At 43.0% G+C, this 127,259-nt stretch overlaps 4 protein-coding genes across 5 annotated transcripts; 2 read left to right on the forward strand and 2 right to left on the reverse strand.

The window, feature by feature from the left end:
* Positions 1 to 23,260: 23,260 nt before the first annotated feature.
* Positions 23,261 to 28,948, reverse strand: ACOT13 (acyl-CoA thioesterase 13). The gene is made up of 3 exons (XM_072152431.1): positions 28,775 to 28,948; positions 24,964 to 25,148; positions 23,261 to 23,524 (listed from the first exon to the last, which is right to left on the reverse strand). The coding sequence occupies exons 1-3, from the start codon at positions 28,856 to 28,858 to the stop codon at positions 23,368 to 23,370; spliced, it is 426 nt and encodes a 141-aa protein (XP_072008532.1). The 5' UTR covers positions 28,859 to 28,948; the 3' UTR covers positions 23,261 to 23,367.
* Positions 28,949 to 29,187: 239 nt separating this feature from the next.
* On the forward strand, positions 29,188 to 36,854 carry TDP2 (tyrosyl-DNA phosphodiesterase 2). The gene is made up of 7 exons (XM_072152430.1): positions 29,188 to 29,356; positions 31,935 to 32,047; positions 32,727 to 32,903; positions 33,818 to 33,909; positions 34,302 to 34,420; positions 35,484 to 35,654; positions 36,080 to 36,854. Exons 1-7 carry the CDS (start codon positions 29,201 to 29,203, stop codon positions 36,359 to 36,361), a joined length of 1,110 nt encoding a protein of 369 aa, XP_072008531.1. The 5' UTR covers positions 29,188 to 29,200; the 3' UTR covers positions 36,362 to 36,854.
* A 15,034-nt stretch (positions 36,855 to 51,888) lies between these two features.
* KIAA0319 (KIAA0319 ortholog) lies at positions 51,889 to 107,186 on the forward strand. Its single transcript, XM_072152432.1, has 21 exons — positions 51,889 to 52,052; positions 54,280 to 54,405; positions 58,090 to 58,799; positions 60,092 to 60,284; positions 61,289 to 61,387; positions 62,576 to 62,673; positions 62,788 to 62,875; positions 64,358 to 64,450; positions 64,547 to 64,679; positions 67,049 to 67,277; positions 78,813 to 78,936; positions 92,495 to 92,627; positions 94,139 to 94,287; positions 99,052 to 99,203; positions 100,004 to 100,142; positions 100,901 to 101,060; positions 101,379 to 101,521; positions 104,402 to 104,524; positions 105,952 to 106,042; positions 106,390 to 106,481; positions 106,835 to 107,186. Exons 2-21 carry the CDS (start codon positions 54,342 to 54,344, stop codon positions 107,011 to 107,013), a joined length of 3,192 nt encoding a protein of 1,063 aa, XP_072008533.1. The 5' UTR covers positions 51,889 to 52,052; positions 54,280 to 54,341; the 3' UTR covers positions 107,014 to 107,186.
* A 2,912-nt stretch (positions 107,187 to 110,098) lies between these two features.
* Positions 110,099 to 122,192, reverse strand: ALDH5A1 (aldehyde dehydrogenase 5 family member A1). Of its 2 annotated transcripts, none has more exons than XM_072152433.1 (11): positions 122,046 to 122,192; positions 121,551 to 121,865; positions 120,234 to 120,317; positions 118,093 to 118,263; positions 117,477 to 117,593; positions 117,252 to 117,395; positions 116,071 to 116,214; positions 114,313 to 114,471; positions 113,980 to 114,149; positions 113,106 to 113,164; positions 110,099 to 112,514 (listed from the first exon to the last, which is right to left on the reverse strand). In XM_072152433.1, exons 2-11 carry the CDS (start codon positions 121,806 to 121,808, stop codon positions 112,309 to 112,311), a joined length of 1,512 nt encoding a protein of 503 aa, XP_072008534.1. In that variant the 5' UTR covers positions 121,809 to 121,865; positions 122,046 to 122,192; the 3' UTR covers positions 110,099 to 112,308. The 2 variants fall into 2 exon arrangements, with proteins under 2 accessions (XP_072008534.1, XP_072008535.1); XM_072152434.1 differs by having other exon boundaries at positions 122,125 to 122,143.
* Positions 122,193 to 127,259: the final 5,067 nt, after the last annotated feature.

Raw genomic sequence — 127,259 nt, forward strand, 5'->3', positions numbered from 1 at the left:
AGCTACGTGGTCAAGTACATCGACATTTCCAAAACACTACCGCCTGGATCTACCCTCTAGCCATGACTTGAGCTTCGGACGGAAAGTTCTCCAGGCCGTGGTCCCTCCCTAGTCTATTTATCTGGTAAGTCTCCAGGTGCCGTCATGGGGGACGCTATGGAAAAAGTGAATTAGTCTCACCGGTAATTCTGTTTCCATGAGTCCACCATGACGGCTATATATACCCTGCCCTGTGATATTAATGATGTCTGGCTAATATCTTCTAGCACTCTACCGGAACCTCTGGTGGTTATTTGGAAGACACTGGGGAACAGCGGCAGAGGAGGGGCCTTATAACCTTCGCAACATCCTGTCCCTACCAAAGGTCAAGGTGCAACCTCCAGGTGCCGTCATGGTGGACTCATGGAAACAGAATTACCGGTGAGACTAATTCACTTTTTTTATTATACCTAATATGTTTGTGATTTTTACTGTTTATTATGTTTTATATCAGTTCTAGCGAAAGGGGGGTGATTTGAATTTTTAATATTTTAGTAATTTTTTTTTATTTTTTAACCTTTTTTTTTTCACTAATTCTTAGACCATCTAGGGTACATTAACCCTAGATGGTCAGATCGTTCCTACCATATACTGCAATACTACAGTATTGCAATATATGGCATTTTTGCAGCTTATTCATTACAATGAGCCACTGGCTCATTGTAATGAATCTGCAGAAGCCATTAAGCCTCGGGTCAAACGAAGACCCAAGGCTACCATGGCGCTGCCGTCTTTTAAATGCCGCCGCCGGCAATGAAAGGGTTAATAGCCGCGATCGGTGCAAGCGCCAACCGCGGTTATTAGCGGTGGGGGTTTGCTGTAATATGCAACAACCCCCACCTTTGTATAAAGAGGACTCAGCCCGTGAGCCCTCTTCATACATTCCCTACACCTCTGTGCCATAGAGCTACGGCGCAGAGCGTTAAGGGGTTAAGAGTGCGGTCACACGTCCCGTTTAATGCATGCGTTTAAAAACGAATTACAACAGCTGAGAGATTTGCCTAAATAAACAGCTATTAACACATGCATTTACAAAATGCAAATGTTAAAGCTTGCGTTAACGCATGCAATGACAATGCATTAACGGTTACCTTGTAAACAAGTGTTAACAGCTGTTTAATTAGGCAAATCTCTCTTCAGCTGTTTCAATGCATTTTTAAACACGTGCGTTAAACGCGACGTGTGACCGCATCCTAAGGGTGAATCCACATGCTCAGTTTTTCAGCCAAAAGCAGGTGTGGATCACAATGGCTGAGAACATTTCAGTGCAAACAAACAGAGTGACATGTTAAAGGGCACCTACCACCACAAATCTACCTATAAAGGTAGATTGGGTGGTAGGTGCATCAATGGGACGTGAGGATAGCCCTTTTAAGGGCTAATCCTCACGTCCCCTCACTTTTTTGGTAACTTTTATTCCATATATATTTAAATTTACTTATGTGGCTACCGGGGCGTGGAGTAGCCGCATATGAGATTACATGAGGCGGCTACTCCACGCCCCGGTACCCACTTTACCCCTCCTACTCACCCATCTTCGGCGCGCAGCTCCGCGTAGCTGCGCGCCCTCGTCCGGCGACCCTGCCGTCTGCGCATGCGCAGAAGAGCAGGCCCGCGCCTGTTTCGGAGCAGTGACCGCGCAGGCGCGGGCCTGCTCTTCTGCGCATGCGCAGACGGCAGGGTCAACGGACGAGGGCGCGCAGCTACGCGGAGCTGCGCGCCGAAGATGGGTGAGTAGGAGGGGTAAAGTGGGTACCGGGGCGTGGAGTAGCCGCCTCATGTAATCTCATATGCGGCTACTCCACGCCCCGGTAGCCACATAAGTAAATTTAAATATATATGGAATAAAAGTTACCAAAAAAGTGAGGGGACGTGAGGATTAGCCCTTAAAAGGTCTATCCTCACGTCCCATTGATGCACCTACCACCCAATCTACCTTTATAGGTAGATTTGTGGTGGTAGGTTTCCTTTAAAGGTACCGACTCAATGTATAGTTTTTGGAAAAATATCAAATATCTTTATTTAAATTCATACTACAGACAAGTTAAAAACATTTAAAAGCACCAACATGTGCAAATTCATGTCCTATGTAATCAGTCAAATATGTGCAAAATGATGCAAGGATTACAATAGCAGCCACGTAGATATGTGCAAAGAATAAGCAGTGGTTGCTGTAAAACCCTCTCCCCTGTAATGCCCGCACGATGCAATCAATTTCCTAGTATAATATAAAGCATAAATAAATACAATCAAAGCTCTATATGCTGTGAAATGGCTAAATAAATGAAAAGATATCACCGGGATGACAGGAGGGGGGGCTGGAATTTGCACATGTTGGTGCTTTTAAATGTTTTTAACTTGTCTGTAGTATGAATTTAAATAAAGATATTTGATATTTTTCCAAAAACTATACATTGAGTCGGTACCTTTAACATGTCACTCTGTTTGTTTGCACTTAAATGCTTGTTTTTGACATGCGGTACCAACATCGGCCATTAACTGGTTTAATGGCTGAGAACATATGACCGAGAGAAGCTGCTCTTTTTTTCACTCCACTCCTGGTTTGGGCATCAACTGCATGTAAAAAACTGGGTTCACCCTAAGGGCGTGTTCACATGATGCGTTGCATTGAATTTTTTTATGCTTTTTTGACGCATTCGGGGCTTCAGCCTTAATCACATGCTGAGGTTACATTGCGTTTCCACTGCATCTGCTAAAAGGCACTGTATCCTCACCGTGTGATCAAGGCCGAAGCCTTTGGAATGCATAAAAAAACGTGACACAACGCATCGCGTGAAAGCGCCTTCCCACGTGGCATTTTTCTCACGTATTTAAACGCATCCAAAACATAAGTGGGAAGGGGGTATGCCTGATGCATTTGTTTCATAGTATCATAGTATATAAGGCTGGAAAAAGACACAAGTCCATCAAGTCCAACCTTAAAGAATTAAATAAATGTTTTATCCCCATAACCCGTGATATTTTTTCTCTCCAGAAAGTCATCCAGGCCTCTCTTGAACATGTACATAGAGTCCGCCATAACAACCTCCTGCGGCAGAGAGTTCCATAGTCTCACTGCTCGTACAGTAAAGAACCTTTGTCTATGTTGATGGTAGAATCGCCTCTCCTCTAGGCGTAGAGGATGCCCCCTTGTCCTGGTCACAGGCCGAGGTATAAAAAGATCTTTGGAGAGATCCTTGTACTGTCTGTTCAGGTATTTGTACATTGTAATGAGGTCTCCCCTCAGACGTCTTTTTTCTAAACTGAATAACCCCAAATTTTGTAATCTGTCATTGTATTCTAGTCCCCCCATTCCCCTAATAATCCTGGTTGCTCTCCTCTGCACCCGTTCCAGCTCTACTATATCCTTTTTATACACTGGTGCCCAAAACTGTACACAATATTCCATGTGTGGTCTGACCAGGGATTTGTATAAGGGCAAAACTATATCTTTATCATGAGAATCTATTCCTCTCTTGATACATCCCATAATTCTATTCGCTTTAGCAGCAGCGCCTGGCTCTGGTCACTAAAATTAAGTTTACCATCCACCAATACCCCCGAGTCCTTTTCAGCTCCGGTTTTACCCAGTAACTGACTGTTTAGAACTAGAGATGAGCGAACATGCTCGTCCGAGCTTGATGCTCGGTCGAGCATTAGGGTACTCGAAACTGCTCGTTGCTCGGACGAATACTTCGCCCGCTCGAGAAAATGGCAGCTCCCGCCGTTTTGCTTTTTGGCGGCCAGAAACAGAGCCAATCACAAGCCAGGGGACTCTGCACTCCACCCAGCATGACGTGGTACCCTTACACGTCGATAGCAGTGGTTGGCTGGCCAGATCAGGTGACCCTGGGATAGACTAGCCGCTGCCCGCGCTGCTCGGATCATTCTGTGTCTGGATGCCGCTAGGGAGAGAGCTGCTGCTGGTCAGGGAAAGCGTTAGGGTGTTCTATTAGCTTACTGTTAGGCAGGAGTGATTCTCCAAGAACCCAACAGCCCTTCTTAGGGCTACAATAACGTTATACTTTTTTTTTTTTATTTGCAGCTAGTACCATATTGTGAGGAATTTGCAGGGGGACTTGCTACCGTTGTGTTTAGCTCTTAGTGACACACATATCCACCTCAAACACCAAAGTGGGAAAATTTATTAGGGGTTTGATTTCAATTAGGCACAGTCTGCCATTTCCTTTTTTATTTTACGTTTATTTTGTTTAATAACTCAGCGTCATCTCATCTGGCATAGTAGTGTGCTTTCATACTTGGCTAGAAAATAGCCATAGGAGAATCCAAACGGCTTACTTACGCCTACAGTAGCGTTATATATATTTGATTTCTGGTTGATCTGCTGGTGGCTGTACTTGCTGCAGTGCATCTACTAGCAAATTGTGAGCAATTTGTAGTGAGACTTGCGACCGCTGTGTTTTGCGCTTAGTGACGCACATATCCATTGCAAAGACCGAAGTGGGAAAATTTAGTAGGGGTTGGATTTCAATTAGGCACAGTCTGCCATTTCCTTTTTTATTTTACGTTTATTTTGTTTAATAACTCAGCGTCATCTCATCTGGCATAGTAGTGTGCTTTCATACTTGGCTAGAAAATAGCCATAGGAGAATCCAAACGGCTTACTTACGCCTACAGTAGAGTTATATATATTTGATTTCTGGTTGATCTGCTGGTGGCTGTACTTGCTGCAGTGCATCTACTAGCAAATTGTGAGCAATTTGTAGTGAGACTTGCGACCGCTGTGTTTTGCGCTTAGTGACGCACATATCCATTGCAAAGACCGAAGTGGGAAAATTTATTAGGGGTTGGATTTCAATTAGGCACAGTCTGCCATTTCCTTTTTTATTTTACGTTTATTTTGTTTAATAACTCAGCGTCATCTCATCTGGCATAGTAGTGTGCTTTCATACTTGGCTAGAAAATAGCCATAGCAATAGGATAGCATCGTTTGGTTTTAAAAACTAAAAAACACAAAAAAAAACAAAAAAACACAAAAAAAAGTAAAAAAAAAATTAAAGTTATAACTCTCATTTTCAAAATGTTTAACCCGAGGGCTAGGGGTAGAGGACGAGGGCGGGGACGTGGGCGTCCAACTACTGCAGGGGTCAGAGGCCGTGGTCCTGGGCGGGGTGAGACACCACCTGCTTATGAGGGAGCAGGGGAACGCCGCAGAGCTACACTCCCTAGGTTCATGTCTGAAGTTACTGGGACTCGTGGTAGAGCACTGTTGAGGCCAGAACAGTGCGAACAGGTGATGTCGTGGATTGCCGACAATGCTTCGAGCAATTTGTCCACCAGTCAGTCTTCCACGCAGTCCACCCATGTCACCGAAATCGGCACTCCTCCAGCTCCTGCACCTCAGCCTCCTCCCCCCCAGTCTGCCCCCTCCCAGGAAAATTTGCCATTTGAACCGGCATACTCTGAGGAACTGTTTTCTGGACCCTTCCCACACTCACAAACCACTTGTCCGGTTGCTGCTGAGCAATTTTCCGATGCCCAGGTTTTCCACCAGTCGCAGTCTGTGGGTGATGATGACCTTCTTGACGTAGTGGAAGAAGTGTGTAAAGAGGTGTCCGACGATGAGGAGACACGGTTGTCAGACAGTGGGGAAGTTGTTGTCAGGGCAGGAAGTCCGAGGGGGGAGCAGACTGAGGGATCGGAGGATGATGAGGTGACAGACCCAAGCTGGGTTGATAGGCCGGGTGAACACAGTGCTTCTGAGACAGAGGAGAGTCCTCGACCAGAACAGGTTGGAAGAGGCAGTGGTGGGGCCAGACGGAGAGGCAGGGCCAGAGCTGGTGCATCAGCGCCAAATGTGTCAACTAGTGAAGCTCCCGTGGCGAGGGCTCTTGCGGCGAGGGCTAGATTTTCAGAAGTCTGGAGGTTCTTTAAGGAAACACCGGATGACCGACGGACTGTGGTGTGCAACATTTGCCAAACCAGGATCAGCAGGGGTTCCACCACTACTAGCTTAACTACCACCAGTATGCGCAGGCATATGAATGCTAAACACCCCACTCAGTGGCAACAAGCCCGTTCACCTCCGGCCGTGCACACCACTGCTCCTTCCCCTGAGTCAGCTGATAGTCAGCCCCCTGCCCAGGACCCTGCCACAAAAACCCCATCGTCGCCTCCACGATCCTCCACAGCATCCACCAGCGTTCAGCTCTCCATACCCCAGACGCTGGAGCGGAAACGCAAATATAGTGCAACCCACCCGCACGCCCAAGCCCTTAATGTCCACATCTCCAGATTGCTTAGCCTGGAGATGCTGCCCTATAGGCTAGTAGAGACCGAGGCCTTTCGCAACCTCATGGCGGCGGCCGCCCCTCGGTATTCGGTCCCCAGCCGCCACTACTTTTCCCGATGTGCCGTCCCAGCCCTGCACGTGTCAGACAACATCATCCGTGCCCTGACCAACGCCGTTTCTGACAAGGTCCACCTGACCACGGACACGTGGACGAGTGCTGCCGGGCAGGGCCACTATATATCGCTGACGGCACATTGGGTTAACTTGGTGGAGGCTGGGACCGAGTCTGACCCTGCGGCTGGTCATATACTGCCGACGCCGAGGATTGCGGGGCCTACCTCGGTCCAGGTGTTTCAGGCCTACTATGCCTCCTCCTCCTCCCACCCCTCCTCCACTTCCTCCTCCTCCGAATTACCATCCATGGGCATGGCGCCATCAGTCGGTAGCTCTAGGCACAGCAGCAGTGCCGTCGCTAAGCGACAGCAGGCGGTGCTCAAACTGCTGAGCCTAGGCGATAAAAGGCACACCGCCCAAGAGCTATTACAGGGCATCACGGCGCAGACTGATCTGTGGCTGGCACCGCTGAACCTGAAGCCAGGCATGGTTGTGTGTGACAACGGCCGTAACCTGGTGGCAGCTCTGCAACTCGGCAGACTGACACATGTGCCATGCCTGGCCCATGTGTTAAATCTGATAGTTCAGCGTTTCCTCAAGACATACCCCAATCTGTCTGATTTGCTCTCGAAGGTGCGCCGCATCTGTGCGCATTTCAGGAAGTCCAGCACAGATGCTGCCACTCTCAGGGCAGCGCAGCGCCGCCTCCAACTGCCAGCTCACCGACTGTTGTGCGACGTGCCCACGAGGTGGAATTCAACACTGACCATGTTATCCAGAGTTTACCAGCAGCGCCGAGCCATTGTAGACTGCCAGATGTCAACTTCCACCAGAACTGGTAGTCAGGTCAGTCAGCTTCCTCAAGTCTACAATGAGGAGTGGACGTGGATGTCTGATATCTGTCAGGTGCTGAGTAACTTTGAGGAGTCAACACAGATGGTCAGTGGCGATGCCGCCATCATCAGCCTCACCATCCCGCTGCTTGGCCTGTTGAAAAACTCTCTGATCAGCATGAAGTCGGAAGCTTTGCGCTCGTCACAAGAGACGGGGGAAGAAGATTCCCTTGTTGATAGCCAAAGCACCCTTAGGTCTGTTTCTCAGCGCATATCGGAGGAGGTGGAGGTGGAGGAGGATGAGGAGGAAGAGGAGGAGAATGTTGGCGAGACACAAGAGGGGACCATTGTTGAGTCCTTCACTGTTCAGCGTGTATGGGCAGAAGAAGAGGAGTTGGAGGAGGAGGAAATGGGCAGTCAGGCCAGTGAGGGGAGTGAATTCTTGCGCGTTGGGACTCTGGCGCATATGGCAGATTTCATGCTAGGCTGCCTATCCCGTGACCCTCGCGTTCAAAGAATTTATTCCAGCACCGATTACTGGGTGTTCACTCTCCTGGACCCACGGTACAAGCAAAATCTTTCCACTCTCATCCCTGGAGAGGAAAGGAGTGTGAGAATGCATGAATACCAGCAGGCCCTGGTGCACAAGCTGAAACAGTATTTCCCTTCTGACAGCTCTAGCGGCAGAGTGCGTAGTTCTGCGGGACAAGTAGCGAGGGAGAGTAGGCGAGCAGGCAGCTTGTCCAGCACTGGCAAGGGTACGCTTTACAAGGCTTTTGCCAGCTTTATGTCACCCCAGCAAGACACTGTCACCTGTCCCCAGTCTCGGCAGAGTAGGGCTGATCTTTACAGAAAGATGGTGAGGGAGTACGTAGCTGACCATACCATCGTCCTAAATGATCACACAGCTCCCTACAACTACTGGGTTTCAAAGCTGGACATGTGGCCCGAACTGGCCCTGTACGCCTTGGAGGTTCTTGCCTGCCCTGCCGCTAGCGTCTTGTCCGAGCGGGTTTTCAGTGCAGCTGGTGGCATCATCACCGATAAGCGTACACGCCTGTCGACTGACAGCGCTGACAGGCTGACGCTTATTAAGATGAATAAAGCCTGGATTTCTCATAATTTCCAATCTCCACCAGGTGAAGGAAGCTCAACCTGAATAATTTATCCACTCCTCCTCCTCCTCATTTTCCTCCTTCTCCTCCTCTTTGTACAGTAAAGCAGAGGAAACTGGCTATTTTTTGACAGGGCCCACTGGCTCTAGCTATAGTACTTTATGCATTTAATTTTTCTGGAGGGCCACCTACCCGGTCCTCTGTTTTAAAAAATTTTTGGGAGTGCCACATACAGGCACTCAATCTATTCAATTTTTCTGGAGGGCCACCTACCCGGTCCTCTGTTTTAAACAATTTTTGGGAGTGCCACATACAGGCACTCAATCTATTCCATTTTACTGGAGGGCCACCTACCTGCTCCTCTGGTTTGAAAAGTTTTTTGGACTGCCACATACAGGCACTCAATCTATTTCATTTTTCTGGAGGGCCACCTACCCGCTCCTCTGGTTTGAAAACTTTTTTGGACTGCCACATACAGGCACTCAATCTATTTCATTTTTCTGGAGGGCCACCTACCTGCTCCTCTGGTTTGAAAACTTTTTTGGACTGCCACATACAGGCACTATCCAAATTAAATTGTCTCCATAGCAGCCTCCACACGTTGTCTCCATTGCTACCTCCAAAAGTCGTCCATATAGCTGCCTCCATACATTGTCCCCTTATCAAACGAGGTGTGTCAGGCAGAAATTTGGGTTGTTTTCATGGATTCCACATCAAAGTTGTTAACTTTGTCGCCACCCTGCTGTGTTATCCACAAAATATACTGGCAAACTTTTATCATTTACCAATATTATTTCAGCGCTTCTTGCGCATCTGTTTACATTCCCCTCACCCGGCATATCCTAAACTTATAAGAACGCTACTACACTTGATCTTATACAAAAGGTTCTTAGAAGTGCTGTTTGGGGAGTAGCCTAGAGACAGGGGCTTGGATTGGCGAAAGATCGCCTGGCAGCGGAGCGCCAGCTCCATGCGCATCATGCGCTTCTTGCGCATCTGTTTACATTCCCCTCACCCGCCATATCCCAAACTTATAAGAACGCTACTACACTTAACTTGGTGCAGGCTGGGACCGAGTCTGACCCTGGGGCTGGTCATATACTGCCGACGCAGAGAATTGCGGGGCCTACCTCGGTCCAGGTCTCAAAGGTCTAGTATTCCTCCTCCTCCTCCCACCCCTCCTCCACCTCCTCCTCCTCCGAATTACCATCCGTGGCCATGGCGCCATCAGTCGGTAGCTCTAGGCACAGCAGCAGTGCCGTCGCTAAGCGACAGCAGGCGGTGCTCAAACTGCTGAGCCTAGGCGATAAAAGGCACACCGCCCAAGAGCTATTACAGGGCATTCCACATCAAACTTGTTAACTTTGTCGCCACCCTGCTGTGTAATCCACAAAATATACTTGCAAACTTTTATCATTTACCGATATTATTTCAGCGCTTCTTGCGCATCTGTTTACATTCCCCTCACCCGCCATATCCTAAACTTATAAGAACGCTACTACACTTGAACTTATACAAAAGGTTCTTAGAAGTGCTGTTTGGGGAGTAGCCTAGAGACAGGGGCTTGGATTGGCGAAAGCTCGCCTGGCAGCGGAGCGCCAGCTCCATGCGCATCATGCGCTTCTTGCGCATCTGTTTACATTCCCCTCATCCGCCATATCCCAAACTTATAAGAACGCTACTACACTTGATCTTATACAAAAGGTTCTTAGAAGTGCTGTTTGGGGAGTAGCCTAGAGACAGGGGCTTGGATTGGCGAAAGCTCGCCTGGCAGCGGAGCGCCAGCTCCATGCCAAGATCCAACTAACATAGTTTTAACTGCAGCACCTTTAATCTACTACTAGTTCACTGCCTCCATACATGGTCCCCTTATCAAACGAGCTGTGTCAGGCAGAATTTTGGGTTGTTTTCATGGCTTCCATGTTAACTTTGTCGCCACCCTGCTGTGTAATCCACAAAATATACTGGCAAACTTTTATCATGTACCGATATTATTTGAGCGCTTCTTGCTCACCTCCTTTGGTTCCTCTCTGCCACCCATTGGTTTGAAGCCTGAGTCCATTTAGAGTATGTCGCCATGCCACTCTCTAGCCTGCCGCTGCTGCCTCTGCATGCCGTCCCCTATAGTGTCAGGGTCAATTATTGGATGTTTTACATGCTATCTAGCTTCATTCTGTCACTCTGTCATGGCCATGCTGTTGCCCATAGTTTTGGCATAATGGTGCGATTAAGCAGCCTCAGAGGCATCCATGCATGCTGCCCCTGCTGTTTCCTGTCCATTTCCGTGGTGTTTCCATCCTTTTCTGAGGTTCCCAGGTGTTTGGCCAAGCTTCCCTGTGCAGAGCCTTGGTCCCCTTGAAAAATGCTCGAGTCTCCCATTGACTTCAATGGGGCTCGTTATTCGAGACGAGCACTCGAGCATCGGGAAAAGTTCGTCTCGAATAACGAGTACCCGAGCATTTTAGTGCTCGCTCATCTCTATTTAGAACATAATTATACTTTTTGTTTCCATGGCCCAAGTGCATAACTTTACATTTATCTACATTAAACATCATCAACCATTTCTCTGCCCACTCCTCAAGCTTCCACAAATCCCTCTGTAATGCTAAACTATCGACCTCAGTATTTATTACTTTACACAGCTTAGTATCACCTGCAAATATTGAAACTTGACTGTGTAAACCCACTACAAGGTGATTTATAAAAATATTAAAAAGAAGTGGCCCCAATACTGACCCCTGTGGCACTCCACTAGTAACGTCAACCCAATCTGAGAATGTGCCATTGATGACGACCCGCTGTTTTCTATCACTAAGCCAATTACTTACCCAAATACACAGATTTTCCCCTATTCCCAGCAGTCTCATTTTATATACCAACCTTTTATGCGGACGGTGTCAAATGCCTTTGAAAAGTCCAGATATACAACATCCACAGCGTCCCCCAGATCCAGTCTTGAACTTACCTCCTCGTAGAAACCAATCAGATTAGTCTGACAGGACCGATCTCTCATAAACCCATGCTGACGCTGGGTTATAAGGTTGTGCACAGTGAAATACTCCAGGATAGCATCTCTAACAAACCCCTCAAATATTTTCCCCACCACAGAAGTTAGACTCACGGGTCTGTAGTTTCCAGGATTGCTTTTTGATCCTTTTTTGTATATTGGTACCACATTTGCTATGCTCCAGTCCTGTGGAACATAACCAGTCCTCACTTAATCTTCAAATATTAAAAATAACGGTCTGTCTATCACGGTACATAGTTCATGCAGAACCCGGGGGTGTATGCCATCCAGTGGTATCCTAGTGGTTGCGAGGCGGCGCCGTACTTCTTCCTGGGTTAAACTGTTGACATTCCAAAGAGAATTTACATTATTCCTCATTGTGTCTTCCACCAGGGGATTTTCCTGGGTAAAGACAGTTGAGAAGGTGACATTTAGTAGATTGGCCCTTTCCTAATCTCCTTCCACCACGACCCCCATGTTATTTCTAAGGGGACCCACACTCTCTGTTTTCTTATCATTTATATACTTGAAAAATAATTTGGGATTATTTTTGCTCTCCCTGGCAATATTTCTCTCAGTCTCTATTTTTGTGGCCTTTATCTGCTTTTTACAGGATTTATTTTTCTCTCTATAATCCTGTAATGGCTCATCGCTACCTTTACGTTTTAGCACCTTAAATGCCTTATCTTTCTCACTTATTGCTTTCCTTACAAGACTAGTTAGCCACATTGGCTTTTTCTTGTTCCTCTTATGCTTTTTCCCATAAGGTATGTGTTTCTCACAGGACTTTTTCAGAATATATGAGAAAAAGGCCATTTTGGGCCAAACCCTCTCCCACTTTCGTTTTGGATGAGTTTAAAAACGCAAGAAAAATGCAACGTGGGAAGGTACCCTCAAGGTCTATGGGAAAGGCTTCTAGATCTCAGGCCACAGCTTCAGTTAATAGCCTTATTACATGTTCAGTTAATTAGGTAAATGACAGGCAGTTGAAAATTTCCTCTCAGAGGCACTAGAAAAAGCAGATGATTTTACAAAGGCCTGGTAATCAGTGCAGGGGTGTAACTACAGCTGTAGCGCCTGCTACGGGGCCTGGGCCCTGACTGTGGCACAACTTCACTGGAGGGTTCCGCCAAAGATAGAAGGGAGTGTGGTTCAGGTCTCCACGCCGCCTCTAGCCCCCCAGGGAGCAGCCAAATCTGTATGCTGAATACCCACAGCTGCCACTCCTCCCCAGGGTATGGGCACCGCCAGATCGCCAGCCGGTGCTACTCCCTTCCGTACCTTCAGAACACAAAGCTGCTGAGCCACCGGGGCCTTGGGTAATGGCAGCAGCCCCAGCCACATAGCACAACACAGACCGGACAGAAAACTATGCCATCCCGGGGACTGAAGAGCAGACGAACAAGGCCCCAAGAGAAGGAAGATCCATATGGTGAAAGTACTTTTTCATAGAAGTTCCTTCACAGCTCAGCCACTTGTCTAATTCAGCTGAATCCCATTGACTTAATTGAGTCTCCAGACAAGAATGCCTGGATTGCAGCCCTTAGTCATAGCTATGGCATGTGATATTCCTTTTGCCTTCAGTAGGGATAGTCATGTTGCTCTATTATAGAATACATCTGCTGGTGTACAGTCATGGCCAAAAGTTTTAAGAATGACACAAATATTATATTTTCACATGATCTGTTGCTCTCTGGTTTTATGTGTGTTTGTCGGAAAGGGGATTTATCAGAGAAAATGACTTTACCCCAGTCCTCAGCAGTCCACTCCCTGTACCTTTTGCAGAATATCAGTCTGTCCCTGATGTTTTTTCTGGAGAGAAGTGGCTTCTTTGCTGCCCTCCTTGACACCAGGCCTTGCTCCAAGAGTCTCCGCCTCACAGTGCGCGCAGATACACTCACACCTGCCTGCTGCCATTCCTGAGCAAGCTCTGCACTGCTGGTAGCCCGATCCCGAAGCTAAAACACTTTTAAGAGATGGTCCTGGCGCTTGCTGATCCTTCTTGGGCGCCCTGGAGCCTTTTTGACAACAATGGAACCTCTCTCCTTGAATTTCTTGATGATGGGATAGATTGTTGACTGAGGTGCAATCTTTCTAGCTGCAATACTCTTCCTGTTAGGCCAGTTTTGTGCAGTGCAATGATTATTGCACGTGTTTCTTTAGAGATAACCATGGTTAACAGAAGAGAAACAATGATGCCAAGCACCAGCCTCCTTTTAAAGTGTCCAGTGGTGTGAGTCTTACTTAGTCATGACAGATTGATCTCCAGCCCTGTCTTCATCAACACCCACACCTGTGTTAATGGAGCAATCACTGAAACAATGTTAGCTGCTCCTTTTAAGGCAGGCCTGCAATGAAGTTGAAATGTGTTTTGGGGAAAAGGTGCTTTTTCTAGGCAAATATTGACTTTGCAATTAATTGCTGTTAAGCTGATCACTCCTTATAACATTCTGAAGTATATGCAAATTGCTAAATCTGATGCAGTAGACTTTGTAAAAATTAACATTTGTATCATTCTCAAAACTTTTGGCCATGACTGTACATAGATATATATGTGTATGTGTGTGTATAGGCAGTCGGTGGAGGGGGCATGCACAGGGCTTTGTTTTGCCCACCTGCCACGCCACCCCTCCGGATACATCAAGATGCCTAAGCTGGTATATGATAAATGTCCCTCTGTTTATAATGTATATGTACTATACAGAATGTGTGTATAATGTACATGCATATAAATGGATACTGTGTGTATATAATGTATGTATGAGTGTATAAATATATGTATGTATGTGCAGAAGAGTATTATTGTGTGTATGAGTGTAGACCTTTGTCTGTGTCTAAGTATATAAATGTGTGTGATTTTCAAAATATGTATATATATATTTTTTTTTTAAAGGGAAGAAGGGCCCTATGCAGAAATTTAATATAGGGCCCCGGCTCGCCTAGTTAGGCCTCTGAATCAGTGGCTGCTACCTGTGTGGCCTGCTTATCATCTCTTCTTATGATTAAATCACAAAAGTTTGTTGTTCAAGATAGAATGCCAGAGTAGATGTGTATCCACATACAATAATAGGATATTATCCACGGTGTTTATGTAATTTGAAGAGATAAACAAATTATCCAAATTATAGGTTTGGATTCCTTGCTGGGAGCAGTTGTTCCACAGGTAAACAAATATTGTGAAAGATGCCGGAATCCTTGTTGGGTATTTACCGGTACAGCTGGCTTCCTTTAACAATGTGTTGCTGGTCTCGTCCTACTTTTCCTAGAATTAGATTTTTCTCTAATCAATAAGGTGTGATTCTCTGAGGTTTAATGGCCGGTTAGCAAGGAAATTTTTTATCCGTGTGGGTTTCAGAATCGCAAGCAAAGACATTCTAGGTGAAGTTACATAGAGGAGCAGATCATCGGCAAATAAAGACAATTTGCAATGTTTATTTTCCACTGTAAGGGCTCATTCACACGGCCGTCTGTGGGGATGTACAGTATATGCTGCCGCATATACGTCCCCATAGACGGCAATGGCGGCCCGCATGGCACCGATTCACGCTGTACACTCGGAAAAGATAAAGCCAAGCATGCTGTTTTCTACGGAGGGGGGTGGGGTCACCTCCTCCTCTCCAGCACACAGAGGTATGCCCGCCCGGCGGGCATACCGCGTGTAAATGTACCCAAAGACCGCAAACATCAGGTTTAGCTCTCAAGGGATTTGTCAGAGGCTCCATAGCTTGGAGATAAAGGAAAGGGGACAGGGGACAACCTGACAAGTCCTATTGGTTATAGGGAAGGGGTTTAAAAATATACCTTTAACTGGTACTAGTGCAGTGGGATCTCGTTCATGGAAAAATAAAACATCCCCTGAAAATAAGAACTGGTGCCACTTTAGAAGCAAAAATTAATATAAGACGGGGCGTGGCTTGGCCGGAGATGTGAGAGGACGCACGCTGAGGAGCTCCCGCTGGGCACCCGTCAATTTATCCTGAATTGCACCTTATTAGAACCGGGGGTGCCATCTGTGAGGACCGGACAGCTGAAGGGAGCTAAGGAGCAGCGCGGATGGCTGGCGCAGCAGCAAAAAGCGGACAAAGGAGGTGCCGGAGGAAGCGGCGCAAGGCACCCAGAAGGCGGGGAGCGGAGGCGCCATTGATCCTGCAGCGGTTCGCCCATGGGCAGATGGGATCTAACGGGCCGTCGGCACGGATGCCTACAGAAGACGGAGGTGAGGCTGACAGTAATGACTGGCCGACACTGCCATCCCCAGCAGCACACATGGCGCCCGCTACTAGGTCCAAGGCCCCAGATACACCTAAACCACATAGAGGACCACGTGTAAATGATATCCCAGCTGCAGCAGCCATTACACAGGCTAATAAAGAGACAGAACCCACATTACAGGAAGTGCTCAATGCAGTGCATAGCTGCAATACTGCTATAGCCTCCCTCACAATGCTGGTTGGAGGAGTGAAAGAAGACCTCACCATTATCAGACATGATGTGCAACAAGTGTCAGAAAGAGTGGGGGCCTTAGAAGGCAGAGTGGGAGAAGTAGAGGATCAGCTACCGTCTGTGAGACGTGACGTATCTCGCATGCAATCCACCTTAGCGGCGGTCTTAGCAAAGCAGGACGACATGGAGAACAGGCTGAGGAGGAACAATGTTCGACTAATAGGGGTCCCTGAGAAGGTGGAAGGTCGCAACCCCAATGAGTATTTTGTGCAATGGCTGCTATCCACATTTGGGCGCGAAACCTTGACACCTCTGTTTGCGGTGGAGAGGGCCCACAGAGTCCCATCAAGACCATTGCCACCGGGGAACTCCCCACGTCCAGTCCTTATCCGCATATTGCATTATAGAGATCGGGACATTATTCTACGTAAAGCAAGAGAAAAAGGGAAAATACAAATTAATGGCAGCTGTATATCCTTCTTCCCCGACTTCTCAGCAGAGGTGCAAAAACGGAGGGCAACATTCCACGGGGTCAAGAGTCGGCTAAGGCAATTGGAATTGCAATATTCTATGTTTTACCCAGCTAAATTGCGAGTGATTGCTCTACAGGCTACCCATTTTTTCAATTCGCCTGCAGAAGCTACTGCCTGGTTGGATGCACATGAGCAGGAGTTACGCAGGCGAAGTCCTAGGCGGGACTGACAATCCCATGAAAGGTACTTTTATTACGATAACCAAGCTGAAATGGTCCTAAGGAGGGAATGATCCCCGGGATGGGGTGCATTGTCTACTCGAGTAAGCTCAGCGGGCAGTGATTCTTTGATTATTACACTGTTAAGTAAGGAAACGAAATGAGAAATGTTGGCTATAGCTACTATTTTTTCTTCCCTAGGTTGTGCCAACGGCACGGGGGGTTATGTGTGTTTGTAAAGTTGGGGATTTATGTTAGGTCCGGAAATATGCATAAGGATAACTTGTACGCTTATACACTTGGGAGAGTATGGAAATAAGATGGTGGTTAAACTGAAAATAATAGCATGGAATACGAGGGGACTTGGGGACTCTGCCAAAAGATATGCCGTATTTACTGCCCTGAAACAATACCAACCAGCTGTGTTTTGTCTCTCTGAGACGCATTTAACAGACACTACTGGAACGCATCTGGGCCGTGGCTGGGTTGGTGCTAATTATCATTCCACATTTACCTCACACTCAAGGGGTGTAAGTATTCTAATACACAAGTCAATACCCTTTCAAAGCATAAAATGCACTGTTGACTCTGAGGGAAGATTCATAGCTCTCAGATGCAAATTATACCATAAGGAAATGTATATTATAGCAGTTTACATTCCGCCACCCTTTGCGGTGAGCATCTTAAATAGAATATTGGCTTTGGCGGCAGAGTCCCCGGAGCTACCCATATTAATTATTGGGGATTTCAACAACTATTTAAACCCGTATTTAGACAAATATCATCGTGGTAGTATCTCCCCAAATAGCCCGGATACGGTCCTGGCCAAATTGTTGAGGGAGGTGGGTATGGAGGATTTGTGGAGATATAAAATGGCTGCAGACACGGAGGGATGGCGGAACCCATGGAAACTTAACCCATTCTGGATTCAAATCCTGCGTCCTTCGGATACATTGCCTGGGGAAATTGAGGAGTTCCTCCAGATTAACCATGGATCGGTCTCCCGGCTGGTATTGTGGGATGCTCTCAAATCGCATGTAAGGGACTGCTTCAACAGACGCATAATTGCGCATAAAATCAAACAAAAAGAATATCTGCAGGCCCTACAGGAGAGGGTACAAGACACAGAGAAGGAATATGTAAATATTGGGTCAGAGGCAAAACAAAAGGAGTGGTTAGAAGCGCAGGAATTACTGAAAACACATACATTGGCGACCGCAGAAGCAAAGAAATTCTTTGTACAACAAAAGTATTTTGAAGGGGGAGAGGGTACAGGGAAATTGTTAGCTTCAGTTATTAAGGCGCAAAAGGACTCATCACATATTCAAGCACTCAAAAATACGCAAGGTCTGGAAGTACACACTGATAAAGACATTTTAGAGACACTTAGGAACTTTTATGAGGACACATATTCATCGAGATTAGGGGATAACATTAGTGGGGTGGAGGCCTTTTTAGATACAGTGACCCTACCGGTACTAACTGATGACCAGAGGAACACTCTAGATGGCCCTCTCACCCTAGAGGAACTAGAGACGGCGTTAAAGGCATTCCCGAATGAAAAGGCACCAGGGACGGATGGCCTCCCGGGGGAAGTATATAAGACATATGGGTCCCTTTTACTACAGGAACTACTAGAAGTTTTCAAGGAGGCAGAGGAAATAGGCAAACTCCCAGATTCCATGAAAGATGCAATAATAGTAGTCCTGCCCAAACCGGATAAGGACCTGTTACAACCGGAGTCCTATCGTCCGATTTCCTTATTGTGCACTGACGTAAAACTAATAGCCAAGGCATTAGCCAATAGATTGCTGGGGGTCATTCTTGACTTGGTTCATGAAGACCAAACGGGATTCATGCCGGGCAAATCTACAGCTATAAACATTAGACGGCTGTTCCTTAATATACAAATGCAGCAGGAGGGGGAGGGCTCCAGAGCCATCTTATCATTGGATGCCGCCAAGGCATTCGACAGCGTTGAATGGCCTTTTCTATGGGCGGTCATGAAAAGGATGGGGCTGGGACCAAGATATATAAAGTGGGTACAAATGTTATACGAGGCCCCTAGGGCCCAAATAAGGGCCAATGGGCTTCTGTCCTCACCCTTCTCGCTTCATAGAGGCACTAGGCAGGGGTGTCCACTGTCCCCGTTTCTCTTTGCTCTGGCTATTGAGCCACTGGCATGCCTCATAAGAGCTTCCACAAGCATCCAAGGTTTTAAATACGGGGATGTGTAAGAACGCATCGCATTGTATGCTGATGACATGTTACTGTTTGTTAGGGAAGCAGATAGGTCATTGGGACCCATTATGAGCATACTATCCGAATTTGGCCAATACTCTGGACTGACCATTAATTCGCATAAATCAGTGATGATGCCACTGGACCCCATGCCAGATGAAGTGGATTTACATCAAATACAAACGGTTCCCAAATTTAAATATTTGGGCATCTGGATATCACCAAGGGTGCAGGATTATGTAGCCCTTAACATGGAACCACTGGTAGCTAGGTCAAATGTAAAGGTAGACGCTTGGTGCAAACTCCCTCTATCAGTCATAGGGAGAACGAATCTATGCAAGATGGTGCTCATGCCTCAATTCTTATATATACTGCACAATTCACCAGTGTGGATTTCTGTACAGATGTTTACTAAAGTAACAAAGCTATTCAGAGCCTTGATTTGGCGTAAAAAGTCAGCGAGGATCAAACTGGAGACTCTACAAAGGGCCAAAACTCAGGGGGGATTGGCGGTGCCTAACCCATGGATATACTTCCTGGCTGCACAACTCCAGCATCTCAAGGGATGGGGACCGGACATTAGTCGGGGTACCTCTGAAAAGCTTTTAAGACATCTGGGAGGGGGGAGACCTCCACTATATATCCTGGAATTGGGAGCGCAGGGTAGGCCACCAGACCACATTCCAACAATGACGCTGATGAGCAAAGTCTGGCAGAAAATTAAAGGAGTCTTGCGAGTAGAGGGCTACACATTATTCACTCCACTTTGGAGAAACCCAGGTCTGGGAGAAATAATGCGGCTGGAGGGCTTTAGGAGATGGGAGACCAAGGGTATCCATGCTCTTACTCAATTGTACGAAGGAGGGGTGGTTAAAACATTTGAAAATCTTCGGGAGGAGTACAACCTTCCACAAGGGTTATTTTATCAGTATCTGCAACTTAGACACGCCCTGGAAATGCAACATAGAGGGGAGGCAGTACACATTAATAACCATGAGATTATGGATGAGATGACAGCCAGACGGAACCAAAGGGTTCATCTCCAGAATATATACTATACTGTTAGAGGAACAACATAAACAGAATCCCCTTACCATTCAGAATAAATGGGAGGAGGACATGGGCCCAATCTCAGAAGAGCAGTGGGCGGATATATTGGAGAAAGCACCCACACTGGCGCTGTGTGAGGCACATCGATTATCACAATTATATTTAATACACAGGGTGTATCGCACACCGCAGTGGTTGCTTAGGACAGGGCTTCGTGGAGATGATTGCTGCCCTAGGTGTGGGAGAGAAGGTGCTCACCTAATGCACATGATGTGGGATTGTCAGAGAATAGGGCAATTTTGGAAAGATGTATTAAAACTCATTGAGCGGGTGTTTGGATTGGTCCTACAAAAAACTCCACTGGTCTGCGTGCTGGGATTCATAGAAAATGACAGTTTGTCAGATGGTACATTGATAGGAGTCAGTAGAATGCTATACCAAGCTAGGAAACTCATAGCCATGTACTGGTTGCATCCTGAGGCCCCTGACCTAGAAACGTATATCAAGAAAATGAACAACATAATCAGACTTGAAAAAGGGGTCTATTGCAAGAGGAAGGCAAATACGAAGTTTGAATATATATGGGGGCAGTGGATAGACACCCCTGGTCTACCGACAACTCATTTACTCCGTAACCCACTTACAGCATTCCTGTAAATGTGTATATATATGTATAAAACTGGTGTATAGCATGTTAACAAAAAATGTATAGGCAGTACATGTATATGTATTAAATCCTGAAGGGGTAATGTTCGATATGTATATTGTCCGGACAGTTCAAAAAGGGGGGAGTTTGTCTGCTAGTGGGTGGGTGGGAGGGGGGATAAAGGGAAATTGTTTGTAAAAAATGTTAAAAATGTTTAATAAAAAAAGCTTTGATTCAAAAAAAAAAAAAAAATTAATATAAGACACTGGGGCAGATTTATAAAGCTGTCTTAAAGTCAGAATCTTCTTAGTTGCACATGGCAACCAATCACAGCTCCCCTTTAAAATATTTATGAGCACTGGTAAAATGAAAGCTGAGCAGTAATTGTTTGCCATGGGCAACTAAGAATATTCTGACTTTTAGACAGCTTGATAAATCTTCCCAAGTGACTGTCTTATTTTTGAGGAAACACAGTAGTTCTGATAATCTGCTTGTCCCTGAAGGCCACTTTTCTTATTGCAGTTGCTGTTGTCAGGAGGATTGGGAAACTGGCCCTCACCTATCTTCACTGGTAATAGGATATATTTCTTTCATACTTTTATGCCAATCCAAAGTCTGAAGGGCAAGAATACGATCATAGCCTAGATGCCAGGAGCTCTGTTATTGTATAGCTTCAAAGAACTTGTACCGGATGAAAGTCAACCTGTTTATCCGGTGATCTAGACCTAATGAAGTCTATAAGTCTTCAGCTGCATCTATGTCATGATGTATTACTCAGATTTTTAGCGGTGGCTCTTGCTCAAATCAGATCTGTACCCACTCTGAACAGGCTTTAACTACAAAGTGGGCAGAATTTAGAACAAATTGGTAGAAAAGCCACATGAATTTCTCAATTAGGTTTTTTCTTTTTCAGTCACTACAGTATGGTTGTCTCTACTGCCACTGACTTGTCTTATATTTATCCCTCTCTGCTTGTAATATCTCTCATGTGGGTGCTGTTGTGGTGATGAGGAAAACATGAATTCCTTACCGGTAATGGTGTTTCCTAGACCCACAACAGCACCGTGGTAACTCCCACCTTGGTGTTCTTGTTTCTGGTGATGGTTATCACAGGTTAAAGAAAAAAAAGTTGGTAGATGTTATATGACAAGTTAACCTATGACAAGCGGAGCAGCCGGTCGCGCATGTCCTTCATCTCTCTGGAGCTCGACAAACTCAATCAGCTCCATAGAGATGAATAGGGCAGCCCGGCCATCTGCTCCTTTCATCTTAGGGAGCAACAAGGAGTCCAATGGAGGTACCTTGGACCCCATCAGAACCTCAGTTGTCATAAGCTGTGAAGGTCTCATCACCGAGACCCCCACTGATCAGCCCGTCCAAGTAGGGGAGCTTAGGAAAAGACCCCACGCATACTGCCACCTACAGTGGGGTCTCTGCCCAAGCTCCCCAACTTAGACAGACCACTTGCTTTATCAGGAATTTAATTGTATTGTTCAGGGCTGCTAGGTCTGCACTCACTGTTAAATGTTGTGGTTTTCCTAGGGATGTCATTTTGGTGTGTTTCTCATTAGCATCATTTTAAAAGTTGATTTTAGAAGGAAGGAGGCCATGGGTAACAAATATAATAAGATGACCATTTTCACAGTTCCGGAACTACGAGTTAGTGTCCCTGGTTTATCCATGCTTGTTTTCGAAGGTAGATTTTTTTTAGCTCCTTCAAGCTCTGTGCTATACATGTATGGTGCAGAGGTGCGGAGGCTGTATGAAGAGGACTCATGGAGTGATCGATGGCCATGACAGCCTCGGGTCTTCGCCAGAGCCAATGGCTCATTGTAACGAATACTATGTAAAAATGCCATATACAGTATTATTTCAGTACATGGTAGGGATGATCAGATCTAGGGTTAGAAGTACACTAGAGGGTTTAAAAAAAAAAAAAAAAAAATTCAAAATTCAAGATCGCCCCCCCTTTCCCTAGAACTGATATTAAACGTAATAAACAGTAAAAATCAGACCCCATCTATTAACCCCATCTAGTGTCCAAAACACTACTTTTACACCATTTCACATAAGATAAAAAAAAAAAAAAAGTAATAAAAATTTAAAAATGATCCAAAGGTCACACTGTCCTCAAAATGGTAGCAATGAAATTGTCAGCTCATCTTGCAAAAAAAATAAAAAAAAATGACACCTCGCACAGCTCTGTACACCAAAGTATGATTACTAGATGAAGAAGCAACGGGCCTCCTGTGTTAGGTACACAGGAGCGCCAAGTGCTAATTAGCATATTTTGTAAAGTAGTTTTTCTCTGGGATGCTGCTTTTTAAAGCTTAATTAAAAAACATGTTCCTTTAAATAGAACTAAAGTACGACCTGTATGTATAAATGGTTTAAAAAAAAACTACCACTTGGGTAGTCATGATTTAAAGATGAGCCACACATGAGTTATCTACCCCTGGAACTGCTGAAAAGAGGAGTTTCCAGACTGTAGATTTCCTTTAATAGAGCTTCCCAAGCCTGGGCAACCAGCTCATGCATGGGGCCGTGAAATCCACAGCCTCATGCATATCCCATAGAAGTGAACGAGGATGAGGTCTGGCTATAGAAAATACGGCTAGCATGCATCCTAATTTCCATGTTGTGTGCAGGTAGCCAAAGGAAAATTCACCCTACAATATACTTCACATTTATCATTTGAAATTGGATTTGCTGGATATGAACACAAACATATATCATTCAGCTATATTGTGGGACAATTCATATAAATTGCATTAGTCTCCTATGAAAATGTTATATTTTCTTCTTCAAAAGACAAAAATCTAGAACAATGAGAATAAGGTCTTTTTTTTAATTAAACTATAGGAAGGGGAAAAAATTTAAAAACTGGAAATTCTCACATAATGTATTGTTTAATCAAGTCTTTCAAAGATTAGCTCTAACTTCCAAGATGTTTTGTGTGCCTTCCTTGTGCTATTAGTTTCCCAGTCTCTTTATTAACCAAATCCACTGTAGCAAAGCCAAGTGTTCTCCCTTGCTTCAAAACCTGTGCAGTGATGAGAACAGATTCTCCGATTTTGGCAGCATTCATATACCTTTAAGAAACAAAAAGATATTAAAATGATTGTCATAGCAAGTGTTACACTATTTGAAAATAACTATTGCTGAAAATAACAGTTTCTGAGTTATCAGCAACTGGTTCTTCCCAGAGTCCTACCCTCTGAAATCTGGATACAGATTGTGGTCCTTAAAAAAGCTTTAGAAAATTGTAGTCATTTTGGAGTCTAAAATAAGTAAACTTAGGTTTACAGGTTAAATGGTTTTTCCACAAATCAATAGCTCTTGGAATGCAAAACAACTTTGCCTATTATCTTTGTTACCTTTACACAGCAGTTTCCTTGCTATCCCCCTCAGATTACCTCAGAGCTGCAATGGTGGCTTTCTCTCCATGTGCCGATAAGCCCTGGTATCTGTACTTTGTTTACACTTTGTTTCTGAGTCGGTTTCATGGGAGGAGAGGAGCTTCTGCTCCCTGCTCACAGAGGAGGAGGTCATGTGACAGTGTATGAAGCAGAGCTGGATGTGTGAATGCAGATGTATCCTGCAAAGAATAGTGAGGTACAAGATCTCCCTGTTCCCATCAGTCTTTCCATCCCTGTCTAATTCTACAGAACTTTCTCTGTCTCTCAGCCTTATGCTGCTCCCTTCCCTCACCTTGTCATTGGAAATAGCAATGATGTGCAGATAAGCTATTAACCTTTAGTGCTCACACATCACAGGCTTTAGGCTTCATGTACTAATGATTTCTACCACTTATTTCATGTTCCCTGCTCCATGTAGCGGCCAGGAAAGTCACCATATACATCCTGTTTGTGCAGTGTTCAGTGGATTTACTTGTGGGGAACAAAATGGATTTAATGCTAAATTACTTTGAGAGAGAACACAAGGCATCATGGGATCTGTGGGCAAGCTAACTAGCCTCAACCTGAGGGCATAGACTGACAGACATTAGTCTCCACCCACTTCACCTCTAGGGAGAAAGATTTTTCAACTTTCGGAACAGAAAATGCCATAACTTTAGAAAGAAAAATGACAAGCAGCATTGTGGGCATTATTCTACATATTTTCAAAGGGGGAATCACATATAATAATTTGGTAAAATCACTGTAGCTTAATAGTTACACTTTAAACTTTTTTTAGACCGAATATATACGTCAGAGGATACATATTTACTGAGCTGCCTTGGGTATGTTTGTGCAAAAAAAGGTAATGACCAATCATTACCTACAGGACTTTTACCCATGAGCACAGTGCAGCTTACATAAACCTTGTAAGTGATACAACCAGTCGTACACTGTTGCTTTATCAAATCGGCCAATTACTTTGGGTTCAGAAACTGGACCTACATTGGTGGCAATATCAAAGGTAGAAGCTGGCTCGTATTCTGCTTCATTATGAAGGTGAAGTAAATACCCACAAATCAAATCCATCAAACACTGCATGCTATACATTCCCTTACACCCCGCAAACTTACGTGATATTCATGTCCACACTAACTCCTGGAGCGCCTCTTTCTGTGTGCATCAAAGCAACAGTGGAAACCATATCCACCAGAGTAGCTGTGAGACCACCATGCATCGTGCCTCCACGATTTGTGTGCTCCTCATCAACCTTCAGCTCACACACAATTTTACCAGGACTTGCAGATACAAACTGTAGCTGGGGAAATTCAGAAGAAGCATGATAGATTTTACTCACAAGAAATGTGGCAAACATTTTATCAACTGCTACTCCAACCTCAGTGGAGATAAACCCTATTAAAGAACCTGCCCCCATCAGCAGCTTGTGTCCGAAGGGCAGAGAATCAGTGCACACCATATTGATGGAATGAATATTGGAATGCCCACTGAATGTCTTGTGTTGAGCTTTTTACAGAGGAGTAAAAAGTGGAGCTTTTTCAGTGGAGTAACTACATGGCTACAACATTCTCAAGGTATGTTTGCTTCATAATGCATCAAATCAAATGGTAGGTTTCCTTTAACTTTTTGTTTTCTTGCTTCTGCAGATTCGTAACAATGTAGCAGAGGCACATTGTAATGAATCGTGTAAAAACACCATATGTGGTAGAACTGACCAGACTGCCTAGGGTTAAAATAATCTAGAGGGTGGTAAACCCCATAACAGAAAATAGCGCCCAAATGTCAGATACACCACCTTTATGCCATTTTACATCACATAAAATGTTTTATATAAAGTGGTCAAAAGGTCTCACAGTCCTCAAGATGGTAGCAATGAAAATGTAAGCTGATCTCAGAAAAAAATTACACTTTGCTCAGCTCCGTACACTTAAGTATATATATAAAACAAAAAAGTCAGAAGATGGGCGAAACAAATTTTCTTTTTCATACACTTTTTTCATGTAATTTTTGAAAATGTATTAAAATAAAGAAACCTATATAGATTTGGTATCACCGCGATCATCTGAACCAAAGAATAAAAGTAGACGCACACAATGAACGCCATAAAAACATTAAAATTTGCGTCACAAGAAAGTGGTTTTTTTTTTGCCAATTTCACCACATTTGGAATTTTTTTTCCAGCTTACAAATACACAGCATGGAATAATAAATAACATCACTGAGAAGTAATATTTGTTAACAGAGGTCGCATTAACGTCTCACTACGCGTCATAGCTCCCCAAATAATTGTCAGGCGTAAAAGTATGCTTGGCAATTATTCCCTGCAGCGTGCAGACTGAGCAGTTTGGCACACGCTTCAAAAGAGGGAAATGTCAGTAGCACAATCGCAGCAGGACATGTGATGAAGTGATCTGTGTCAGGGGTGGTTTGGAGAGACCCGGAGTGAAAGCGCTCGCCCGGATTAGACAGGCGGGCTGCGAGGCTCCCTGCCCGTTCTGCAGGCCTGTGCAGCAGCCAATATGATCCCGGCAGGACCGGAGACCAGTGCCAGGTGAGTGCGGGGCCCAGCCGGGGAGTACACCGCCCACACTGTGCTCACTGCACTCTATGTATAGTAAGCGTGCTGTGCGTGCTGTATTAATAACGTCTGTTAACATTATATACAGCTAGGAGTTAAATATTTGTATTACATAAAAGCTCCTCCTCAGGTAAAAATCTACCATGAGAGAGATGGTAGACTGTCACCAAATGCAAGCCCGTTACCTTAAGGGTGATGGGGGAGTCCTCCTGCCACGTTCCAGGATGTAATTTATGCACGGCCCCCTCATTGCTATTCCCCCCAGGAAGGCCGGCTGTAAGCACTTCAGACTGCCTGTGATGTCACCCGGCTGTTTGCTAATCTCGCGTGAGCACTACACCTTTCAAAGCCACACTAGTCTCAGGCAGGCTGCACAGGGTGTAGTTCTCCCGTGAGACAAGCAGACAGCCGGGTGACATCATAGGCAGTCTGCAGCAAATATCAATTAGGGGGGTGTGGATAATTATCTTCTGACTGAGCGCTCAGCTTGCAGGGAGTTAAAGAGAACCCGTCATGCAAAATAACCCCCCTAAACTAAATATATTTTCATAAACTGCCATTAGAGAGCATTGCCTCTATCCCTTCATTGTCCCTCTACATGCCTGTAAACCTAAGCAATGAGGTCCTAAAGCTGTATGCAAATGACCTGTGAAATGTCCAATGAAGCTTTAGCATATTCAAGCTGTCCACTCTATTCATGAGTGGGAGGCACAGCCACACCCCAGTGCATGACTGACAGCCTGTATAATGATGTGAGGCTGTATAAGGATGTGCTTCCTGGTGCTGGTGGCCACGCCCCCTGCAGCCTGTGTGTGCATGTGTGTGTGTTTAGGAGGGATACAGCAGCTCCAGGCAGCCATGTTACAGCAGAACATGTCAGATTCATGTGTAGCTGATGTCTGTGTCTCTCACCTGTATATTAGGAGGATGCAGCATGTCAGCAGATGCAGCACACACACACTAGCCATGCTTTACTATACATTACACACAGACATGAGCAGGGGGAGGAGAGGGGAGGGGTAACAGGGGTGACATCACTGCCTCTGACCATGTGACCAGCCTCATTTACATGATAAAGAATAGATGATTTTACAATGAATAATGTATGAAATGACTACATAAAGGCTGGGATGGGATCCTTGTGAGCTGCTCCAACAGGTAGAGGTGACAGGACAAGTGACACAGACCTGATGACAGGTGTCCTTTAAGCACACCTGGCTCATTTGCATAAGGACTATATTTAGGAGTAGAAGAAGTGCCGGAACGTGGCAACAAAACTCCCCCATCACCCCTAAGGTAACGAGCATGCATTTGGTGACAGTCTTGCTCCCCTAAATGTGGTCGTAGATGTCCTATAAGCAGAAATTAAGCCCTCAAACTGCTCTGTATGTACACAGAAAAATTTAAAAAAGTTATAGATTTCTGAAGGTAGGGAGCAAAAAAAAAATAAAAAATGAACAGAAAAAACGCAGCATCCTTAAAGGAGTTTGCCCATGAAACAAAATTCTCAGGTTTCAATCCCCAAGTGATGTTTACACACCAAAGATAATTTTTAATCCCTTACTTTACAATTTTACTCAGTTTTATTGCTATTTTATCTATCACTCAGTGATGGTCAGTGTAAAATTCCAGGGTGTGGGCAGGGACGCTCTAAGCAGACACATTATGATCCCTGTAGTGCCATGAGATGCTGTGTGCCGACAACGTGGTTAGATAATCAGGGTACAAGGTTTATATACACTTTTATTTAGCTTCTGAACATTCTTTTAGTAACTGACACATCAGAAAAAAAGAGACGATACAGATCAAAAGTGAGAGATGAGATCCATGAAATGCAGATTACATATGAGACAGTGTGCTAGTCCTTCTCACGGTCTTCTATATGTGCAGATCTAAGGCTATATTCACACTGCCGTTGCCCGCCCGTACCGTACCGGGCAACGGCAGTGTACGGGGAGAGGAGGAGGAGGTGAGCGCAGCTCACCCCCGCCCCTCTCCATAGCAACCTATGGCGCACGGCGCCGTATTACGGGAAAAGATAGGACATGTCCTATCTTTTTCCCGGGTACGGAACGGTACGGTACGGTGCCGCACCGTACCGCTCCCGTAGGGTGCCGTGCGCCCATAGAAGTGTATGGGGGACGTATATCGGCCGTATATACGTCCCCCATACGTTCGTGTGAATGTAGCCTAAGGCCCGGTTCACACTTGTGTCTTTCCATTACATGATGGACCTCTATTCTCAGACAGGAAGCAATAAATAAATAGGGTGACACTCGTCTACACACTGGGAGTCTCGGGATATACAAGTGCGGGCAGCAAAATGACGTTTCATTATCAGCATTTACCTTGTTTAAAACGCGGTCAAACCCCGGCCCCTCTCCCAGGGCCTTGAACAGTGTTCGTAACGTGCTTGTACATAGAGCGCTCATGACCGGCTGCTGCAGTGACAGTGATACTACGCGGTATCACTATGGGTCACCTCCAAGTGAAGGGCCAATAATCCCCGCCCTCACCACGCCCCTCAACCTATAAAAGAGCACATAACACGCTGCCATTACTTCCGCTTCCCAGCCTGGAACGCATCACGTGGTTTAAACAGTACTCTACCGATTGTCTGTATCTATCTCGCGATAACCTAGGTCAGGATTTCTTAACCAACCGCAGAAGGCCTCGGTGCAGCCAGCCTCAGGATTGGATGGTTCGGGAGTTGCCGCTGCTGTAGTTTCTCCTAGGTGGGCGTGGTCTGGTGTGTATAGTTTTTGTGTGACAGGATGGAGCTGGACGGTGCGGCGGGGAGCTCGGCTCTGGAGGGGGACGTGGCTCTGATAACGGAGAGGAAACAGACATGCGCACACTTCTCCAGCATTGCGGGCTGTGACCTGGCCGTGGCACAGTGTTATTTGGCGGAAAACAACTGGCAGTTGGAAGTATGAGTGTGCAAGTAGTCCCGGTGTTACAGGGGCTCCATAGAGTAGTAGTCATAACATAAGGGCTGCAGGCTGGGTCATCCTTACTGCAGTGGAGCAGGGATCTCACAATCCATAGAGGCAAATAGGGAAAACTGCTGGATCTCTTCCTGCCACTAGACTGGGTGAGGGGCTTGTCAAACGGACCTGGTTTGTGGTTGTCACTTTTTGGGGGTTATACATATTGTAGCACAGTTAGTGATCAGTAATGTAGTAGCCAGCACTTATCTTCTTCCTTCACTCCTGTTACCAATCTGGCTTGGATGTACCTAGAATACCTGGGGAAGCCCAGTGCTGCTTCCACACTATCCCTACAACTAAAAGGGCGTCCAGCTCTTAGGCCCTGTGCACACCTGCATTTGCTACTGTTATTATCTCCTGGAACTAAAATGATAATAACTGAACTCTGTAAATGACACCTACCATCAGATATACTGCTGCAACTTACCTGATTGTTGTGTAATGTAGGGGATGGAATTGTTGTTATTCAGTCCCGGAAAGGAATTCTTGAAATAAATCTTCAAAATTATGCAAATGCGTCAGCGTCACTGTGGACCTCTACCTGGCTCTGGACACTGGTGATTTATCCACACTCCTTGTATAAATCATCATTGGCCAGAACCAGGAGGCTCTCTGGGGAGTGCCCTGGTTCATTTGTATACATTTTAGAAGTCCATATTTCAAGAATGCCAGTGTTGCAGGACAGAATAAAAATGTTTCAATCCCTGTCTGCCAATAGTATATCTGATGGTACACGTCCTTTAAAGAGAACCCGTCATGCAAAATAACCCCCCTAAACTAAATATATTTTCATAAACTGCCATTAGAGAGCATTGCCTCTATCCCTTCATTGTCCCTCTACATGCCTGTAAGCCTAAGCAATGAGGTCCTAAAGCTGTATGCAAATGACCTGTGAAATGTCCAATGAAGCATTAGCATATTCAAGCTGTCCACTCTATTCATGAGTGGGAGGCACAGCCACACCCCCAGTGCATGACTGACAGCCTGTATAATGATGTGAGGCTGTATAATGATGTGCTTCCTGGTGCTGGTGGCCAGCCCCCTGCAGCCTGTGTGTGCATGTGTGTTTAGGAGAGATGCAGCAGCTTCAGGCAGCCATGTTATAGCAGAACATGTCAGATTCATGTGTAGCTGATGTCTGTGTCTCTCACCTGTATATTAGGAGGATGCAGCATGTCAGCAGATGTAGCACACACACACTAGCCATGCTTTACTATACATTACACACAGACATGAGCAGGGGGAGGAGAGGGGAGGGGTAACAGGGGTGACATCACTGCCTCTGACCATGTGACCAGCCTCATTTACATAATAAAAAATAGATGATTTTACAATGAATAATGTATGAAATAACTAGATAAAGGCTGGGATGGGATCCTTGTGAGCTGCTCCAACAGGTAGTAGTGACAGGACAAGTGACACAGACCTGATGACAGGTGTCCATTAATGGCTTCTGTTAGTTCCACTATTTCTGACAGAAAAAATAGTAAATGGAAGTAATAATCGATGTGCTGCAAACATAAGCCATTAAAATTGAAATCAATGGATATTTTAAAAGATCTGTTAGACTTCTGTTATCATGATTTATTTGATATGAGAATAGTGAGGGTCTGAATGCAGGTGTGAACTGGGCACTAGTCAGTAATTTGGGCAGTGTGATGTGCCACAGAAAAGTGAAGTTTGAAATTCGAATTGTCCCAAACCTGGATTTGTCACTACACACAGTACGGTTCTAGTCCTTAACATAGTTCAGGTTTCTCAATTACTCCACGGCCAAAACAAAGGTTCTAGTGGCTGGCTGCTCATGATATCAGTGCATCGATTGATCCTTTAGGGTGATGTCACACATGCCGTTTTTAGTTAGTGCGTTTTCAGATCGTAAAAAAGGCATGCGTTAAAAAACTCATCCGGTTTTAAAAACGGGTGCGTTTTTTACCATCTGAACTAAAAATGGCTCAAAAACGGCCTAAAAACGCCATGTGTGACATCAACCTTACTAGTTGCCTGTTTGGTTTTTCCAGAACATTCAAGCTCTTAACCACTAGGTCACAATGCCCTAGATGGCAGGCAGTGAATCATGACAACCATCCTGCTTCTCCCATTCTAATAAAGCACCCCCTAAAAGTCTGAATTGGGCATTCTATATTATCGGAACTTGTCAGGGTCATTTGGGACCCTAAACCACCTTACTAAATTCCTTATGGAATGGTTTAGTGTCTCAAATCGCCGTGAGTGCCAAGGTGGGGGGCAGTTAAAGTAAACATTAATACTTGCCTGCTCTGGATCTGCTTACACTTGTATTTTATATTACTAGTGCCCTGAGCTCATCTGGTGAAGGGGTTTCATTGCTTGGAGACTTGGTTGTTACTTCCATGAAAATAATATATATGGGTGGGTGTAAATGACCTGATTATCATCATCATTGTGATCAAGTCAAAAGATGCAATATATATACATATACAGTATGTATATGTTCTTTTTATTTTGCTTTAGTTTGTCCTTTTTTTTTCACTTTTAGAGGGCGATTAACTCTTTCTTTGAACCAGGAGTGGGGAGTCCTCCAAAACAAGTGACTAATTTGACACCTTCCCCAAGTTCTGAGACCATGCCTATTACATTGTCAGATACTTGGTAAGACCTAGAGGAGAACTTTGTCATTATACAAATTTGTATAAATATGCATGAATTGAAGTAAAAAAAAATAGAAGTGTAGCGTGTGATTTTTCTGCTTTAAATAAGAGAAGGAAACTATGCCTATTGTGCATGGGACCCCATTGGAAACTTAAAGTCAACTAAAGAACTTCCATTCCCGTTTTGTATTTCTTTGTCTTCTATAATGAAAAGCCCTAACACACATGTGAACTGGTCTCAATGCTTTGTTTTGCAGTTTCATTCTAGAAATTCCTACATGGACAATTTGGTTTTTCCATTCCCCTTTTTTTACTGTCCAATCTCCCAGATTGTTTATCAACCCCCCTTCCCCCAACCAGAAAACTAGTCAATTTATTTTCTAGGAGCAATGTGGATGAACCATAAAACTAAAAATAAGCTTTTCCTATGCACAAGAAAATTCAATATTGCAGCAAACTAGACCAACTATTAGGAGGTGTGAAGTGCAACTCGCCGGTTTTATCCGGCACTGGATTAATCATCCAGCATCAGACACTGATAAATCTGACGCAGCAGAGAACTGTCTAGTTCTACTTTGCACTGGTCTAAAGACCGACACTTTAATACATCTCCCCCAGGGTGTACATTTTAGTCTATGTACAGTACACAATTATTGATACGTTTTGGCTTTCTTGTCTAGCATTGACTTAACAGATGACGCCCCAGTTGTCATAAAGAAAACCCCGACTGTTGAAAATCCTCCTACATCAAAACAAGAAGACGAAAGCCACATCACACTTTTAACCTGGAATGTTGATGGAATTGACCAATCTAACCTTGCAGAGAGAGCTCGGGGTGTGTGTTCTTATTTGGCGCTGTAAGTATAATATTGTGTGCTGTTTTTTAAATATTTTTTTGGGTAATCTACAACTACACTGATGATCCTCGAAGTAAGCGTAAATATGAATGACAAATTAGATATTTTGCAGTGATGTTCTTTACCCAAGCTTCCATGAAAGGGTTTGTACCAATTAACTAAGTTAACCTGTATCCACATGTAATTGAAACAATCACGAGAATAGGACCAAATCCGGAGAGGTCCCAATCTCACAATTTGATGGAGGGGCAGGGCGCATGCTCTTCCATCCTCTCCACCCATTAGTGAGAATGGGACCATCCATCCAATACTGTGGGTTTATGAGCGTGCTGTAGCCAAACACAGTACTCAGCCATTTGACTTGCCAATTCTACTGAATGGAGCAGGAGACAGAGGCTGGCAGTGATGGGTGGTGCTACAGGAAAGTGGTGGCAGAGTTTTTTATTTATTTTTTTAAGCCCCTCCTATCCATATATCCATTTTTTTTTTAGCCCTAAGCAACCAAAACCAGTGAGAATGAAAAACCATTTATTCTGTATGTATCAAAAATCACACAAGGCGATGCACGGTCCACATGTAAGAGTTTGTTTTTTTTTTTTTTCCCTTGTTGCCTCAGAATGCCTCTGTACCCTGCACAAAACACCCCTACATAATCCTACTCAGAGTTATTTCACTTATAAAATCCTCTGAGAGTATATTAGGTTAATCGGAAGGCCACATGTATAGATATTGTTACTAGCCCCAGACCGTTGTTGCTGAGAAACTAGGAGTTCCCCCCTAGGAGCTCCCATTGGGTGATCTCCACTATGAACCCCAAGTGGCAGACAGAGACTGTGACACAATAAGAAAGAGAATTCCTTTTTTGCCCATTGTTCATAAGCGAAAATCATCAGTTCCTGTGTGTTCTATTCTAGGTACAGTCCGGATATAATATTTTTGCAAGAGGTCATCCCCCCATATTATGATTACTTGAAGAAAAGAGCAGTCAGCTACACAATCATTACAGGTATGTATGGAAGGATACTTGCATGTATCACACACTGCTTCTGGATACAATGGAATCTGTTATGTAGGGTTTTTCATTCACCTTATTTCAAGGCTTTTCAAGACAGAAAATAGATGTGGTATTGTTGTGTTTGTATGGTTTTTTGTTTTTTTGAAAGATGGAAAACAAAAAATAGCTCAACATATTTCCTTTGGTTTTTGGCCTTTATTTTTCATAGTAAGAAGATTTATTATTTTTCTCTTGTTGTGTTGGGCTATTTTTTGCTTTCTGTTCATAGACATGTAAGTTCAAGTGTAGCACTGATCCAATATATACCTGCGATAGTTATTTTGTACCTGTTAACACATGTATTATAATTGTTATGAAATCATTTTTAACTACCAACTTTGTAGGAAATGAAGATGGATATTTTACAGCTATAATGCTGAAAAAATCCAGAGTGAAGCTCATAAGTCAAGAAATTGTTTCATTTCCAAGTACAGTTATGATGAGAAACTTGCTTGTAGCCAATGTAAGTATATATCGTAGGTTTGTATGCCAAAATCTTATGTACTAGATAAGAAATTGCTAAATACTGATTATTCTCTTGTGGAGTACTGGAAATCTTCTCTTTTTTTTTCTACAATTGTGCCTGGAGTCTACATGGCTTGTTTCTGAGCACCAAGAGGTACCACAAGGGGAGTCGGGCTGGACTGTTTTTTTTTTTTTTTTTTTTTTTTTTTTTTTTTTTTTGCAACATAAGTAATTGGTATGATATTGTTGGGGGTCTGATCCAGATTGGGAGGTGCACACATCCTCTGAAACTGGATCTACATTGGGGGGAGGGGACCAAAAGCTGACGGCTCAGTACTTTGTATAGTGGTTAAGGTCTGATCCCCTATCTTCAGTAGTGTTGTTGAAGAAAAAAAAATTCAACAGCGTAAGCTTCTCAAACTGACCCCAAGAATATCTTTATCTATAAATTGGCCATAACCAGCCACAGATGGGCAGTTCAAAACTGTACCTAGTCATACTGTCATAGCCAGGAATCGCCTTGTCAAACTGCAGTTCCTTTCACCAAGTTAAGTGCATGCACAAAGTGGCTGGTACGTCCTAACTTGGAAGTTGGAGAGGGCTGTAGAGCAAGTGCTGCACTGAGGAAGAGATTTTGGGCTGTTACTAGGTAATAGATATAGTTAAGGCTATTTTACATATTGAGATCTTCTTTACAACTTCAATTTTCCAGCTCTCCCAGTGAAATCTCAAGCATGATGTCATGTCTGTGCTGCATAGGTCGGTTAGTATGTGGAAATGGAATATTGCGTCCCTTTAAACAACTTCACAATAAATTATAAGGGGCCCATTCTTCAGGTGTTAGAGGAGTTAGAAATATAATTTTTTTTTTTTTTTTTGCTTTTTAAATGTAACCCATTTGACACCTCTAAAATATTTTTTTACTGCTGGGCAAATTTTTTCAATGTTACTGTCTATATTATCCTTATAATTACATTCTTATAGTTCTTTTAATATTAATATTGAAATTAATGTTACTGTTTATTTGCTATACCGTGGATTTTTTATTTTTTTCCACATAGGTTGAAATATGTGGCCACAATATTTGTCTTATGACTTCTCACCTGGAGAGCACCAAAGAACATTCAAGCGAACGTTTAAAACAGCTGCGCATTGTAATGCAGAAGATCCAGGAAGCATCTCCTTCATCTACTGTCATATTTGGTGGGGATACCAACCTGAGGGATAAGGAGGTCTGTACCAGTCACCAGCTTAAACTGTTATTAAAAGGTGACATCTGTCCCCAATATGGAATGAAAAAAATCCGCTCACCCACTATGGTTCCAACTTGTGCACGGAACCCCTCTCCGCTGGGGGTATTAATATTCCAATAAAAAACATACCACCATCCAGCATTGGTGTACAAACCTGTGCCTTGCTTTATTCGTTAAAGTGCATATGCAGTAGAAACATCCGGTCAACGCGTTTCAGGTGGTGTGACCACCCTTAATCGTGCCTCAGATGTTATCCTGACTATAGAATTGTGTTTTGTTTTTGTTTTTTTTCCTCGCTCTGTAGTGTTAATGGAGAAAAAATGATCTTTGAACAAGAAATTACAGTTGTAAGCTTTCCCTTTGTTTTCTAGCTCCCATATGAAAGGGTGTGTTCTCTCTTATAGGTTGATCGTATTGGAGGCTTGCCAAGTAACATTTTGGACATTTGGGAATTCTTGGGGAAACCTGAACACTGTCGCTATACGTGGGACACAAAGATGAATAACAATCTGAAAGCTCCGTACACCTGCAGACTGAGATTTGACCGGATATTCTATCGTGCAGCAGAAGATGGAAGCCAAGTTGTTCCTCAGTCCCTGGATTTAATTGGCACTGAAAAGCTGGACTGTGGAAGGTTTCCTAGTGATCACTGGGGTTTATTTAGCAATTTTGATGTGATCTTATAAAATGAGGAATTCTGTTGAAAGTTTGATTCATGCCTGACAATATTTTAAAGTTTAATTTAAATTTTTTTTATTCATTTTTATTATTATTTTTTTTTTCCTACAAGATGCATGCTCTTTCCATTACGCCTTTCATTCCATCTCTGGAATAGTAAATTCTGATAATTTATTATCTTCTGTAGCTAAGATATTAAGAAGGTGTTCTTTATTCATAGAATATTGCAACATTACAGTATGACGTCTTTATGAAGCATTTTGTGTTCTTGTAGCAATTATGTATGTGTGTCATGATGTTTATGATTATTAAGCAATCGTTTAAATTAATAAAAATAGTTTTATATTGTAAAAATGATTTGAGTATTTTAAGCCAAGGTGGAGTATGAATTATTCATTAATATAAATAATTCATAGGCAAATCTAATATAAATGAAAGGAAATTCTTACTGCCACTCTGTGCTTAAAGAGAACATGTAAGGCAAATTAACCCCCCAAAACTAAATATATTTTCCGCTTCGTCCCCCATGACGGCCCAACCTGGAGGATGCCCCTTGACCTCTGCAGGGACAGGAAGAAGAGAGGTTAAATGCTCCCCCCCCGCATCCTCCCGCCAGTGTTCTTCCTGTCCCTGCTGAGGCAGGACAAGAGAGGTGCCCTCTCTCCTCCAGGGGGGGGGGGGGGGGGACGAAGCTTCCATATGGAACTTACGGGTAGTCCTGGCTGGCTAAATCCCGGCGGACTGGGGCGTTCGGTCGGCTTCGTGCCTTCCCTTTCGCCGCCTTCTGGTCCGTTTACCCTGGCCGCCGCTCCGCGATCCTAGTGTGAGCGCGCGGCGGCCGAAGAAACTACATTTCCCGGCGTCCTCGAGGTCCGATGACGACTTCCGGTCGCGACCGGAAGTAGCGGTTCACAGGACCGCAATGCACTATTGGGAACGGGAACACAGCGTGGTGGCCTCTACAGGGGGATGGGCTCCCCATTAAGGTATTTAGGACACCTGGAGCGGGTTAGTCGCGCTGATCTCAGGTCTAAGATCTGTGTGTGACGCTGAGGTGCTGTACTCCTGTGCTGTGTTGTGTGGAAACTCTCCTGTGTGCTTCCCTGGCTTTATGATGGCTGACGAGGCAGACCCTACCTTCCTGCATCCTCCGGTTTCTGTAAGTGGGGTCATTTGCGCAGGTTTGGGCTTTTACTGTGTGTAAAGATAGCGGGTCATTTATTATCCTCCACTTGCCTTTTCAGGAGAAAGACCAAGGGTCTAAAGGGAAAGGCAAGGAGGATAAAGGGGATAAGACGAGCAGGTCTGAAAAACCCGAGAAAAGTCGACTTAGGAAGTGTAACATGTGTGCCCACTCTATGTCCGACTCATACAAAAAGCCGATTTGCAAATCTTGCATCGACAATTTTATGAGAGAGGAAAAGACGTCCTTCTTAGATGAATTAAAGGGGTTTATTGAGGAGAAGATAAGTTCTTCAGTAACCGCTGCTATGTCCAGGCCCCCACCGAGCAAGAAACCTAGAGTGGAGCCGGATTCTTCTATATCTGAGGAAGGAGATGACTCTGAAGCTCCCTCATGCTCTTATGTGGAAGATGAGGATCCTATGGACTCACAAAAAACAGAAGATACACGTCATCTGTTTCAGTTTGAGGAACTTGATGGTCTCTTAAAAGCAATAAGACAGACCCTGGAAATTGAGGAGATTCTCCCTCCCAAGTCTAAGGAGGAAGAATTATTTGGGGGATTAAAGGCAAAACGCCAGAGGGTGTTCCCCCTGAATGACACCTTAAAGGAGCTGGTTTCAGAGGAGTGGCGAGAGCCAGAAAAGAGAATCATTGTGTCCAAAAACTTTAAAAAGAGACTTGTATTTGAGCCAGAGGAGTCCAAGGTGTGGGACTCTTGTCCAAAAATGGATGTGCAAGTCACAAAGATAGTAAAGAAGACTGACTATCCATTTGAGGACGCGGCACAATTAAAGGACCCAATGGATAGGAAGTCTGACTCTCTGTTAAGGAAGGCCTGGAGACATCCATGCTCAATCTGAAGACTAATTTAGCTTCTACTTCAGTGGCGAGAAACTTGCTGTACTGGCTAAATGAATTGGAATCCCACATCAAGGAGGGAACTCCAAGGTCAACAATCTTGGAGAACTTTCCCTTGCTAAAATCAGCAACAGCCTTTCTTGCAGATTCCGCAGCAGAGGGAATTCGTTTTGCTTCCAAGGAGGGAGCACTCACTAACTCTACTCGACGGGCACTGTGGCTGAAACAGTGGAACGGTGATATCAGATCCAAAGCAAAGTTATGCAGCCTCCCCTTCTCAGGGGAATTTGTGTTTGGACCAGAATTGGATGCTATACTCGAGAGAGCATCAGATAAGAAGAAGGGCTTTCCTGAGAGATCGTTACCCAAGAAGCAGCCCTTTCGGGATTTTAAAAAGGATTCCTACAAGGATAAAGGGAAAAGAGGACGCTGGAGCTACCCGAAAGGAGGTAAAGGGAGAGGGTTTCTGTTCTCCACCCCAACAGACCCTAATAGAAACAAAAAACAATGATGCCATAGTAGGGGGAAGATTGCTAAGATTCAGAGGAGAATGGACAAAGATCACTTTAAATCCCTGGGTCTTAGATATATTATTGCATGGTTACAACATAGAATTTCTCAAGCTTCCCCCTACAAAATACATGCCTCCCTCATCATCTATGTCACTTACATCCCACAATTTAACCCCTTAAGGACGGAGGGTTTTCCGGCTCATTTCTCGCTCTCCAACTTCAAAAATCCATAACTTTTTCATTTTTCCGTGTACAGACCTGTGTGAGGGCTTATTTTGTGCGTAACAAATTTTACTTTCCCGTAATGTTATTTATTTTAACATGCCGTGTACTGCGAAGCTGAAAAAAAATTCCAAATGTGGAAAAATTGAAAAAAAAACGCACGTGCGTCACGTTCTTGTGGGCTCAGTTTTTACGACTTTCACTCTTCGCTCCAAATAACACGCCTACTTTATTCTTTGGTTCGGTGCGATCGCGGTGATACCAAATTTATATAGGTTTTATTGTGTTTTAATACATTTTCAAAAATTAAACGAATGTGTACAAAAAAGAAAAAAATTTTTTTGCCATCTTCTGACGCTAATAACTTTTTCATACTTTGGCGCACGGAAATGTGTGAGGGGTCATTTTTTGCGAAATGAGGCGACGTTTTCATTGGTACCATTTTGAGGTCTGTGCGACATTTTGATCATTTTTTATTTCATTTTTTATGTTATGTAAAAAGGTGTAAAAGTCGCATTTCGGACATTTGGGCGCCATTTCCCGCCTCGGAGGTCACCGCCGGCCGTAACCGTTTTTATATTTTGATAGATCGGGCATTTTGGGACGCGGCGATACCTAATATGTCTGTGATTTTTACTGTTTGTTATGTTTTATATCCGTTCTAGGGAAAGGGGGGTGATTTGAACTTTTAATATTTTATTAATTTTTTTTATTTTTTAAACTTTTTTTTTTCTTTTTTTTTTCACTATTTTTTAGACCATCTAGGGTACAATAACCCTAGATGATCAGATCGCTCCTACCATATACTGCAATACTACAGTATTGCAATATATGGCGTTTTTGCAGGTCTTACATTACAATGAGCCACTGGCTCATTGTAACGAACCTGCATAAACCATGTAGCCTCGTGTCAAGAGAAGACCCGAGGCTACCATGGTAACCGATCGCCGCCCCCCGATGACGTTCGGGGGCGTGGCGATCGAAAAAAAGATGGCGGCGCCCGCGCGCCGCCGTCTTTTAAACGCTGCCCGCGACTTTGCGGGCGGCGTTTAGAGGGTTAATAGCCGCGATCGGTGCTAGCACCGACCGCGGTTATTAGCGGTGGGGGTTTTGTGCAAAATGCAAAAACCCCCACCTCTGTATGAAGAGGACTCAGCCCGTGATCCCTCTTCATACTTCCCTTATACCTCTGCGCCGTAGAGCTACGGCGCAGAGCGTTAAGGGGTTAATATGGCAAGAAGTAGCTTCCCTGTTGTCTTCTGGAGTGATTATACCTGTCCCACAAGATCAAGAATCTGGGTTTTACTCTTCTCTCTTTTTGGTAAAGAAACCGAACGGCACAAACCGGCTAATCATCAACCTGAAAGGTCTCAACGATTTTATCGTCTACCGAAAATTCAGGATGGAATCGGTAAGATCAGCCACACACATTATTCACAGAGATGCATTAATGTGCACTATAGACTTAAAAGATGCATACTATCACATCCCTATACACCCTTTCTCACAGAGATTCCTAAGGTTTTCTGTCTTGTCTCCAGAGGGTTCTACACTACACTTTCAATTTTGTGCACTTCCCTTTGGAATATCATCTGCACCAAGAACCTTTACAAAGGTGATGGCAGAGGTGGTGGCGTCTCTCAGACTACAGGACGTACTGATCGTCCCGTACCTAGACGACTTGCTTATTATTGGCCAAGACAGAGAGAGCTTACTCTTTTCAAGAGATCTCACCCTAGAAACCTTAAGAAAACTGGGATGGATAGTAAATTATCAGAAGTCAGAGCTTTCCCCAGCTACTGTGAGGAAATTCCTGGGAGTAAACCTGAACTCAGTTTACCAAATGTCGTTCCTTCCACAGGACAAGGGAGACCACATCAAGGATCTGATAAAGAGGTTCAGGAAAAAATCGGTGATCTCCATCAGAGAGGCAATGAAGATCCTGGGCTCTCTGACAGCCTGCATCTCCTCGGTAGCCTGGTGCCAGGCCCATTCCAGAACACTCCAGGGATGGATCTTAAGATCCTGGAACAGAAGACAGGAGGATCTGGACAGGAAAATCCTGATTCCACCTGCCGTCAAGAAAGACCTGTTATGGTGGTTGGAAGACGGAAATCTGAGGAAGGGAATATTTTGGTCAAACAGCCCCTACATTCCAATCCAAACAGATGCGAGCCAGAAGGGCTGGGGGGCAGTAATGCTTCAACATTTTTCCCAAGGTACCTGGACAGAGGAGATTACAAGAAGATCCTCAAACTTCCGGGAGTTGCAAGCAGTATGGGAAGCCCTCAGCGCGAACACCTCACTTCTTGCCCACCAACATCTTCTCATCTTGTCGGACAACACAACTACGGTCTCCTACATAAAAAGGCAAGGGGGAACCAGGTCTCCTCTCCTGAGTGCCCTAGCTCGGAAAATATTTTTGTGGGCAGAACAACACACCCTGTCAATATCTGCCACCCATCTAAAGGGCACGGAAAACTCAAGGGCAGACTTTCTAAGCAGAAGAAAGATCCTACCAAACGAGTGGAGTCTCAAGGAGGAGATCTTCCAGGAACTAACATCTTTGTGGGGCTATCCTCTAGTGGACTTGTTCGCAACAAGGGACAATACCAAATGCCCGCGTTATTTTTCTCTGGAAAAAGGGGAGAACAGGGAACAGCTGGACGCCTTCTCTCACTCCTGGGACATTCCACTGGCCTACGCCTTCCCCCCAATTCCCCTGATCGCCAGGGTTCTGAAGAAGATATTCCAGGAAAACACCAGAGCCATTTTCATCTGCCCAAACTGGCCGAAGAAAAGCTGGTATCCACTCTTGAGGAAAATGTCGCCACAGGATCCAGTCATACTTCCACTGTGCGAGGACCTACTACATCAGGGTCCAATCCATCATCCAAATCCGGGAAAACTGCAGCTGTCAGCCTGGATCCTGAATCCAGCTTTCTAAGTTCTCAGGGACTCTCGTCTGAGGTCATCAAGACCCTGAAGGCAAGTAGGAAACCAGTCACTTTTGCCATCTACCATAAGATATGGAAGAGGTTCTGTTCCTTCTTTAAGGACAGTCCACCTTCCCAGGCTAACCTTAATATCTTGCAGGTGCTCGAATTTCTTCAAAGAGGTTTGGAGTTGGGATTGTCCACCAGCACCCTGAAGGTCCAGGTGTCCGCGCTTAGTGCTTTCTTCGACCAGCCTCTCATCGAGCACAGGTGGGTCAAAAGGTTTATTAAAGCAGCTTCTAGGTTAAAGCCCCAAACTGTTAAAAAATCATCAGCATGGGACTTAACTCTAGTCTTGAATGCCTTAATGAAGGAACCATTCGAACCTATTGACTCCTCCAGTATAAAGAACTTAACACTTAAGACTGTTTTCCTGATAGCCATCACTTCTGCTAGAAGGTTAGGCGAACTTCAGGCTATATCTATTAGGGAACCCTACATGAAAATTCTAGATGATAGAATTGTATTGATGTTGGATCCAAATTTTGTTCCCAAGGTGGTTTCTGACTTCCATAGGAACCAGGAGATTATTCTGCCTTCCTTCTGTGAGAACCCTTCTTCAGCAAGAGAACGAGAATGGAGTTCTTTGGACGTAAGACGTTCTGTCCTTAAATACTTACAGATCACCGAGGCCTGGCGTATTGACTCTAATCTTTTCATCCAATTTCAGGGGAAAAATAAGGGGAGGAAGGCGTCGAAGGCGACTATCGCAAGATGGCTGAGACTGGCGATTGCCTCATGCTACGACCTACAGAAAATACCGATACCATCAGGAATCCGAGCTCACTCGACCAGGGCTATGTCCACATCCTGGGCGGAAAGAAGAGGAGCGTCACTGGATCAGATTTGCAGGGCTGCAACGTGGTCTTCTTCTTCTACTACGTTCTCTAAGCATTATAGACTGGACTTGCACTTATCAAAAGATCTATCATTTGGGCGCAAGGTGTTACAGGCTGTAATCCCTCCCTAAAAAGCTTACTAATTTTGTAAGTCTCCAGGTTGGGCCGTCATGGGGGACGAAGCGGAAATTGTGAATTAGTTTACTCACCGGTAATTCTATTTCCGTTAGTCCACCATGACGGCCTATATATTTTCGCTGTATGCAAATGACCGGAGACGGGTCCAATTAATCATTATCATATTCAGCTGTCCAGCTTATTTATGAGTGTCAGGCACGGCCACAGCCTGTATAATGATGTGACACTCCTGGTGCTGGCAGCCATGCCCCCTGCAGCTTGTGTGTGTATGAGATACTCCTATACACATGCCTGACAGCCTGTATAATGATGGGACATTCCTAGTGCTGCTTCTTCCTGGTTCTGGCGGCCACGCCAACCACAGCCTGTGTGTATACAAGATACTCCTATACATATGGCTGCATCCTGTATAATGATGTGACACTCCTGGTGCTGGCGCCCCCTGCAGGCTGTGTGTGTATGAGATACTCCTATACACATGACTGACAGCCTGTATAATGATGTGACACTCCTGGTGCTGGCTCCTCTATGTCAGGGGTCAGGAACCTTTTTGCTGAGAGAGCCATAAGCGCCACATATTTTAAAATATAACTTGAGAGCCGTACAATATGCCTAAAGGGCCACTGACAGAACAATCGCTCCTTAGTCATTAGTACAGCAAGGAGTGTTCCTCCCTGCTGTACTAAGCCACAATTGTACCGAAAAAATGGTAATTTGCTGTTAAATAAAAAATAGATTATTTGAGTTTGCGATGCATGACATCTCGCCCAGCACTCTGGCTTCTACTTTCTTCTGTGCATGCCTGAAAGCTGGCATCTCTCATCATCAGGTGGGAAGAAGCCAGCTCACAGTCATGCAAATTAAAAAGAAGAAACCAGACTGTGAGCTGACTTCTTCCCACCTGATGATGAGAAGAAAGTAGAAGCCAGAGTGCTGGACAAGATGTCATGCATCGCAAGCTCCAATGTACATTATCTTTTTATTTTACAGGGAATTACCATTGTTTCGGTCCAGTTGTGCCTTAGTACTGCAGGGAGGAACACTCCTTGCTGTACTAAGTGACTGCTAGAGCAATTTTTCTGTCAGTGGCCATTTAACCCCTTAAAGGGGTTATGCCACGAAACAATTGACTGCAAAAAGCTGTCAGAGGTTAAAATATTTAAAAAATCTATTTGTAATGGTTGCCTGGAATTAAAGATACCTTTCTATTTGTTATTATGATGCGCGTTCAGCCTCTATTCTGCTCCGCACAGAAGCAGATGTGGGAGGAGCCAGGCCAGGCACAGCACTGACAGCTGCAGTTATTCCACACCTCAGTGCTACAGAGCGCTCAGCCTTCAGAGTCTCCTTCCACCTGCTTTGCTCAAATAGTCCCTGCATTTACTGATCCAATAGAAGTCCAATAGAAATGTCATACGCCCCATGTTAAAAGTGCACCAAAAAAAGTTGGTGCAATCTGTCAAAGCAGTGCAGGGGGCACCAGATTCATGTAGAACGTGCGCCAGAAATCCTGAATCTGGCGCCCCCTGCACACTACACAGGACACTGCACATAGTACACATGTACTATGTATTCTCACAGCATCATGGTCGGTCAGGCTGACATGCATGGGGGAAGTCTTGGTGGGTGCAGGGGGGGCAAACCCCACGTGTATCGTCACTCCTAAGTGACACTTACCCCTGAGGAAGTGACTTTGAAGTGAGGATACGCATGGAGTTTGCTGTCCCTGCATTTTTCTAGACCTCAGACATATTTACACTTTACTGTCCGCCTGACCGACCAGGATGCTGTGAGAATACATTGTTTTGCTCTACTTGTATGCATTGATCGTACAAAATTAGGTGCATTAACATGGACCTTTTCAGTTGTTTTTATGAATTTTACTAATAAACTTTTGTATGTTACTTTGCAGCCGTTTAATTGCTTCTCTTTCTGTGTATTTTGTAATGAATTGTAACTAAATCACTAGATAGATAGATATTTATGAGATGGATAGAAAGATGACAGGTGATAGATAATAGGACTTGGATAGATAAATAGGTGACAGCTTCTCACATGTCACTGATCTTTAGCGACTTCCCTGCTAGTCAGGCACAGGGGCCCCTTTGCAGGAGAGCAGTGTAACATGGAGGGACAGTGAATGGTGGAGAGTACAGGAGGAGGACTGCATCAGGAGAGGTCAAACCTGTTACTTGTGTTATCTCTGCAGCCTCCTGTGTGACCTGACTAATAGTGGAGGGCTGCTACATTGCTATGATCCATGTTAGGGGAGGACTCCTCTGTGCAGCAGATAGTCATGTCCGTCTGGCTGCAGTTACCTTGTATCTGCTGCTGTAGGCTCCTGTGGAGCTGGTGAGCAGTGGCCATCACAGCACAATCTCTGCCCCTACAGAGTGATCTGTAGTGCAGAGCAGCTGCTGACTCCTTGTGCGCAGACTCGGCCAGATCAGCTGTAGCTCAGGACAGGACACAGCTACCACCAGGGGGCGCCAGCAACCAGGACAAAAGGAGTTATCTCAGTAAGGCTGCATATTTTGTAATAAGTGTAAATGGTGAAAGTACTTGTCACAATGCACTGGACCCAATTACAGCAATTTGCTATTGTGACACAACCCCTTTAATGACCGCCCTATCGGGAATCTACGGCGGTCATTAAGGTTACTTCTTCTGACGTGACGCTTTTCTACAAGTGTATTGCAGTGTAAAGTTCAAGCCAAAAGTCAGAAAATGTAGAAAAGTAAAAAAACAGATTAAGTCGTTATAATTAAATAATTTTAAATAAAAGTCCCATAATCTCCCCAGTTACACATAAAATGAAAATAAAGTATATAAAACCCACAAAAAGTACATATTTGGTATCACCGCGTCCATATTAATCTGTACAATAAATCAAAATCAATATTGAACCCGTTTGGTTAACCACGTAAAAAAAAAAACTTCCCATAATGTACAATTTTTCATCACATCACAAAAAATGTTCTAAAAGGTGATCAAAAAAAGTTACGTTCCCTAATATATGACTGAAAAGAACAACTCTTTATGCAAAAAATAAGCCCTCAACCAGATCTGACAACAGAAAAATACAGAAGTTATAACCCTGGAAAGTTGTCAATAGTAACAAAAATGTGATTTGCTCCAATATTGGTTTTGATCAGTAAAATTGAGCAAAGATAAGACAAACTATATAAATAAGGTATCACCACAATCGTAGTGACCAGAAATAAAGAGAAAAATAAATATTATTTTTATGTTACGGTGAGCAGGGGAAAAAAAGTGCTAAAAATCCAAAATAAAAATTAATGATTTTGTTTGTGTCCCGCTTGAAATAGTTAATAAAATCATACATTGTATCGCATCCCGCAAATAATAAGCCCTCATATGTTTGCATTACCAAAAAAAATTAAAATTTATAGCTTGTACAATGTGACAATACAAATCTGCTGTGAATGGCGCTGCTTTCATTCTATCCCTGGCCGTTCGCCAATACAGCAGTTTACCACGACATATGGGGTATCAGTACACTCGGGAGAAATTGGGCATCAAATGTTGCAGAGCATTTCACCATTTAATTTAACTATTGTAAAATAGTCAGTGCAAGTGCCACACCCCTGCCAAAGCAGTGTTGTGAAATGAAAACCTCCCTCCAGTCAATATGGTCTGGAAATGGTGATGCTGCTAAATATCTGCCTGTGAAAGAATGTATAATTCTTGTAAACAATGAGATACCCTTTTGTTATTACATTGTAAAGAGAATGCTGGTTGGATAATGAGCTTGCCACCCCACAAGGGGAGGTTATAAAACCCTTTGTGGCTGGAAAGTTCTGGAGAGTTCTTCCTAAGATAGAAGAAGAGAAAGTCTCTTCTCTACAGGGCTCCATAGAAGCACACTTGTCTGTGGCTTTCTGCCCGACACACCTGGCCTGTATCTATACCAGGTCGAAGCAGATTTCCACCTTTAGGAGTTTGCATAATCCTGCTGCCAAAGCAGCCATATATCCATCTCCAGCCTGAAGCTATCTATATCAGGCAGTTACTGCGGAACACTATCCAACCAGCCATATCGACCCAGCTGATGTTACTGCTGTTTTTGGCTGTTGCCGGGTTCCGAATAAACGAACTGTAATGCTTGACATACTCTGTCTCTGAATGATCCCTGTGTAAGGCTGTTACCATCAAGCGTGCCCCATTCACCACCACTAGGGATCCCTATATCTACATCGGGGTTGCCCCAGGGAAAAGCATCCAATTCCTTCAGCCTCTCCCTCCTTTCTTGTGCTTCCAGCTGCTGCAGACCTGCCCATCTGTGGATGAAGCTTTGACCCCTGGGTACCGCAGACGAGCACTAGGCCACTCTCCGCCAGCCACTCAGGTACCTATAGATTCGGCTGACCCAAAGTCAGAAAAAGGCTAGACCCTAGTGGGGGATGTTGCAAGTGGCGTCACAAACAGGTTATCTAATTCTGTATACTGGCATATTGAACTGTGTTGCCTAACCCTGCTGCTAAACGGGTTAAAGAGAACCCGTCATGCAAAATAACCCCCCTAAACTAAATATGTTTTCATAAACTGCCATTAGAGAGCATTGCCTCTATCCCTTCATTGTCCCTCTACATGCCTGTAAACCTAAGCAATGAGGTCCTAAAGCTGTATGCAAATGACCTGTGAAATGTCCAATGAAGCATTAGCATATTCAAGCTGTCCACTCTATTCATGAGTGGGAGGCACAGCCACACCCCCAGTGCATGACTGACAGCCTGTATAATGATGTGAGGCTGTATAATGATGTGCTTCCTGGTGCTGGTGGCCACGCCCCCTGCAGCCTGTGTGTGCATGTGTGTGTGTGTATAGGAGAGATACAGCAGCTCCAGGCAGCCATGTTACAGCAGAACATGTCAGATTCATGTGTAGCTGATGTCTGTGTCTCTGTGTATTAGGAGGATGCAGCATGTCAGCAGATGCAGCACACACACTAGCCATGCTTTACTATACATTACACACAGACATGAGAAGGGGGAGGAGAGGGGAGGGGGAACAGGAGTGACATCACTGCCTCTGACCATGTGACCAGCCTCATTTACATAATAAAGAATAGATGATTTTACAATGAATAATGTATGAAATAACTAGATAAAGGCTGGGATGGGATCCTTGTGAGCTGCTCCAACTGGTAGTAGTGACAAGACTAGTGACACAGACCTGATGACAGGTGTCCTTTAAGGTCCCTACTGTGGTCACACATTTAATTCAGGCAGTTATTCTGTTGCCTTTTGCTGTCGAGCGCTGCTCCAGTACCTGAAGTATTAACCCGCAGCAAGGAATGGTGCTCCTCCGGCACTAAACGTGTTAACCCTCACGCAGCAAGAAATCGCAGCCCACCAGAAACCCAGTCTACATGCTCGCTGAGCCCCATGCGTGTGTTGTGGTGTGAAGTACCTTAGAGGAGGAGCCCACACTGTAGCGAGGAAGAGGGTTAATCCTTCTTGGATTTTCGTTGCACAATGCTGAGCAGCCTGCCATCCTTGTGTGCCTCAGCCGGAATGCCGATCTGAGTATCGTGCATTTGAAGAAAAGCATTGCTTACCTCTGCTAGTCATCTCCTGTCTGCTGACCATCCAGAGAAGATCGTGCCGCGGAGCTGTCCCATCACTGCGACTGATCCTGAGTGACTAACGCTCAGGAAGTTAAAGGGGGAGAGATTGTTTCCGAAACTAGGTGTATATTTGCTTATCTCCTAGAGAATAGTGACTGTCTTATAGTGACCACATCCCTATTATCAGCCATCACCCATCACTCTAGACTGTGATGTGGTTTTCTGTCGCCGATTCAGACAGCAAGAGAATAAATGTCGTCTGTTGAATGACAAACCCTTGAAGCTTCGGGACTATCTTCAAGGGATGAACCTCTAAGTCCTCAAGATTCCACTTGCATACCAAGGTTTGTGGGTGCTCGCCCCATGGTTCCTGTCATCATCAATGGAGTGACCCTACCTCCCTTAATTTGCACTGGCTCTTAGGTGACCACTATACACAGCGCAACCTTCGAGAAATGCCGAAAGGGAGCATTCCTTCTACAGCCTCCAAAGGCTTATCTAAACAGCATCGCTACTAATGGGCAAACTGTACACATCCGCAGCTACTGGGAGCCCTCTCTAACCATCGGGAATACTGAGTTATCAAGACAAGGTGTAGTAGTAACGCAAGTGCCTAAAGACGGTAACTTCTCCCTGGTGTTTGGTACTAATTTCCTCCATCACATGTTTCTAGGACTGGCCAGCTCCTGCACGCCTAGGATAAGGTCTGCTGCCTTTAGCCTGATGCTGCCCCTTTATTATTGCATTGCCTCTTCCCCATTTGCCCTTAGTCAGAAGGAAATTGATGCATTCTACAGCCTTAAGCTGGCAAATCCTGTCTGCCCCAGCCCTAGGCACACCCCACTGAACCAGACCTTTTATTTTATTTTGCACTGAGTATCTAGGCCACGCCACAGGTGTCCTAGCCCAGGAACATGGTGGCCTCCCCAGTTAGACTCATTCATGAGGGGAGCCCCTCATGTGTCAGTAGCTGCAGCCAGCAATCTGCTCAGCAAGGCCAGTGAGTTGATCCTAGATCACTCAATTACTGTGTAAACCCCTCATGACTTGCACAGTGTCCTCACACAAGTACAGCCCAAGCATCTGAGCAGTGGCCAGACAGCTCAGACTCCTGATGCCCCGTCACACTGACAAGGTGCACAGCTCTGAATCCTGCTGTTCTATCGCCAGTCTTTCCAGATTCAGTAAAGGTGGGGAAGGAGGGGGATGTAGAGAAGGGTGTTTAACCCAGATGTTGAGTTTTTTCTCGTAGATGGCTCCAGGTCTGCAGGAGAAGACAGACGGTTTTACACTGGATATGCAGTGGTCAGTGGCCTGGGTAACCTGGGTAAGGTGGTAAAGAACCCACAGAAAGTGACACCCAAGCCCCTGTATCCCCTCCAGACACTGCAGATAGATTTTATCCAGCTACCAAAAAGGAAGGAATACATGCGTGTGTGCATTAATCTTTTTAGGGTGGACAGAAGCTTTTCCCACGACCAAGGCTACTGCCAGAACTGTAGCCAAGAAGTTGTGAGTGAGATTTTCTGCAGGTTTGGACTTCCAAAAAAAAAAATTAACACTGTACTCACCTTTCTGACGTCCCCCATAGGTCCTCTTATGCTTCTGATGCTGCGGTGCTGCCTCGGGTCCTTCGCGTCCTCTTCGGGAAGTTCCGCTCCTTTTTGGGCCCCCTCGCCATGCCAGCAGCTAACAAACAATGACGTTGGCAAAGCGGCTGACATCATTTTGTTTGCCGGCCAAGCGAGAAGACCCGAAGAGGAGCCGAAGAGGAGCCGAAGAGGAGAAGAAGAACCCGAAGAGGACCAAAGGACCCGAGGTGGCATCATAAGCAGAAGAGGAACGGGGACATCGGAAAGGTGAGTACAGTGTTAATTATTTTTATTTTTACTACAGGGGCTGGCAGGCTATATACTACAGGGGCTGGCAGGCTATATATTACAGAGGCTGGCAGGCTATATACTACAGGGGGCTGGCAGGCTATATACTACAGGGGGCTGGCAGGCTATATACTACAGGGGGCCGGCAGGCTATATACTACAGGGGCTGGTAGGCTATATACTACAGGGGGCTGGCAGGCTATATACTACAGGGGGCTGGCAGGCTATATACTAGGGGCTGGCAGGCTATATACTACAGGGGGCTGGCTGGCTATATACTACAGGGGGCTGGCAGGCTATATACTACAGGGGCTGGCAGGCTATATACTCACCTTTCAGATGTCCCCTGTAGGTCCTCTTCTGCTTCTGATGCTGCGGTGCTGCCTTGGGTCCTCTTTGGGAAGTTCCGCTCCTCTTCGAGCCCCCTCGCGATGCCGGTGGCTAACAAACAATGACATTGGCAAGCGGCTGACGTCATTTTGTTTGCTGGCCGAGTGAGAAGACCCGAAGAGGAGCGAAGAACCCGAGGCGGCATCAGAAGCAGAAGAGGAAATAAGGGGGGGGGGGCGTTGGAAAGGTGAGTACAGTGTTAAATTTTTTTTTTTTGCTACAGGGGCTGGCAGACTTTATACTACAGGGGCTGGATGGCTATATATTACAGGGGGCTGGCAGGCTATGTACTACAGGGGCTGGCAGGCTATATATTACAGGGGGCTGGCAGGCTATATACTACAGGGGGCTGCCAGGGGACCCTGGGGGGTAGATACAATGATAACCCAAATTTCTCCTCCTTTTTGCTACTGTATTGGATAAGGATGCAAAAACTATTGAAAGCTGTGGCAGAACAAAGAGCAATAAGTGCTTATATTGCCATGTTAGCTCTTTGTGATAAATAAATTATTGGTCTCTAAAAGGTTTTTCACAGCCCAAGGTGATATTATGTGACAAACTGTGGACAGCCGATTTATAAGAGTATCTGCTTATAGAGAGAGGAGGTGAAAGCATGCACACCATATCTGCCATTACATATTGTAATGTAGCACCACACTAGGGTGATCTAGAATTCACCAGAGATGGGTGCCCTGTATAGTTATTACATGGCCACAGACCTTCATTGATGATGGCAGGGTCCTCTCTAGTGGTTTTTCTGGAATTCTCCACAATGAACCCATATTTAAATACACTGAAAGAGCCAAAGAGATCTGGAAGTGACTGTTAAAATTCCCAACCCTCAGTATTTGTGATCATTTCTAGAACATGAGACTCACAGCTCTCCTTGTCTCCTCCTTATTGCTTTTCCCAGCCCCACCTCCACCCCCTGCAGCAACAGCCTCTCCACCACTCCCCTTACCTCCAGCCCATCTGTGAACAAGAGAGGAAGACATCAGGAAGCACAAGATACACAGCTCAGCCTCCCACAAGCAGCATCCTGAGCCCTGAGCATCACATCAGCATCCGTCACCATTGTGGTTGATTCAGGTAAGAGAGGACCAAGCATCTTGTGCTGTATCCTTGTCTAGTCTGCCTTGTCATAAATCATTGCCTGTCTCTTAGCTAAGGGCCAGAAACTGCAAGCTCATGCTGTATGCTTTATCATGTACCACATGGGAGCTGTTATACCTCTGGAAACCATTGCAAAACATTGCACCATCACTGATGCTTGTATAACGCTGGATGATTCTTCACAGATTAGGCAATATTGTCAGCTGTAATGGCACCCTATCACAGTAAGGAAAGTGTTGTAGTTAAAGGAGAACACCCTTTATTATCCGTTTTTCAATCTTGTATACTTTACCGTTTCAGCTGTATAACACAAAATACTTCTGAAACTGAAAACACATGAAACAGAATATACTAAATATATGGAATCATTTACGAGCTATACCAAACATGAGGATGTGTGAAGCAGGCATTGTTCTCAGAGAACTTACACATTCATTAGATACTGTATCAGACATTAGGGAACTGTGAATGCACATTCTATCAAATAGAATAATTATATACACAGTTTGTTCACAAGTCACTCTCTTCATCATACCAATAGTCTATCCCTTTAACAATTAAATAGATCTCCTATTAAAAATAACAATGTCCAATGTTTCAGGGAGTAGCATCTAACGTAGCTAAATTATTCATGCACTTCTATATTCTGCTTTGTTCTGCAGCATGAGTAGTATCTTTTTAGCACTTTTCCTCCTCCTCTATATACAGTGGTAGCCGGCAGTATCCTGGGCGCATCAGAGGATCCTCTGCGACTACTTTGCCACTAAGGCCTCATGCACATGAAAGTTTTGGCCGTGTGTTAGCCGTATTTCAAAGGGCTCATAAATTCTTGTGTGGTTTCCACAGGCCGGTGTATGAGCAGACTGCAAATCATAGAGCATATTCCTGCCTGTGCTTGAGGAGGTATTTTTCTATTCTATTATTTTTCGATTTAGCAGACCGTAAACAGACCAGTAGACCGTAGCCCAATATTGCACACAGGTAACCTAAGGCCCCTTCCACACTAGCGAGTGTGATGCGATGAACTCGCATCACACTCGCAACGCAAGCTGCCGGGAACGCACGGCCCGAACCCTGCACCGCGGGAGTGAACTGACATGCTGAGTTCACTCCCGCGGTGCAGCGTTCGGGCCGTGCGTTCCCGGCAGCTTGCGTTGCGAGTGTTCATCGCATCACACTCGCTAGTGTGGAAGGGGCCTAAGAATATCAATGAGACCATACTAATTGTTAACCCTTGCTGCAAACCAACATAATAGTATGTCGGCATTCCGCAAGGCCAGACCAGGTGTTTGCTGAATACTGCAGCGAACACCCATTGTTAACACCCGCATTCGATGCTGGCTCAGATCATGAATGTTAACTATTTACATGCCTCTGGCAAAGCTTGGCAGTGATCGTTGCTCCCTGTGAAGTCATTTGGGAGCACCGATCCGTCTTTGTGATTTTCCTGCCAGGTATAAGACCAGAATATAAGTATCTCTCCTCGTCGCCTTGGATCTTTATAATACGCAAGGACTCAGCATTTCTGAAGATCTGTTACAATGTGCTGCTGGGACATAGTAACAGATCATGTGCAAAATCCCCAGTATAGCAGTATATGGTAGGAATGATCGGACAACCTAGGGTACAGTCGCACAAATGGTATCAATGTAAATGTTGACAAGTCCTGCAAAAAGTGAGACCTTACACATCTCCATATGCCAAAGTATTAAAAAGTTATTAGCCTCAGAATATGGGAAAATGAAAAAAATTGTTTGGACTTTTTATTTAATTATTATGACATAATAAAACCTATGTAAATTTAGTATCCCCATAATCGCACAGACCCAAAGAATAAAGGAGAGTTGTCATATGCAGTTCACAGCAAAAGTCGTAAAAACAGAGCCCGTCAGAAAATGGTGCAAAAGTCTTTTCTAGTCAAGCATTTGGAATTTTTTTTGCTTCCAGTACACAGCATGGAAAATCAAATACCACCACTAGGAAGTCCAATTTTTAATGCCGAAAACAAGCCCTTATGAAGTTCTGTAAACAGAAAAACAAAAAATGTCTTGGCATTTTAAAGAAGGGGAGCAAAATATGGAAACGTACAAATTAAAAAGGGCAGAGAGTCAGAGATGTACATAATGGATATTTTCATCCTATTTTATATACGAGTAGTATTCATATATTCTATACTAAATATATGACTTTTTTTATCTGCCAGGTATCAGACCAGAATATGAGTATCTCACAGGAAAAGGAGTTACAGTAACTGAGCGCACAATAATGGCACCTAACATCATGACCCTGTGTTTATACACTTTCTTTATCTGGCTGTGTACAATTGCTGGTAAGTTCTATACTAACGTCTATTGTGTTAAGGCTGCTGTCCCTTTTTGTTGCAGTGGTAAGGTGATTTTAAATCACCTGCAATTAGTGCTAAAGGAAATCTACCGTTTGTTTTCATGCTTTGTGAACCAAGCATACCTTGAGAATGCTGTCGCTACACTGATGCAGAAACATATCTTGTTTAATCCCTGAATTGAGTGGTTTTGCTGAAAAAACAATTATAAAATGATGATAATGAGGCTTTGTCACTCCTGTGGCTGCCAGGGTGCTCTCCTTTTCCCCTAATTATGCACTGCTTCAGAGAATGATGTAATCACTGTGTTGTGCCTGACAGGCAGAAGTAATCAATCACTGCATCATCCCCCAGTTGCTGTATATGAGTCATCCAGCTCAGGTTGATTAGTCCTGTCTGGACAGTTCAGGAAGCTCCGTGTAATGTGTTTATGAACTGCAGACTGCATGCTGCCCAGCTTTCCCAAGGTTCTGAATTTTGTAATTGTTTTTTGAGCAAAACCACTCCGATCAGGGATTAAACAAGATATGTTTCTGCTTCTTCTCAATGTATGTTTGGTTCACAATGCATAAAAACAAATGCTAGATTTCCTTAAAGCACATATTCACCATGAATTACTTATGTGTGCCAATGAATACTTAATTAAAAATGCAACGGAAAAGCAACGTGTGTACCAGGAATTAGTACTGATTGCCCCTGGATTCTTTCAAGGCCATTGAAGGAGGTTGGGGATAGCCACAGCACACTTGTCAGTTATTCACCACCCTGGTAAGGCCCTGTCCTAGTTACAAGTGAAAGCCGCCATTTCAGCAAATAAATGTTTTCTAGGTCTCTGCTTGCTGTCCTTCTAAAGAAAACTTCTATGTTTACTTCCAATGTACAAAAATCTGCCCATGGTAACACAGATGCACGGTTCATTAGTATCACAGAGAGTGTGGTTGCAGTCACCCACAGCATAATGCAACAGTTAACGCATTGTTAATTGTTAACATATGTGTTAACTGTTGCATTTGGTAAATATAAATGTTAACAGCTATTTAATTAGGCAAATCTCACTTCGGCTATTGTAATGTGTTTTAAAATGCATGCATTAAAGGAAATCTACCACTTGGGTAGCAAGCATTTTAACCAAAGCCACTTACTGATAGGTGCCGTTGTGCAGAAAAGATATTATATCTTGATAAGCCCCAAAACTTATTTTGCCACAAAACGTCTTTTAAATCAGTGTCTGGCGCTATGGGGTACATATTACTAACTCCTCAGCGCTCTGGCCATTGCTAATTATGTACGCATCCTACCTGCTCCCAGCTACACCCCCTCTGATTCCCCTTTTCCCAGAGCCGGTTTTATAGGAGCAGTGCACCTGTGTGCCCGTTGAGAGATTTCTATCAACTATAAGTAAACAATGAAGCTTCCCAGTAACCCCTCTAGGATACTGCACTATTTTTGAAATCTGCCCTGTGTCACAATAAGTGGTTATAGCTTTGGAACGCTTCAATATATCCAAGGGATTTAGAGATTTTCCTCGTGACCCATTGTATTTCACATTATTTTAAAAATGTTTATATCTTTTGTTTTTCACCATCATTTCCCTATTTCAAAGTTCTGAATTCTCTACTTTTGAAGCAGATGCACCCAAATGTATTCATAACTTACATTTCTCAAATGTCTGCTTTATGATGGCATGGGTTTTTTTAAGAATAATTTTTTTTCTAGAATGTTATGAAGCTTAGAATTTGGGTGCCATTTTTAAAATTTTTGGGAAAATTGCCAAGATCTGTATTTCGAGAGATCTGCTCAACTTCCATTCGACTGTGAGAGGCCTAAAATTACCCCATTATGGAAACTAGAGCCCTCAACGTATGAAAAGTATGTTAACCCTTTAGGTGTTTATAGGGGTTAAAACAAAATGGAGGTGCGGTCTAGAAATTGTAATATTTTTGGACAATACATTCATTTTGGGTGGAAAATTAAACATTCACAATGTATTAAATGCCAAAAAGCTGCACAAAGTTTGATACCCAATTTCTCCCGAGAGTAAATGTGCAAATATGGTGGTAAACTGCTGTATAGGCCACAGCCAGGTATAGAATGGAAGGAGGCACCATTCATGGCAGATTTGCATTGTTATATTGTACAAGCTATAATTTTATTTCTTTTTTTAATGTGGACATATTGGGGCTTGCCAGCACTTTTCTGGTACATAATTTTGGGGCATCTATAGCTAATTGATGAGATTTTATTAACTCTTTGTTGATGGAGGAAATGAACTCTGAAATGAATTGTCAATTTTTTTTTTGTCCATTCACCATCCCATAAACATAATATGTTATATTTATTCTATGGGTCACCATGATTCTGTAAATACCTAATTTTTATGGCTTTTACATTTTTTCCAAATTTTGCTGAATAAAAACTAATTTGGAGAAAATCTTGTGACATGGGGTTAACACCCACGCTCAGAGACATCTTTAATCCTGGGTGTTAGAGTGTGGCGCTTCTTCTGGTGCCGGCTCGGCTTGTGGGCTGGTGCCAGAAGCAGGATGGAATAGCACGTCTATGTGCAGGAAGTACCTTTCTGCCCGGATGTAGTATTATGTCCGGATGCAGGAAGAGGTTAAATGGCAGCAAGCGGAGATCTAGAAAACCATGAGGAATTCATACAGAAAGTATTTTGGAAAATTGTCTAACTTTTCATTTTACAAAAACAATATTTGCTGCTATAGGACTACTTCTATAAGACTTTTATCTAGCTGTCCAGATCCAGCAGGAAATAACAAGAAATGCACTCTCAGATAATTATTGGCTATGGAGGGTCATGATTAGAGGCGTTGATTGGCTGAGCAGGCATTCCCAGCTATTTCCTATTTCCCAGCTATTTCCTGCCATAGTGGAATGCATGCAAGAAGCGGCAGCAGCGTCACAGCCACAGTGAAGCAAAAAAAGGAAGAGGATTTAATATTTTGTTTTTTAGGTTGTGTTCACACACATTTACAAAACGTAAAATGCAACCGTTAACACAATATAAACAAATATGTTAACATTGTGCTTTGTAAATTGTAATTAGTCAGATATCCTCCCCTAAGCTATTGTATTTCAATCCGCAATGTAATCTACATATGTGAATACATACCTAACCATTTTCAGACTTGTAATAGCCACTAACTATCTAACTGGAAAACTCACAAGCAATAATTAATGATTGTGGCACATTTACTTACCCGTCCGCTCGAGTTCCCCAAAAGTGCATTGTCCGACCGGAATGCACAGTGCCACGATTCACTAAGATTGTGCGCCCAAAATCCTGCATGTGACGCTTCCCCGCTCAGGTCCGACAGAGTTTACCTTCTTCTTGAAAGTTAAATCCTGCGCTCAGTCCGAATCAGTCAGATCATCTGACAGCCGCCACCAATTTCTGTCGCATGAAAGTCAGCGCTGCCACCCCACACAAATCCCGAAAAACGTTTTAAAATCCGACAAAAGTGTGATCAGTGGACCCTTACTAAATAAGCCCCATTGTGTTACACTTGTCTCAGATAACAGCAGGAGAAAAATTAGTTTAAAATTACTCAGATAAAGTTACGCCAAATAGTTCTGGAATATTAAAAAAAAACTGTATTTACTTGTCACATCTAACTTGTCTGAGATATTTCTTTATTTCTTAATTTTTAGGGCATCTTTGTGATCAATGCAGAGAAGGTGCTGTGCTCACTAATGCAGCTATATCACCTAATTTACAGAAGACACACCTGAAGAGAGTACCAAATGCTAGAACTATGTCTGACTGCATTATAGCATGTTGTAACCATTCTGGTTGTGATCTTTCTTGGATGTTGGGAAGGCAATGCTATATTGTGAACTGTCAACATAAAGAGAGTTGTGAACCCCAAAAAGTAGACCATATGCAGTCTTACCTTACTTTTGTCCTGAGACCTTCACCAAGATTTATTCCATATGCACTCTATGACAACATTCCACCCAATCGAGAATATTCATTGACCGATCAGGGGGACCAAGAGGAGGATATGACCAGTTTTAAAGATCTGTCTTCCCTTATTAAGAACCCAAGCCTTGAAGATCTGACCGACTACACAGATGACTACAGTGGTCCCCAGCTAGATTTACTTCACCTAAACACTAAGGAAGGAGACAAAGTAAGACCTGACTTGGACTACATAGGATGGATTTTGCCCGAATTTAGCAAGAACAACAGTACTGTAGAAATTGGAAGACGTGAAGATGAAATAATTGAACATGCCAGAGAAGAGTCCAAGGGGAATGTGAACCATGTATCTCAGATACCATCAGAAGATTCCATTTCAACTACAACTGAGATGGTTTTGACAAGACTAGTTGAAACAACTGAGACTTTTTCAGAAGAGGTATATGTATATTCATTAATATTTCATGTTTATAGTTTTATAAATGTTTAGTCCAGGTTACCATATATCACATAGACCATATTTAAAGGGTAACTGTATGTGGCACTTTCTAGCAATTAATGTAGCATTGTTAGTATAAGGATCTTAATTAGCTTATAGCTATAGAGAACAAATGATCCAGGTTTAGCCTAAAATATGAATATAGTGCCTGTAAAGCCATACAACTCATCCAAGATGGTGCCCAATCCTAAGTCAGAAGTTACTGGGTCGTGTCTAGGGTAAACTAAAATTGTATAAAGCGGCACTGATAGAGACAGGTTGGAATTATATCTGTGAAATTCAGTATTTTTGTTAATAACAGTGAATTAGAGAATGTGTTATTTTGTTATCCTGAGTACATATAATAAAACTTGTCTTCGTGGGAATACCCCTTTAAAGATCAACATAACCTCCATCCAACATCCATCTACAAATGCAGATGTGTTACAAGCATCAAATGACAAACATCACTTGAATATGTGTTACAGTATTGTATCATAAAGTCAAATAATCAGATAGAAATGTTAACTGTAGGATATAAAAGAAGACTGAAAAACATACATACAAAGATACAAATATACATGTTAGCTCAGAGTCATTGAAAAAAAGTAATGTTACCACTATGCCTCAATAAAGGTATGGAAATGTTTTACAGCAGATAAAAGTTCAGGTCCACTGTCCTCCTATGGCCATGATCTCATCCTGCATCGCACAGAACAGAATTTAGGAGCTGTATAGTTAGTATGTGAGGACTCACACCACTATCTCCAGATATTAAGTGGAAGAAGAAATGGACCTTCCAACATGGGGGACTCCAGCAGTGGCCACAGGGAGTATAGGTATACCCAGATAGTTAAACTCTATAACTACTTCCAGACCCAAGACCTGCGCTAGCCTGGACCATTTGGCCCAGTTAACCATTAAGCTGAAGTATCTCCCAAATTCACTGATGAATGTGGTTGAACTCGATAGCAAGACAGTTGCCCGATATAGGAAAAGGATCATATCCTTGGCATATCCCAAACCCGGTCCTCCCTATCCCCAATGGCGATACCCTCATAGATCATTTTTGTCTAAGCCTTAAAACTAGGGCTTCAATGACCAAAGCAAATTATTAAGGGGATAAAGTTCAGCCCTACCTAGTTATCATTGTTGCACTTTACTTCATGGTCCTATGTTTATAGAATGTCCTATAAAGTAAAAAACACATATGCATATTTGTTTACTGAGTTATTGTGTTATCATCGATGCAGCTACCAACTCTTTTGTCTAATTCCACTTTGGAGAAACACGACTCATCTGATGTTCTTGTGAAAAGTGAGAAGCAGCCAACTCTTCACCCTGTTCTAGAACCTCAGGAGAACACAGAACATACCAACAGCACTGTACCAACCAGTCCCTCTGTCATACAAAATGTAGTATCCACCTCTACGGCAACCATTCCAGGTAAGTGGTAAAAGTCTTGAAAGGCACCTCTAAACCAGGGACGCATAACTTAATTAAACAATAAATGTTACTGCTACCCTAAGACCTTATGCACTTGACATAGCACCTATATGGTGGCATAGAAAGTGTCCATATGGCTTTCTACTATGGAAACATTTAGGAATCTTTATACCATTGTGTAATCCTCCATTAAGTGCTGTATGTACAGTACAGTAGCACAGTCCAACAGGAAAAACAATGTATTCTATGAAACCAGAGGCATACAGAGATATAATGCTACCCAAGTGCTAGAAAATGTATGGGATGTATCAGGAGAGGAATAGATTATCATGATAAAGACATGGGTTTGCCCTTATACAAATCCCTGGTCAGACCACACATGGAATATTGTGTACAGTTTTGGGCACCAGTGTATAAAAAGGATATAGTAGAGCTGGAACGGGTGCAGAGGAGAGCAACCAGGATTATTAGGGGAATGGGGGGATAAGAATACGATGACAGATTACAAAATTTGGGGTTATTCAGTTTAGAAAAAAGACGACTGAGGGGAGACCTCATAACAATGTACAAATACCTGAATGGACAGTACAAGGATCTTTTTATACCTGGGCCTGTGAAAGGATAAGGGGGCCTCCTCTTGGCCTAGAGGAGAGGCGATTTTACCATCAACATAGACAAAGGTTCTTTACTGTAAGAGCAGTGAGACTATGGAACTCTCTGCCGCAGGAGGTTGTTATGGCGGACTCTATGTACATGTTCAAGAGAGGCCTGGATGCCTTTCTGGAGAGCGAAAATATCACGGGTTAGGGGGAAAAATGTGTTTCGTTCTTAAAGGTTGTTCTTGGGTCTTTTTCCAGCCTTATATACTATACTATGAATAGGATTCCTATTATGGCTCTTTATAAATCCAAGTTGTAATAAGGCCAATGTGAATAATGTTGTATATATTGTAACTTTTAGTGGAATTTTGTATATTCAAACAAATGTGTGGTTTTGTTTTGCAGTTCCTGAGCTAACAGTCACTACTGCAGGCAATATCGTGGTGACTTTGCCAAAGGATGAAGTTCAGCTTAATGTCCTTGTGAGCCCTGAAGTCCCAGAAGGTGACTCATGCAAATTTTTATCTAATAAAAATGCCCACCAATGTTATTTATTATACTGATCCACAGGAGAAAGTATTAATGTTCAATTTACATCCAAATGATTATAATATTATTTGAAAAATACTGTATGGAATAAAGTGCAATATATAAGATATCCTTATATCAATAAACATACCAGTAACTCTCATTTTCCCCATTTTCTGATAATGGTAAAAAAACCAACCTTGCTGTAATGGAGATAGGTCATGGCTGCTTGGCAGAAAGTCTTTTAGATTTACACTGATCATGTTCTATTGTATCATAGTTTATACCTGTGTATATAGTTTGCAGTGGGAGGCATATTATAATGTTACTATAATAATAATATTATTTACACAATCTATTAATCTATTCCAATATTGGGACAGATGTATTATTGCAAATGTGACAGAATTCTTTAATAATTTGTGCTGATGCCTTACAATCAGCAATTCATTTAACTATTTCTAGTGGCTCTATTAATGAGGGAAGGGGCTTAGGGGAGATATGACAGGAAATGCGGCATTGCTTAAGGGGGCTGAACCTGGATTAATTGTTATCCTTTACCCACAACTGCTGGGACCAAAATGAGAACAGAGAAGACGTTGCTGGTTGAGGTTGTGTCCTCCCGCTTCATTTAATACTATGGGAGTGTTGAAAAGTGCTTGCCTATCTCCAGCACTCCAATTGACTATCTATGAGAGTGGCAGAGACTGCTGACGAACACTCCAGCTGCTGATGCTGTGAGTGAGAACGGGACCCTAATGTTCGTGATTGGTAAGCATCCATTCTCATGATGGGTAGGGTTCCTAGCAGTTGAACCTTCCTGGGGATAATAATAAAACTTTGAACAACTACACATGTGTGTATTGTAGTATAAACTAAGCCACTAAATAGTAAAGTTAGACGGATGGAAGTTGCTCCAAAGTTATTACCCTGTATCATCCACTGTGGTAGATCTAGTGAATTTTAGGATTATAAAGAATGCATTTGGATTGTTTACCAGAGGGATTACCGGTAATACATTTACTTACTGGCTATAAAAATAGCTGTATTGAGACCAAGCACCAGTAAATATCTGAAGTAAAGATGAAACTTTGCAAGCGTAAACACCTGAATATGTTTTGTCCTGTTGTATTACTACCTGTGTCTTCTCATTATGTCTTACAGAGATGCCGTATACATACGACTGGAAACTAATATCACAACCAAATGATTTTCAGGGTGAACTGAAACCAACAAATACACGGTCTCCCACACTGAAAAAAGTAAGAGCTTTCCCTTATATATTTTTTTACACTATTAATATGTGCATTTAAATTTTTTTTTAAAGATTTCTTTAGGAAAGTATAGAAACTGTTATATTATATTATTTGATTCAGCTTACAGCCGGACAGTATGGACTGCGTGTGTCTGTGTCACGAGAAAATCTGGTTGGAGAAGGATTTGTTAACGTTACTGTCAAGCCAGGTAAAAATAGCTATTTTATAAATAAAGAAAATTATCTTGCAGCCATATTCCAGCAATGTAATCATCTTAATATCTGTTTACACAGGATCAGGTATTCTTAAAATGTTATTCACACTTTGAATAATATGTTTGCATATGAATGATGACCATGTACATTGTATTTATTGATTCAATAGTTCAAAAATTAAACATTGACTGTTTTTTTATAATCTAAGGCTCAAATGCAAACCTGTGACCTGAGATGTAGTTGTAGCGGTTGAAGCACTTTCATTTGCAACTAGGCCCATATGCCAGGGCAACCCACAGGCTTTCTCCTGCAACACTACGATCTATACAACTTGGATAGTCATGATTTAAACTAGGTGACCTCATCTGGCTCTCAGGAAGTCTCGGGCATGCTCTATCAAGAACCTGCATCTGCCAAGACTTCCCGAGAGCCGGATGTTGTCACAGACTTTTGGGCAGATGGGTGGCAGTGGGACTAAATGAAAGGATTTAGGCATGCATAATTACTAGTTGAAGAAGCAGTGGGCCGCCTGTGATGTGTGCACAGCACCGCTCGGTCATAATGGGCATATTTGTAAAAGTTGGTTTTCCCCCAGGATGCTGCCATTTAAAGGGAACCTGTCATCACATTTGCACATATACAGCCAGCGATAGGTTCCTATAGTGCTCTAATAACTGACTTACACCCTTCTTTTAGCTAAAAATAGTTTTGATTACATTCACAGAAATCACCTTTTATCTTATATTACCTAGCATCATAGGGGGGCATATACTGCTCAGCAGCCCCCTCCCATCTATTCCTCCTCATGCCTTATACCTCCTTACTGGTCACAATTCATGTCATGTGACCAGAGTGACATCATCATCTCAGGTACGCTAGACTCTTAATAATAGAAAACTGTACCCCATGCATGTATCTGACCATGTGAAGTCACAGCAGCCTCTATGGACTACTCCTCTCCCTCCTCCATGGAGGCTGCTGTGATTTCATGTAATCACATACATGGTGTACAGTTTGCCATTATTAGAAGGCACTGTGTAAAAAGATTGACACAATATTTACCATCTGTACATAGAGCTTTATATGTCTGTAGTTGAATATTAGCAGGTGGTTGCTAAGTACAAGGAGGCCGGGCAGTGATTTGAAGAGATACAAGGCTGGCAGTCAGAATAATGGGGCATGGATCACTGCCAGCTAAGGAGAGGAGAAGAATCAGAGATACCAGACATGAGTCAGAAAAGCTAATTGCATATCAGAAAAATGGCTGTAATTAAGGTACAGTGCCCCACTGGCAGTTAATTTTAGGTGATATGGGGATGACTATATGGGGAGAGTTATAGATGTTATTCAGTGTTTTACTGTGCCCAAACTGAATTATTAATTGTACCACATACTATAAAACCACATGCAAACTCAATGTAATGTTGACAGAATGTAAAGACCAGATATCTAAAATAGTTTCTTAATTTCTGAAGCTGCCAGAATCAATCTTCCCCCAATTGCAGTTGTATTTCCACAAACACAGGAAGTGTTGCTGCCTACTACATCTGCTTTCATTGATGCAAGTCGTAAGTGCCGTGGTTATTCTCTTTCAATAATAAAAATATATATATATTGTATAAAGGTTTCTAAAAACATAGTCTTCTGTTATTATTTCATCACAGAAAGCACAGATGATGATAAAATAGTAGCTTATCTTTGGGAACAGACTGAAGGGTCAGTGCAAGAAATGAAGACAAGAGAGGATAATCCAGTTTTACAGTTATCTAACCTGGAACCCGGAAACTATACGTTTAGGTAAGGATGGTAGGTGGTGGCCCATGGTGGTGGATGGTAGGTGATGTAGCCCAGACAGTGGTACAAGTTACTATTCTAAATTATCTTTAAAGGGATATTCTCGTCTGGACATTCACATTCTGTTTCATTAATCTGCCATATATAAACATTTCTTCAATTAGATATTATTAAAAAGAATGCACCCATGTGAAGATAATTTCTCATTAATGTACTCATAGGGTCCCTTAGAAACAAGACTGTGTCCTTGGATACGGCCACCTCTGCTAGAGGGATTGCACAAAGAAACAAAAGTTTGTTGTATATGAAATGTCCGGGAGTTACTGCATATCCCACAGCCGCCCTGTGGTAATGTTTGCTGAAGCCAGATGCTCAGGCAGAGCTCAATAGCCCATGTCTGGCCACTACTGCCAGAGTGCAGGTTGGTCGTATCCAAGGAAGCTATCTCGTTTCTAAGGGACTAGAGAGACTATGAGAAATTATCTTCACACAGGAACATTTTTTTAATAGCATCCAATTGAAGAAATGTTTACATACAGTATGTCAAATGAATTAAATGAAATGTAAATGCCCAGATGGGAATACCCCTTTAATATTAGGTGGTGGCTATATAGGTGATGGCCTAGTTGGTGTAGTGGCAGTGGTGTTAGCCTTGCTACTGGCCTAGCTGGCACAGTGGTGTTAGCATAGTTTGTGGCCTAGCTGGCACAGTGGCAGTGGTGTTAGCCTTGCTGCTGGCCTAGCTGGCACAGTGGTGTTAGCATAGGTGCTGGCCTAGCTGGTGCAGTGGTGTCAGCTTTGCTGCTGGCCTAGCTGGCATAGTGGTGTTAGCATAGGTGGTGGCCTAGCTGGTGCAGTGGTGTTAGCATAGGTTGTGGCCTAGCTGGCGCAGTGGCAGTGGTGTTAGCCTTGCTGCTGGCCTAGCTGGCATAGTGGTGTTAGCATAGGTGGTGGCCTAGCTGGCGCAGTGGTAGTGGTGTTAGCCTTGCTGCTGGCCTATCTGGCACAGTGGTGTTAGCCTTGCTGCTGGCCTAGCTAGCGCAGTGGTGTTAGCATAGGTGGTGGCCTAGCTGGCGCAGTGGTGTTAGCATAGGTGGTGGCCTAGCTGGCGCAGTGGTGTTAGCATAGGTGGTGGCCTAGCTGGCGCAGTGGTGTTAGCATAGGTGGTGGCCTAGCTGGCGCAGTGGTGTTAGCCTTGCTGCTGGCCTAGCTGGCCCAGTGGTATAAGCATAGGTGCTGGCCTAGCTGGTGTAGTGGCAGTGGTGTTAGCTTTGCTGCTGGCCTAGCTGGCGCAGTGGTTTTAGCATAGGTGCTGGCCTAGCTGACACAGTGGCAGTGGTTTTAGCCTAGGTGCTGGCCTAGATGGCACAGTGGCAGTGGTGTTAGTCTAGCTGCTGGCCTAGCTGGCGCAGTAGTGTTAGCAAAGGTGCTGGCCTAGCTGACACAGTGGCAGTGGTTTTAGCCTAGGTGCTGGCCTAGCTGTCACAGTCGCAGCGGTGTTAGCCTAGCAGCTAACCTTGCTGGCAAAGTGGCAATGGTGTTAGTCTAGCTGCTGGCTTAGTTGGCACAGTGGCAGTGGCGTTAGCCTAGGTCAGTGGTGGCGAACCTATGGCACGGGTGCCAGAGGTGGCACTCGGAGCCCTCTCTTTGGGCACCCAGGCCATCCCCCAGCACAAAGGTCAACATTCAGGACTCAAGACCTGAATCAAGGAAGTGTGGACAGAGCTTGATTATCATTGTAGCCTCTTCTCCGCACCTATGATTCATCCTGTCAAGAGGACTTTAGAGGGAAACTACAATAACAATCCAAATTTCTCCTTCTTTCTCTTGTATTAGTATCATCAGGGCGCCAATACGTTTGAAACCTGTGAGGTACTTTACATTGGCATTTGGCACTTTGTGAAAAATATCTGGCTTTTGCTTGTAGTTTTGGCACTCGGTGCCTAAATGGTTCGCCATCACTGGCCTAGGTGTTGGCCTAACTGGCACAGTGGTAGTGGTGTTAGCCTAGCCGCTAACCTTGCTGGCACAGATGCAATGGTGTTAGTCTAGCTGCTGGCTTAGGTAGCACAGTGGCAGTGGCGTTAGCCTAGCTGTTGGCCTAGTTGTCACAGTGGCAGTGGCGTTAGCCTAGCTGCTGGCTTAGCTGGCACAGTGGCAGTGGCGTTAGCTTAGGGTGTTGGCCTAACTGGCACAGTGGCAGTGGTGTTAGCCTAGCCGCTATCTTTGCTGGCACAGGGGCAGTGGTTTTAGCCTAGCTGACACAGTGGCAGTAGTACTGAGTAAAAGCTCCAGTCGCCATACCAGTCCCTTTATTAAATCATTTAGTTTTTTTTTACAAATCTAATTTAAATTTGATTCTTATTCTTTAGGCTAACCGTGATGGACTCTGATGGAGCTAAAAACTCTACTGAAGCTTATGTTATAGTGAACAAGGTTGTTGATAACCCACCAATTGCGAATGCTGGACCAAATCAACTCATAACCCTCCCTCAAAATCAAATTTTTGTTAATGGAAACCTGAGCAGTGATGATCACCAGATCATCAGCTATGAGTGGTCTCTAAGCCCAAGTAGTACAGGAAAGCTGATGTCCATGAAGGTAAATATGGTGTTCTTGTATGATTTATATGAGGACATGTAAGTACACATCTTTATTTTGAAAATACAATATTACACCATTTTTTCTTTCCTTCAGTAAAATTATAATAATACATCACAAACTATAATAAATGTGTAGTCAGGACAGATGTTGGGTAGATAGACTATATATTGATAATACAGAATGATTTATAATGTATATGTTTTATTAAGTTTTCATACTCTTCACACTTTGTTTTGTGTCCTGTATATACACTATGCCAGGAAAACTTCAGGCACGAATGCTGATCATACCCCTAAAACTTTATGGCATTCAAGGAAAATCATGAGTGCCCTTTTGGTATACGTTTCACTAATAAGTAGAGATGAGCGAACATGCTCGTCCGAGCTTGATGCTCGGTCGAGCATTAGGGTACTCGAAACTGCTCGTTACTCGGACGAATACTTCGCCCGCTCGAGAAAATGGCAGCTCCCGCCGTTTTGCTTTTTGGCGGCCAGAAACAGAGCCAATCACAAGCCAGGAGACTCTGCACTCCACCCAGCATGACGTGGTACCCTTACACGTCGATAGCAGTGGTTGGCTGGCCAGATCAGGTGACCCTGGGATAGACTAGCCGCTGGCCGCGCTGCTCGGATCATTCTGTCTCTGGATGCCGCTAGGGAGAGAGCTGCTGCTGGTCAGGGAAAGCGTTAGGGTGTTCTATTAGCTTACTGTTAGGCAGGAGTGATTCTCAAAGAACCCAACAGCCCTTCTTAGGGCTACAATAACGTTCTACTTTTTTTATTTTAATTTGCATCTTTTACCATTTTGTGAGGAATTAGCAGGGGGACTTGCTACCGTTGTGTTTAGCTCTTAGTGGCACACATATCCATAGCAAAGACCGAAGTGGGAAAATTCAGTAGGGGTTGGATTTCTATTAGGCAATAACTCAGTGTCATCTCATCTGGCATAGTAGTGTGCTTCCTTTGATACTTGGCTAGAAAATAGCCATAGGAGAATACAAACAGCTTCTTGAAGCCTACAGTAGCGTTCTATATATTTGATTTCTGGTTGATCTGCTGGTGGCTGTAGTTTCTGCAGTGCATGTACTTGCCAATTCTGAGCAATTTGTAGTGAGACTTGCGACCGCTGTGTTCTGCGCTTAGTGGCGCACATATCCATAGCAAAGGCCGAAGTGGCAAAATTCAGTAGGGGTTGGATTTCTATTAGGCAATAACTCAGTGTCATCTCATCTGGCATAGTAGTGTGCTTCCTTTGATACTTGGCTAGAAAATAGCCATAGGAGAATACAAACAGCTTCTTGAAGCCTACAGTAGCGTTCTATATATTTGATTTCTGGTTGATCTGCTGGTGGCTGTAGTTTCTGCAGTGCATGTACTTGCCAATTCTGAGCAATTTGTAGTGAGACTTGCGACCGCTGTGTTCTGCGCTTAGTGGCGCACATATCCATAGCAAAGGCCGAAGTGGCAAAATTCAGTAGGGGTTGGATTTCTATTAGGCAATAACTCAGTGTCATCTCATCTGGCATAGTAGTGTGCTTCCTTTGATACTTGGCTAGAAAATAGCCATAGGAGAATACAAACAGCTTCTTGAAGCCTACAGTAGCGTTCTATATATTTGATTTCTGGTTGATCTGCTGGTGGCTGTAGTTTCTGCAGTGCATGTACTTGCCAATTCTGAGCAATTTGTAGTGAGACTTGCGACCGCTGTGTTCTGCGCTTAGTGGCGCACATATCCATAGCAAAGGCCGAAGTGGCAAAATTCAGTAGGGGTTGGATTTCTATTAGGCAATAACTCAGTGTCATCTCATCTGGCATAGTAGTGTGCTTCCTTTGATACTTGGCTAGAAAATAGCCATAGGAGAATACAAACAGCTTCTTGAAGCCTACAGTAGCGTTCTATATATTTGATTTCTGGTTGATCTGCTGGTGGCTGTAGTTTCTGCAGTGCATGTACTTGCCAATTCTGAGCAATTTGTAGTGAGACTTGCGACCGCTGTGTTCTGCGCTTAGTGGCGCACATATCCATAGCAAAGGCCGAAGTGGCAAAATTCAGTAGGGGTTGGATTTCTATTAGGCAATAACTCAGTGTCATCTCATCTGGCATAGTAGTGTGCTTCCTTTGATACTTGGCTAGAAAATAGCCATAGGAGAATACAAACAGCTTCTTGAAGCCTACAGTAGCGTTCTATATATTTGATTTCTGGTTGATCTGCTGGTGGCTGTAGTTTCTGCAGTGCATGTACTTGCCAATTCTGAGCAATTTGTAGTGAGACTTGCGACCGCTGTGTTCTGCGCTTAGTGGCGCACATATCCATAGCAAAGGCCGAAGTGGCAAAATTCAGTAGGGGTTGGATTTCTATTAGGCAATAACTCAGTGTCATCTCATCTGGCATAGTAGTGTGCTTCCTTTGATACTTGGCTAGAAAATAGCCATAGGAGAATACAAACAGCTTCTTGAAGCCTACAGTAGCGTTCTATATATTTGATTTCTGGTTGATCTGCTGGTGGCTGTAGTTTCTGCAGTGCATGTACTTGCCAATTCTGAGCAATTTGTAGTGAGACTTGCGACCGCTGTGTTCTGCGCTTAGTGGCGCACATATCCATAGCAAAGGCCGAAGTGGCAAAATTCAGTAGGGGTTGGATTTCTATTAGGCAATAACTCAGTGTCATCTCATCTGGCATAGTAGTGTGCTTCCTTTGATACTTGGCTAGAAAATAGCCATAGGAGAATACAAACAGCTTCTTGAAGCCTACAGTAGCGTTCTATATATTTGATTTCTGGTTGATCTGCTGGTGGCTGTAGTTTCTGCAGTGCATGTACTTGCCAATTCTGAGCAATTTGTAGTGAGACTTGCGACCGCTGTGTTCTGCGCTTAGTGGCGCACATATCCATAGCAAAGGCCGAAGTGGCAAAATTCAGTAGGGGTTGGATTTCTATTAGGCAATAACTCAGTGTCATCTCATCTGGCATAGTAGTGTGCTTCCTTTGATACTTGGCTAGAAAATAGCCATAGGAGAATACAAACAGCTTCTTGAAGCCTACAGTAGCGTTCTATATATTTGATTTCTGGTTGATCTGCTGGTGGCTGTAGTTTCTGCAGTGCATGTACTTGCCAATTCTGAGCAATTTGTAGTGAGACTTGCGACCGCTGTGTTCTGCGCTTAGTGGCGCACATATCCATAGCAAAGGCCGAAGTGGCAAAATTCAGTAGGGGTTGGATTTCTATTAGGCAATAACTCAGTGTCATCTCATCTGGCATAGTAGTGTGCTTCCTTTGATACTTGGCTAGAAAATAGCCATAGGAGAATACAAACAGCTTCTTGAAGCCTACAGTAGCGTTCTATATATTTGATTTCTGGTTGATCTGCTGGTGGCTGTAGTTTCTGCAGTGCATGTACTTGCCAATTCTGAGCAATTTGTAGTGAGACTTGCGACCGCTGTGTTCTGCGCTTAGTGGCGCACATATCCATAGCAAAGGCCGAAGTGGCAAAATTCAGTAGGGGTTGGATTTCTATTAGGCAATAACTCAGTGTCATCTCATCTGGCATAGTAGTGTGCTTCCTTTGATACTTGGCTAGAAAATAGCCATAGGAGAATACAAACAGCTTCTTGAAGCCTACAGTAGCGTTCTATATATTTGATTTCTGGTTGATCTGCTGGTGGCTGTAGTTTCTGCAGTGCATGTACTTGCCAATTCTGAGCAATTTGTAGTGAGACTTGCGACCGCTGTGTTCTGCGCTTAGTGGCGCACATATCCATAGCAAAGGCCGAAGTGGCAAAATTCAGTAGGGGTTGGATTTCTATTAGGCAATAACTCAGTGTCATCTCATCTGGCATAGTAGTGTGCTTCCTTTGATACTTGGCTAGAAAATAGCCATAGGAGAATACAAACAGCTTCTTGAAGCCTACAGTAGCGTTCTATATATTTGATTTCTGGTTGATCTGCTGGTGGCTGTAGTTTCTGCAGTGCATGTACTTGCCAATTCTGAGCAATTTGTAGTGAGACTTGCGACCGCTGTGTTCTGCGCTTAGTGGCGCACATATCCATAGCAAAGGCCGAAGTGGCAAAATTCAGTAGGGGTTGGATTTCTATTAGGCAATAACTCAGTGTCATCTCATCTGGCATAGTAGTGTGCTTCCTTTGATACTTGGCTAGAAAATAGCCATAGGAGAATACAAACAGCTTCTTGAAGCCTACAGTAGCGTTCTATATATTTGATTTCTGGTTGATCTGCTGGTGGCTGTAGTTTCTGCAGTGCATGTACTTGCCAATTCTGAGCAATTTGTAGTGAGACTTGCGACCGCTGTGTTCTGCGCTTAGTGGCGCACATATCCATAGCAAAGGCCGAAGTGGCAAAATTCAGTAGGGGTTGGATTTCTATTAGGCAATAACTCAGTGTCATCTCATCTGGCATAGTAGTGTGCTTCCTTTGATACTTGGCTAGAAAATAGCCATAGGAGAATACAAACAGCTTCTTGAAGCCTACAGTAGCGTTCTATATATTTGATTTCTGGTTGATCTGCTGGTGGCTGTAGTTTCTGCAGTGCATGTACTTGCCAATTCTGAGCAATTTGTAGTGAGACTTGCGACCGCTGTGTTCTGCGCTTAGTGGCGCACATATCCATAGCAAAGGCCGAAGTGGCAAAATTCAGTAGGGGTTGGATTTCTATTAGGCAATAACTCAGTGTCATCTCATCTGGCATAGTAGTGTGCTTCCTTTGATACTTGGCTAGAAAATAGCCATAGGAGAATACAAACAGCTTCTTGAAGCCTACAGTAGCGTTCTATATATTTGATTTCTGGTTGATCTGCTGGTGGCTGTAGTTTCTGCAGTGCATGTACTTGCCAATTCTGAGCAATTTGTAGTGAGACTTGCGACCGCTGTGTTCTGCGCTTAGTGGCGCACATATCCATAGCAAAGGCCGAAGTGGCAAAATTCAGTAGGGGTTGGATTTCTATTAGGCACTAACTCAGTGTCATCTCATCTGGCATAGTAGTGTGCTTCCTTTGATACTTGGCTAGAAAATAGCCATAGCAATAGGATAGGATTGTTTGGTTTTAAAAACTCAAAAAAAAACAAAAAACACAAAAAAAAAAAAAAAACACAAAAAAACACAAAAAAAAAAAAAAAAGAAGTAAAAAAAAAAAAAAGTTATAACTCTCATTTTAAAAATAATTAACCCGAGGGCTAGGGGTAGAGGACGAGGGCGGGGACGTGGGCGTCCAACTACTGCAGGGGTCAGAGGCCGTGGTCCTGGGCGGGGTGAGACACCACCTGCTGATGAGGGAGCAGGGGAACGCCGCAGAGCTACACTCCCTAGGTTCATGTCTGAAGTTACTGGGACTCGTGGTAGAGCACTGTTGAGGCCAGAACAGTGCGAACAGGTGATGTCGTGGATTGCTGACAATGCTTCGAGCAATTTGTCCACCACCAGTCAGTCTTCCACGCAGTCCACCCATGTCACCGAAATCCCCACTCCTCCAGCTCCTGCACCTCAGCCTCCTCCCCCCCAGTCTGCCCCCTCCCAGGAAAATTTGGCATTTGAACCGGCATACTCTGAGGAACTGTTTTCTGGACCCTTCCCACAGTCACAAACCACTTGTCCGGTTGCTGCTGAGCAATTTTCCGATGCCCAGGTTTTCCACCAGTCACAGTCTGTGGGTGATGATGACCTTCTTGACGTAGTGGAAGTGTGTAAAGAGGTGTCCGACGATGAGGAGACACGGTTGTCAGACAGTGGGGAAGTTGTTGTCAGGGCAGGAAGTCCGAGGGGGGAGCAGACTGAGGGATCGGAGGATGATGAGGTGACAGACCCAAGCTGGGTTGAGAGGCCGGGTGAACACAGTGCTTCTGAGACGGAGGAGAGTCCTCGACCTGAACAGGTTGGAAGAGGCAGTGGTGGGGCCAGACGGAGAGGCAGGGCCAGAGCTGGTGCATCAGCGCCACTGTCAACTAGTGAAGCTCCCGTGGTGAGGGCTCTTGCGGCGAGGGCTAGATCTTCAGAAGTGTGGAGGTTCTTTAAGGAAACACCGGATGACCGACGGACTGTGGTGTGCAACATTTGCCAAACCAGGCTCAGCAGGGGTTCCACCACTACTAGCTTAACTACCACCAGTATGCGCAGGCATATGAATGCTAAGCACCCCACTCAGTGGCAACAAGCCCGTTCACCTCCGGCCGTGCACACCACTGCTCCTTCCCCTGTGTCAGCTGCTAGTCAGCCCCCTGCCCAGGACCCTGGCACAAAAACCCCATCGTCGCCTCCACGATCCTCCACAGCATCCACCAGCGTTCAGCTCTCCATACCCCAGACGCTGGAGCGGAAACGCAAATATAGTGCAACCCACCCGCACGCCCAAGCCCTTAATGTGCACATCTCCAGATTGCTTAGCCTGGAGATGCTGCCCTATAGGCTAGTAGAGACCGAGGCCTTTCGCAACCTCATGGCGGCGGCCGCCCCTCGGTATTCGGTCCCCAGCCGCCACTACTTTTCCCGATGTGCCGTCCCAGCCCTGCACCAGCACGTGTCAGACAACATCATCCGTGCCCTGACCAACGCCGTTTCTGACAAGGTCCACCTGACCACGGACACGTGGACGAGTGCTGCCGGGCAGGGCCACTATATATCGCTGACGGCACATTGGGTTAACTTGGTGGAGGCTGGGACCGAGTCTGACCCTGGGGCTGCTCATATACTGCCGACGCCGAGGATTGCGGGGCCTACCTCGGTCCAGGTGTTTCAGGCCTACTATGCCTCCTCCTCCTCCCACCCCTCCTCCACCTCCTCCTCCGAACTACCATCCGTGGGCACGGCGCCATCAGTCGGTAGCTCTAGGCACAGCAGCAGTGCCGTCGCTAAGCGACAGCAGGCGGTGCTCAAACTGCTGAGCCTAGGCGACAAAAGGCACACCGCCCAAGAGCTATTACAGGGCATCACGGCGCAGACTGATCTGTGGCTGGCACCGCTGAACCTCAAGCCGGGAATGGTTGTGTGTGACAACGGCCGTAACCTGGTGGCGGCTCTGCAACTCGGCAGACTGACACATGTGCCATGCCTGGCCCATGTGTTAAATCTGATAGTGCAGCGTTTCCTCAAGACATACCCCAATCTGTCTGATTTGCTCACGAAGGTGCGCCGCATCTGTGCGCATTTCAGGAAGTCCAGCCCAGATGCTGCCACTCTCAGGGCAGCGCAGCGCCGCCTCCAACTGCCCGCTCACCGACTGTTGTGCGACGTGCCCACGAGGTGGAATTCAACACTGACCATGTTATCCAGAGTTTACCAGCAGCGCAGAGCGATTGTAGACTGCCAGATGTCAACTTCCACCAGAACTGGTAGTCAGGTCAGTCAGCTTCCTCAAGTCTACAATGAGGAGTGGACGTGGATGTCTGATATCTGTCAGGTGCTGAGTAACTTTGAGGAGTCAACACAGATGGTCAGTGGCGATGCCGCCATCATCAGCCTCACCATCCCGCTGCTTGGCCTGTTGAAAAACTCTCTGGTCAGCATGAAGTCGGAAGCTTTGCGCTCGTCACAAGAGACGGGGGAAGAATATTCCCTTGTTGATAGCCAAAGCACCCTGAGGTCTGTTTCTCAGCGCATATCGGAGGAGGTGGAGGTGGAGGAGGATGAGGAGGAAGAGGAGGAGAATGTTGGCGAGACACAAGAGGGGACCATTGTTGAGTCCTTCACTGTTCAGCGTGTATGGGCAGAAGAAGAGGAGTTGGAGGAGTTGGAGGAGGAGGAAATGGACAGTCAGGCCAGTGAGGGGAGTGAATTCTTACGCGTTGGTACTCTGGCGCATATGGCAGATTTCATGCTAGGCTGCCTATCCCGTGACCCTCGCGTTCAAAGAATTTATTCCAGCACCGATTACTGGGTGTTCACTCTCCTGGACCCACGGTACAAGCAAAATCTTCCCACTCTCATCCCTGGAGAGGAAAGGAGTGTGAGAATGCATGAATACCAGCAGGCCCTGGTGCACAAGCTGAAACAGTATTTCCCTTCTGACAGCGCTAGCGGCAGAGTGCGTAGTTCTGCGGGACAAGTAGCGAGGGAGAGTAGGCGAGCAGGCAGCTTGTCCAGCACTGGCAAGGGTACGCTTTACAAGGCTTTTGCCAGCTTTATGTCACCCCAGCAAGACACTGTCACCTGTCCCCAGTCTCGGCAGAGTAGGGCTGATCTTTACAGAAAGATGGTGAGGGAGTACGTAGCTGACCATACCATCGTCCTAAATGATCACACAGCTCCCTACAACTACTGGGTTTCAAAGCTGGACATGTGGCACGAACTGGCGCTGTACGCCTTGGAGGTTCTTGCCTGCCCTGCCGCTAGCGTCTTGTCCGAGCGGGTTTTCAGTGCAGCTGGTGGCATCATCACCGATAAGCGTACACGCCTGTCGACTGACAGCGCTGACAGGCTGACGCTTATTAAAATGAATAAAGGCTGGATTTCTCAGAATTTCCAATCTCCACCAGGTGAAGGAAGCTCAACCTGAATAATTGATCCACTCCTCCTCCTCCTCCTCATTTTCCTCCTTCTCCTCCTCTTTGTACAGTAAAGCAGAGGAAAATGGCTATTTTTTGACAGGGCCCACTGGCTCTTGCTATAGTACTTCATGCATTTAATTTTTCTGGAGGGCCACCTACCCGGTCCTCTGTTTGAAACAATTTTTGTGAGTGCCACATACAGGCACTCAATCTATTCCATTTTTCTGGAGGGCCACCTACCCGGTCCTCTGTTTTAAAAAATTTTTGGGACTGCCACATACAGGCACTCAATCTATTCCATTTTACTGGAGGGCCACCTACCTGCTCCTCTGGTTTGAAACATTTTTGGGACTGCCACATACAGGCACTCAATCTATTCCATTTTACTGCAGGGCCACCTACCTGCTCCTCTGGTTTGAACAATTTTTGGGACTGCCACATACAGGCACTCAATCTATTCCATTTTACTGGAGGGCCACCTACCTGCTCCTCTGGTTTGAAACATTTTTGGGACTGCCACATACAGGCACTCAATCTATTCCATTTTACTGCAGGGCCACCTACCTGCTCCTCTGGTTTGAAACATTTTTGGGACTGCCACATACAGGCACTCAATCTATCCCATTTTACTGGAGGGCCACCTACCTGCTCCTCTGGTTTGAAAAATGTTTGGGACTGCCACATACAGGCACTATCCAAATTAAATTGTCTCCATAGCAGCCTCCACACGTTGTCTCCATTGCTACCTCCAAAAGTCGTCCATATAGCTGCCTCCATACATCGTCCCTTTATCAAACGAGGTGTGTCAGGCAGAAATTTGGGTTGTTTTCATGGATTCCACATCAAAGTTGTTAACTTTGTCGCCACCCTGCTGTGTTATCCACAAAATATACTGGCAAACTTTTACCATTTAGGGATATTATTTCAGCGCTTCTTGCGCATCTGTTTACATTTCCCTCACCCGGCATATCCTAAACTTATAAGAACGCTACTACACTTGATCTTATACAAAAGGTTCTTAGAAGTGCTGTTTGGGGAGTAGCCTAGAGACAGGGGCTTGGATTGGCGAAAGCTCGCCTGGCAGCGGAACGCCAGCTCCATGCGCATCATGCGCTTCTTGCGCATCTGTTTACATTCCCCTCACCCGCCATATCCCAAACTTATAAGAACGCTACTACACTTAACTTGGTGCAGGCTGGGACCGAGTCTGACCCTGGGGCTGGTCATATACTGCCGACGCAGAGAATTGCGGGGCCTACCTCGGTCCAGGTCTCAAAGGCCTACTATACCTCCGCCCACCCCTCCTCCACCTCCTCCTCCTCCGAATTACCATCCGTGGGCATGGCGCCATCAGTCGGTAGCTCTAGGCACAGCAGCAGTGCCGTCGCTAAGCGACAGCAGGCGGTGCTGAAACTGCTGAGCCTAGGCGATAAAAGGCACACCGCCCAAGAGCTATTACAGGGCATTCCACATCAAAGTTGTTAACTTTGTCGCCACCCTGCTGTGTAATCCACAAAATATACTTGCAAACTTTTACCATTTAGGGATATTATTTCAGCGCTTCTTGCGCATCTGTTTACATTCCCCTCACCCGCCATATCCTAAACTTATAAGAACGCTACTACACTTGATCTTATACAAAAGGTTCTTAGAAGTGCTGTTTGGGGAGTAGCCTATAGACAGGGGCTTGGATTGGCGAAAGCTCGCCTGGCAGCGGAGCGCCAGCTCCATGCCAAGATCCAACTAACATAGTTTTAACTGCAGCACCTTTAATCTACTACTAGTTCACTGCCTCCATACATGGTCCCCTTATCAAACGAGCTGTGTCAGGCAGAATTTTGGGTTGTTTTCATGGCTTCCATGTTAACTTTGTCGCCACCCTGCTGTGTAATCCACAAAATATACTGGCAAACTTTTATCATGTACCGATATTATTTGAGCGCTTCTTGCTCACCTCCTTTGGTTCCTCTCTGCCACCCATTGGTTTGAAGCCTGAGTCCATTTAGGGTATGTCGCCATGACACTCTCTAGCCTGCTGCCGCTGCCTCTGCATGCCGTCCCCTATAGTGTCAGGGTCAATTATTGGATGTTTTAGATGCTATCTAGCTTCATTCTGTCACTCTGTCATGGCCATGCTGTTGCCCATAATTTTGGCATAATGGTGCGATTAGGCAGCCTCAGAGGCATCCATGCATGCTGCCCCTGCTGTTTCCTGTCCATTTCCGTGGTGTTTCCATCCTTTTCTGAGGTTCCCAGGTGTTTGGCCAAGCTTCCCTGTGCAGAGCCTTGGTCCCCTTGAAAAATGCTCGAGTCTCCCATTGACTTCAATGGGGTTCGTTATTCGAGACGAGCACTCGAGCATCGGGAAAAGTTCGTCTCGAATAACGAGTACCCGAGCATTTTAGTGTTCGCTCATCTCTACTAATAAGCCTTTTTACTATGCATTTTTTTTATTGTTTATTTATTTCTCAAGCATAGGCACATAAACAATATTTTTTGTCAACCTAAGACTATCTGCAAAGTTGATTAATTTCTAGCGGAACAATAGAAAACTGATAATAAAGGCTTATACATTCTTTAAGTAACAGTTACATTTCTATTGGTTCTATGTGCACCTGTGTGGCGGCGCATGGTAAGGGCCAGGTTTCGCATCCCCCATCATGACCGATATATCAAGGCGTAAGCCTTTTCATGTATTTCTTGGATGGCAGTGCCGTCGGGCAAAATTAGTGTAGTTTTGCGTAAAAACCTTTTTGAAAAAAATAAAAAAAGGACGCAGGCACGGGGCAAGCCACTTCCCCGGCGGTCACGGATAGGCGTGAAGGTGGCGTAAGTGATTATTTCAGTGCTACTACACCAGAAACTGGCATAGAAGCACTGATAAGTTCCCTTTTTTCCCTTTTCCCTTATATTTAGTGTGAATATAAACTGTAATTAAATACATAATGTTACTATTAATTGTATGATTACAAAAACAAGTGTATAGAATGTCTATCCATCATTGTGTTTTTATTCTTGTCACCTTTTATCTCTTGTATAGGGTGTGCACTCTCCTTATATTCAAGCTACAGCATTGCAGGCTGGAGAATATATCTTTCAACTGACAGTGACTGATTCCTCAAACCAACAGTCCACCGCTTATACCACTGTGATTGTACAACCTGGTAGGCAAACTATCTTGTAGGTAGGCAAACTATCTTGTAAATAAAACACTCTATCATGTGCAATATAAGAAACCAAAAATACTTTCTTCCTTATTGAATAAGCCAAAAGTGGAATACCGTCAGGAACCCTAAAACAGGAGTGGATCAAGTCTGGGAAGAAAAGGTGGACAGATGTCCTCCAAATAGAGCAAAGGAAACAAAGGCACGGAGCGTTACCCTAGTGTAGTATTCAATACAACACAAAGCGGAAAAAAGCAGAGTGATTGGGCTCTCACCCTTCTGCATAAGAACATATAGTATCATGAACATTCATTGGCAGCCTGATCCTCCCGTGGCCAGGTCCCCTATCCAGACTGCGGGGTGACAGGAATATGAATTGTTGATAGACCCAGTGGGTAAAGACGAGGAATGATGTTTTGCACAATCGAGACGTTTTACTGTTATTGGATAGCAACTCGTTTCACCTCAGGAACTGAGCCTTCACCAGGCATAGAGTAAAATAAAACATAGCCTCCTATTAATACATACATAAAAACAATGCACACTATAACACACAGCCAGATCTTGTGCAGTGAGCTCTGCAGATTTTTGTGGCCGATAACTTTAAAAAAAAAAGCATTAGCAAAGCGAGTGTGTGAGCTTGGCGGCGAGTGTGCACTGATCCCAAGTGTGTGCAGTGTCATAAGTGTGACTTAGGTTTAAGGGAAGGACTACTTTTTGGATCCTGCAACAAATAGATAAGTGCATCTACATTTTTATTTCCTGATATTCATTGTGTGTTTTTTATTGCAACCAAGTAGATCTAAAGGTATTTTACTTGCATAATCTGTATATTGTGTGGGGGGTATAGGGAGGCATTCACCTTGCTTATCTAGACAGTATAGTCACAGGTGCTGCCTAATTAATAGTGGGGTGTGGCTATCTAATTAGCAGCCTTTATATACTTCTGTGGTCAGTTTGTTTGGTGGTTTGCAGCCAGATCTTGTGCAGTGAGCTCTGCAGATTTTTGTGGCCGATAACTTTAAAAAAAAAAGCATTAGCAAAGCGAGTGTGTGAGCTTGGCGGCGAGTGTGCACTGATCCCAAGTGTGTGCAGTGTCATAAGTGTGACTTAGGTTTAAGGGAAGGACTACTTTTTGGATCCTGCAACAAATAGATAAGTGCATCTACATTTTTATTTCCTGATATTCATTGTGTGTTTTTTATTGCAACCAAGTAGATCTAAAGGTATTTTACTTGCATAATCTGTATATTGTGTGGGGGGTATAGGGAGGCATTCACCTTGCTTATCTAGACAGTATAGTCACAGGTGCTGCCTAATTAATAGTGGGGTGTGGCTATCTAATTAGCAGCCTTTATATACTTCTGTGGTCAGTTTGTTTGGTGGTTTGCAGCCAGATCTTGTGCAGTGAGCTCTGCAGATTTTTGTGGCCGATAACTTTAAAAAAAAAAGCATTAGCAAAGCGAGTGTGTGAGCTTGGCGGCGAGTGTGCACTGATCCCAAGTGTGTGCAGTGTCATAAGTGTGACTTAGGTTTAAGGGAAGGACTACTTTTTGGATCCTGCAACAAATAGATAAGTGCATCTACATTTTTATTTCCTGATATTCATTGTGTGTTTTTTATTGCAACCAAGTAGATCTAAAGGTATTTTACTTGCATAATCTGTATATTGTGTGGGGGGTATAGGGAGGCATTCACCTTGCTTATCTAGACAGTATAGTCACAGGTGCTGCCTAATTAATAGTGGGGTGTGGCTATCTAATTAGCAGCCTTTATATACTTCTGTGGTCAGTTTGTTTGGTGGTTTGCAGCCAGATCTTGTGCAGTGAGCTCTGCAGATTTTTGTGGCCGATAACTTTAAAAAAAAAAGCATTAGCAAAGCGAGTGTGTGAGCTTGGCGGCGAGTGTGCACTGATCCCAAGTGTGTGCAGTGTCATAAGTGTGACTTAGGTTTAAGGGAAGGACTACTTTTTGGATCCTGCAACAAATAGATAAGTGCATCTACATTTTTATTTCCTGATATTCATTGTGTGTTTTTTATTGCAACCAAGTAGATCTAAAGGTATTTTACTTGCATAATCTGTATATTGTGTGGGGGGTATAGGGAGGCATTCACCTTGCTTATCTAGACAGTATAGTCACAGGTGCTGCCTAATTAATAGTGGGGTGTGGCTATCTAATTAGCAGCCTTTATATACTTCTGTGGTCAGTTTGTTTGGTGGTTTGCAGCCAGATCTTGTGCAGTGAGCTCTGCAGATTTTTGTGGCCGATAACTTTAAAAAAAAAAGCATTAGCAAAGCGAGTGTGTGAGCTTGGCGGCGAGTGTGCACTGATCCCAAGTGTGTGCAGTGTCATAAGTGTGACTTAGGTTTAAGGGAAGGACTACTTTTTGGATCCTGCAACAAATAGATAAGTGCATCTACATTTTTATTTCCTGATATTCATTGTGTGTTTTTTATTGCAACCAAGTAGATCTAAAGGTATTTTACTTGCATAATCTGTATATTGTGTGGGGGGTATAGGGAGGCATTCACCTTGCTTATCTAGACAGTATAGTCACAGGTGCTGCCTAATTAATAGTGGGGTGTGGCTATCTAATTAGCAGCCTTTATATACTTCTGTGGTCAGTTTGTTTGGTGGTTTGCAGCCAGATCTTGTGCAGTGAGCTCTGCAGATTTTTGTGGCCGATAACTTTAAAAAAAAAAGCATTAGCAAAGCGAGTGTGTGAGCTTGGCGGCGAGTGTGCACTGATCCCAAGTGTGTGCAGTGTCATAAGTGTGACTTAGGTTTAAGGGAAGGACTACTTTTTGGATCCTGCAACAAATAGATAAGTGCATCTACATTTTTATTTCCTGATATTCATTGTGTGTTTTTTATTGCAACCAAGTAGATCTAAAGGTATTTTACTTGCATAATCTGTATATTGTGTGGGGGGTATAGGGAGGCATTCACCTTGCTTATCTAGACAGTATAGTCACAGGTGCTGCCTAATTAATAGTGGGGTGTGGCTATCTAATTAGCAGCCTTTATATACTTCTGTGGTCAGTTTGTTTGGTGGTTTGCAGCCAGATCTTGTGCAGTGAGCTCTGCAGATTTTTGTGGCCGATAACTTTAAAAAAAAAAGCATTAGCAAAGCGAGTGTGTGAGCTTGGCGGCGAGTGTGCACTGATCCCAAGTGTGTGCAGTGTCATAAGTGTGACTTAGGTTTAAGGGAAGGACTACTTTTTGGATCCTGCAACAAATAGATAAGTGCATCTACATTTTTATTTCCTGATATTCATTGTGTGTTTTTTATTGCAACCAAGTAGATCTAAAGGTATTTTACTTGCATAATCTGTATATTGTGTGGGGGGTATAGGGAGGCATTCACCTTGCTTATCTAGACAGTATAGTCACAGGTGCTGCCTAATTAATAGTGGGGTGTGGCTATCTAATTAGCAGCCTTTATATACTTCTGTGGTCAGTTTGTTTGGTGGTTTGCAGCCAGATCTTGTGCAGTGAGCTCTGCAGATTTTTGTGGCCGATAACTTTAAAAAAAAAAGCATTAGCAAAGCGAGTGTGTGAGCTTGGCGGCGAGTGTGCACTGATCCCAAGTGTGTGCAGTGTCATAAGTGTGACTTAGGTTTAAGGGAAGGACTACTTTTTGGATCCTGCAACAAATAGATAAGTGCATCTACATTTTTATTTCCTGATATTCATTGTGTGTTTTTTATTGCAACCAAGTAGATCTAAAGGTATTTTACTTGCATAATCTGTATATTGTGTGGGGGGTATAGGGAGGCATTCACCTTGCTTATCTAGACAGTATAGTCACAGGTGCTGCCTAATTAATAGTGGGGTGTGGCTATCTAATTAGCAGCCTTTATATACTTCTGTGGTCAGTTTGTTTGGTGGTTTGCAGCCAGATCTTGTGCAGTGAGCTCTGCAGATTTTTGTGGCCGATAACTTTAAAAAAAAAAGCATTAGCAAAGCGAGTGTGTGAGCTTGGCGGCGAGTGTGCACTGATCCCAAGTGTGTGCAGTGTCATAAGTGTGACTTAGGTTTAAGGGAAGGACTACTTTTTGGATCCTGCAACAAATAGATAAGTGCATCTACATTTTTATTTCCTGATATTCATTGTGTGTTTTTTATTGCAACCAAGTAGATCTAAAGGTATTTTACTTGCATAATCTGTATATTGTGTGGGGGGTATAGGGAGGCATTCACCTTGCTTATCTAGACAGTATAGTCACAGGTGCTGCCTAATTAATAGTGGGGTGTGGCTATCTAATTAGCAGCCTTTATATACTTCTGTGGTCAGTTTGTTTGGTGGTTTGCAGCCAGATCTTGTGCAGTGAGCTCTGCAGATTTTTGTGGCCGATAACTTTAAAAAAAAAAGCATTAGCAAAGCGAGTGTGTGAGCTTGGCGGCGAGTGTGCACTGATCCCAAGTGTGTGCAGTGTCATAAGTGTGACTTAGGTTTAAGGGAAGGACTACTTTTTGGATCCTGCAACAAATAGATAAGTGCATCTACATTTTTATTTCCTGATATTCATTGTGTGTTTTTTATTGCAACCAAGTAGATCTAAAGGTATTTTACTTGCATAATCTGTATATTGTGTGGGGGGTATAGGGAGGCATTCACCTTGCTTATCTAGACAGTATAGTCACAGGTGCTGCCTAATTAATAGTGGGGTGTGGCTATCTAATTAGCAGCCTTTATATACTTCTGTGGTCAGTTTGTTTGGTGGTTTGCAGCCAGATCTTGTGCAGTGAGCTCTGCAGATTTTTGTGGCCGATAACTTTAAAAAAAAAAGCATTAGCAAAGCGAGTGTGTGAGCTTGGCGGCGAGTGTGCACTGATCCCAAGTGTGTGCAGTGTCATAAGTGTGACTTAGGTTTAAGGGAAGGACTACTTTTTGGATCCTGCAACAAATAGATAAGTGCATCTACATTTTTATTTCCTGATATTCATTGTGTGTTTTTTATTGCAACCAAGTAGATCTAAAGGTATTTTACTTGCATAATCTGTATATTGTGTGGGGGGTATAGGGAGGCATTCACCTTGCTTATCTAGACAGTATAGTCACAGGTGCTGCCTAATTAATAGTGGGGTGTGGCTATCTAATTAGCAGCCTTTATATACTTCTGTGGTCAGTTTGTTTGGTGGTTTGCAGCCAGATCTTGTGCAGTGAGCTCTGCAGATTTTTGTGGCCGATAACTTTAAAAAAAAAAGCATTAGCAAAGCGAGTGTGTGAGCTTGGCGGCGAGTGTGCACTGATCCCAAGTGTGTGCAGTGTCATAAGTGTGACTTAGGTTTAAGGGAAGGACTACTTTTTGGATCCTGCAACAAATAGATAAGTGCATCTACATTTTTATTTCCTGATATTCATTGTGTGTTTTTTATTGCAACCAAGTAGATCTAAAGGTATTTTACTTGCATAATCTGTATATTGTGTGGGGGGTATAGGGAGGCATTCACCTTGCTTATCTAGACAGTATAGTCAAATTAATAGTGGGGTGTGGCTATCTAATTAGCAGCCTTTATATACTTCTGTGGTCAGTTTGTTTGGTGGTTTGCAGCCAGATCTTGTGCAGTGAGCTCTGCAGATTTTTGTGGCCGATAACTTTAAAAAAAAAAGCATTAGCAAAGCGAGTGTGTGAGCTTGGCGGCGAGTGTGCACTGATCCCAAGTGTGTGCAGTGTCATAAGTGTGACTTAGGTTTAAGGGAAGGACTACTTTTTGGATCCTGCAACAAATAGATAAGTGCATCTACATTTTTATTTCCTGATATTCATTGTGTGTTTTTTATTGCAACCAAGTAGATCTAAAGGTATTTTACTTGCATAATCTGTATATTGTGTGGGGGGTATAGGGAGGCATTCACCTTGCTTATCTAGACAGTATAGTCACAGGTGCTGCCTAATTAATAGTGGGGTGTGGCTATCTAATTAGCAGCCTTTATATACTTCTGTGGTCAGTTTGTTTGGTGGTTTGCAGCCAGATCTTGTGCAGTGAGCTCTGCAGATTTTTGTGGCCGATAACTTTAAAAAAAAGCATTAGCAAAGCGAGTGTGTGAGCTTGGCGGCGAGTGTGCACTGATCCCAAGTGTGTGCAGTGTCATAAGTGTGACTTAGGTTTAAGGGAAGGACTACTTTTTGGATCCTGCAACAAATAGATAAGTGCATCTACATTTTTATTTCCTGATATTCATTGTGTGTTTTTTATTGCAACCAAGTAGATCTAAAGGTATTTTACTTGCATAATCTGTATATTGTGTGGGGGGTATAGGGAGGCATTCACCTTGCTTATCTAGACAGTATAGTCACAGGTGCTGCCTAATTAATAGTGGGGTGTGGCTATCTAATTAGCAGCCTTTATATACTTCTGTGGTCAGTTTGTTTGGTGGTTTGCAGCCAGATCTTGTGCAGTGAGCTCTGCAGATTTTTGTGGCCGATAACTTTAAAAAAAAAAGCATTAGCAAAGCGAGTGTGTGAGCTTGGCGGCGAGTGTGCACTGATCCCAAGTGTGTGCAGTGTCATAAGTGTGACTTAGGTTTAAGGGAAGGACTACTTTTTGGATCCTGCAACAAATAGATAAGTGCATCTACATTTTTATTTCCTGATATTCATTGTGTGTTTTTTATTGCAACCAAGTAGATCTAAAGGTATTTTACTTGCATAATCTGTATATTGTGTGGGGGGTATAGGGAGGCATTCACCTTGCTTATCTAGACAGTATAGTCACAGGTGCTGCCTAATTAATAGTGGGGTGTGGCTATCTAATTAGCAGCCTTTATATACTTCTGTGGTCAGTTTGTTTGGTGGTTTGCAGCCAGATCTTGTGCAGTGAGCTCTGCAGATTTTTGTGGCCGATAACTTTAAAAAAAAAAGCATTAGCAAAGCGAGTGTGTGAGCTTGGCGGCGAGTGTGCACTGATCCCAAGTGTGTGCAGTGTCATAAGTGTGACTTAGGTTTAAGGGAAGGACTACTTTTTGGATCCTGCAACAAATAGATAAGTGCATCTACATTTTTATTTCCTGATATTCATTGTGTGTTTTTTATTGCAACCAAGTAGATCTAAAGGTATTTTACTTGCATAATCTGTATATTGTGTGGGGGGTATAGGGAGGCATTCACCTTGCTTATCTAGACAGTATAGTCACAGGTGCTGCCTAATTAATAGTGGGGTGTGGCTATCTAATTAGCAGCCTTTATATACTTCTGTGGTCAGTTTGTTTGGTGGTTTGCAGCCAGATCTTGTGCAGTGAGCTCTGCAGATTTTTGTGGCCGATAACTTTAAAAAAAAAAGCATTAGCAAAGCGAGTGTGTGAGCTTGGCGGCGAGTGTGCACTGATCCCAAGTGTGTGCAGTGTCATAAGTGTGACTTAGGTTTAAGGGACTTAAGTTTGAGGGGCTTTAGCAGGTAACTGCTGTGTTTTGTGTTACTCTGACTGTAGATTCTTCTTTCTGTGCATATTTATATTGTAATCCCCATTAGAATTATGGACTCCATAAGTGGCATTGCTACAAGGTGTACATCCTGTGCCATGTATGCTTTCCTTGAACAGCCGTTCGAGGGGGAATACTGCTGTGTGGGGTGTGTGAAAATTGCTCATCTGGAAGCCCAGATTCTGGATCTAAATGAGCAAGTTTCAAGGCTGCGGGCAATTGATAATATGGAACGAAGTTTGCTGCTCCTGGAGCACAAACTCTCTGGGGAAGATGGGTGTGGGGAGAGAAGTATGGAGGTGCAGAGTGAGGGGGCAGCTAGTTGGGTAACATGTAGAAGGCGGGGTAGAGGGAAGAGTTGTAGAGAGTCTAGTCCTGATCTGGTGCACCCCAATAAGTTTGCCAGGCTGGCGGATGAGGGGGATATCAGCTCTGGGGTAGCAATGCTGCAGCAAGACGTGGCCGCTAGCAACCAGGGGAATGTCTGCTCCAGTAAGAAGGGTAATGGGAGCAAAGGCAAAGTCAGACAGGTGCTGGTAGTGGGAGATTCCATTATTAGGGGAACACACAGGGCAATCTGTCACAAAGACCGTGCATACCGAACAGTGTGTTGTTTGCCGGGTGCTCGGGTTCGGCATGTTGCGGATCGGGTTGATGGATTACTGGGAGGGGCTGGTGAGGAACCAGCGGTCATGGTCCACATTGGCACTAATGACAAAGTAACAGGTAGGTGGAAGGTCCTTAAAAATGATTTCAGAGATTTAGGCCATAAGCTCAGGGCAAGGACCTCAAAGGTTATTTTCTCCGAAATACTGCCTGTACCACGTGCCACACCAGAAAGGCAGCAGGAGATCAAGGAGGTAAATAAGTGGCTCAAAAGTTGGTGTAGGAAGGAGGGGTTTGGGTTCATGGAGAACTGGGATGACTTTTCTGTGGGCTACAGGCTCTACAGTAGGGATGGGCTGCACCTCAATGGGGAGGGGGCCGCTGTTTTAGGGGAAAAAATGGCTAGAAGGTTGGAGGAGTGTTTAAACTAGAGACCTGGGGGGAGGGCAATTACACTTGTGCAGGGCAAATAGACGGTGTACATAGAGAGCTGGGAAGGGTCATAGTCCATGGGGGAGGAAGGGGGGCTGGAATGAGATTGGGGAATAAGGACAAAAGGAATACGGACAGGGAAAACCATATAAAGTGCATGTACACAAATGCCAGAAGCCTCACAAACAAAATGGAGGAACTGGAACTCTTGATGTTGGAACGGAAATATGATATAGTGGGTATCAGCGAGACATGGCTGGACAGTAGCTATGACTGGGCTGTTACTATAGATGGTTATACTCTTTTTAGAAAGGATCGTATAAATAAAAAAGGGGGAGGGGTTTGTTTATATGTGAATTCTTGCCTCAAGCCCGTCCTGCGAGATGACATCAGTAACGCAAATGTGGAGTCCCTATGGGTGGAGATAAGAGGAGGGAAAAAGAATAATAAAATATTACTAGGGGTTTGTTATAAGGCTCCAAATATAATGGAGGCAGCAGAGGAAATGCTGATAAGTGAAATGGATGCGGCTTCAAAGCGCAGGGAAGTACTTATCATGGGGGACTTCAATTACCCAGATATTGACTGGGGGGCAGAAACCTGCAGGTCCTTCAAAGGTAGCAGGTTCTTGTCAACAACAAAAGACAATTACCTGTCGCAACTAGTCCTGGAGCCAACAAGAGGGGGGGCACTGCTGGACCTTATCCTTACCAACAGACCTGATAGGATATCAAAACTACAGGTTGGGGGGAACCTGGGGAATAGTGATCATAATATCATTGATTTTGTATTACGCTTTACTAAGCACGTTAGTGAAGGGGCAACCAACACTCTAAACTTCAGGAGGGCAAATTTTCAGCAACTAAGGGAAGACCTTAAAGGCATAGACTGGGATAATGCTCTCAAGGACAAAAGCCCCCCCCAAAAATGGGAATTTTTCTCATATATTCTGAAAAAGTCCTGTGAGAAACACATACCTTATGGGAAAAAGCATAAAAGGAACAAGAAAAACCCTATGTGGCTAACTAGTCTTGTAAGGAAAGCAATAAGCGAGAAAGATAAAGCATTTAAGGTGCTAAAACGTGAAGGTAGTGATGAGGCATTACAGGATTATAGAGAGAAAAATAAATCCTGTAAAAAGCAGATAAAGGCCGCAAAAATAGAGACTGAGCGAAATATTGCCAGGGAGAGCAAAAATAATCCCAAATTATTTTTCAAGTATATAAATGATAAGAAACTAAAAACAGAGAGTGTGGGTCCCCTTAGAAATAACATGGGGGTCATGGTGGAAGGAGATGAGGAAAGCGCCAATCTACTGAATGTCGCCTTCTCAACTGTCTTTACCCAGGAAAATCCCCTGGTGGAAGACACAATGAGGAATAATGTTAATTCTTTTTATAATGTCAACAGTTTAACCCAGGAAGAGGTACGGCGCCGCCTCGCAACCACTAAGATAGATAAATCACCGGGGCCAGATGGCATACACCCCCGGGTTCTGCATGAATTATGTACCGTGATAGACAGACCGTTATTTTTAATATTTGAAGATTCACTGAGGACTGGTTATGTTCCACAGGAATGGCGCATAGCAAATGTGGTACCAATATACAAAAAAGGATCAAATAGCGATCCTGGAAACTACAGACCCGTAAGTCTAACTGCTGTGGTGGGGAAAATATTTGAGGGGTTTGTTAGAGATGCTATCCTGGAGTATCTCACTGTGCACAACCTTATAACCCAGCGTCAGCATGGGTTTATGAGAGATCGGTCCTGTCAGACTAATCTGATTGGTTTCTACGAGGAGGTAAGTTCAAGACTGGATCTGGGGGACGCTGTGAATGTTGTATATCTGGACTTCTCAAAGGCATTTGACACCGTGCCACATAAAAGGTTGGTATACAAAATGAGACTGCTGGGAATAGGAGAAAATCTGTGTATCTGGGTAAGTAATTGGCTTAGTGATAGAAAACAGAGGGTGGTCATTAATGGCACATTCTCAGATTGGGTTGATGTTACCAGTGGAGTGCCACAGGGGTCAGTATTGGGGCCACTTCTTTTTAATATTTTTATTAATGACCTTGTAGTGGGTTTACACAGTCAAGTTTCAATATTTGCAGATGATACTAAGCTGTGTAAAGTAATAAATACTGAGGTCGATAGTTTAGCATTACAGAGGGATTTGTGGAAGCTTGAGGGATGGGCAGAGAAATGGTTGATGAGGTTTAATGTAGATAAATGTAAAGTTATGCACTTGGGCCATGGAAACAAAAAGTATAATTATGTTCTAAACGGTCAATTACTTAGTAAAACTGAAGCTGAAAAGGACTTGGGGGTATTGGTGGATGGTAAACTTAATTTTAGTGACCAGAGCCAGGCGGCTGCTGCTAAAGCAAATAAAATAATGGGATGTATCAAGAGAGGAATAGATTCTCATGATAAAGACATAGTTTTGCCCTTATACAAATCCCTGGTCAGACCACACATGGAATATTGTGTACAGTTTTGGGCACCAGTGTATAAAAAGGATATAGTAGAGCTGGAACGGGTGCAAAGGAGAGCAACCAGGATTATTAGGGGAATGGGGGGATTAGAATACACTGACAGATTACAAAATTTGGGATTATTCAGTTTAGAAAAAAGACGACTGAGGGGAGACCTCATTACAATGTACAAATACCTGAACGGACAGTACAAGGATCTCTCCAAAGATCTTTTTATACCTAGGCCTGTGACCAGGACAAGGGGACATCCTCTACGCCTAGAGGAGAGGAGGTTCTACCATCACCATAGACAAAGGTTCTTTACTGTAAGAGCAGTGAGACTATGGAACTCTCTGCCGCAGGAGGTTGTTATGGTGGACTCTATGTACATGTTCAAGAGAGGCCTGGATGACTTTCTGGAGAGAAAAAATATCACGGGTTATGGGGATAAAACATTTATTTAATTCTTGAAGGTTGGACTTGATGGACTTGCGTCTCCTTCCAGCCTTATATACTATGATACTATGATACTATGATACAATAACCCGCGAAAAAACAGGAACCAAGAGTTTGGTGATGTAAGCTGTCAATCAAAAGGTTAGGGGGATTCTTAAAATCTGTTTCTTTTCATAGTTAATAAATAAATACAATAACATTTACATAAATGTTTTGTTTATAATAAAAAAAAATAGATAAACATGGTCTTAGTAAAAGATACTATTAGTGTCAATAGCTTGGAGTAAGGTCTCCAGAGTTAATCAGGTTGCCGCGAAATCGAGGGGTAGGACATGGCTCAGAGTTGCCATGCAACCATAGGTGCACAGGGTCCAGAAAAGGAGCTGCTGTTTATACAGCATACATTCTACTTCCAAGTGGCGTCTTGTTCCTATGCAACAAGATTGCTATGGTGGCCGAAGAGGGACAGAAAGAACAAAACGTTCTTCAAGGATATCGAAACGCACATGGAAGTCAAATTGCAGGATATGTAGTCCATACTAGCGTGAATAAGACTCAACCAAAGAATTACAACAATGATCAGAAGCTTAAAAACAAGTGGAGTGACTATAAAAATTAACCCTGCCATAGAGTTTTATGTAATACATTAACTCCCTGCCACAGGAGGTTGTTATGGTGGACTCTTTGTACATGTTCAAGAGAGGCCTGGTTGACTTTCTGGAGAGCAAAAATATCACGGGTTATGGGGAAAAACATTTGTTTAATTCTTAACCCCTTCCCTAGTACGGCGCGCGCCGGGTCCCGGTGCATGGAGAGGGCTCGCGGGCCGAGCCCTCTCCATAGCCGGTAAGTCTTTGCTGCATATTGCAGCAAAGGCTTACCGGTAACACCCGCGATCGGTGCTAGCACCAATCGCGGGTGTCTTCTCCATGGGCGCCGCCATCTTGTCGTGGATCGCTGCTCCCCGATGACGTCACGGGGAGCGGCGATCCGTCGCCATGGTAACCTCGGGTGTTCCGAACACTCGAGGCTACTTCGTTTTAACCCATGCATTACAATGTGCTAATTGCACATTGTAATGCATGGGGAGTAAAATCCATATATACTGCCATACTGTAGGTTAGAGTACCCTAGGGAGTCTGAAAAATAGTAAAAGTAAAAATAAAAAAAAGTTAAAAAAAAAAAAATTTTAATAAAAAAACCTAAAAATTCAAATCACCCCCTTTCCCTAGAACTGATATAAAAATAAATAAACAGTAAAAATCATAAACACATTAGGTATCGCCGCTTCCGAAAATGCCCGAACTATCAAAATATGATAATGTTTTTTCACTATGTTTAACCCCGTAACGGAAAATAGCGCCCAAAGTCGAAAATGGCATTTTTTTGCTATTTTGAAAAATATAAAAAAATTAATAAAAAGTGATCAAAAGGTCGCACAGTCCCAAAAATTATAGTAATGAAAACGGCATCAAAATTCGCAAAAAATGACACTATCCACAGCTCCGTACACCAAAGTATGAAAAAGTTATTGGCCCCAGAAGATGGCAAAAAAAAAAATATATATTTTGTACTGGAGGTTTTAATTTTTTTAAATGTATGAAAACATTATAAAACCTATACAAATTTGGTATCCACGTGATCGTACCGACCCAAAGAATAAAGTAGACATGTCATTTGGGACGCAGAGTGAAAGCTGTAAAATCCAAGCCCACAAGAAAACGTCACAAATGTGGTTTTTCACCATTTTCACTGCATTTGGAATTTTTTTCCCGCTTCCCAGTACACACCATAGAATATTAAATACCGTCACTATGAAGTGCAATTTGTTACGCAGAAAATAAGCCATAACACAGCTCTTTATGTGGAAAAATAAAAAAGTTATAGATTTTTGAAGTTGGTGAGTGAAAAATGGAAGTGAAAAAACTAAAAAAGGCCAAGTCGTGAAGGGGTTAAAGGTTGGATTTGATGGTATTTTCCAGTCTTATATACTATGATACATCCATTCACTGCCCAAATAAAACTCCTATATAATATCCAAATATCACTACCATATGCTTTCCACATTATGCATCCATTTGGTGATACCTGTGGAATATTTCAGTAACACATTGATATAAAAAAATAAATTTGTACTTCTTTTTTTTCTTGTAGAGAACAACAGCCCACCAGTTGCAGAGATAGGTCCTGATAAAGAAATTATTCTCCCAGTGGAATCTACACCATTAGATGGAAGTAAAAGTAGAGATGACCATGGCATTGTTTCCTATAAGTGGGAAAACATTAGGTAATTACAATCCTAAATCTATGTATGTATGTATGTATGTATGTATGTATGTATGTATGTATGTATGTATGTATGTATGTATGTATGTATGTATGTATGTATGTATGTATGTATGTATGTATGTATGTATGTATGTATGTATGTATGTATGTATGTATGTATGTATGTATGTATGTATGTATGTATGTATGTATGTATGTATGTATGTATGTATGTATGTATGTATGTATGTATGTATGTATGTATGTATGTATGTATGTATGTATGTATGTATGTATGTATGTATGTATGTATGTATGTATGTATGTATGTATGTATGTATGTATGTATGTATGTATGTATGTATGTATGTATGTATGTATGTATGTATGTATGTATGTATGTATGTATGTATGTATGTATGTATGTATGTATGTATGTATGTATGTATGTATGTATGTATGTATGTATGTATGTATGTATGTATGTATGTATGTATGTATGTATGTATGTATGTATGTATGTATGTATGTATGTATGTATGTATGTATGTATGTATGTATGTATGTATGTATGTATGTATGTATGTATGTATGTATGTATGTATGTATGTATGTATGTATGTATGTATGTATGTATGTATGTATGTATGTATGTATGTATGTATGTATGTATGTATGTATGTATGTATGTATGTATGTATGTATGTATGTATGTATGTATGTATGTATGTATGTATGTATGTATGTATGTATGTATGTATGTATGTATGTATGTATGTATGTATGTATGTATGTATGTATGTATGTATGTATGTATGTATGTATGTATGTATGTATGTATGTATGTATGTATGTATGTATGTATGTATGTATGTATGTATGTATGTATGTATGTATGTATGTATGTATGTATGTATGTATGTATGTATGTATGTATGTATGTATGTATGTATGTATGTATGTATGTATGTATGTATGTATGTATGTATGTATGTATGTATGTATGTATGTATGTATGTATGTATGTATGTATGTATGTATGTATGTATGTATGTATGTATGTATGTATGTATGTATGTATGTATGTATGTATGTATGTATGTATGTATGTATGTATGTATGTATGTATGTATGTATGTATGTATGTATGTATGTATGTATGTATGTATGTATGTATGTATGTATGTATGTATGTATGTATGTATGTATGTATGTATGTATGTATGTATGTATGTATGTATGTATGTATGTATGTATGTATGTATGTATGTATGTATGTATGTATGTATGTATGTATGTATGTATGTATGTATGTATGTATGTATGTATGTATGTATGTATGTATGTATGTATGTATGTATGTATGTATGTATGTATGTATGTATGTAGTTTTTGCTCTATAGAATATAGGGTGATATTTAGAGAAATCCAAGTAAATATATATTTATGTTATGTTATTACTAGAATGGAAAGTTAGACACTTATACAAATGTGTTCTTCAGCTAAGCTAAACATTTGTGGATGTTTCAGTGGGCCATCTGCAGTGACCATTCAGGACAGTGACAAACCAGTGGCCATCGCCTCAAACCTTCAGCCTGGTATATACCACTTTCGTCTTACTGTGAAGGACCATCAAGGGTTAGAGGGCTCAGCTGTTCTCTCTGTTACTGTTAAAGAAGGTATGTTTTTTTGTTTGAAAAGACCATTATCTAATATATAAAGTTGAGTGTATGGGGCACATTTACTTACCTGGCCCATTCGCGATCCAGCGGCGCGTTCTCTGCACAGGTCCGGACAGGATTTATGAAGGTAGTTCCTCCGCCGTCCACCAGGCTGCGCTGAAAATCATCTGAACGCGCCGGAATACACCGAGCTGGACCAGGTGAAGGTAAGCGCTTCCCAAGCGACACATTTTCGGTTTTAAATGCGGCGGTTTTTCCGAATATGTCGGGTTTTCGTTCGGCCACGTCCCCCTGATTTCCGTCGCGCGCATGCCGTCGCCGATGCGCCACAATCCGATCGCGTGCGCCAAAATCCCGGGGCAATTCAGGTACAATCGCCGCAAATCGGAAATATTCGGGTAACGCGTAGGGAAAACGCGAATCGGGCCCTTAGTAAATGACCCCCTATGTGTGTGTATGTATGTATGTATGTCCGCTAAAGGAATCTGCACCGTCACATTTACAATCACCAAATTTTGCATAGTGGCTCCCCGTGACTTAGGGAACGTCATAGTCTAGATTACAATTGAAATTTTCACCCTTTGCTTTCTAAAATCCTGTTATTAACCACCATGTTCCGGAGCTGCTGTGGCAGATAGAAGCTGGGACTTGATTAGTTGCTGTTTTGCCACAGGTCATTAATATGAGCTCTGAGCTTTGATTGGTTACTATAGGCAATGAGTATAAGTCGGCTTATTTGTGGGGTAAGATGGATAGGGATAGAGATACAGAGAGAAAAGCAGGGAAAGTGAGTGAGTGAAAGGCGGGCAGGGAGGGAGAGTAAATGACAGAGAGACAGGCTGGGAGAGTGAGAGACAGAGAGGCAGTCATGGAGAGTGAGAAAGAGACAATCAGGGAAAGTGGATGAGAGACAGGCAGGGAGAGTGAGTGAGAGGCCGTCAGGGAAAGTGAGTGCGTGAGAGAGAGTGAGAAACAGATAGACTGGTAGAGTGAGTGAGTGACAGGCAGGCAGGGAGAGTAAGAGACAGACAGGTAGAGTCAGTGAGTAACAGAGAGACAGACAGGGAGAGTGAGTGAGAGACAGGCAAGGAGAGTAAGTGACAGAGAGACATTCTGGGAGAGTGAGTGACAGGCAGGAAAAGTGAGTGAGATATAGGCAGGGAGAGTGAGAAACAGAGATGCAGGGAGAGTGGGTGAGAGACAGGCAGGGAGAGTTAGTGAGTGACAGGCAGGGAGAGTAAGTGATGGAGAGACAGGCAGGGAGAGTGAGTGACAGATAGGGAGAGTGAGAAACAGAGAGACAGGTAGGGAGAGTGAGTAACAGGCGGGAAGGGAGAGTGAGTGACAGGCAGGTAGAGTAAGTGACAGAGAGACAGGCAGGGAGAGTGAGTGAGTGACAGAGAGACAGGCAGGGAGAGTGAGAAACATAGAGTCAGGTAGGGAGAGTGAGTGAGTGACAGGCAGGCAGGGAGAGTAAGAGCCAGACAGGTAGAGTGAGTGAGTGAGTGAGAGACAGGCAGGGAGAATGAGTGAGTGACTGACAGGCAGGGAGAGTAAGTGACAGAGAGACATGCTGGGAGTGTGGGAGACAGGCATGGAGAGTGAGAAACAGAGAGTAAGTGAGTGACAGGCAAGGAGAGTAAGTGACAGACAGGGAGAGTGAGTGAGTAACAGAGAGACAGACAGGGCGAGTGAGTGAGTAAGTGAGTGAGAGAATGAGTGAGTGACTGACAGGCAGGGAGAGCAAGTGACAGAGAGACACACTGGGAGAGTGAGTGAGAGACAGAGAGACAGGCAGGGAGAGTGAGAACCAGAGAGGAAGGGAGAGTGAGTGCGTGAGTGACAGGTGGGCAGGCAGGGAGAGTAAATGACAGAGAGACAGGCTGGGAGAGTGAGTGAGAGACCTAGACAGGCAGTGAGAGTGAGAGACAGAGAAATAGGCAGGGAGAGTGAGTGAGTGACAGGCAGGCAGGCAGGGGGAGTAAGAGACAGACAGGGAGAATTAGTGAGTAACAGAGAGACAGACAGGGAGAGTGAGAGACAGGCAGGGAGAATGAATGAGTGACTGGCAGGCAGGGGGAGTGACAGAGAGACACACTGGGAGGGTGTCTCTCTGGCAGGGAGAGTGAGTGAGAGACAGGCAGGATATGTGAGAGTCAGAGAAACAGTCATGGAGAGTGAGTGAGTGACAGAGAAATAGTCAGGGAAAGTGAGAGACAGGCAGGGAGAGTGATAAACAGGGAGACAGGTAGCGAGAGTGAGTGAATGAATGAGACACAGGCAGGGAGAGTGAGTGACAGAGAGACAGGCAGGGAGAGTAAGTGAGAGACAGGCAGGGATAGTGAGAGACAGAGAAACAGGCATGGCGATTGAGTGTGCTGGAGAGTGACTGAGAGACAGTCAGGGAGAATGAGTGTGAGACAGAGAGACAGGCAGACAGGGAGAGTGGGTGACAGAGAGACAGGCAGGGAGAGTGAGTGAGTGAAAGACAGAGAGGCAGGCAGGGTGTGTGAGTGAGTGACAGGTAGGATAAGTGTGAGTCAGAGAGACAGACAGGGAGAGTGAGTGACAGGTGGGGCGAGTGAGTGAGAGACAGGCAGGGAGAGATAGATTCATAGATAGATAGATATATGTTTTTGTCATATTTTTATAGCTAAGAGCAGTTATTTACTGTCCTGGGCAATTCCGGGATCTACAGCTTGTATAGAATATGTGAACATAACAAAATTCTGTGATGTATTTTTTTCCCCTTATTTCTGTCCTTCCTTTCTAATTGGCTTTTAGCTCTGAAATTTCTGCTGCATAAAGAAGCTCACAGGGTAGTTCAATACATGTACTGGAAATCAAAATTAGAGAAGAGAATTAGAGAAAATTTCCTAAATATCAAGGTCATTGTGTAGTCACACCAGAGCAGTGTGAGAGACTAGAAATGTCCTGTGGCCGCAGATTTGCAGTACTCATTCTAAACAAAGGCCTGTACACTTCCTACAGATTGCTGACTGCAATCTTCCTAAAAGTTTGTTATAATCTCTCTCTGTGCTACAGTCATTACTGTTCTCTAATTATGATCATCATATTTTTTGTTGATGTACTTTGGTTATTTTGTAAAAGTGTATTCTTGGCATGGAGTACCCCTTACAAAAATCCATCAAATGTTGATCAATGAAGATTACATTAGATCTGATCAAGTGATCATACATTGTTCTCTAATTCTGATCTCCACTGCAGAAGTTAAAGAGAAGGGAGGAGCAGTTAGGCACCAGTGACTGGCAAAGTATAGATTTCTTATAAGTTGATGTGTCATACAGGAAACAGAAAGAAGCAGTAGCACTTTGGGGCAGTATTAGGTAGGGAATTGTGGCAACAGGCATGTGGCAACCGCTCCTTGATGATTTTGGCTCCCGTCATGCTGTCGGTGGTGATTTCACTTACACTGCGCACATGACATGTTCACTAATCCAGGGCTTCATAATCAGATTTTAGGCCAGGGATTGGCCCAGATGTACACTGAATGTGACATCACCACTGATGGCCCATTTTATATGAGCATTTAGTGTTAGACTACTGATGTTTTGGATTACTAGTTCAAAGATTCACAATATGTTACTGTATTAACATCTTCCTCAACAAGTTAACACAACTTGTACTCATTCCAAGGACTGTAAAAATTTACTGAGAAAAGCTACAGCTTGCCCACTGTTCACCATAATGTATTTTATACTACTCCTTGATTTAAGGCCTGAATGTCAAGACAATTCTGCTTTACTTTCCTGCAAAGTTCAACATGTACTAATGAGCTTAATAAATAATTTAGACATTGAACCACACACAATGCATTCTAGGTAACTATTCCAGAAATTATTTATGGTGCTGTGAAAATTGTTGAGTCATACAATGTTTATTTGCTTGGATACACACTTACATATAATAAAGCTATCGGAAAGCTATTTTAATGATGTTATGAGATGGAGATATTCCTGAAAATTTTATAAGAAAACTATATATAAACTATATACTTTTAAATTTTTCACTCTTTGTTTCATTACAGCCAAAAGTTCTTTTGTTTACTCATTAATGTACCATCCGCACCACATATTGACTGAAAAAAAGAGAAATGTAGATATTTTTGCTAATTTGTTAAATATTATAAGTAATACAGCGTTTGCTGTGACACTTCCATTTCCTTCTGATCCTTCTTGAGATGGTTCTACTCCTTCATTGGAGTTCAATTGGGTTTACCTGTCTATATAAGATTTCTCAGATCACAGTGCATGTTAGAGCAGATGAGAATCATCGGGTCTAAGGAACTGCCCAAGGAACAATCAGATCTGGCCAAGGTTCAAAAGAATTTATTCGGAACTCAACGTTCCTAAGAGCACAGTGGCTTCCATAATCCTTAAACGGAGAGCATTTGGCTGACTCAAGGTGCAAAAGTGACTGTTAATGACATGTGCATGGTTTCTTGGGGTTATTGATGCTTTTTTTTGCTACAAAGCTATTGTAATGCTATTTATTTCATGTTTTAGCATGTAGCTAAGCAGCTTTAGGATCATTTATAGGAGTATTCCACCAGCTACATCAATTATAGCACATTTTTATTAGTAAAGTTGCCCTTTTATTAGTGGCACTTGTCATACAATAATGCCACAACATATACAAGTATGCTATTTATGCCAACCTTGTCAGTCTGAGCAACTATTGTTGTACAAATGTTTCTTTCCATATATTTGTGCATTTTTAAAACAAATATTCTTGTTTTAGGAAAGAACAGCCCCCCTAAAGCAAATGCTGGAGGGACACATCATCTTGTGCTTCCTAGTAGTTCCATTTCACTGGATGGATCAAAGTCAGTTGATGACCAAGGAATAGTGTCATACCGGTGGACAAAAGATGGTCAGAGCCCAGCAGCTGGGGTACTTATACACATTTCAGTTCTATTGTTGCTTAGATTCATCACATTGTGTTCTGCAAAAGATCATACTCAGCAACTGTGGATTAGTATGAAATAAAATAATTTCCAATCATAAAAGCAAATAAGCTCTAATTCCACCCCTGTGGTTTACTGATTATAATTTGTTCTCTTTGGGTGGCTGCCCTTGGGCCAAAGCTTTGTGGGGACTCATGGCTACCTAATACTCAATCCTAAAACTGAGCGAATGAGGCCCATACTTCTTTCCGGCATCTAGTGCAGAGATAGTTATCTTATTTATGCTGAGACTGTTGGTCCCCTACTTAAGAACACCTGACTTACAGATGACCCCTAGTTACAAACAGTACTGTACTTTAGCCCTACGCTACAATAAACAGCTATGCCAGTTATTAAAGGTGTCTGTAATGAAGCTTTATTGTTGTTCCTGGTTCTTATGACAATCCAACATTTTTTAAATCCAATAGTCACAGAGACAAAAAAAAAAATTTGCTGGAGCTACAATTATAAAATATACAGTTCCGACTTGCATACAAATTCAGCTTAAGAACAAACCTATAGAACCTATCTTGTACGTAACCTGGGGACTGCCTGTATTATATTCATTTTTAAACTGTTGCCACAGTAGCCTTTTTCTGTTTTTGTATATCAACCTTACAAAGCAAGCCATGCTCTAACCTTTATTTTATATTGATTTTATTTTTGGGACTATTGTGGTCTTTTATTATGCCCCCATTTTAAAATCTCATTCATTCATATTAATCAAGAACATGTGTATTTTGCCAGGATGTGATGGACTCATCTGAGAATAAGCCAGTTCTACAACTTGCCAATCTTGTAGAGGGGACATATCTCTTTCATTTGAAGGTCACGGATGCTGAAGGAGAGTCCGATATTAACACCGCAACAGTGGAAGTGCGTCCTGGTATGAAAGACAAGTGCCATATGCAGTATGGGAAAGCAGTGTAGATAATTATTGGAATAAACATGATACAAAGTTGTTTTTTTATTTAAAATATATTTTTCTATGTTAGCTGGTGTGATCATTGTTGTAGATCTTCTGAGATAATTGTAGATAATTAAGAGTCCCTATGGTGTCAATGGACATTAAAGGGGATGTTGATAATATGGGCCCCTGGGGGTATAAAATAACAAAGAAACTATACACCCCATCACTCACCGTCACTGTTTGTATACAGCAGTGATGCAGCGTCAGCAGTGTGCACCCACTACAGGCTTTGGCTGCAGCTGTAACTGGAATGCACTGTCAATGTGTAATCACCACTGAGCCTCTGTATACAAACATGGCTTTGGGTATGATGGAAAAAGCCACGCAGAACCAGATTGTCTGAAACACTAATTGAATGATCTTTTTTTAATTGAACCCTATGTAGACAGGTTCCCATTAGTGTACATTCAGTTTTCAAACAATGAAGTAAAAAATATGTATGTAGAACTGTATGGATGTGTCATGTAGCAATGCTGGGATCTACAATGCAATCTTACAACTCTTTAACCGCCCATATACTTTTTAGTATATTCCTCCTCCCTCCACATTTTGAGGGAATAGTGTTTGCCAAATTCTTCGTCCCCAGACATCTGTTGCGGACAACGTTCAAGTAATATGTATGGACACCTTTATAAGTAGTTCAGCAGGATAATACTTTTTATACACTTTTATAGATCCTCGGAAAGACAATTTAGTGGAGCTGATCCTAGGAGTGGCTGTTAGCCAGCTAAGTGAACAACAGAAGGACACATTAGTGAGGCAGCTGGCTGTTCTTCTCAACGTTCTTGACTCTGACGTGAAGGTTCAGAAAATACAAGCACATTCAGATTTAAGGTACTTTTCCATCCCAGAACACATGTGGATAGTAGTACTGCTGGAGGTTTTCTAATATAGTCTCTGCCAATTTTTCCGATTGGAGATTCCAGAAAACTGGAGAGGGGGAGATTCATGTTGTTCCTCTGCCAGAAAACTAGTGGAAAAGCCATAATGAATCTCCTCATTGTGTCTACAACATTTCATTTTGTGTAATGTTTTTAGAAATTACAAAACCGGGTTAGCTATCCTTAAAAATGCATTTTGCGTTGATTAATTGTCATATTTTATTGTTATTTAATGCCCGCTGTATGACAGACTCTTTCTCTCCACATACAGCACTGTGATTCTTTTCTATGTCCAGAGTGGTCATCCTGTCAAAATAAGAAAGTCAGTGGACGTTGCACATACACTACAGAAGCAGCTTCTAAAGGAAAAGGCAGATTTCTTACTGTATAAAGTGCTCAGAGTAGACTCTGCTGGTAAGTTACACCTTAGACTATTGTCATAGCAGCTTATTATAGAATACCATATTAAATACTGTACTTACTTCAATGGTTACATTAATGCTACCAAAATGGTTTTCATGGATGAACTCTAACATCCATTGTACATTAGAATAGAGAAATATATGGGGCTTATTTACTAAGGGTTCCACGGGCGCATTTCCGTTGGGTTTTCCGACAGTTTCGGGGATCACTCCGCTGGGCCAGGTACTTAGTAGGCGATTGTGTTGCATACGGTCGGATTTAGTTGCAATCGCGCCTGCTTACATGCGACACAAATCGGGTCGCGGGTCATCGGACGATCCGACGGATTCGGACAATTTTTTACTTAAAAATTGTGTTGCAAGCCAAGCACTTACATGCACCGGGAGAAAGATGATGAACTCTGGCGGACCTGAACAGGGAAGCGACACATGCAGGATATCGGGCACACGATCTTCTTGAATCGCGGCACAGTGCACTGTCGTCGGACAATGCACTTTCGGGATCTCCTCGGGACCAGGTAAGTAAATGTGCCCCTTTATATGTTAAAAGAAAAAAGTAACAATGTAAGTATTTTTTACAGTTGGTTAAAACAATACTTTTTTTGGGATAAATTTTAGCACTCTTTTTGATTTACATCATCCATTTACTGACTTTAGTCATATCTGAACAGGCACCTTTATTTTGTGGGTTGCAAAAGTATTCGTGCTGCTTGGACTTTTCCTTATTTTTAAAAGTTAAAGCCACATTTAACTTGATATGAATCCATGACACCATGACCAGATTGTAGGCATCAGTGCATCCAATACAAAAAGTACCGAACACACTTAATGACGATCACCTTTGTTAGTTATCACCGCTTCAAGATGCCTCCTGTATAAGGAACTAGTTACATGCAGTAGTCAAGTCTGATTTTGGCCCATTTTTCCACACATATAGTTTTTATATCCTGAAGGTTCCATGAGCTCCTTCTAGGAACTTTGAGATTTAGTTCTTTATGTAGTTTTTATATTGGATTCAGGTCAGGTGATGGGCTGGGACTTTCTATAAAACCAATTCAGAGTTTCCGTGGATGAGTGTTTGGGATCATTGTGTTACTGAAATGTTCACTCTTATTTCATCTTCATCACCCTGATAGATGGTAGCAGATTGCGTTCTGCTCATAATATTTGTGGTCGCCCGTACCATTTTTGGCAGGAAGACTAAGCTTTCCGTGCAGCGGGCGGGTAACAAGTACTTCATATTGACCTATTGCCAAATATTTGCTATAATAGAATTACGCTCTACGCCTTGACCTGGTGCAGGTGATAGCTAGTGTGCAGGGACCAATGGTAACACAAGTGACACTTCTTACGTATATAATCGGGTTACAGTTGTATAAAAAATAGTACAGTAGTCACTACGGATGATAAGTCCTATTCTCTCTGTTCAAATGGATAACAGATGGAAAACTCCATAAATTTGGTCAGTGTGAAGTATTTGTGAAATTTATAACACATCAATTGCATTTTTTAATTATTTTATTTCACGTACCTTTTTATAATCAAATAAAATAGATCACAATAAGTTATAGCGCCAGCATATATTTCTTATACAATACACAACCACTTTTCCTAGTTGACACACAGGCTGGTTTTAGAGCACATAGTGGTGGGCAACTTTGAAGCTAGTGTGCCTACTCATTAAATTGGTGATGTCTTCAATTTATCCAAAAATATTTAACTTTGCTTTATCAAGTCTAAGTACATTGTAATATAAGTTGTTCTAGAAACTGGACAGAGGTTATTGAAATTTATTTTTATTAAACCAAGTATTCTTTGTATGACACAAATGTGTCCTATTTTGTTATAATAAAAAAAAAAGACACAAACATCAGAAACAACACTCGTGCTCTCCACCTATTGTAACAGCATGCTTTCTAATCCTGTGTGTTTGCAGATATCAGAAACCACATCTTCATTTTGCTACATAGTGGGAACAGGTATCAAGCCCTCCACCCTTAAATTACGGAATTGCTCCCAAACACATTAGATACCACAAGAAAAATAAGGAGTCACACAATTCTCCAATAAAATTACATAAAGTTTTTTATTTCATTGATATATTAAAATTTAATTACAATGGATGTTAAATGGAGGATATCCAATAATATTGGTCTGAGTATGCTGCCCACCTCACTAACAAGAGGGTATGTTCACCATAGATCTATCACAATTATTGCTTATTTCCCCAGTAAGTAAATAAAGTGCATATATGCCTAAAAAACACCTACTTAAGTATAGTAATTTAGCCTTGGTGAAACTTTAAGTAAAAGAACAGTGTCTTACCCATGATGTAGTGTAGGTAGGGACAGCTCCCAGACACCCCAACGCGCGTTTCGCCCACGCTTCCTCAGGGGGTACGAAACAAACGCTGGGGAGCCGGAATTTAAATGTTTTACCTGACCGGATGGACTGAGTTGCGCATGCGCCTCGAACAGATCTCCGGCGTGTTAACATGCCCCACTTCCGGTGCCCGGGAGCTAGTGCGCACGCTCGGAATCCGACAGCGCTATCGGATTTCCGGTCATGCGCGATGCACCCTAGGCAACGGGGGATGCCAACTATACTATACTTAAGTAGGTGTTTTCCAGGCATATATGCACTTTATTTACTTACTGGGGAAATAAGCAATAATTGTGATAGATCTATGGTGAACATACCCTCTTGTTAGTGAGGTGGGCAGCATACTCAGACCAATATTATTGGATATCCTCCATTTAACATCCATTGTAATTAAATTTTAATATATCAATGAAATAAAAAACTTTATGTAATTTTATTGGAGAATTGTGTGTTTGCAGATATGTTTAACATACTTTGCCTTTTTCTTTAGTGTGCCTTTTAAAATGTTCGGGCCATGGCCACTGTGATCCAATAACAAAATCCTGTATTTGCTATCCATTTTGGATGGAGAACTGGTTGCGGCGTTATGTGAGTGATGGAGAGAGTAATTGTGGTAAGTCTTTCTGCAAAGTCTATATGGTTACTTGTTCACAGTATGCCTATTTAATGCAGACCTGTAAACCACAAGAGAAAGTAAGCAACAAAACTGGGGCACACCAGGATATACAAAAGAAATCCAAATTTAATAGGACAAGTTAAAACCTGCAATACATTGTAAGATCGGTAGGAAAGAGACACCAAATAGCAGATTAACTTAAATCTACCATTTGATTTCATGCATTATGAAGCAAACATACCTTGAGAATGCTGTAGCTACACTGATGCAGGATCATATCTTGTTTAATCCCTGTGCTGCGTGGTTTTGCTGAAAAAACATTTATAAAATTCAGGACCTTGGAAAAACTGGATCCACAGACAAGCTTTCTGAACAGTCAAGACAGGGCTAATCAACCTGAGCTGGATCACTCATACACAGCACCTGGGGGTTGATGCAGTAATTGATTATTCTGCCTGGCAGGGAGAACAGTGATTACATCTTCCTCTGGTGTAGTGCATAACTAATGTGAAAGGAAAAGTGCGAGGACCAGACACAGAAGTGACAGAGCTTCATTATCATAATTGTATGATTGTTTTTTCAGCAAAACCACTCAGCACAGGGATTAAACAAGATATGTTTCTGCATCAGTGTAGCTACAGCATTCTCCAGGTATGTTTGGTTCATAATCCATCAAATCAAAGGGTAGATTTCCTTTAAGCTGTAGGTTTTTGTATAGTATGTGTGATCAGATATTTTTACATATCTTTGATGCGAAGTCAATGCCATAAAAATCCCTGCATGCATTTTTTAGAGGGGTTTTTTTTTGCATATTGCTTTTCATGCCTTTTTTTTACCTTGATGTTTCTTGCACCATTTTTTTTGTCTTTTCATACAAGTATATAGTAACAAAAACCCCACCCAGCCCAAAGCATACTTAGCATAAAAAGTTAATGCAAAAAAAGCAAACATTCCAAACATTTGTCATTGAATAACCAGCAAGATCTGCCCACAGCATATTTTTAAGTGATATTTCTCCAGCAGACATTGGGGGGACTTAACACAGCTTATACCTCAAAAAACAGGCGTATAAGCCGTGATATAGTTGCAATTTTCGGCGCAGAGCCAGCAATTCTGCCCTCTGTGCAACTTGAGCATGGAGGGGCAAGCGCAGGTCTACAACCTGCACCAGGTGGTAGGCAGGTATGCCAGGCAGGACCTGGTGTACAACTGAGCCAGACGTATCATAGATCTAAAGGGTGATGGGGTCTGGATCATACACTGGTGAATAATGCACCAGGGTATGATACATCCTCATTGAGTTGAAGATATTGGCTTTATACGCCACATTTTAAGAAAACCTCTTTAAGTTTTATCTTCACATACACCAAATTTGTTGCAGAGATGTATTTTTATAATATCTTTTTGTACGTCTTTGTTTCCAGAATGGAGTGTTCTTTACATCATTGTGCTAACATTTGCCTTAGTGGCCTTCCTGATGGGACTGACATGGGTCTGCATGTGCTGCTACAAGAGGTAAACTCTATACTTATTTTTTTCTTTATTTGTTGTAAAAGAGGAAAAACATATCATTATATTTATATCATAGTTTTTTATAATTGTTATTGTAACTTATTACTACTGTGTCACAGTGACAGGGCCCTAAATATCACCACTATCACACACTGGTCTTTTACAATTTAGGTTAATGTTAAATTTAAAAAAATCCAGGATGCCCCAAAACTAAAATGTGTCATTATTTCCCTTGTTCCATCATAAAGCATGTGAACAGTACAGTAAAATAGCGTTGCCTCAAAATCATTATAAAAGCACTGTGGTATGGAATATGATCTGTGCAGATAAAAAAATGTTTCTGTTTTTAGCCGTAAAAGGACAAAAATACGGAAAAAAACAAAGTATACAATCCTGGATAATTTTGATGAGCAAGAGAGAATGGCACTGAGACCGAAGTATGGTGAGTAGTAAAAGGATTTTTAGATAGAGCTGCAATTACCCAAATGCTTAGCGGCTAAGTTAGGTTACCTTCTCCTGCACAGGTGCCTATTGCTCCACACAGTTCTTTACCACAGAAACTGTGCCAATTTCTGACAGTCCAGTAGTAATTAAGACAGTAGCAGAAGTACCGTTGCACTATGCATATTGGGGGCTAGCTATACTCATGATTGGTTGGGGACCCAGCGATCATACCTCTGCTAATCTTCAACTTACGACTTAAAAAAAAAAAAAAAAAATGGGGAAAAGGTGGGATAAGACATGTGCATGATCAAAACTGCTGAACTTCTAATTGTTTTGTAACCTGTTTCACAGGAATAAAACACAGAAGCACAGAACATAATTCCAGCCTCATGGTTTCCGAGTCGGAGTTTGACAGTGACCAAGACACAATTTTCAGTCGTGATAAAATGGAGCAGGATAACCCGAAAAATATTTCCAGCAGTGGCCTAAAAAATGGTGCTCCTTTTAATTTCAGCTCTAAATGCAGATAAACTTTGGTCAATATGAAGGTTCATTTGGCAGGAAAATATTTTTGACCAAAAATGAGGATGTAAATGTTTACAATTTCATAGAAAAGTAACTGTCCACCTTAAACCACTTTATTTTTTACAGTTTATGCAATACTTTTGCAAACAGAATTGAGTAAATATATTGCATTACTTTTTATTGTTTCTGGGTCACAGCTTGGACCACATTCTAAAGCAACTCACAGTTCTGCCGTCGTCAGAGCTGAAATCTCCCAGTCATCTTTGCTAATCGAGTCTCTGTGCAGAGATTTTCCACCCAGCACTGTACGACTACATGGTATGAGGAAACTCATTGCATGAGAAAAGTTCAACCTAATATTTAGGTACAGGTTTGATACTAAGCTGGAGACTGTTTCCAATGATCATAATCAGAATTGTAAATGCAGCTCTAAGTCCACACAAAGTAAAGCAATGCTTTTACAATGTAACTTGAGTATTTTATGCACATTATCCATCAATAATGTGAAACAATGCTCACAGGTGGAGATGTGGAGATACTTAAAAAGAACCTATAAGGGCAATATGGGACACTCAACCAACTACAGGTCTATATGAACCTGTGGTTTAGATTCTTAAAATGTTCCAATTCTATTTCAGTCCATTGCTTACTGTGAGTAAGAGTCCAGTAAGGAGCATTAATCCCATCTCTGGTGCTCCAGGTGCCTTTGCGTTGCTTCAGTGAAGCCGATGTAGTACACCTTCACTGATTGGCTGCGCAGGTGCCTAGGGCTGTGACCAAGGAAAGTATAAATGTTTTTTTTTTTATTTTTTAATTTCTTTTGGTCCCAGACAGATTACAATAAAAGAATATAAAGTCTGCTCACCGATCCGCAGCATGCAGGTTTTGGTCCGTGCTATAGATCCCCCCTGGACTGGAGAAAAGTTGCACTCGCATTCCACAATTGTTTTTGATCCAGCAAACAGGGCACTTGTACCCAAATTTTTCAAAGATAAAACTCCATGCTTTATTTTTGGACCGTAGTCATGTTACAATATTCCAACGTAACAGCTTAAAAAACACAAATCGGCGCTGATTTGTTTTTTAAGCTGTTACGTTGGAATATTGTAACATGACTACAGTCCGAAAATAAAGCATGAAGTTTTATCTTTAAAAAAATTTAGGTACAAGTGTCCTGTTTGCTGGATCAAAAACAATTGTGTAATGCGAATCCCAGACAGATGCTCTAGAACGATTTTAGGATCCCAAATCATCCTGACTGGTGCCCTTTAAAGGACATCCAAGACGTTTCCTAGGGACTATGCTTCTCAGGACCTTTTATTATTACTCCAATACGCTGCAATTACAGAATTACAGTTATAAACATTATGCTAATCAGCTCTGGCTACGTCACTGGAGCACCTGGTCTTATAAATTATTCACTCCCCCATTACGCTTCCTGTCCAGCCTGGTAGTTGTCCTTTAATTTGCTTTAGGACAAGTTGTCTCAAATAGAAACAAAAAACTTTAGTGAACAGAACTCACCAAAACCTGCTGCCATATGTGAAATATATAGTTAATAGTTTGAGGGACCATGGACATTGTCATAGTTCTCGGTTTTCACAATTGACCATCACCCAAGGGATTACTGCCACAGACATCACACAAGTAATTTTTCCCCTGAAATCCCCTTTAATATTTTGTATAAGGGACCTAAAAAAACGACATGAATGTTTACCAGATATTGATAACTGGACAGTTATCTAGCATTTTAATGTATATTTTCCAACTGAGTATTCTACTTTTACAAGTATTTGTTGGAATACAATATTTACAGTGATAATAAAACTGCGGTATGTAAAATTGTACACTAGTTGTACCATGTATATAGCATACCTGAGATGTAGTGATACTATTTGCTGAAATGTATGTTTTTGAATACTCATGAAGTAAAGGTTTGTAACGTTACCAGTTTTCATTCTCTGGGGTCTTATTTTTTTTTATCTGGAATATTGGAGATATATTATAAATCTTATTACCCATCAGCTTGTCCATGTATTCTCCTAGTGACCCAACACTGGGTTCTCTTGGGTCGTGTTTCCATGTGGGGAGCCACAATGCCTGGAATATGCCATATGACTGCTATAGCCACTGATTGGTGGACAGCATTCCTAAGATAAGGAAGCGTTGAGTTTTTACTCTTTTTATGACAGAAGATACGACATATCAGGAGTGACAACTATTCTGGAATTTTTTTTTAAATGTTCTCTTTCCCAACTGTCCCTATGGAGTGAATATGTTTGGAGAATTGTAGATTATTAATTAATTATTAATAGCTGCCTTGGCTACAAAGACTGCCCCACAAACATAATGGGGCAGATTTACTCACCCGGTCCAGTCGCGATCCAGCGGTGCGTTCTCAGAGGAGGATTCGGGTTCTGCCGGGATTCACTAAGTTAGTGCGCCCGATGTCCACCAGGTGTCACTGCTGCGCTGAAGTCCGTCGGATTTCACTGAAGTTCACGATCATATTCTGGTGCAGATAAGTGTGTGTCGAGCGACACTTTTTTTTTTTTTTTTTTTAAATACGGTGGTTTTTCCGATGGCCACGCCCCCGATCTCAGTCGCGTGCATGCCGGCGCCGATGCGCCACAATCCGATCGCATGCGCCAAAAACCTGGCCCAATTTGGCGCAAATCGGTAATTTTCGGGAAACCCAACGAAAAAACGCGATTTGGGCCCTTAGTAAATGACCCCCACTGTTCTTCTATTTCCACCCCACTACAAGATTTTAAGAAGTCTTTTTTTGGGGAAAAAAAAAAAATCTTGAATAGGAGTTCTGTCATAGCCTATACTAAAATGGCAAAAGTGATTCTGTATATGTGCTATGAGGAGATAGTAAAATATCCAAATCCTTCTCCACTGGCCAAGATTAGAGTTACATAAAAGAAAAGATGATGTGGTCCGAAGTTAAAAAATAATTGGTCATCCAACTGAGGCAAAAATGGATCATAAATGAACATATCTAATGTGAGCTATGTGTGATTGCTGATATGCCATCCTTCCATATAAGGCATATTGACAATGACAAATAAATACAACAAAATCAGATGTTATTAAAATGATTTAATATCACAATCACAAAAAGTTACCACAAGTGACACACAAATCAATTCAAGAACAGGTTTATTGATTACAGTCATTGTAATATATGAAAGAGCTAGACTGCACAGTGCATTCACATTTATACAGAATGTTAGAAGATCATCATTTTATTTTCACTTTAATTTGGCACTGAAGATGGAAATAGATAGGTGATGGTTTGAGGCGAGTGCCGGGAGCAAGACCATCATAGCATAGAACATGTACATAACAAAAAACAAAATAAGACAAGTCTAACGGTAGATACAGGGCTTTACATAAAATATTATGAAAATAGTCTCTAAATCTATTTGTTATTGAATAAATTATTCTTTTAACCATATATTATGTTGTGATTGCATTAGACATGATGCAATGCAACAAATTTAGTGAAAACAATGAGAATTCATAAAATGATCACTTGATAGATGCTTGTATAAAATTATATATCATAAATCACTTTTCACAGTATAGACATATGATAGACGATAGAGATGTGATGGTATCAGGCCTGCAAAGGAAGCTCCTACTCACCCACTAGACGGTCAGTGACTGACTGTACTAATGAATAGTGAAGAAATCAGGCGATACCTTTTTGAGGCTAACTGAGTATATTTGATGGTGAGCTTTGAGAATACTAGTTCTCTTCGTCAGACATCTACTAGTGAATAATCACAGCGCTCCAAGCACCAATGAACCCAAAAACTGACTATGTAAAGAGGAAAAAGGAGTTTGTGGGCTTATAACAACTTCTTATGTACTTACTATTATCTTCCATGTTCAGTATGTCTGTATTTGTGCTTTTTTCAACAGTCTCAATTTTTTGGGCAACAGACTAAACTTGATAGATGTTTTTTGGCACATCCAGACATTAAAAAAAGCACCTTTGTACAGTGTATAAAAGTGAATAAACAACATCTAGACATTATATTAATGTATCACTAAATCTACTATCAAGTCCATCATGATAAACCAGAGACACTTACTCATAGATCCAGGCACCATGACTGTGGTGATCTTCTTTAAAGTGTTATCCATGGCCTTCTTCCTTCTAAAATCCACTTTTAAAATTATTATAAATGAGACAGAAGGGTTCCCGATGGTGTTAGCAGGGCTCCACAAGCTGTTACACTGTGCAGAGTACTTCCCCCTCCCACTGTGTGCTGAAACTTCTACGGATGCGGTGAGATTACATCAGGCAGAGGGATGGAGTGCCAGTGCCAGGATCTATGAATAAGTGCCCCTGGTTTATTTATTTTTTTTAAATCTATTTTTCAGCTCCAAAGTTATATTCGGTACAGGTTTCAATGTTGTTGTTAGTTTAAGTCAGGATTTAAGGATTTGCTGGTGTAATACACATTACATGCACACTGCAGCTGTCTGAATTGGCCCTTAAACATTGCTTTATTATTTAGACAACAAATGGCAATACACAGACATGTAATGCAAAGATCATGGATACCTTCCCCTTCTAGTTACAACACATATTAGTACAATAAGAGGTTCTTTTATAAAATTTGGATAACGAGAATTCTAGGCGTCTTTGAGAACTTTGTAGGTTCCCCCTAGTGCTGTCTCATAACAGTTTAAAGGGGGTTCCTTGAAAACTAAACTTGCCACATATTCAGATAAGTCGTTAATCATTGTAGCTCCAACCCCAAATTCATGAGAATGGATTTCTGAAGTCTCCTTCGTGAATTTGTCACCAACCTGCATGTTCAGTCACTGCGCCATTCACTTCTATGAGACTAATGAGCAATACCAAGTTGTCCAATCCAAGTAAATGTAGCAGTGGCTAAACATGCTCTTGATGAGCAATCCGATGCTTTACCCCAATAGCACAACATTTACATCAGTTTTACCTTCAAAATTTCTCAAAGAAAAACAAACATAGTAGCATCTCCACAGAAGAGATTAACACCTCACGTAACACATTTATCCAGCTAAGTCACTATAATACATCTGGAGGTATTGTCACTTATAACAACCAAAGCTTTTTCTTAAAGACCGTTATGATGAGGGAGTCTTGGTCAATAATTTGGAGTACCACAAAACAGCCTGTAGTCAGGTTTATTAAACATTTATTATGATCTATATAGTCACGATATTTATACGTAGACCAGGGGTACAATGGTTGCAGACTAAGTAACGCTGTAGTGTTATGGACTCCCCATATCTTGTTATAGGCCTCCAAAGCAAACGTATTTCACTTCTAAATACTCATCAACTCCATATTTGGAGCCTTCTCTTCCAAGTCCTGACTGTTTCACTCCTCCAAAGGGACACTCAACAGAGGAGAGTAATCCTTCATTAACTCCTACCATACCAACTTCTAGACGTTCAGCCACTCGCCAGATTTGCGCTGGGTCCTGGGAGTAAAAGTAACCTGTATAAAAATGCCAACAAGTTTAGGTGTCAGAATATGAAGCAGTTGCTTCCACACAATCTTAGAAAACCATCCACTGTGCAAGTGTATGGGAAAATTGTTGAATTAATAACCATAATATTATAACTATTGCTCCACTTACGATAGTAGACAAAGTTAGCTTGTTATATCAGTTTTAATAAATGTGGAAAAACTTTCCAAAAATTTGGGAATCTCACTACAGTTGATTGGTTTTGTTAAAAACAAAAGTTGCATGTATTTTCCAGGCTAAAGAAATAAACATATCCATTACAGAGGTTCTCCATATAAGATTATTTGGTAGCTGGACACCAGATTAACCATTAACAGAGTGACATTGGTCAGATAGCTTTGTTCTCAGTGTAGTGGTTGGATGTTTAGCCACAACAACAAGACAGAAGCTGTTTGCTTCCTCTTCTATTCTCTGTTTATCAGGTGCCTAGAACAGCTGATCTGTGGGGGTGCTGAGTTTTAGACCCCAACCCTTCCTTAGGATCTGTCATCAATAATTTTATGGTTATGGTCATAACTTCTACATATATATATTCTTTCCCTCTGTAAATCAGCACATACCTGCTAAGCCTACATTGGCTGAATTTGCAATTGCAATTGCTTCCTCTTCAGTGTCAAACCTGATGAAAATAAAGTAAAATAAAATTGGCACAATACATTAAGTTTACAAACATATAACTTCATGATATTTTCCTCAAGCATAAAATCCACAAAGTATAAACTCCTTTACAGATAAAACAATATACTTCCATAGTGGATCTCATTGCAAACCCTTTACAAAATATATGTCCATGGGTTCCCATCTACTTCATTGACACCACAACACATGAATGAAGAGATTTGTATGATCACAAAAAATCTGCATATTCACCAAGAGATTGTCCTGCAAGAACAATTCTTTTTTTTCATATCATCTTACCAAAATTTGGATGAATCATTCGGCTCAGTTTTCACTGGGGAAAGCTCTGGGCAAATAGCAAGTATAGTATGGGAACCATGTGCTCACTAGGAGTCTGCCTGGAAAAGAAGGCAGTGTCCCCCTTAATGATATCTAAGAGGATTGCCCTAGGTATAAAATCCAATTAAAGGAGGCTGATCCATCTATACAACATGGTTAATAAAAGCAGCCACCATAAGTCTAGCCCTAATCCTATTGTTTCCCTGTAATTGTGGGCAGCCTGAAATAAGTGAGCGCTGCTGTTATACATGTTTGCACTAAAACATCTGCAGGAAAAGTCACTGCAGAGATTCCCATTTCTGGTTAATAGAGGGAAGCTCAAGTAGCTTAAGAAAGGTAGCCAAAATGCCATTTAGCTAGCAGTAATTTCTTCATAGATGACAATACAGAATACAGCTAATCCTTTCTAGGAATAGAATATATTTGCTACATTAAAACACATCCATACATATTCATTATAACGAAATGTTTGCTTACTTAATGACAGGTGCCAGGGGTCCAAAGGTTTCTTCTCTGGCACAAAGCATCTGTGTGGTAACATTGCTGATCAAGGTTGGCTCATAAAAGTTCTTTCCCACATCGGAACGTTTGCCTCCAGCAACAATTTGCGCTCCTTGAGACACTGCATCCTTCACGTGGTGCTCTACCTACAAGTAGATACAATTTTAGGGCTTGTACATATACATTTAGAAAATATGAAAGACAAAAATGGCCACCAATGACTGAACACTAGGTTTTGGGTATAACCACAGAAAATTCATAGAACACATCACTTGTATCTCTGTAGCCCATTATGTACTAGACCATTACCTTGTCCACAGCTCTCTCATTAATGAGGGGTCCCTGGGTCACACAGTCATCAAATCCATTTCCAACACGTAGTTCTTTTGCCATTAGAAGTGACAGCTTTTTCACAAAAGAGTCATGTATTCCTTTCTGCACCAGGAATCTGTTTGTACATACACAAGTCTGGATGGAAGATGTATACAGTCAGTAATGCACAGCTATGGTGGATTGTATACTATGGACAACTCATGCCCAGTGGATGCTTTTCTGTGATACAACGAGATACGACAGTAGTAACCATAGTGTGCAAATATACATGATCATGTTCCTCCTTCTCTGTGTATAATCAAAGAGTAAAAAAAACACAGATTATGCCGTTATAGAAATCCTTTCACACAATGATTATTAGAGCCTGGCCCCTTTTTAATAAGTTTCTTTATATTTGACTTTTGGATTATATGCTTATCTGAGGTTAGGGAAGGTCTCCAGGCCTGGTCACAGTGGCTGCAGCAGCTTGTGCCTTCACAGCCTCATATCGATCTCATAAAGACCTGCACTTTTTTCTGTCTTTTTTGTGTCTGTGACAAGATGTTTTGCCCAGCTCATCAGCCATCTTTTCCCATAATGGTGGATTTAGAGACACATAAAAGAGTTGTATAGTTCAGTTCATTAACTAAAGCAGAACCCTTTACAGTAATGACAGATTGACTTTTGAACGGAGCCGGTCAGCAAACCCCTTCATCATATCACTAACACACAAGAAGGGGAAGCAAGGTCCATGGGCGAATCATTCTCCACTTCCAAAACCATGCAAAGGGAAGGAAGCCCATTGCTACTTCAGAGTGTTCTCACAGTAATAGCTAAACTATAAGGCAGTGGTGGCGAACCAAAGGCACGGGTGCCAGAGGTGGCACTCAGAGCCCCTTCTGTCAGCACCTGGGCCATCGGCCCAGCACACCAGACAGGACTCAAAGAATCTTCCTGCCGTTCCAAGCAACTTAAAAGATGCTGCTTTCAGTCATATATTAAAGTGATCTTACTTCGCTACTTGGGAATGTAGGAAGAGGGAGAAGGGACAAATTATCTTTGGAGGACCTCATGCTGGCCCCATGATTCTCTGTGTGTAGAGGGACACTGGAAAGAAGCTAAAGTGATGCAAATTTTCCATTTTGTCCTCAGGAGGCCAAAGTGATCTAAAGTTGTTGAAGAACAGGGAGCGATAAGTTACTGCTTTAATTTTTTGTTGTCATCTCGCAATAAATAAGGGGGGTTTGCAGTTTGGGCACACGGCCGCCAAAAGCTTCGCCATCACTGCTACAAGGGCTCCTGGTGAAGAAAATAAAATGATTTGCTGGCCATGTCCTAGACACAATGCTGGTAACTTCCAGACTTTTATACAGACTGTTGGGCTATGAGGCAGAAGCTGAAAAGAGAATGAAGGAAAACATTTTTTATGAAGGCAGTCCCTGGTACAATCTATGTTCTTAAGTTGAATTTCTATGCAAGTCAGAACTGAATATTTTATAATTGTAACCCTAGACAATTTTTTTTATTGGTCTCTGTGACAACTGGATTTTAAAAATGTTGGATTGTCATAAGAACCAGGATATCAATAAAGCTTAATTACAGACACTTGTGATACCTGTTACAGCTGATCATTGTAGCCTTGAGCTAAAGTACAGTAAATTGCCAACATCCAGAGGTACGTTTGTAACTAGGGTGTTGTCTGTACGTTTGGTGTCCTTAAGTCGGGGACCGCCCATATAATGAAAATGTTAATACCTGTCCGGAATTGCGGAACTTTGAAGCGAGAGCCCCAGCAGCGGCCTTGTCAACATCTGCACTGTCAAACACAATGAAAGGAGCATGTCCTCCAAGTTCCATAGAAACTCTCTTCACAGAGTCAGCTGCGTATCGAAGAAGAATCTGCACATAGATACAAAGGCTAAGTCACAATGCGTGACAATGCCTGTAATTAACATTACTAAAACGAAGGTTACAGGTAATATCATTAAATTATACTGATATATGATGCAAGTGGTCACTTCGTCCCCATATATCACTATGTTGTATGGAGTCCCACCCTGAGTACTATGGTCAGTCTGAAATCTAGCCAGTGCAATGTCCATCATTCACGGACCAAAAAACGTGTGCCACTAACACTACGCCAATCATTTTAACCCCTTCCCGACATGTGACGTAATAGTACGTCACATGTCGGGTCCCGGTACATGGAGAGTGCTCGCGGGCCGAGCCCTCTCCATAGCCGTTAAGTCTTTGTTGCATATTGCAGCAAAGGCTTACTGGTAACACGCGCGATCGGTGCCGGCACCGATAGCGGGTGTTTTACTGCTGAGCGCTATAAAAAGTGATCAAAAGGTCGTACAGTCCTAAAAATTATAACATTGTAAACGTCATCAAAATCCGCAAAAACGGCACCACCCACCGCTCCGTACACCAAAGTACGAAAAAGTTATTAGTGCCAGAAGATGGCAAAATCCCCCAAAAAAATTTTGTACAGGAGGTTTTAATTTTTTTTAAATGTATGAAAACATTATAAAACCTATACAAATTTGGTATCCCCGTAATCGCACTGACCCAAAGAATAAAGTAGACGTGTCATTTGGGGCGCACATTGAAATCCGTAAAATCCAAGCCCACAAGAATTTGGAATTTATTTCCCGCTTCCCAGTACACGGCATGGAATATTAAATACCACCATTTTGAAGTGTAATTTGTTACGCAGAAAATAAGCCATCACACAGCTCTGTACATGGAAAAATAAAAAAAGTTACAGATTTTTGAATGTGGGTAGTGAAAAATGAAAACGCAAAAACGAAAAAGGGCTGCGGCGGGAAGGGGTTAATAATAGGTCCCATCTATGTGTCGTTTATTCCTAATGTCCAAGACATAAAGACAAGATTGCTTTACTGTCATGACACTTTACTGCAGACACCATTTACCTTTCCTGTAGCAGTGGACCCAGTAAAAGAAATTTTGCCTACAGATGGATCTGTGCAGAGAACTTCTCCAACTGCTGGAGCCTTCTCCCGGGAACAAGGCACAACATTATATACTCCTGCCGGGATCCCAGCCTGATGAGCAAGCTAAAAACAATATCATAGAAACATCCATTACTATGAACACACAATACAATTTCTATACAGACAATAAAACTACATATTTACCTCTGCAAGTGCCAAAGCAGACAATGGAGTATCTTCTGCTGGCTTCACTACAACAGTACAGCCAGCCGCTAAGGCAGCACCCACCTTCCTTGTGATCATGGCACTGGGGAAATTCCACTGAAAAACAGGAGGGATAAATTACATATGGATTCAGTACTAATTTATATCAGTTATTAAAAGGTCACCACAAGGCATTAAGGGGATCTTATTAGAACATATGGTGAGTGGACATAGCAGCACTTTAATAACCTCATATATTTTTTTTGGGGGGGGGATATTTGAGAAAAAGTTCTGAAACAATGACCATGTAATACTAACTTGGGTTTTAATGTACAAAGAATGAGAATAGGATCTCATGAAGAAGGAGATCATTAGTTTATTGTTTAATGTCTCTGTCTGAACTAGTCTCCAAAGTTTAATAGACTAGAAACAAAACACTTCCAGAAACGCCCCTCAAGCCCATTCTACTGACATCTATAGGGTTATAAAAGGAGCCCTGCAAGCACCGCTTCTTTACTAGAACTTTCCAGATGATATTTTAGTATGTAACATTCCATAGTTGCCTTGTTAATAACATTTTACTGTTAATAACATTTAAATCCAGTTTCCCACTCACCGGGGTTATAATGGAGGCTACTCCGACAGGCTGCTTAAGCACTAGAGCTCGGCGGTCCTTCATGGGCACGGATATCACATCTCCATATATACGACGCGCCTCTTCTGCAAACCACTCTAGAAATCCTGCTGCATAGACTATTTCACCAAGTGCTTCTTTCGTAGGCTTCCCCTTTACGATGGATATAGAACATGTAGTTATGCTGTTAGTTTGAATGAATAAAAATACAAAGTGTGTGACTATCAAGACAGAATAGTAAAAAGTAGGGTATAGTGTACAGGCTATTAAGAGGGTTCATGGACTGTGAAGCATGCTGCGAAGATGCAGAAGTAGTGAAAGAACATTTACACTCACCGGCCACTTTATTAGGTACACCATGCTAGTAACGGGTTGGACCCCCTTTTGCCTTCAGAACTGCCTCAATTCTTCGTGGCATAGATTCAACAAGGTGCTGGAAGCATTCCTCAGAGATTTTGGTCCATATTGACATGATGGCATCACACAGTTGCCGCAGATTTGTCGGCTGCACATCCATGATGTGAATCTCCCGTTCCACCACATCCCAAAGATGCTCTATTGGATTGAGATCTGGTGACTGTGGAGGCCATTTGAGTACAGTGAACTCATTGTCATGTTCAAGAAACCAGTCTGAGATGATTCCAGCTTTATGACATGGCGCATTATCCTGCTGAAAGTAGCCATCAGATGCTGGGTACATTGTGGTCATAAAGGGATGGACATGGTCAGCAACAATACTCAGGTAGGCTGTGGCATTGCAACGATGCTCAATTGGTACCAAGGGGCCCAAAGAGTGCCAAGAAAATATTCCCCACACCATGACACCACCACCACCAGCCTGAACCATTGATACAAGGCAGGATGGATCCATGCTTTCATGTTGTTGACGCCAAATTCTGACCCTACCATCCGAATGTCGCAGCAGAAATAGAGACTCATCAGACCAGGCAACGTTTTTCCAATCTTCTACTGTCCAATTTCGATGAGCTTGTGCAAATTGTAGCCTCAGTTTCCTGTTCTTAGCTGAAAGGAGTGGCACCCGGTGTGGTCTTCTGCTGCTGTAGCCCATCTGCCTCAAAGTTCGTTGTACTGTGCGTTCAGAGATGCTCTTCTGCCTACCTTGGTTGTAACGGGCGGCGATTTGAGTCACTCTTGCCTTTCTATCAGCTCGAACCAGTCTACCATTCTCCTCTGACCTCTGGCATCAACAAGGCATTTCCGCCCACAGAACTGCCGCTCACTGGATGTTTTTTCTTTTTCGGACCATTCTCTGTAAACCCTAGAGATGGTTGTGCGTGAAAATCCCAATAGATCAGCAGTTTCTGAAATACTCGGACCAGCCCTTCTGGCACCAACAACCATGCCACGTTCAAAGGCACTCAAATCACCTTTCTTCCCCATACTGATGCTCGGTTTGAACTGCAGGAGATTGTCTTGACCATGTCTACATGCACTGAGTTGCTGCCATGTGATTGGTTGATTAGAAATTAAGTGTTAACGAGCAGTTGGACAGGTGTACCTAATAAAGTGGCCGGTGAGTGTATTTTCTACTATAAAGGGTTTTAATAAGGCTTCTCGAGCCTCCATCCCATCTACGAAATCCACAATTTACGTCAATGAGTAGCATCTGTCATGCAATAGGTCTGGCAGATCGTGACATCCTTTATGAACAAAAGCCACAATGCAAGTGTGAATACAGCCTTAGCAGGGAAGTCCATAAAACTGTTCAGAGAAACAAGTGGTTTCCAATGCAGTTGCACGGACCACGTTTCAGTAGCCATTTCATCAGCAAATGTGAATTTTCTGAAAGTATAGATAGATGCGGTAACACAATGACAATGAAGCAATATGTGCTAAACAGTTTATACAATTCCTAACCATCTCAGGGCTACTTCCAGAATGGAGGTGAATGACCCTTCATGTGACCCTTCTTACCACTGCCATCTCCTGTGAGAGTTGTAAAGCCCCCAATCTGACAACCTGTCGTCCTATAAAATCTACAGCTTTTGCTGACATTAATCTGATGTGTATGACTTCTAATCAGTGAACCCACATTCCAATGTATCCTAATGTTAAGCATGTAAAATCCACAGTTCTAAAAAAAAAAAAAATTATTAACTTACATTTTCAGCTGTGATGATTCGAGCAAGTTCATCTTTATTCTGGATCATTAGGTCATACCACTTACGCAAGAGGATGCTTCGCTCCTAAAGAGACCAACACACCAAATTAAGTTACATTTTTTAAAAAAGCATACTTTATTTACCTCTTGATATAACACAACCCTAGAATAGGAAAATTATAAATGGGTCTAAATAATGACCGTTAAACGAAGTAAGAAATGTCTTGTGATAAAAGTACATTTAAATGCTACATGTTAAACTTTAAAAGTGACATTTATCGATACTTATTTACTTCAGGGCCGGATTATAGAATAGGCATACGGGGCACGCGCCCTGGGGTCTCCACCATCACCCTCTATCCTCCCATTAATACAATCTATGCTCATGCATGAGCTTTACGGAAGAGCAGCAGGAGGGTAGTAGCAGTTGAAAGAGAGAGGTGGATAAGAAACCTATTGACCCTGGCCAATCCATTCTCTGCTTCTAAGTAGCAGTGAGAGGTTCAGAAGAACAAAGATGAAGGCTGCCAGCAGTGTGTGAAGCCTGTATAGCATTGTGTGCAGTAACTGACCTGTAAGGCCCGTTCCACATGTGCGAGTGTGATGCGATGAACTCGCATCACACTCGCAACGCATGCTGCCGGGATTGCATGGCCCGAACGCTGCACCGCGGGAGTGAACTCAGCACGTCAGTTCACTCCCGCGGTGCAGAGTTCGGGCCATGCAATCCCGGCAGCATGCGTTGCGAGTGTGATGCGAGTTCATCGCATCACACTCGCACATGTGGAACGGGCCTTACAGGTCAGTTACTGCACACAATGCTATACAGGCTTCACACACTGCCGGCAGCCTTCATCTTTGTTCTTCTGAACCTCTCACTGCTACTTAGAAGCAGAGAAGGGATTGACCAGGGTCAATAGGTTTCTTATCCACCTCTCTCTTTCAACTGCTACTACCCTCCTGCTGCTCTTCCGTAAAGCTCATGCATGAGCATAGATTGTATTAATGGGAGGATAGAGGGTGATGGTGGAGACCCCAGGGCGCGTGCCCCGTATGCCTATTCTATAATCCGGCCCTGAAGTAAATAAGTATCGATAAATGTCACTTTTAAAGTTTAACATGTAGCATTTAAATGTACTTTTATCACAAGACATTTCTTACTTCGTTTAACGGTCATTATTTAGACCCATTTATAGTTTTCCTATTCTAGGGTTGTGTTATAAAGCCCATATACTAGGAGCCCCCAGGCCGCGGTCACAGCACTCTGTCACATCCCACGTCTCTGGTATCGGACACATCGGTTCGGCCAGGTCCTCACCTTACTAGACACATCTCTCCAGCTCTGGAAGGCTTTGGCGGCGGCGGTCACAGCCTCCCTGCATTCTCTAGGTCCACAATCTGTAACGCGAACTAGTTCCTTGCCTGTAGCCGGATCAAAAACTGGAAAAGTGGTGGAATCCGAGGATTGCAGCCATGATCCCCCAACATAAGCAGCAGAACGCAACAGAGAGGCGGGCAAGGATGAGGCACAGCTGGTGGATGCCATCCTACATGGAAGTCTCAGGATGCCAGACATCACCTCTCAGCACTGCTGTCTACAAGGCTGGAGGCTCTGCAATCATCTGCCAGTCACCTGTAATACACGCACAAGGTAACAGATGAGCAAAGGTCAGGAGTGGGGAATTTCACAGCACTAGAACCCTGCTGCCGTAAAGTGATCCCTCTGGAGGGTGAAATCTATGACCGATAATTTACTACTGCTACTGCCTGTACATTCACTATAACAGAACGAGCAGCAATTGCTGGGCTTTACCGAGTAACCCCTGGAACCAGAAGAAAAAGGGGTGGTAATGTCCTCATCCAATCAGCGCGCTCCAGCGGACGCTCCTCACCAATAATTCAGTCGCCTCCTACAATAATTGTTCTGCACTGATCGACTGTCCCCAATCATCGCTCCAGTTCCCCCCGTCCAATCATCGCTCTCCCCCAGCCATCCCCGTCCAATCATTGCGCTCCTTCAGTTATTGTTGTCTTTTCACTGCGCTTTCCGTCAGATGTTACTTGTAGGGATTATTGTCGCCCTCTAGTGGGAGGAGGCCGTAATAACTTTAGTTAAAACCAAAGATTTAGTCAAGAGTTCACACGATGCATTGCGCTTTAAAAACACGTTGCAAGCTATGTTATTTCTTGTTAACCCTTTCCTTACCAGGTTCATTTTCCATTTTTGTGTTTCTGTTTATTACTTCCCTTTTTACGTATGTTTGTCATGGTAGGACAAATTGTACCATTTTATATTTTCTTCATTGTTCCCGTGCACTCCAAATAACACCTCTTCTATATTCATTGGGTCGGTACTATATAGATAACAGAGATAACAAATGTTAATAGGTTTTAATTAAAAAATTTTGTCCAAAAAGAAAAAATTCTTAGTCCATTGACGTCTTTTGTGTATGGATTGTGTAAGGTGTCATTATTGTGGGACAAGATGACATTTTTATTGATGCTATTTGGGTGTTTTCTTCTTTTCTGTGGGTTCCCACCAGAAATAATTGTTTTTATATTTTGAGGACTTGGCAATACCTAACATGTTTATGATTTTACTTGGTTATTAATTTTTATATGAGTTCTATGGGAAAAGGGTTGATTTTATTTTCTCTTTTCTATCTTTTTTACATTTATTAAACTTTGTAAAATATTATTACAGGCTCCCTAGTGCACTTTAACTACTATTATTCGGATCAGCTGTATTGCTGCATATTGTGAATATATTACTTCTACATTACAGTCTGCCGAAGGCAGACCCCCGGCTGTCATTGCACCGATTGGCGCCCTCCTGTGACATCACGGGCGATGCCCATGATGTGTGGCAGTTACCAGCAGGTGTCAGCTGACACCCGCAGCATGTGGAGAGGGCTCAGTCTGTGATGTATATAGTTGTACACCGGTTATGAACTGTAAATGTTACATATTACATGTGGATTTTCGCATTGTGGAAAATGTATTTAATCTATAGAAAATATGTGATATGTCACTTATTCTTGCTGAAATTAAACTTTGTAATGTAAAGGTTGATCTCCACCCTTCAGCCGCAGAAGAATCACGGCAATATATGCATGAGAAAAAAGCGGATTGTGGCTGCTTTCTGATGCTTGCAGAATGGCTCCAGGATTATCGCCAAAGCCATTTTGGTAAAAACATTTTTCATTTGCATATTGCAAAGCATTTAATGGACATGCATTGTATTAACCCGGTCTCATGGAATCCAGCAGCCCCAGCACAGGTTTCCCTTCCATACTATATCCAGGGAAGCAAAACATATGTTGGGGCTGGTGTGTCCCTGTGGTCGGTACTTATCTGGCATTGACCCAGATTTGATGTATAATTTTTGGGAATCATTTTTATAAGATTTTGATACACTCAAATTATGTTTTACACAGAAGTATTATTATGTGTATGAACTAGACGGAGAAAATGCCAGATAGATTTGCACTGCCAATATCCAAACAGCAGACGTATGAATAAATATCATTTTATTAGTTGAACAGTAAGTATGGGGAGTGGATTTGCTCCTTGTTAAAAGTCCAGAATAAACACCTTAGAATGAAAATGCATAAATCCTGTTGTTTTTATACTGGACCTAAAGATCCAAATATAAATGGCTCAATTCATCCCTCTACTCAGGCCCGTATTTAGTGTTGATGCTGCATTTGGCAATCTCAGTGCTTACACCCCCTATTGGTGCAGTCAATCTAGCACCTCTGCCCATAACCCAAAGCATGTTACTAGAAGAGATCAGCGTTGGACCCAGGAGGAGTCTCTACAATGATCCACTGCGAGCATTAGATTCAAATACTGCTTCAAGCTGCATTCACATCATGCATTTTCAAATGCATTGGGCAAAATGTTTCTTCACATGTAAATACATTTTCTTTATAGCAACATGTGTGTGGTGTGTGATAGTAATGACTAACAATATCAATGTAAAAAGATAAAACACATTTGTATTTTGCCCAATGCATTTGAATTGCAAACACATCGACAGAACTGAGCCCCTAGTGCCCCCTCTCATTATGTCCCTTTTATAGAGCCCCCTTTTATAGGGTCCCTTCTCAATATGCCCCTATTTATAGTTCCCCCTCTCCTTATGCCCCTATTCATGGCGCTCCCTCTCATTATGCCCCCAATATAGTGCCCCCTCCAATTATGCCTCCTTTACAGTGCCTCCTCTCATTATGCCCCTCTCATCTCATTATGCCCCCTTTTATGGTGCCCCCTCTTCTTATACCCCTTTTTATAGTGCCCCATATTCCATCCTCCCCTTCTTATGGCAGTTTAAGTTAAAAAAAAAGACAATACTCACCTTTTCCTGGTCAGGTCTCCCCTGGTTTTCTATCCTGCAGTAAGGCATCCAGTCCTGGCGACGCAGAGACGACATTGTGCTGCCAGCGCTGGGTGCAGTGCTGTATATAGTGGCAGAACATGGAGTGCTGCATGAGTCTGCAACTCCTGCATCTGGCTTGTGTGCTGCCGTGGTCTCAGCTGTACCGGCTAAGTATCTTTGACCAGCCCCCACTGAACATGCACCATGCATGTATTCTTTATTGTGCACTTGCGATCAGGAGAACCCCCTCCCTACTCTGTTTGATTTGCGTTCCTAAGTGTAATTCAAGAGTATCATGTGAACATAACCACCGAGAACTTAAATGTGCCCACTAACCTTAAGCCAGCTACACTAACATATATACTGCCCCATAATTAAAGAGGTTTTTGGAGCTGGGGAGGACATAAAAACAAGAAAGCAGTTGATGCTCTCTATGTAAGCAGAGGCACTGCAGTGACTTCATCGCCAAATCTAAGCTCAATGTTTATCATGGGTGCCCCCGCAACCCACATGCCATGTAGCGGGCACACCCGTGCCTTCCTGCAGCTCTCGGCACCCCTCCCTGCCTTACCTGTCTGCGGTCCTATATTCGAGGATATAAAGAGCCAGCACACCACTAATTGGTGCTGGCCATTTCCAGGAAACTGATAAAAGCCAGCCTCTCCCAGCATTCCCCACTGGATCTTAGTGACTAGTGCCACTGAGAAAGCTATTCCATGCATTTTGCTGTGTTTCCGAATTCCCATTGTGACACCAGTTCTGTTATTGACTCCGATCCCGTGATCCCTTTCTTGACCTTCTGCTGCATCCCCGACTCCGATCCTGTGCTGCCTGTCTCGACCTCTTGCCTGCCCCTGAACACGAGTTTGCCTGACGACTCTGTATTTGGCTTTGGCCGCCACCATGCACAAAGTTGCGGCTGTGGAACGACCTGATGGTATCACACCGCAACAAGTCCAACCTGCTTTACAGCGGGCTCTAGTGAAAACTGGGTACCATTTAGACTCTGGTCTCAGGTGTCAGTTTATGTCACCGTCTGGGGTTCTACAGGGGATCAATTACCACTGATCCTGACAGTAAGATCCGGCCATGGATCCCTCCGAGGTTCTGCTAGCTGTTTTGGCTGATCTTACCACCATCGTGGCTCAGCAGACCCAGCAAGTTTCTGTGCAAGGTCAGTAACTCGGACAAGTCTCCGCTATGCTACAGCAGTTATTGACATAGCGGTGGCAGCAGCAGCATCCGGTACCTGCGGTACCCTCCACTACTGCGGCCGCATTATCTTCTGCACCCAGACTGCGTCTATCTATGCCATTCAAATACGATGGTGATCCCAAGTTGTGCAGGGGGTTCATCACGCAGTGCTCTCTGCACATGCTTATGCCCACGCAGTTCATCACAGAGAGAGGTCAAAGGTGGCCTTCGTGATCAGCCTTCTATCTGGGAAAGCTCTGGCATAGGCTACACCCCTCTGGGACAGAAGAGACTCGGTCACAGTCACCACGTTCCTCACAGAATTCCGTTCCGTCTTCAAGGAACCAGCCCGGACGTCATCTGCTGAGACTGCCCTGCTGAACTTACACCAAGAGGACTCTACTGTTGGTGACTATGTGGTTCAATTTCATACCTTAGCCTCCGAGCTGGACTGGAATGGAGCAGCCTTACTTGCTACCTTTAAAAAAGGACTTTCTGGACTGTTCAAAGACTCCTTGTCTGCACGGGACCTGCCGTCTTCCCTGAGTGAGCTTATTTCCTTGGCTACTCAGATAGACATCCAGTTCTTTGAGCGCCTCGAAGAGCTACGTCTTGATCAAGCGCCAGTCAAGACCTTTATCTTCCTCTGAGGAACTCATGCAGGTGGATAGAGCATGGCTGACTCCCCAAGAGCGGACAAGATGACGTCTGAAGAATATCTGCCTCTATTGCGCCAGTCCAGAACACTTTCTGCAGACTTGTCCAGCCTGTCCTCCACGTCCAGAGATACGCACTCACCTGGGGTTCTTGGAAGAAGCGTCCCTAGGTGATAACAAAGCATCTTCACGCCTGCATATTCCTGTTCTGCTCAGTTTTGGAACCACTGATTCAAGTCTCGGCCTTCCCGGCTCCGCAGGGAATTTCATGGATGCTGCTCTGGTCTCCTGGCATCGATTCCCTGTGGTTTGTCTAGAGAAGCCGCTTCTTATCTCGTCAGTCAGTGGGCAGATACTCTGCGACCCAGTTCAGTATCACACCATGGGGCAGATTTATCAAGTGTCTGAAAGTCAGAATATTTCTAGTTGCCCATGGCAACCAATCACAGCTCAGTTTTCACTTTACCAGTTCTCATGAATATTTTAAAGCTGAGCTGTGATTGGTTGCCATGGGCAACTAGAAATATTCTGACTTTCAGACACTTGATAAATCTTCCCCTATGGCTGCAAGTTGGTGCCTTGCATAAAGAGAGACTGTCATTATATGTACTGTACTTCCACATCCTCCGTCCTATTGGGACTTCCGTGGTTATAGCAACACTTATCTGTCCTCGACTGGCAGACAGGGGAGGTTCTTCGCTGGGGTCCTGAATGCTAGTCTGATTGTCTCAAGGCTCTCCATCTGGTCTCTACTATGCCCTTCTTCTAGTCTCTAAAGTCTCTGCAGGGTCTTCCC

This window comes from Engystomops pustulosus, chromosome 5 (assembly GCF_040894005.1).
Source record: "Engystomops pustulosus chromosome 5, aEngPut4.maternal, whole genome shotgun sequence".
NCBI classification, from domain to species: domain Eukaryota; kingdom Metazoa; phylum Chordata; class Amphibia; order Anura; family Leptodactylidae; genus Engystomops; species Engystomops pustulosus.

Excerpts from the sequence above, each read along its gene's own strand:
- KIAA0319 (XM_072152432.1), top strand. The coding sequence starts at position 54,342 with ATGGCACCTAACATCATGACCCTGTGTTTATACACTTTCTTTATCTGG. Across the intron at positions 62,876-64,357 it reads TAACGTTACTGTCAAGCCAG|CTGCCAGAATCAATCTTCCC; the intron begins GTAAAAATAGCT and ends TAATTTCTGAAG. Across the intron at positions 106,043-106,389 it reads TGCATGTGCTGCTACAAGAG|CCGTAAAAGGACAAAAATAC; the intron begins GTAAACTCTATA and ends TTCTGTTTTTAG.
- TDP2 (XM_072152430.1), top strand. The coding sequence starts at position 29,201 with ATGGAGCTGGACGGTGCGGCGGGGAGCTCGGCTCTGGAGGGGGACGTG. Across the intron at positions 33,910-34,301 it reads CAGCTACACAATCATTACAG|GAAATGAAGATGGATATTTT; the intron begins GTATGTATGGAA and ends CCAACTTTGTAG. Across the intron at positions 35,655-36,079 it reads CCAACCTGAGGGATAAGGAG|GTTGATCGTATTGGAGGCTT; the intron begins GTCTGTACCAGT and ends TCTCTCTTATAG.
- ACOT13 (XM_072152431.1), bottom strand. The coding sequence starts at position 28,858 with ATGAGCGCTCTATGTACAAGCACGTTACGAACACTGTTCAAGGCCCTG. Across the intron at positions 25,149-28,774 it reads TTGACCGCGTTTTAAACAAG|CTACAGTTTGTATCTGCAAG; the intron begins GTAAATGCTGAT and ends GAATTTCCCCAG. Across the intron at positions 23,525-24,963 it reads AGTGTGGACATGAATATCAC|GTATATGAATGCTGCCAAAA; the intron begins GTAAGTTTGCGG and ends TGTTTCTTAAAG.
- ALDH5A1 (XM_072152433.1), bottom strand. The coding sequence starts at position 121,808 with ATGTCTGGCATCCTGAGACTTCCATGTAGGATGGCATCCACCAGCTGT. Across the intron at positions 117,396-117,476 it reads CTGCTTTGGCACTTGCAGAG|CTTGCTCATCAGGCTGGGAT; the intron begins GTAAATATGTAG and ends TATTGTTTTTAG. Across the intron at positions 114,472-116,070 it reads AGTTCCGCAATTCCGGACAG|ACTTGTGTATGTACAAACAG; the intron begins GTATTAACATTT and ends TCTTCCATCCAG.